Genomic DNA, 137575 nt, shown 5'->3' with positions numbered 1-137575 from the left:
GGGGGAGGTAAAGGAGATTGTGACCGCTCTTAGACTCTGAGATTTAGAGTGTAAGGTGGGATATACATCCAATATCATCATCTTCCTTTGGGGCTCATAGAATTGGACCCCCTGGCCTCCAAACCAGTGGATCTCCTGCCCCCATCTGGGGATTGGCAACCTTAGGCCTGGAGAGCTGCTTTTACAACAGATCTCCAACAGGCAGAGATCAGCTCCCCTGGACAAAATGACTGCTTTGAAGGGTGGGCTCTATGGCATTGGGCCATGCTGAGGCATCTCCCCTCCCCAAACTCCACAGTCTCCTGGATCCACCCCAAAATCTCCACGTATTTTCCAACACAGACCTGGCAATCCTACATATTGAATCAGAACACTGGTCCATTGAAGTCATTATTGTCTCCTCAGATTGGCAGTATCTCTTCAGGGTCTCAGGCTGAGGTCCTTCACATCACCTATTACCTGATCTGCTTTAACTGGAGATGCTGGGGATAGAGCCTGGGGCCTTCTGTATGCCATGCAGATGGTCTACCACTGAGCCACAGCCCCGCCATTGCAATATCTTGCAACCCAGCCAACCGTTCCAACAGTCCACAGATGAAAGCAAGACATTTGCTATGCAATCCTGTGCAGCATTACTCCAGTCTTAAGCCATTGAAATATATTGGCTTAGATTGGAGTAATTCTGCATTGGGTTAAAAAGGTAAAGGTAGTCCCCTATGCAAGCACCAGTTGTTTCCAACTCTGGAGTGACATCGCATCACAATGTTTTCATGGCAGACTTTTTATGGGGTGGTTTGCCATTGCCCTCCCCAGTCATCTACACTCCACCCCCCAACAAGCTGGGTACTCATTTAAAGCCCTATATGGCCTGGGACCTGCCTACCTGAGGGACCGTCTCTCCCCACACGTTCCCCAGAGAGTACTGAGGTCTGGAACTCAAAATCTTCTCAACATCCCCGGGCCCAAGGAAGTGCGTCTCAAGACAACGAGAGACAGGGCCTTCTCTACAACGGCCCCTATGTGGTGGAACCAGCTACCGGAAGAGGTGAGGGCCCTGCGGGATCTTACCCAGTTCCGCAGGGCCTGTAAGACGACCGTCTTCCGGTTAGCCTACCCCTGACTGGATAAATGTAGCTTTCTAGATTTCTGTGATAACTCTATAGTTAATACTAATTTTAAGGTTTTAGGTTTTTAAATGCTTGATTTTAAATGTAACTAATTTATTCCGATTTTATTGTTTTGTTGTCTGTTGTAAGCCGCCCTGAGCCACTCGTGGGAAGGGCGGGATATAAATCCCGGAATAAATAAAAAAATAAATAAAATTACCGACCTCAGAAGGATGGAAGGCTGAGTTAACCTTGAGTCGGCAACCTAAACCCAGCTTCTGCCAGGATCAAACTCAGGTTGTGAGCAGAGGGCTCCGACTGCAGTACTGCAGCTTTACCACTCTGTAGTGTCTTGGGGGGGGGGGGGGTTGGTAAGCACCGTGCGGTCAGGCAATGGCGGCGACCGGGGGGCGTTCCCGGGTCGCCCTGTGCAGCGCGGGAAAGCCTCCGCCAATCAAGATCTGTGGCGGGAAGTTCAACGGGCCAGGATTGGGCTGGCCAGCGGGAGGGTTGTTCCGGGGTGCATGTATATAAAGCGGACCCGGCCGCGTGTTCCCCAGTTCCTGTGATGTACAAGCCAATAAAGTACATTGCCTTCAACACGTCTTGTCTCCGAGTACATTACACACTCTGCATTGGGGCTGCTCTGCATTGGGTTACTGTAGTACTAACTTCTGTCTGTTTACCTTTAGAACTATGTGAGTTATCTCACTTCCACACTGCTTAAATATTTGTCTCTGTGAGAGGCACACTTGCATTCATTTATTTTGAAAATAGCCACTCCTAGATCATTTGTTGAAGCAGAGTATGTTAGGTCTTTCACTTGGAACTCTGACTCTGTCCCCCTCCCCAACAGCTGCAAATTTAAAGGTGGCTTCCTTCAAGCTTCTGGGTTTTCACTGACTACTTTGGGTTTTTCCCTAAACCTCCTTTGCTGTGATCTTTCCATATCAAAATGGGTATGAGAAGGTATGCATCTCCCCACCTCCCTCCTCATCCAGTAACATTTCACCCCATAGTTAAAATGCTATTGTTAAATATCAACCAGTGTTCCCTCTAAACTGAGTTTGCATGAGCTAAGTCACAGTTTTTTAGTGTCTGGCTCACACATTTTTGTCTTAGCTCAGGAAAAATGGCCCCAGAGCAAACTAACGTAGCTCACTATCTTTAATGCCACAGCTAAGTAGCTCACAACTTTAATGCTAGTAGATCATGAAGCAGAATTTTCGCTCACATGACTTCACGTCTTAGAAGGAAGTATTGATATCAACTACCGATAATTTTTTAAAACGAAAGAAAGCAAAAGGTCCACTTGTTGCAAGGACAGGTGGTGGGAGGAAAAAGCAGGGAGATTTAAATCATTTTGTGGAATCTCCATTGCTGTTGTGAATGCTTTTCTATCCACATCAGCAATCAGAGCAGAAAAAAGAATTCCCATGCAAAAGTTCCCTTAATAAACTGACCATAACTTTTAAAAAGAGAATGAATCATCAGCAGAAGATTCTGCAGCCTTTTTGTATTCCTTCAGAATGTCTGCAGACACTTGCAGCCCTTGGCATCATGCGAGATGTTGTCTCATTTCTTATTCAGCCAGGTATAAGTAATCCTTATGCAGTTGTACTTTGGTAGACTTCCTTCGCTTCCTAAAAGCCTATGAAATAGAGACATGCTTTTTTACTAGGTTAGCCTCAGCGTGGTTCCCAGGGAATGGCAGTTAATGCCACTTAGAGTCTGCTGTCAACCCTCCAGGGCCTTTCTGCACTAAAACTTCTGACATTACCTATTTGGTGTCTTAGTAATGCAACTGAAATTACGGGGATGCACTATCTGAATGGTGAAAAGACTGGCTTTCTAATCTTCAGCCCAGCCCACAGTGGGTGGTTTTTTGTTTTGTTTTGCTTTGCTTGACAGACATACAGGTAATATTTTTCTCTCCCCCTCCATTTTAGGTCTTTTCTGTGTATGATGAATTTTATATTTTGTTAATTTTATGGAGTGCTCAGTTTGAATTTTACCATTGAGGAAGGCTTTTAGCTGAAATGTGTTTGGTACTGGGTTTTGTATATGGATATAATCTGCACCTTTTAACCCAGGGGTGTCAAACATGCAGCCCGGGGACTGAATCAGGCCCCCGGAAGGCTCCTATCAGGCCCCCAAGCAATTGGCTGTCACCTGCTTCCTTTTCCCTCTTTCTAGCTTCCTTCTGAATAACAGCTTGCTTTGCAAGGCTTCCTCAATCACACAGGAGCTACAGAGCAAAACCTCTATTTTCTCCATTAGCTGAGGCTCCTCCCTTGGGAAGGAAAGGGATAGCTTGCTTTGCCAGGCTCTCTCAATTGCACAGCACGGCTACTGAGCCAAGCCTCTCTTCCTTCTATTGACTGAGGCTTCTTGCCCTCCTCATCCCCTGGAGAAGGAAGGAAAGAGCCAAAGCTTCCTTTGCCCAGTTTCCTAGATCCCATGGGAGAAATACAAAGAAAGCGCCTTTAAGATCAACGAGTGCAAATGTTTTAAGCATGTTTTTTTGTGTCCTTTATAAAGTTTATATCTCTGCTACCTAATCTTAAATAGGTACACACATGGCCTGGTCTGACATGGCCCAACCCAACATGGCCCGGCCTGACAATGTCTCATTTATGTCAGATTCAGCCCTCATTAAAAAATGAGTTTGACACCCCTGTTTTAACTGATATTTTTATTATTGGGCAGTTGTCTTTATATTAGGATTAGGTACTCATATGCAGAACCATGGAATTGTGGTTTTTAAATATTGTAGCACTTCTGACTTAATAATTAAATGATGTACTGTAATGTTGTTTTGTACATTAGCACTGCATGCGTAGCTATATTTTAGTTTCTTTTTCTTTGCATCAACCTTTTTGGTTACTTTTCTCATATAGGATGTTTCTCCCTTTTTGGTTACACTAATCTCAAGCCCAGCCCATGGTATATTGGTTAGAGGAATGTGTTTTAATTCTTCCTTGTCACTCATCAGTGTCAAGTCTGTAAGAAAGAAAAGCTCACACCTTCAGAACTTAATTGTGGAGGAAGGCCTGGCACCTTTGACTGAAACCTGGCTGGACAATAGCGGTGGATTTATTTCATCTCAGCTTCAGCTGGGTGTCAACCTCTACTAAGAGGATGGGGAGCTGGGGTGTCTATAATCTCTAAGCATTGTTTCTCCTTTCACAGATACTCAATGCAGGTAGTGCTGGCACTTTTCTTTGAGCTGGATCCCAGGGATAGGTTAGGAATCCAACTGGTATACCTAGCTCTACAGGTTGCTCCTTGCTTCCGCTGATAGGAGTGACCCTGAGATGCCTAAGCTTGTAATCCTGGAGGACTTCAGCATTTATGTAGAATCCTCCTTACTGAGTTATGCTCAGGACTTTATGGCTTGCATGGCTAAGGGATAGTCCCAGGTTGTGTTGATTCCAGCAAACACAAAAAGGGGTACAACAGATTTACTTTTCTGCACTGAGCAATTCTCTAGGGACCTGGTGGAGAGGCTAGCAGTAAGGCCTGTGTCATGGTATATCACTATCTGTTTACACCTGAGTTGGTTTTCTATTCCTCAATGGCAGCAGGCCAATTATCAAGGTTTGCCCTAGAGATCTATGAATCCAGTGGGTTTCTTGAATGTCATGGGGGATTTTGTGAATAGTGACTCAGCTGAAGTCCCAATGACATTGTGTGATGCTAAGCTTGAGGTAGTTGCTCCAGGATGCCTTCTCTCCCTCCCTCTTAGAGATATTCAGCTCTGTGATACAACAGGGAGCTGTGGGACATGAAATAGGTAGGGAGACAACTGCAGCACACTGGAAGATTCAAATCAAGTCAGACAAACCGTACTATAGAACTCACTTGCAGGCCTATGAGACAGTAGTGATCACAGTTTTTTAAAAAGCTGGTTAAATCTTGCTGGAAGAATCTGAGTACATCCTTGGCTAAAAAAACCCCTAATGTCCCCCGAATGGAAGATAATTTTCTGAAGGCATTAAAGGAAGCTGATGTGAGACCTTTGTAGAAGAAACATTCCCTAGAAGAGGATGATCTGGCAAATTATAAGCCAGTATTTGATACCACAAGAAGGAAGGTAGTATGGTATGGTTAAGCAGGTTCAGTGCTTGGATGGGAGGCCACCAGGGAACGCACTGCAGAGGATGACAATGGCATCTGCTTCTGATTTGCCTTGAAAGCTGCTTGCTGGGGTTGCCATAAGATGGTTGCCACTTGGACAGCACTTAACATACGTTATCTAATCTCATGTTTTTGGTAAGGTTATTAATGTTTAAGGCTGGCCCAATCATATAGACATATTCTTTTTGAAAACAGTAGGAAGGGCAAGATTCAGTACATTCTCTTGCATATGTTGGAGCAGTCAGGATGACTCAAAGCGCAGTTCACTTATGAGCAGTAATCAGGGCCTTTTTTTGTAGAACAAGCCCAGCGGGAACTCATTTGCATATTAGGCCACATCCCCTGAAGCCAAGGCAGCCGGAACTGCATTCCTGTGCATTCCTGCTTTAAAAAACAAAACAAAACAAAAAACCTCGCACTGATGGCTTAAGCCAAATGCTCACAGCTATACCAATGGACTGGTGGTCAGGGAAGACATGGGTCTCAGCAGCAAAGCAAGGAAAGCACCTTGATTCCTTCTGATGTGGTGCTCCAGTTCTTGCTATAGTTGCCAGGTCCCCCCTGGCCACTGGCTTGCCAGCTCCAGTTTGGGAAACTCCTGGCGATATGAGGATGCAGCCTGGGAAGGACACAGATCTCAGTGGAGTACCATGCCACAGAGTGCAGTGGTGGACTCAATCCACCCTCCAAAGAAGTTTCTTCCAGGGGAACTGATCTCTGTCTTTTGGAGATAGGATGTAAATCTGGTGAATCCCCAGGTCTCACCTGGAGGCTGGCATCCCTAGAATGTAGTTCAAACTGGGTTATAAATAGGGTTGCCAACATCTAAGTGTGTGGGGGGGGGGCAGGGTTTCCCTGGAATTATACCTGATCTCCAAACTAGAAAGGCTAATTCCCCAGGAGAAAAAGATGGCTCTAAAGAGTGAGCTCACAGGCATCACAGTCCTGCTGAGCTCCCTCTCTTCCCAAAACTCCATCCCCAGATTTCCAGGGATTTCCCAGTTTGGAGCTGGCAATTATAGGCCCACAAACAATAAGCCAAGAGGCTGCTCATGCCTCGAGCAAATTCTAAGAACTGTAACTATGTAAAAATGGGAGCAGCTAATCCTTCTTAGAGGATATTTCATGACTGATCCTGGTCTAAATTAATTGGATTGCTATTACATGTTGTAAACTGCTCTGCACCTTGGAGAATGCAATGAGGTGCAAATCAACAAATCAATAAACATAAAATGTGTTAAGAGTAGGAGTTGTTGCAAGCATCTTATTTGAATATACAGAATAATCTCTTTTCCAGCCTTCTGCATATAGTTATGGTGCTTGATTCACAGCTTTTGACAGCTGGGGTCTGCTAGCTGCTGCATGCAACACATCTGTTTAACGATGGGCTGAGGAAAGAGGTTGGCGAAAGAAATGTAGCCTGTGAAGGACAGAGGGGCATTCTTAAAAACCTGTTGAAAAGTTATACTGCTGCTTTTGGTGGTGCTTCTTTAAAGATTAACACTACTTGCCCCCTTCTCCCATTCAATGTGTATCAATCTCATTAAATATAACAAGTTTTTGGTGCTCCCTCTTTATGGGGAAACTGATCCTGTAAAATGTTGTTCTCAGCATTTCTTATGACTTCAGAAAATGAGGCACTGCAAAAAAGCATGATGTGGTATGTGGACGTGCGCCACAATCTCTGCTGCAGGAGGTGCACCATTCATAGACTGCCTGCAGCTTCCCTCGGCTGTTTTGCAGACAAGGTCCATGTGATGGATGTTGTGGATGTGTTGAGCTATGTGGACATTCCTACAGTTTTGCCCATTTTAAAAATACATCTCTTTGGCTAAGTGACTGAGCACTCCCCTCCACTGTCAGCATTCCTCACAGTGGAAATCTTGGCCTGGACACCTGTTTGCTCAGCAGGTATTGGCACACATTCCCCAGGCTCCAAAGAGCACCCAGCTGTCATTGCATCATACACAGAGTAAAGGGCTAAATTGGAGTCCAGTAGCACCTTTATCACCAACAAAGCTAAAGCACTGCTTATGGTGGGGAGTGAGCATAATGAAACTGTCTGCTTTTGGACCGCGGAGAAAGGCAATCGTCTTGAAGCTTTTCTGAGTTGGGATCCACCTGCATATGAAGACCCAGTTTTCTGGTCCTTGCCTGTGTAAATCAGGACAGCTGGAGCACAAGTTGGTCTCACTTGTACACTCTGCCATGCAGGGCTTTTTTTGTAGAAAAAGCCCTGCAGGAACTCATTTGCATATTAGGCCACACCCCCTAATGCCAAACCAGGCAGAACTGCATTCCTGTGTGTTCCTGCTCAAAAAAAGCCCTGCTGCCGTACCCAGGTTGACTTTGAGTGTTGCATTTGAGTTTCCTTAATACTGAGTCTGAAATCATTGATGCCAAGGATGTATTTGTTTTTATTTTATTCATTACATTCCCATTTTGTTTTTACCTCAGGAAACTCAAAAGTGGTGGACAGTTCATTAAAAACCACGCAAAACGCACCAAATCTGGACTCAACAGTTTAGTTTTAGTTTTGAGGAAACACCACAAATAAGAGGCAGGGTAAGCATCTCTTAGCATAGCCCACCATTTTGCTTGGTCACGGGCCTGGTTCTTTGTCGAAGGGACAGAGGAAAGCCCCTGAGGTGTTGACAATGCTGTTGTAGCCCAGTGTACTCCTTGTGTAAGCGGCCAAGTGCACCCTCATCTTCTTGCTCACTTTTGTTTGCCAGCACATCAATATTTCCACAGGTAGACTTTATCAGATATTTTTTTACACTTGGACTGAAAAGGTTGCCTTCCCTGTGACAGTTTTACAAAATGATATGAGGGCTAAGGAAAAGTGGACAGAGACTTTTTTTTCTATTTTACCATTAGAATGTTGGCTCTCAATCAACATGATAGGCAGTACCTCAGAATATCAGATGCAGGAATTTCTGGATCTGGCTTCCAAAAGCCACTTATCTGGCTCATTGCTAGCCCTATTAAATTTTATGTAGGATGCATGCAAAATGTTTGCTGAGGAAAAGCAAAAATGGTATAAGACATTCCATTCCTTCACATTGCCATTTTATCTGGAACTGCCATCATTCACTCACGCAAAAAGAAACATCCCATTGCAATCTGATGTTTTCTCCGTTGTCCTCCCATCTCCTCTCCCCAGCCACTTGTCATGATTTTTAAAGTTTTAAAATGCTATTGCAGCAGTTTAGTTTGGAGAGTCAGTGTGCTGTTGGGGTTTTATGTTGGTGGGGAGCGGATAAATTAAGTCTGGCATGTCACATCATAACCTAAATTATTGCTTATGTTTATTATCTCGAGTTCATAATAATGCAATTACAATTTAAAAAAAAATAATATTAGCACTGGCTTTGACTGCAAAATAAAAAACATAACTTGCCACCAAATTGCAACTGGCTCTTGGTAACCCCATTCATGAGACATTCCAGGCAGCAGGGGAACAGAGGTGGTTGCCATTACTTTGCCTGCATAGCAACCCTAATATTCCTTGGTGGCATCCCAAGTACTGACAATGACTGACCATGCTTAGCCCCACACACAAACACACCTGGAAAAGTTCAAGCTAAGCCAGGCTACCCAGGCTGCTGCAAAATAATAAAAAAACCCCAGGATTTAATCCCCCTCCCCCAGCAAGAACAGATAATTAATGATAGATTCATTGATGCTACAGTTGCAAGAAAACACAGAAAAAGAGACAGGTCTTTTTTTGAGCAGAAACGCACAGGAACGCAGTTCTGGCTGTCTTGGCATGTGGGTGTGTGGCCTAATATGCAAATGAGTCCCCACTGGCCTTTACCTACAAAAATCCTTATGTGAAACAATGGTGAAGTCAGGGGGTATGGCCTAATATGCAAATGAGTTCCTGCTGGGCCTTTTCTACACGAAAAGTCCTGGAGACAATTAATTAGTCTGTAAACCAAGGAACATAAGAACATAAGAGCCCCGTGGCGCAGAGTGGTAAAGCTGTAGTACTGCAGTCGGAGCCCTCTGCTCATGACCTGAGTTCGATCCCAGCGAAAGCTGGTTCAGGTAGCTGGCTCCGGGTTGACTCAGCCTTCTATCCTTCCAAGGTCAGTAAAATGAGTACCCAGCTTGCTGGGGGGGGAAGTGTAGATGACTGGGGAAGGCAATGGCAAGCCACCCTGTAAAAAGTCTGCCATGAAAACGTGAAGCAGCGTCACCCCAGAGTTGAAAATGACTGGTGTTTGCACAGGGGACTACCTTTACCTTTTTTTTTAAAACCAAGGAACAAATGGAAAACCACAGGGAGAAGCAGAACCTTTTCCAGATGGGTTTTAGCTTACAGATAAACTCTCAGTAAGATCTTGCCTTTAGCGCTGCTGGATTTTCATGAAGTGTGTAGCACTGTATTCATTTACTGGATTTTTAAAAAGTCACTGCTCACCCAAAGGGTCTCACAATGACTTACAACATCAACAACATAATAACATAAAAACAAATAACAAATAACAAATATAAAGTATTGACATTAAAATATTAAACTGTTAAAATTAGTAGAGCACCATACCACTAATAATACCAACTCAGACATGTGGATTCCCCTCCAAAGGCCAATCTAAGCAATTTGGCCTTGCATGCCCTGTGGCAGGGTATGGGTGTTGTCCAAGAGTGCATTCCACAGGATGGGGGCCACAACTGAGAAGGTGACAGCTAGGGGTGCAAGAAACCTCTGTTGCAATTCCACTGCAGAAAGGGACTGATTGAGCAGGTTCATTGAGTATCTCGAGCTCGCTGCCCTTTTTCTACTGCCTAACTTTCTTCAGAGGGGTATTATGAAATTAAAGTAGAGGAGGAGATAATCATGCAGCTCACCTTGAGCTTCTTGGTAGAAAGGGGGGCAGGAATGTAATAGACTGGTAGCATCCACACATTATTGGATATTGTGCTATTGTTGCACTAAAGTAGTAATTTTCAACTGTATTTTTCTCTCTGGATGTGACGTAATTGCTATAGTGCCTCACCTGATGTTGTGAGGATAAAATGGAGGAGAGGAGAATGATGTAAGCCAGGGGTGTTAAACATGTGGCCTGAGAGCTGGATCAGACCCTTGGAGGGCTCCTATCAGGCCCAGGAGCAACTCAGTGTAATTTGCTTCCTTCTCTCTCTCTTGCTTCCTTCTGCATTACAGCTTGCTTTGCTGGACTTGCTCAATTAAGCTATAGAGCAAAGCCTCTATTTTCTCCATTGGCTATTTTCTCCATTGGCTGACCAGCTCATGAAGCAATTTATGTGCAAAAGCTCTCAGTGCCCAGTCATGTCATGTTTTCCCCTGGGTCTTAGGCTCAAAGCATTGACCATGAGATTTCTGTAATGAATGTCAATAAATCAAAAGTAGGTTTGCAACTTACAAGCACACACCTGAATAACACCTGGACAGCATATTCAAGATTGCTAGAGCAGACATTGTCTCCAGGTTTTGATGCAATAACTGAGAGCAAGAGTTATGAGAGACTGTTAAATAAACAAAATATTGCTAGACTGCTAGTCTTTTAATGATATTTTAAACTTTTAAAAAAACATTGTGTTTGTCTGTGTCCTTTATAAAGTTTATATCTTTGCTACCTGACATTACATTTTATGACACACATGGTCTGGCCCATCAAGGTCTCATTTATGTCCAATCCAGCCCTCATAACAAATGAATTTGACACCCCACTACTTTGGGTCTTCATTCAGGAGAAAGGCAGGGGATGAATGGATGGAGCCAGTTTGCCTAAGGTAAAGAGCAAGAGAATGAGACAAGAACACATATATTTATTTCCTAACTTAATTTAGTTACTTCCCACCTTTCTCCTTAACAAACTCAAGGTGTATGATAATCATCATTAAAATAATAAAACAACAATCTTTTGTAAAAGTAATTAAAATAGTCTAATAAGGTCAGGCAATTGAAAACTGATCTCAACCAGCATTCTGATTGTTAGATCTTCTGTGGCAGATACTAAGAGCTAAAGCATTTGTTTTTTTCTGGGGGATGGGTGGGAGTTATCACTGTAGTCTAGACATCATTTATAATTCCAGGAGATCTCCAGGCTCTGTCCAGAAGTTGGCAACAGGCTGGGGTCTCTTCTTCCCTCATTATATGGATGGATCTCCTGAGGCTTGATTGAGGCTGTACCACACTGAAGGAGAAGGAGCTGCACAACAGGAGCTTCCATGCTACAGGTCAAGCCAGAACAGGCCCCAAGACCAAGCAGCTCGGGGGCGGGGGGGAGGCTTTAATAAATCTGATTAAATCAAGGTTGCTGTAATTGGTTCAAGTCCTGTTCTTTTTTTCTTTTCTTTTTTAAATACTTCTTGTTGTTGTTGCTGGCATTAAAAATATTGTCTAGTTTGAAAGCATCAATTAACTGAACACTGAGAAGATGTGATATCCTCTCAGCAGCCCAAAAAGGTGATGCCTGAGTGGTTTAGTGGGCAGGTATTGAGAGACGAAGGTGCAAACTGGTCAGGATCCTGTCTTTTCCTTAGGTTTTAAGGTTGCCAAGTCCAATTGCAGAAATAACTTGGGACTTTGAGCGTGGAACCAGGAGACTTTGGGGATGGAACCAGGAGCCAGGGTGTGACAAGCATAATTGAACTCCAAAGGGAGTTCTGGCCATATCATTTAAAGGGACACACACCTTTTAAATGCCTTCCCTCCATTGGAAAAAATGAATGCTAGGGGCACCTTTTTTTGGGCTCATAGAATTGGACCCCCTTGTCCAATCTTTTTGAAACTTGGAGGGTGTTTTGAGGAGAGGCACCAGATGTGATGCTGAAAATGTGGTGCCTCTGTCTCAAAAAACAGGCCTCCCCAGAGCCCAAGATACCCACAGATAAATTATCCATTATATCCTATGGGAATCAGTCTCCATAGGGAATAATGGAGTACCCAGCAGACATCTCCCCCCCCCCCCCGCTTTCTGGTGACCCTGAGGCAGAGGGAGGGCCTCCAAACTGGGGGATCCCCTGCTTCCACTTGGAGATTGGGAACCCTATTTCCATGTGAAACTGCATGTTATATACTAAAAAGTGTGACGTTAATAATGATAAACTCTGATTTTTTTTTAATAGTCTATTGTGCCAAACACTAATTTTGCAGGAACACACTAAGAAGGACCTGGTTATTTAAGTTAAGCTTATAGAGTTGATCTGTGGGTGTGAACAGTGTATAACCCAGAGAGTTTAAATGCAGTTGCTGTCTTAAACCTGGGGCCTTAACTAATCTGGGGGATTAGAAAAGTGGATGCCAAAATTAGAGTTATTAGCCTCCAGGTGGGGCCTGGGGATCTCCTGCTTTTACAACTGATCTCCAGCTGGCAGAGATCAGCTCCCCTGGAAAAAATGTGCTGCTTGAAGGGCACTTGGTGTAATTAGTCAACTGATCAAAGCCACCAAGTATTACACCGTCTTTCAGTTTGCAAAAATATATTATAAGGATTGCGTACAACACATAATAGACAATACAATAATGATAGAGGCCCTGGAGAAAATGGCTGCTTTGAAGGGTGGACTCTATGGCATTGTGCCATGCTGAGGCCCTTCCCCTCCCCAAACCCTATCCTCTCCCAGATCCACAAGTCTCCAGGTATTTTCCAACACAGACCTGACAGCCCTAGCCAAAATGTTTGGCTGGACTGGCACCTGTTTAGCAATACAGATAGCAACTGCATAAAGAGATTCCTTCCTGGAGAGCAGTGAGTGCAAAAATCTTAGCAAAGAACCACGGTTGCATTAAAAGACTTTGTGGAAGAATTGCTTCAAGGCAACCATTGATGAAGGGACCCTACAGAGGAGAGTTGGAGACTGGGAAGTTTCCAGCAGCACATTGATGCTGTCTCCTCTTCCTTCCCACCCCCAGACTGCATTAAGTAACCATGGTCTTGTCAGGGCATGTCTTGTGTGTGCTTTTGTATAGCCAGGGACTGAAGCAAGCACCCTTAATGGCCATGGATCAGGGATGCAAACTTTAATGAGTTTCACTAGTGGACTCAGCAACAAATGCTCACACTGATTATTCAGCAGAGAGAAAATTTTAATCCAAGAAGATTGGTTTTAATTGTTGGGACTGTTGTCGTATGAACTATAGGTCTGCTTTGCAAGGCTGTCTGGGGTCTTATGTTTTCACCACAATGAATGAAAAGGATCAACTGAGGAATGAAAAAGAAAATATGAAAGACAACCTTCCTTTTTACTAGTGAGAGGCAGTATATTGAAAATTATATTTGTGATTTGCATTTCCTGCAAAATTTAAAAAGTGCACTAAGATTTTGGTAGAACAGAGATTTATTTAAATTAATTAGCTGTTGAATCAGTTAAGAAGCAAGCATCTTAACTGGCTGGTCATTTTAGATCCAATGTAATTTTCATGTTCTGATTTCAGAGGGTTTTGCTAGGTTTTCAAAATAATTGTTTACATTTTTTAAAAATATGTGGAACAAATAAACTGATTTGGAGACCAGTATAATAAAGTGTAGATGACTGGGGAAAGCAATGGCAAACCACCCCGTAAAAAGTCTGCCATGAAAATGTTGTGAAAGCAATGTCACCTCAGAGTCGGAAATGACTGGTGCTTGCACAGGTCCTTTACCTTTTTGCCTTATAATAAATGTACGCATTACTGTGTTCTGAATGAATTACCTCATCACACGCAAGAAATCATATTTCCTTATTACTCTTGTTCCTCCTTTTTTCTGGTTCTGCTCGTAAACTGCATGTAATTCACAATAAAATGGGTTATTTGAAAGAGTGTCACAATTAGCTAAATATTCTGTAACAGGGTACGAAAGAGTTTAAAAATTTTCCTGATAAGAGTCAATATTGGGGATAATAGCTTGGCTAGTGCTTTTGCTGAATCCAAAACATTCCCATAATTTGTTATGCCACATGTTTACTATGGAAACAGAGGAATCTCGCCTGGTTTTGCTATTACAATTCTAGCTGCTGTAATTAAATACAATATTAATTGCTTCTTAATTATATCACCTATGGGGACAGCTCTTGTTCCTCCTTCATAGTAGTGTTGGTGCTTGTATTCCAAAGTTGTTTTAACAATCATTGTGTTCAGAGCACATTTAGCTGTCTTTATGCTGAGTCAAGCCATTGGCCTCTCCAGATCAGTACTATCTCCTTTGACTGGCAATGGCTCTCCAGGATATCATCACCTACTTAGCGGATCCTTTTATGTGAAAATACCAGGGGTTGAACTGGGAGCCTTGTGCATGCTAAGCAGCTGCTGTACCATTGCCTTAACCCTTTCTGCTCCCCTCCATCTTTTTGCTCCCCTCCATCCGCAACTGGTTGGTGTCAGATTCTCCTCTCCACTTGCTGTGGCCAAAGAGCTTGCCACATGTGTAATTAAACTTGCCACCTGGAAAATGTCTTTCCACATATATTCTATCTTCCTGTACTCAGTTTTAAAATTAGCCATTTATATGTACTGTTGTTCAGTTGTGTTTTAGACTTCTTGTTTGCATTCTGTGTAGGCAGTATTATTGTGGGATGTCCATTGTTTGCATTCTGTGTAGGTGGTATTATGGTGGGATGCCCACTTAAAACCAACTCAGGAGGGCTCATTTTGTATTGGGAACCTGGGGTGGGGGCGGGGGGAGAGAACTTTCTATTTTGTATAAGTTGCAATGGGTAGGATAGTCCACTCTTCCCAACCTGGGCCATATGTTTAAAAAAGCAGAAGCAGCACCTTGCATTGAAAGCATACTGTGATCTGGAAGCGCTAGCCTCTGAACCCAGATTGTAGGAAGAGTTCTGCTCATGCTTTTAAGTCTGTTTTTGTAAGCACTCTTCATCTTGTCTTGTACCCAGAAGGGGGTTTTAGACATTATTTTCTCAGCCCCAGGTAATGGCCAATGGTTGTAGGGACTTCTGAAATAATAGGCAGGTCCCTATGGAATTGCTATTCAGATCTCAGCATTAGCAATGCTATTTACTTGTGTGTTCCAAGACAAGCCTCTGGCGTTGAAAACACTTTTGGAGAGTTCAGAAAGTCCCCATGGGTGGTATAGTGGTTAGAGTGCTGTACTTGGATCTGGGAGACCCATGTTTGGATTGTTGTAAAGATATTGTTGGAGTCAATAATGATTAATCTGCTTTAGGTTCCCACTGGGGAGAAAGATGGGGTTTACATGAAGTTAAAAATAAACAAAAGATGTAGCTCAGGTGGGATGAGAGGGCCCCCCCCCTTTTGTGTTTCAACCCTCTCAGACCCAAGCATTCTTGCTCTGAAATATGCGGCAGAGGCAGGAGAAGAGGACTTCTAACCGAGAGTACAAAGCCCTGAAAGTCCAAGGTTAGAGCGGGAAAGCTGCCTGGTCCCATGTTATCTGAACAGGTGCGGGGGGGGGGGGAGCGTTGATGCCCCTGCTGGTGTCAGCTCGTGCAAGGGAGAGAGTGGAGCAGCTGGCAGCCATTGGCACTTTTGCAACACCTCTTTAGGGTCACCAACTTTCCAGCCGGTCTTTACTCCTGTACTTTGAGCAACTGCAGCAGCTCCGTGTGCTGGAATTATCAGGTTGCTCCACTAAGCGTCACCGGCTGATTTGTTTGGTGCTGGCGCAGGCCACATAGGTGGTTTGCCACTGCCTGCCTCTGCGTAGCGACTCTGGACTTCCTTGGTGAAGAAGTGTCCCATCCAAGTATTAACCAGGGTTGAATTTGCTTAGATGAGATCGGCCTAGTCTGGGCCATTCAGGTCTAAGCGGATTCCTGCCCATCTTACATACTGTTAAAGGCACCGGAACTGGTAGAAACCCCCCTCCCTGGGCCGGAAGATATAACGGCACCAATCCGTAAACAAACACGAGTGCCCAGTCATAGCCATTACTGCAGCTATTAACATAAGACAGAGCCTTGGGGCACCGTACAAACTAACGAATTGTGTGCGGCAGAAGTGCTGGTGAGCAACCCAAAGCTTTTGCCACATTCTGTAGGCTTAAAGGTGCGACAAGACCCTTCCTTGCTTGGACGGGGGAGGGGGAGATCCTAAACAGAAAATCGCGGAACAGAATTTTTAAAGTCGTTCTTGGAGCAGTTTGCACCCAGCACCATTTGTCTAGTTATATATGCTCAACAGCTACTGAATTCCATTTTTTAGAACTTATTTTTTTATACCGAGTTTCAAATTTGAAGAACTGCGAGTAACTAAAAAAAAAAAAACACCCATTGTTTTGTGACGTTTTAGTGGATCTTTGTTAAACTGCTTGCGCTACTGCTACAGTTGGATATCTTCACAGTAGAGGTCTGTCTGCCACTCATTTTTAGTTAGGTGACCTAACTTGGGTCCCTTTCCTCGGTCGAGTGGCAACGGGATGTACTAAAATGAATGACAAGATTGCCCGTAGGAAACCATGAGAGAGCCTGGATTGCCCATTGGATATCATGGGAGGGAAGATTGTCAATTGACTTACATGGGCTCCGACTCTCCCATTGTTTCCTATGGGCAATCTTGTCATTCATTTAAAAAAAAATCTTGTCATCCCTTGGCAACCCCACGAAGCGGAGCCCCGTCACTGGAATGCTTCTGTTTTGGCTCTAGTGACGGTGAATTTCATGAGGTTTTGGTTAGAGGGGCATGGATGGCAAATTGAAGTAGATGATCAACAGCAGGGACTCTTCCTTCTCACGTTCGGTTAACAACTTTTGAACCCGCTCCTGTAGCAGCAATCTGATCTGCCTTGGAGGTGATGACTTAGCCCTGAAAAGCTTTACCTGCCTGGATTTCTACACCTCAAGACACAAGAAAAAACCCGCCCCCCGGGTCTCTTGACAACCCTAAAGGCTCTTCCAGCCTTCCTTGTTTGCATCAGATTTGCTCTCAGCCTCTGTCAAGTCGCGTTGCCAGAAAGTCCGGCGCTTCCCCTTTAAGAAAGCGGGCGTGCCTTGAGAGGCGGGGTCAGCTGGGCCGGCTTGAAAGTCCTCTGAGCTGGTGGTAGCTGTCTTGCTGGGAGAAGTCAGTCAGAGCGGAGGCGGCTGGGTGTGGAGTGAGGAAGAGATGAGCGGGCACGTCGGAGATCTAAGTCCGAAGCAGGAGGAGGCGCTGGCTAAGGTCGGGGATCGCAATCACATCGCATTTGCAGACCCCCCCGGTCGGGGGTGAGATTCAGAAAAAGTTTGTCACTCTTCTTCTCTGTCTGCCTTAGTGCTGCCCTGCCAAAAAAGCTGCCATGAATGATTGACTTCTCTGAGCAGCAGCTAGACTTCCTTCCCTCCTTCCCTGAGGACCCAAAGTGGCTTACATAGTTCTCCTGTCCTCACTTTTCTCCTCATAACAACTATGTGGTTAGGTTGGGAGTGTGTGAAGGGCCAAGTCCCCCAGAGGCTAGTCTGACACTTTAACTTCTATGCCTTGCTGTCTCTGAGCGGAGGTGATCCACTGCATACTTTCCCATAGGGGTGGCCAAAGTGCAGCTAGGGAGCCACATGTGGCTCTTTCACACACATTGTGTGGCTTTTGAAGCCCCCACTGCTCTGTCAGCTGGCTTGGAGAAGCCATTTGTCTCTTTAAATCACTTCACCAAGCCAGCTGATGGCTTGGAGAATGCTTTTAAAGTTAAAGTTGCTTTCTTTCCACTCCTCCCTCGTTTCACGGCTCTCAAACAGCTGACATTTATTCTATGTGGCTCTTATGTTAAGCAAGTTTGGCTACTCCTGGTCTATACAGTGTTTTGCAGCTTGATCCTCTCTGTGCTGCCTGTTCATTGTATGTAGGGTTGCTGTTGTAGGGTGTTGTGGACATTTGCTGTCATTGTTATTATTTCCTTGGACCTTGTGACAGCCCTGTGAGATGGGTCTGTATTATCTCTTTACTGCAGAATAAGGTGGTTTGCCTGCCTGGAAAGCTCATGATAGAGGTGAAAATGGAATTAGGGTCATTGTCTGTGGTTTTGGTCTCCATACAGCTCTTCTCTAAATGAGAAAATCTTGGAGTTTGCCTTCAAATCATTTACCAATTTTAATAAGGTTTGCCCCACCATATCAAACCAAAGGTCTGCCTAATCCAGTATTGTTTTCTGTATTAGTTAATAGGTCTTGGAAATTGCAGGTAAGGAGCATAAAAGCAGTTGCCCTTCAGCATCTGACTTCAAAAGTACATTGCCTCTGAACATGGAAGATTTACTTGGCTCTTCTGGCTAGTAACTGTCGTTACTCCTCTCCTCTATAAAAACATCCCTTTTTGTTTTTTTAAATAAGCTACCTAACTATATGTTGAGGCAGTAAATTCTGTAGCATATAGGCTGTAACCCTGTTCTTGTGTTACAGGGTGAATGCACATATATCCTGCCTGTATATGTGTACAGCTGTAAGAAAGAGGCAATGTGTGTTCTCTGGGGACTAGAACTTGGATAAAAGTGGGGGTTGTATCACACATTCAGTTGTCTGTGGGCTGAATATGAGAAGAGAATTACTCACCACATATTCAAAGAAAAATCAAGTGGTCATTGTACATGGATAGTACATGCGTTCACTGTAACTTGAAACAGGTTTACTGTTTTATTTACAGTCCTTTTCCTAGTAAATCCTTAGCTTAGCTTAGCTTTGTCATTTCTTTTGCAAATGGAAGTGATGTTTTTATTCATCAAAACTCCAACTTCTTTTATCTGGGTTAACCAAACCCCATCAGAGTTTTATTTATTGCTTTGATGTACATCATTTAAACTTGCTATGATGTGCATGGTATCACTTGGGAGGCTGGTTGATCTGGAACGAAAAATGCATGGCAACTGGAATTCATACCTGTATGAGGAAGAAAGCTGGAAGGCATTATGTGTGTGTCCTTCCAAACCCCTATGTGGCAGATGCCCAGGAGTCTTGGTCATGGAGACAGAAGCAATCCTGTTGTAAGGCAAAGTGGCCATCTTGCACAGAAGATTTGGAGTGGCCTAAGCATTTGCTAGATCAAACCTCATTAGGATGGCTTTGTGTGGAGTGCCATTTCCAGGCGTCCTGAATACCTGTGTTCTTCCTTTTCTACCATTATGTAGACTGTGCCCCATTTCAATGATTGAGGTGTGGTTATTTTTTTTGGGGGGGAGGGTAATTTCTGGCACCCAAATCTCTTGCGCTGCATAGTGAAAGCTGAATTTGGATGGGCACTGTGGAGGAGGTCAGGTATGAGAATGGATCTTGAATCCCAAAGTGCTGGGAATATTCTCCAGCTATTTATAACTCCTGGGTGCTTGTTTTTCTTTTCCTCCAGCCCACAGAACATCGCTGTTTGTGGTTTCCCAGTGCCCTATGATGATTCTGGGATCCTTTTTCTATGTCAGGAGAGGAATTAAAAAGCCATTGAGGTATAGCGGTTAAAAGTTTCAGACTCATATCTGGGAGACCCAGGCTTGAACCCCTACTCCATCATGGAAACTTTCTAGGTGATCTTTGGCTATGCATCTCTTTAGACCTGGCCTACTACAGTGTTGTTATTATGAGAATAAAATGGAAGAGAAGAGGAGAACAACGTGAGCTGCTTTGTGTCCCCAGGATAAAAATGAACAAAATAGAGGGCAGCAGTACTGGGACAGGAATCTTCTTCTTGCCTGTCTCGTAATCCTGCTTTTTGTGGTTATTCAGGATCCCAGGAAATGGCACTCTGCCTATGTTCAAAAGTGCTCTCTTGTTGCCAGTTTCTCCACATCTTGCAAAGTTCCTTTCTTGGCACTGAACAAAGTGAGCTCTGATGCCAGTTAACTTAAGGATGGGATGCCAAGACTTGCTTAGTAGATAGGCTATTAGAACAGTTTTGGGACTGTGATCGGTGGGGGAGGGAGCCCATTCAGCTCTCTGAAGAGAAAGGATTTTTTTTTTCAAGTCTGTGGCTGTGCGGAGCCTCTTTCAAAAAGGGAGTGTGAGAGTCCAAAATGCAAAAATCCTGTCGATTTTACAAGGGGGAGGGGAGCTGGATGTTGGTGCCAATGTTGCATAACCACGCAAGTGATTATATGTTAAAAGTACTCGAGCTGCTTTGCCACTCAGGTGCCGAGAGAATTCCAGTTGCCTGGTTGGCACATAACAACATTAACAAGTGTCGTTCTCCATAAACTCAGAAAGTCTAGTGCAGCAGCAGCACAAAGCAATCTTGAAAACAGCCTTAGCAGTCAGCACCCTCAAGATGTCTTGAAAAATAGAACTGTTGTCTGCTCGCAATAGAAACTGTCAAAAGAAGGAGCCAGTTGGAGGGAGGAGGTGCCATAAAGTGGGTTCTGCAACAAAGAAAATCTTGATCTTGCCACCATTCACCATGCTAAAAGAAATAAGGGATCAGGCCACCCCCGGGATCAGAGGAGGGACTGGTGCAAAGTGGCTAGTATTTTTCAGAACAGTTCTTTCCCTGAAACTTTGACGAAGGGCAGAAATGAACACATATAGCAGGAAAGTGTAGGGCATAGCATGTCCCACTGATGCCTTGGCCCTGTAAAGGTGACACCGGATCCATCTCTTGCAAACTAAATCAATGACTGAGCATTTCCTCTGTAACTTGTAATCTTGCAGTATTCTGCAGGGCATCCCCAGGGGGTGGTAAACAGAGGAGCTGGCACCTCCACTGGGGAATGAGTGTTGCTTGGAAATAACGGCAGGGAAGGCATGTTCTTGGGGCTTGAGTGCTGAGGAGGCCAAGTTGGCTGATTATTGTTTGGAGTGTATTTATGGCTCCCAGAGGACAGAAACTTCCTGCTGTGCTACACCCAGCTCTTGTAAGCCTGATGCCACTGTCATGGCTAAGAGGGTGATCTTATTTCTACAATAATAAAGCATAATACATTGTGATTCTCTACTTCCTTGTCCCCTTCTCCAATACGGTCTACCTTACAAGATTGCTGCAGGGGTTTGTGAGGCGAACTGCTAAGTGTGTGGCTAAAACTGTTCTTGGATTGCACCAATCTTGAAGGAACAGCGTGATCAAATAACTCCCCCGCAACAAAGCCCCTTGCAAAAGAGAAGGCTATGGAGAAGAGTAATTGACTTGCTGTCTCCCTGGTTTTTGCAAGACTGAACCAGGAATGTGTGACATGGTGATGATCTTTTTGATATACCTGCCAAAGTGAGATCCATGGTGGATAACAGTATGTTAGAATGATAATACAGGAAGAAAACACAGTTCTTTCAAAAACGCAATGGAGACCTGCTGAAGAACGAAGAACAAGATAAGAACACTTATCACTCTTCCTCACAGATGTTAGTGCCATCTTCACGGTAGCTCAGAACTCACCCTGCAAATGGTCTTGTGGTCAATTGTCACAACATTCCAGTGAAGAAGAGGCGTGGCCTTCTTACCAGCATGATGCTCTTGTTTCCTGCTTAAACCGAGCTAAGAATCCCTCAGCTGTTGCCAAAGTCTTGTTCCTCTGGTGGGCACTGGACTTTTCAGAGTACCTGAATTAAAGATAACGGGCAAGTGCTTAGCAGGTATGACACTGTGTGGCCCAAGTTCCCAGATTCTTTCATGCCTCTCAAACCCTTTAAATGCTTGGAAATGGTACACACACAAAGATATCACATGCTCATGATTGTTGGAGTTGCTACCCTGTTTCCTTCAGGCTCAGGTAATCAAATGAGGGAAGAAGGTGACTGGGATACCTCTGAGCTGCCAGCTCACTGGGCATGCTCCACCCCTAGAGTATGTGACAGCAGCCATGATAGGAGGCCTTGAGTAAGCCCAACTATTACCCAAAGCATTTCCTGTTGAAACTCCCTCATCCAGGAGTAAAGGAGGCCATTCCTGTTGTTACTAGCAACTGTGGCATGCTCTCCCCACTCTCCTGTAGTACACTTCCAGAGCAAGAGGAGAACTGCATGTGTATGGCTTCCTCCAGAGATAGTTACAACTGCCAGGGCAATTGCGGTTCTGGTGTCAGTGTTGTGTCAGGCATGGCTCTTAGTACAACACCCATGCGACTTCATTTCTGCTTGAAGAGCTATGTTTTGTCTGTAAAAGCTCCTCTGTAGGAGAACTGAAGTGCAGCGAGACCCATTCCTGGGACCAGGCAGCGGTTGTACTGTTTTTCTATGGGTGTTTTCGCACTCACGTTTTACTGGCGCCACGACCCTCCTCACGCCGGCGAATCTGCATGGATTTCGCACCAGAAGCGCCGGCGCACCCAGAAGCGCCGGCTACTTCCGTCGCTAAGCCAGCGCAAACGTTTTCCTGCATCTTTGCGATTTCCGTTTGCGCTGGCTTAGCGACGGAAGTAGCCGGCGCTTCTGGGTGCGCCGGCGCTTCTGGTGCAAAATCCATGCAGATTCGCCGGCGTGAGGAGGGTCGTGGCGCCAGTAAAACGTGAGTGCGAAAACGGCCTATGGAAAACATGATGGATAGAAGAACAGGATCTGCTGCTGCAGCTATCTATTTTTGCATTAAAGGTACCTCCATATGCTCTGTGAAATTATCATGGATGGCTGTGCAAATATATCTGAGCCCTAAGAGGTGAAATCCCATCAGTCTTCAAGGCACAGTTATCCATGCACCACATCAGTTGGTACCTGACCTATCACATTAGAAAACATGTACTGACAAGTGAACGTTCCCTTCGACCTAAATTTCATATTGTTGTAGGCAGCTGATATTAGTGTTTGTCAAACTTTTAATAGTTTGATAGCTTCTTATTATGTCCTATAGGGATAATTAAGAATTTCTCCCCTACCTAATTTCTCTCTCTGTTTTGGGATTGTGAATTACATGAGCTGCTCTTCTGTTTTCATTTCTGGGTTTTGTTCAGTGGGTGGACATGGAAACTTGCGCTGATTTACACTGCAAAACATTAATCTTTGCTTAAGTGCACCAAGAGTGCTTTTTGTGCTGTGATTTTATTAGTACTTGTTGGGGCATATCAGTAGCCTGTGAAAGAACAAGGTATGAACTGAAAACTGTGACAGACTGTGTGCTTCAGTTTCAAAATCAACAGATGAGGATACGGGACAGAGCAAACCTATAGGACTAAATTGCAAGATCAGCTCACGTACTCTTTCAGGCATTCAAAGTGGAAGCACATTCTTCTCAGTCTTAACTATTCAAGAGGCTTGAGTTCAGTAAGAATTGCCCTTTGCTTCTGCTGAAAGTGTGATTCCAAATGTGCCTACTAAATTGAAGAAGGTGAGGGCTAAGGAGTTTTGTAGAGACACAACTTCTTGAGGGCGGATAATTCTCTTGAAGGTGAATACTGTCTGTTCTGTTGCATACCCTGCTTCCATTCAGCCTCCTGGGCAGGACAGGTCTCATGGGTCATCTTGAACCTAATCTGGGAAGTCCATTCATGACTAAATTCAAAGTGATCAGGGAGGTGGAACTTCATCCCTATACATGTAGGAGAATACAACTGTGCTCCAGTGGGTGATTTAAACAGTGAGGGGGCTTCTTCATTTGTCACCTAACAATCTGAATCTGGAGAGTTCAGTGACTTTTGCAGGGTATTCTGTGGATATGCTTGTTTGCATCCAGTGGTTTAGAGTCCTAGACTCTAATCTGGCAAACCAGATTTAATTCCCCAATCCCTTCCTACATGAAGCCACTGGGCGACCTTGGGCCAGTCCCAGTTCTCTCAGAACTCTCTCAGCCCCACCTGTCTCACAAGATGCCTGTTGTGGGAAGAGGAAGGGAAGGCGATTGTAAGCCACTTTGAGACTCTTTAAGGTAAAGAAAAGCAGTGTATAAAAACAGCTCCTCTTGCATGAAGACAGAGACTCTCTATTAAAAACAGCAGTTCAATCTCTGGATGATAACTTGAAATATTTTTAATTATTGCATTTCCTTGGATGACTCACAGTTGCTGCGTCTTAAGGAGATGGACAAACGGCTGGCAAAGACGCAGCCTACCAGCACTATGCTTGGCCCCAGTTCAGCCTGGCTTCTGACAACATGCCAGGGAATTGATTGGTTGGATCCAGGGAACAGCAAAAGGTTCTGATTGTCTTGAAGGAAAGAGTTGTGTCACCACTCTCATACAAGATTCCTTTGGATCCAGGAGATTTAAAAATCTGCACACTAGTCACAACTCTCCTTTTCTGGGGCAAGTTGTCCATGGGTCAATTCCTGACTCTTGGATGAGAGTAGTTATCTAGTTCCATTTCAATCTGGTTTGAAGCCTGGAGCTGGGACAGAGATTTTCATTGATGATGATGATATTGGATTTATATCCCACCCTCCACTCCAGATTTCAGAGTCTCAAAGTGGCTCACAATCTCCTTTATCTTCCTCCCCCACAACAGACACCCTGTGAGGTGGGTGGGGCTGAGAGGGCTCTCACAGTAGCTGCCCTTTCAAGGACAATCTCTGCCAGAGCTATGGCTGACCCAAGGCCATTCTAGCAGCTGTAAGTGGAGGAGTGGGGAATCAAACCTGGTTCTCCCAGATAAGAGTCTGCACACTTATCCACTACACCAAACTGGCTGGACAGACAGGCAAAAGTGCAGCTCTTTGATTCTCCTGGACCTCACAGGAGTGTTGGGCAGTGTACCCTTTGGCTGGCAGGAATTGACATCAGGAACAGTGTGCTCTGGTGGCTTCATGTTTATCTGACCCACCAATTTCAGAAGGTATTGGGAATTGCTGATCAATGCCAGGGCACTTGTGCCATGAGTTTCCATGGGGTTCTATTCTCCCCCCCCTCCCCGGCATGATTTTCTATTTACATGGAGCTGCTGGGAGAGGTCTTCTTCATCTGGAAACCATGGCAACCTCTGGTGACTGACACCTACTGGAGGCCTGGAGGATATTCAGGGAGGCGGCTGAATAAAGCCTGCCCCTGTCCTCCTGACTGCTGGAATTCCTTGGAGGTCGCCCATCCAAGTACTTGCCAGAGTTGGCTCTGCTTCGCTTCCAAGATCAGGCTTGCCTGGGCTAGCCAGGTCAGGGCTGGTGATATCATATTTTTGATGGGGGATGTCTCTCCTCCCTCTTGTTTTAGTGATGGGCTGTTGCTGAATCTGATCATACAATGCTATTTTAACCACAGTTGTACAAGATAGTTGCTGCAATTAAGATGGTGTCCTAAAGTATTCTTGTCAGCTCGCAAGTCTTGTTATAGCTTAAAAGGTAGGATTTTACTTTAATTAGCCTCATTATGTAATGGAAGCAGAATAAGGAATATAATTTCTTCAGGTAACTTTCTATTTTGCAGAGTTGTGTAGGAGGAAAAACCCAGTTCTTGTTTTAGGGGTACAAGGTGCCTAGTTGGTGCCTTGAGATTTGCCCCCCCCACAGCCACCATAAACTGCTCCAAATTTCCATCTTATATGAACATATATATGAAGCTGCCTTATACTGAATCAGACCCTGGGTCCATCAAAGTCAGTATTGTCTTCTCAGACTGGCATCTTATTGTCTGCTGAAGTGTGCTTCTAGCACACGAAAGCTTACATTCTGAATAAAAACTTTGTTGGTCTTAAAGGTGCCACTTGACTCCTACTTTGTTCTTTTGCTCCAAATTTTGGCACTCTAACTTATGCCTGTGGGGCTGGGGAGGCCAGTTCTAGTGTTCAGAGCTTCCAAAACAATAGCTCGACCTTCTGGAAGGAATTTCCCCTCTTGTATCTTGTGAATTAGTTGAATACCCTGAAACACACTAGCAAAGCCTTGTGGCCACAGATTGCAAGGGAAGATTCCTGAGACTGCTGGGGAAACCTGCTCTCCAGGGACGCTTCTCTGCCACACCTAGTTGTCTAGTTGAGGAAGCCCAAAACAAAACCCCACATTCACTGAGAGCAACCTGACAACCACCAGTGTCTTCCTTGCTTTTGTATTTTGCTTTTTATTCCCAGTTTCTAATTCTTAACTCGCAATGGTTTAAGAAAGGACTTTGAATTTTGCAGCTAGATGGAAAACATTTTGACAGCAAGAAATCTCTTTACTTTCCACACTGATTGATGAATTAGAGAGGAAGGGGATGTTAAGTGTCCAGACTTAACAGCCTTCTCAGCTCTGCTGCCTCATGTTGCCTAAGATCAGCACACTGTTTTAGAACAACGTCTCAATGGGGGGGGGGGGGGGCGGGATACTGGCATCTATCAAAATCTGTGCCAAGCTACCCATGCTCCCAACTAGAGGCCCGCTTCACTCCTGACTTTGCCCTGTGTGTAATTCTAGGGTTGTTATTCTCTGGGGTGGCCAATCCTTGGCTTAATTACACCTAATTCCAGATTTGAATCTAATCAATTACTAAACAGGGAAGGACACTGAGCAGTTTCTTCAGGAGGTGGGGGTGGAAGTGAGTCGGCAGGTTTCCAAACTCTTCATTTGCTTCCCTGCTGGCCGCGTGTATTCTGTCAGATGAGCAGGATTGCCAAACGAAAAGTTATTATTCCTTCAGCAGCTACATAGAAGGGAGACTGTGGGGTGCTTTCGTCTTGATGGGTGAAGCTGCATCTGATATATAGGATGATGTACTGAGTTTAGAGTATCACACTAGGATCTGGAAGATCCAGGTGTGAAACCCCATTCTGCCATAGAAGCTTGCCATATGATCTTGGGCTGGTCACACATTCAACCTAACCTACCTCACAGGATTGTTGTGTGCAGGGCTTTAATAGCAGGAAAACATAGTTCTGGCTGGCTTAGCATTAGGGGTGTGGCCTAATATGCAAATGAGTTTCTACTGGGTTTTTTTTTACAAAAGTTCTGGTTGTGAGGATAGAGGAGTGAAGAACTACAAAAGCTGCTTTGGGCCCAATTGGGAAAAAGGGTGAGGGTACAGAAGAAGGAAATAAACATCCTTGCCCACCTTTCATAGAGGAAAATGGGCACCCTGTACACTCGTGGCTCTATAAGCATGGCAAGGATCACTGCCCATGTCTCATACCTCCCCCTTCTTGCAAAGCTAAAGGGTCCCATTCCCACCCACCCCGCCTGGACAAATTAAATTCCAGAACCATTATAAAAGAAAAGAGAATGTCTGGTTAAAGTCATACTAAAAAAAACAATTTTCTGATTTTTTTTCAACAATTCAAAATAAGCTGCAGCTTGTGAAATGTTGAGCTAGGTATTACAAGGTACTTTGGGCTGTGCTTAGATATTCTGAACAAATCAGAGTTTGTTCATGACAAATGAAAACTTGGTTTACTTCTAAGCTCACCTGCTCCCTTCCTCCTCCTCTTGCATATTCCACCAAGGTAGAAGACTTCTTTCTCTATGACAGCCAAATAAAGGTGCTTCAAGAAACTAGGATTCTAATACTCACTATTTAGAATTGTTTAGAATTTCAGTTACTGAACATGACTCCCACTCCTGTTTGTTACCTATACTTGGGTATTTCAACACACTGCAGTTAAAGACATAGTTAATCAGGAAGTCTTCCACCTTGGCACATAATTGAAGAGAAGGAGAAACGCGCACAATAAACCAAGCTTGTATGTGTCATGAACAAACTCCCGTTTGTTTTTGATGTCCAAAAAGACCGTTAGCATTCATGCCTGGGCATTTAAATGCATTTCTATATTAGAGACAAAGTACATGTTGACTTGTACGTGTAAGCTGAGTCATTCCAGACAGAACTTTCCTATAGCTTCAGATCAGCTCTGATGAAAGACTTCACCATCGGTAGGATTCACACATTCAGCTGTACAATAATCAAGTTTACTGAAACCAAGTGATGTACATTTAATATAGCCACCTCTAGATGATATGTGTAATTGGAGGGGGGCAGGCATGAGCATACTGGCCCCACCCTCTGCCTATGCATGATTGCTGGCTCATGAACATGAAATCTATGCTCATATGAAGTCCATTCTCTGTCCCCATATTCAGGAAGGCTGTTTTTTAAACATTCCCAATTATGGAGATGCCTCTGCGTGTAGATTCCATGCTTACAAGCCAGTGGAGGTGGGATTAGTGTGCTCATACTCCCCCCCCATGCATGTTGATTTAAATAATTAATTATGTTAATCAGGAAGTCTTCCACCTTGGCACATGATTGAAGAGGAGGAGAAAGCGTGCACACAATAAACCAAGTTTGTATGTGTCACAAACAAATTCCCATTTGTTTGTGATGTCCAAAAAGACTGTTAGCAAGACCGTAATCTGTGCCTGCCATTTTAATCTATTTTTATTTTTATTTATATAATTTTTTAGCCTGCCATTCCCTGCACCCAGGCTCAGGGCAGGTTACAACATGATGAAAACATATAACATAATTAAACTCTAATGCAACATTTTAAAAAACTATAAAATTATCAATGACAATGTATTACTGACACATTTGATGGCATCTGCTGTGCAATTAAAGTCCCGAGGGATTTTGATTGTGGGTAACTATGGAACTATGCAGAGCAAATGGGTGGGCAAGAGAGTCAGCCATGATGGAGTAAAGCAAGGCAGAGCGTAAGTGTTTTATAAGTGTTTGGGGAGCGGCTCTTGCACAGTGGTAGAGCACCTGCCTGCCTTGAGTACACATAGCCTTCTGAGATTCAATTCCAAGCATCTCTTGCTAGACTGGTTGCCTGATGTGGTGCAAGACAGCATTGTGTGTTCAGAAGTGTAGAAGAGCAAAACCCAGCATGTGGATTGCACTCACTGACATATTTCTTTTTCTCTTAGTTCCGTGCAAATGTCCAAGATATCCTCCCAGGACTGCCTGGCCAAGATGACTACTACCTCTTGAAATGGCTCCGAGGTAAGTGGCAGGTCTGGGGATTGCTGCTGTGCAAAGATGGGTCTCCTAATAACCAACCCAGTGCAGCACAGTATGGGGTACATCTAAGATTTTGCTGCAACTCATAAATGGGTCTTTCATCACCACAGTACTGCCCTTATAATATGACCCAGATCAACAAAATGTGCTCAGCTGAGAAAGGAATGTAATCAGAAAATAAAGATGCTGTCATTAGTCTCCATTAACCATCTAGTTTCCTTCAGTTAGGTGGCTGTTTGTTCCTGTCTTAGTCCAAAAGGCAAAGAAGCCTTGTATGAACATAACCAGGAGATGGATCACTTGCTACCAATCCAAACAGACGATGTAGATGCAAACTGCCTTAGCTAACAACAGCCGCTTCTTAAGCACATTGACTTGGAAGTTAGGATCACTGGTATTAGTGGGGCTTTCTTCCAAGGGAGTGTGCTTGAGATCAAGAGTTCCCTACCTACCAGGTAAACCTTTTGAGGGCTGCAGCTCCTTAGACTGGGTTTCCAGTGATTGGAGAAAGGGCAGGCATTGCATTTTGACTCTTTTCCCATTGTGAAATTGGTAGAAGCATCAGATATGCTTGCCAAGCTACGCAGCCTGCAACAGAGGATCCGTGTCCTCCTGACCAAACATGTTGCCTTCCAGCAGAGTATGTCTCCTCCTACCCTTTTAACAGTGCCACACTGTAGGCAAGAATTCACTTAAAGGCTGCATAGTAGATCAGGACATGCAAGTGAGCAACACATGTGGCCTCTCTCTCTTTTGAGAGGATGAATGGTGGTGTTTAACCCTTTCTCATACAAGCCAGTCTTTTCCTGAAACTCCCCTTTCTCTACCCTTGTGTTTGCAAGGCAAGGAGAAAACACTGTCATGGGAAAAAGCAAGGAGAATGTGGTGTTAGAAGTGAAAAGCAGCTAGCAGGGGAAGGGTTAAGAGTCTTCTGTTCTGCTGCAAAATAGGGCACTAAAGTGTACTGATCCTGGAAAATGCCTCTGGCTTGTAAGATCTCAGTATGCTGTGCTTGTGCTTGGCTTTCAAGTATATTTTTCCCACAGAAAGGGCTGTGTGCTTCCTTTTAAAAGACAAGAAGAGAGAGAGCTGAAATTGATGGGAATTTTGCAGCTTTTCTGCTGGTCCTTAGAAAGCATAGAATCCTTTGTAGAGCTCTGGAAAGACTGCTCAAGGTATTGGCTGGTTCAGAGCAATTCTGTGTTTTGAGACTGATATATGATCATGTAGGGTTGTTGCAGAAATTATGCAAGGGGCTTTATCTTCCCTGAGATGTCTGAGTTGTTATTATTATTTTTATCAACCAGGACTTTCCACTTGTACTTTCAGCTTGTATTGTTTGGTAAAGTCCAAAAGAACAGAGTGTGGTTTGTCCAGGACTCTCATGCCTCTACCCTTCCTATACAAGAGAAGGAAAGATTTGTGCTAGAAGCCAGCAGAATGGAGATCAGATCCAAAGTTGCTGGATCCTCTTAGTTCGACAGCCGCTGGACCCTCTTAGTTCAGAGAGATCTTGCTAATGCTTGAAGCGTGTGAGTAGGCAGGCACTTAAATTAGGGTTGCCAACAGTGTGTTAGAAAATTCCTGGGGATTTGGGACCTGGTGAAGGTGCAGTTTGGGGAAAGGAGGGAGCTCAGCAGGGATGTGATGCCATAGATAAGAGTCCACCCTCTGAAGCTGCCATTTTCTCCAGGGGAAACTGACATCTGTAATCTAGAGATCAGTTGTGAATTTTTGTGAAATTCTGGACCCTACCTGGAGTTTAGCTACCCTTCCTGTGTACATAGTTTATGTGTATATTTTGAGAGATCAGCATACGCAAATAGGATTTTTTTTTGGTGAAACAATGAACTAATGCCAGCATGACACAAAGTATATCCTGCTTCAAGAGACTGCAGGGCTTATACAGCATTATGGTTAAAAGTCGAAGCTGAAGAGTTCCCTGGTTCAAATCTCATTTCAGTTATTGACTCAGGAGATGGCCTAAGAGAAGCCACTATTGCTGTCTCTGCCTCTCTCTCATACACATGCACACCTTCCAAACCTGGCATTGGGATATGGTATTTATTTTCTTTATTTATATTCCACTTTTCTCCTCAAGGGAACCCAATGCTTTACATTATCTCTTCAATTTTATCCCTACAGCAACCCTGTGAAGTAGGTTAAGCTGAGAGGGGGGTGACTGGCCCAAACTTCCATGGAAGAAGGGAATTCGAACCTGGGTTTCCTGGATCCTGGTCCAGCACAGCCACTACACCATGCTGGGTCTCTGAGATACTCCATTGCTGGAACGGATTACAGAGATAGTGAACACAGAGCACTTCCAGTGTTCAAAATAGCGTTTAAACGCTAAATGTGAATCAAACAAATGAGCATATATTTAGTTTGTGCAAATTAAACGCCCCCACCCATGCCCATCTCATTGCAGACCCCTTCTGTTTCTCTGTACCATCTGCTACTCTGCCAGTTTGCTTATGAAGAAAGCTGAAAGTCATGAACACCCAGGAGTGAGCACACTTGGTCTCCCTCCTCCCAACTCAGGTGTCACTTGCTTAGGCAGGTTGCAAAACACAGCCTTCTTTGAACTTTCATTGAGCACAGGTTCTACTGCTTGGAACTGTGCTTTGGAGTCCTGCCTCTTGGGAAGATCAGGGCCAAGTGAAAGGCTTTTTTATGATTAAGATGATCACAGGTCACACTTAATCTGCTGTGGAGATAAGGCCCTGATAGCATCCAGATAGTTTTGAGTCCTGTCAGCCTTTTCCCCCTGTAGCCTCGAGGATCAAAGTTGTTTGCATGTTGAACAGGGGTCCCTGTCTAGAAGTTTGTGAACTATGGATAGCTTGCTGGCCAGCTGCAGAGTAGCTTGTGCACCTAATGACTGCTAAACTGCTCTAGGCTGGGTGTTTTGTTTTGTTTGAAGCTTTTATTTCATAGGATTTTTCCGTGAGCCTCTTAACCAATAGTGTCCTTCTGGTGCTCTTCATTTTTTGTTTCTAGGAAATCACAAAACGGGCACATTCCGGGGTAGATGGAAGGAGCTTGGGATATTTTTTCCCTATTACTCAGAAGTAGCTCTCATTATAGAAAAGGTTGATGACCCTGATGTTGGAACTATATAGGAGTGAGGAAGATGAGGCTCAATTGGATCGCTGTGCCTCTGTGATAACAAGAGGTTTGCACAGCCTTCATCAAAGTGGGCTCATCAGAAGCCTCAATTATAATGCTTCCACTGTGGTTAAGTGAAAATAACATATTAAGTGAAAATAATAACCTGATATTCTCTATACCAGGCATGACCAAACTGTGGCTCAGGAGCCACATGTGGCTCTTTCACACATATTGTGTGGCTCTTGAAGCCCCCATTAGCTGGTTTGGAGAAGGAATTTGTCTCTTTAAATCACTTCTCCAAGCCAAGGAAGCCAGTGGCTTGGAGAATGCATTTAAAGTTGCTTTCTTTCCATATACCCCTCTCTCCCCCATCTATTCCCCTCCCTTCCAGCTCTCAAACATCTGACATTCATGTCTTGTGGCTCTCAAACATCTGACATTTATTTTATGTAACTCTTGCGAAAACTAAGTTTGGCCACCCCTGCTCTATACCATAGCTAACTGTTGGAGATCTGAGTTTCCCTCTGAAGTGCTAAATAACATCACAGTAGAGAAGAATTCAGACAACCTTCACTGGCAATAGTGATTACAGGCTTTATGTATTGAAGCAGAGTGACACTTCCAGAGATCTGGATAACAGCTGATTCACCAATCTGGTGCCGGTGGGACTGTTGCAGGTTCTCTGGATTGTGGGGCCTTTGCATATTTGAGTTACTGTGACTATACACAGGAAGGACAGCATTTTGTCAAGGTGGTTTTCAGGGTTGCTCTAAAACATTTTGGAAACTCAAACAGAAAGTCTGACTGTTCATTATTCTGTATGACATTCAATAAGGGAAGTTAGTTTCCTATATGAGCCCTATTGAACTGAATGGGAGTTTCTTTATTTTGCACAGCTTCTGTTTGCATCAATGAGGGGCTTGAGGAGGAGAAATTCCCAGTGGATGATGCAATAAAGGCATTATCTTGGAATCATGCTAGATAACTCACTGAAAATGTCAACTCAGTGTGTGATGGCAGTAAAAAAGGCAAATACCATTGTCACCACAGCAGGGGACCTTCTGCTGGGTGTCACTACCCTGGTAAAGGTCTGTATGGGAGAGCCGAGCACACCAACACTACCCCTGTATCTTCCCTATTAGTAAGTAGCTTTTAACTATGACCAAAGAGATGTGAGGACCCAGGTAATAACAATAACACAGGTTTATTTAAGCGCTCAAAAACAATATGTGGGTTGTAAAACTTTTTACTGCAACAGTGAATAAAGAAATAGTAAAGGCTGGTACAAACAGGGATTTTTTTTTAGCAGGAACACACAGGAACACAGTTCAAGCTGGCTTGGCATCAGGGGGTGTGGCCTAATGTACAAATGAGTTCCTGCTGGGCTTTTTCTACAAAAAATGCAAAGAAATAAAAACCCTGATGCGACTACCTAAACATTCCATTTTTCTAATGCTAAAGACTCACCACCCCCTTTGGGTGAGGAATCTCTCCTCAGCTGCAACCTGCCTACAGCTCAGCCTTTTCCAGAGAGAACCGCCTCTCTTTGTCTGCAGCCAGCAACATGGCCTATCGATGCTTTCCTCTCAGGTCCCACCCCTCTGGGCCAGTTTTCCCTCCAAAATTGCTTTCACCCAATCAGAGGGACAGGGAGATATAGGCCCTGTAGGTTCAGGTAGCTGGCTCAAGGTTGACTCAGCCTTCCATCCTTCTGAGGTCGGTAAAATGAATACCCAGCTTGCTGGGGGGAAATCGTAGATGACTGGGGAAGGCATTGGCAAACCACCCGTAAAAAAGTCTGCTGTGAAAACGTTGTGAAACGACTGGTGCTTGCACAGGGGAATACCTTTACTTTTTTAGCTACTCTAACACAGGCTTCTCCAGAGCCTGTAGGCCTCAGTAGGCCTAGGATCATGACAGCTATGCTGGAGATTATTAGGAAGGGGGCTGAAAACAAATCAACCGGTATCATAATGCCTCTGTATAAACTGAAATACTGTGTACAGATCTGGTCACCACGCCTCAAAAAAGACTGGAAAAAGTGCATAAAAAAGCAATTACAATGATTAAGGGGATGGAATATCTTCCCTATGAAGAATAGTTAAAGAGGTTAAGGCTCTTTACAGGCCTGTAACTATGGTGGGGCCCCCAGGGTCCCAACCCCACCACTTTAACATTAATGCAAGGGTCCCAACCCCACCACTTAGCACCCATAACTTCCAAGTTCCAATTTTATTTCTCGCATCTGTCAAAAAACTAGCAGCTGGGCTGGCACGGAGAATGCTCCTGCTGAACCAATCAGACTCAGTGGTTTCTGCTGAAGCCATGGCAGCCCTCACTGTGGGAGCTGCTGCCTGCTGTCCAGGGAGGTGGGAAAGGAGTGAGCGGCAGCATCAGCATTCTCTTCTGAAACTCCCAGCCCCCCTGCCCTCCAGTCCAATCCCAGCTATGGGCCGTCCTCTGGTCTGCTGTGCTCTCTCACCTGTCTTGCTGGCTGGCAAGAGTTAAGCCATATTTATTTATTATTTTAAAGTAAGTATAACCATAATTGGTGCCCCACAAAAAATATGCCCCACAAAATGAAAAATCCTGGCTACAGCTATGGCTTTTTAGCTTGGAGAAACAATGACTGAGGGGTGATATGATAGAGGTTTACAAAATTAGGCACAGGATAGAGAAGGTAGAGCAAAAAATTCTTTTCTCCTTTATCGCAATTCAAGAACTCGTAGGCACTCAATGAAATTAATGAGCAGTAAGCTTAGAACAGATAGAAGGAAGTACTTCTTCACTCAAAGAGTAATTAACACATGGAATTCACCACCGCAGGAAGTGATGGTAGCTACATACATAGACAGCTTCAATAGGGGATTAGATAAACATATAGAACAGAGAGGGCCATCAGTAACTATTAGCTGCAAGGGATGGATAGAACACTGAGACAGTGATGCTCTGTATACTTGGTGCTTGTGGGAGTCAACAGTGGGAGGAGGGCTTCTGGAGTTCTGGCCTCATTGGTGGACCACCTGATGGCACCTAGTTTTTGCCACTTGAAAAGGTGTATAGGGAGGTGAAGACAAGAGTACTTCACCCCACTGCATTGTGCATTTGCTCAAGATCAAGCCTTCACATCGTTTTGAAATTACCTCTTTGAAAATGGTGGTAGCACTGTCCCTGAGTTGGAATCTGTTGCATCTGGCTTGGCCCATGGCCTTGTAAGTATGCTGCCTCTGACTTGTTGTTGTTCAGTTGTGCAGTCAAGTCAAGTCCAACTCTTTGTGACCCCATGGAATAAGTAATATCATGCCATCCTGTCTTCCACCATCCTCCAAAGTCCACTCATGTTAGTTACATCAGTAATGCTGTCCAGCCATCTCATCTTTTGCTGTCCCCTTCTTCTTTTGCCTTCTGTCTTTCCCAGCATCAGGGTCTTCTCCAGTGTGTGCTCCCTTCTCATTTGCTGGCCAACGTTTTTGAGCTTCAGCTTCAGCATCTGACCTTCCAGGGAACAGTCAGGTTTGATTTCCCTTAGAACTGACTGATTTGATCTTCTTGCAGTTCAAGGGACTTTCAAGAGTCTTCTCCAGCACCACATCTCAAAAGCATCTGTTCTTCCATGCTCGGCCTTCCTTATGGTCCAACTCTCACATTACTACTAGGAATACCATCGCTTTGACTATACAGACTTTTATTTGCAGGGTGATGTTCCTACTTTTTATTATACTGCCTAGGTTTGCCATGGCTGTCCTCCCAAGGAGCAAATGTCTTTTAATTTCATGACTTTTACAGATATCCAGAACCTTGGAACAGAATGGAGCTTTCAATAAATCTAGTTCTGTTTTATGACCTGCTAATCAGAGAGTCTGAGAAAGCGTCACTGGGAAAGACAATAATTGCTAGGGAAAGTTGAAGGCAGCAGAAAAAAATAATGAATTTATTCTGTAATGAGATGGACTGATTCCATAAAGAACACCATGGCCCTCAGTTTGCAAGGCCTGAGCAAGGCTGTTAACAATAGGATGTTTCAGAGGACATTAATTCATAGGGTCACTGTAAGTCAGAAGTGACTTGAGGGCACTTAACATGCACACCCAACCAGAGAACCAGAACCTAATTTCCCCATTCCAGGATACACTCTATAGGAATCTGTTTCCCCAGAGGAATAATGACCACTCTGAGGGAAGGAAGGGTGTTGTAAGATTCATTGTTACGTTGGAATGTGCAAGCTGTTTGTTCTAGCACAAAAACACTTTGGTCATGTTGCAAGCAGCAAAATCTAAACCTACCATCCACCCACTGACTCTGATCACGTTTCATTTGATAATGAGAAACGAGAACAGGCCCCACCAGTGGACACCTGTAACCTAAGGGCAAAACAAGTTATCCCAGCTACTTGACAGTGCCTGCTAACAATGCATTTTTCATAAGATAAACAATAGCTATTCTGAGACTAATGAAATCATGGATGAAAGCGTAGATCAAATAGATTTTTTTGTAAGCAACCTTGGAAAGGGAGAGGGGGGAGTGTTTAAAAAGCTGAAATCTTAGTCTAAAACTATAGCCTTTAAGAAGGTTTTTTCTTCCTTTCTCCAATTATTTGTTGAAACAATAGCCAACTTTAAGTTTTCTTCTTCCACTAGTGATTTTGATTTCTCAAAGCCTTTCCTGTTGCATTCTTTCCCGCTCTTGATCTAATGATGGCCATGATTACTGGAGATGATCCGGGATTTAGGAGGGTGAGTTTTAGCATTATGTGAAACAGGCCCTCCCACTTGTCATCCAGTGTACCTCCCCAACTCAAGGAATACAGGATGTGACCTCATCTGCTGGGCAGAGATAACCCCTTAAGCAGAGTTCATTAAGCCGGTCTGGCAAGTCCAGAGGAGAGGAGGTGCATGGCATGCTTTTTAACCTTTTAAAGATTCCATATCAGCTGAAAAAAATGGAGTGTCTCTATTGGCTCAAAACACTGTCAATCTGTATCTGGGCAGTTTGCACGCATCAGCTACTATCCACATAGCTATCACTGCAACATAAAATGCCTTTTATGTCCACAGTGGCACTGGCATCAGAGCATCTGCATGGTTATTTTCTCTGTCCTTTCATTGCCTAAGCCCCTGTGGCTGACATCTCCCTCCTCCCATGTCACTGGATTGCCTTTTCACGTTTTTTAAAAAATTGAGAATGAATGTATCGCTACAGACAATTAATGTATTGCTGTACATCTACTAGCTTCTGTGAATTCGCAGCTTTAAGTTCTTTTTAAAAAGTACATTCGTAGCCCATTTCATTGCCAAGACACAAGAGAAAAGGGATATCTTCAAGACAAAAAGGGATAGAGATTTTTAAAAAATGTTATAATTTTAAACATTTTATATCACCTTTCCACCCAATCACAGTCCACAAGGCAATGGATATAAAAGTTAAAACATCTGAGCAACCAGATACCAAATTATAAAATAATTTAATTAAAACATATAAACAAACAACATTAGAAGCCAGGGCTAGGAAGATTTTTGGGAGATATGCCAGATAGGGGGGGAAAAAAGTATTCACCTGCTAGCGAAGGACACCAATAGAGAGAATCAGACTAATCTCTCTAGGGAGGAGATTCCAAAGTTTTGGTGCCAAAGCTGAGAAGGCCCCTTCTCAGGCTGCCACCTATCGATATTCAGATGGCAGGTGCAAATGAAGTAGGGCCTCCAAAGAGGACCTGAGTGTACTGGTAGGCTCATAAGGAAGGAGGTGCTCCTTAAGGTATATTGGTCTCAGGATGTACAGGGTTTTAAAAGTACCAGCTCCTTGAACTGAATCTGAAAGCAAACCAGAAGCCAGTGTAGATGGGACAAGGTGGGAGTGATATGGTCCCTATGACCCACTGCAGTCAACATGAGAGCTGGGAATTCAGAGGACCTAGTAGATAGTAGATAGCAGAGTACATCATGCGGAATGCTGGCCTGGATGAAGCAGAAGCCGGAATTAAGATTGCCAGGAAAAACATCAACAACCTCAGATATACAGATGACACTACTCTAATGGCAGAAAGTGAGGAGGACCTAAAGAACCTCTTGTTGAGGGTGAAAAAGGAGAGCACCAAAGTAGGCTTGAAACGCAACATCAAAAAAACTAAGATCATGGCATCTGGCCCTATCACACCTTGGCAAATAGAAGGGGAAGCCATGGAAGTAGTAACAGACTTCACATTTCTGGGATCCAAGATCACTGCAGATGGTGACTGTAACCATGAAATTAAAAGACATTTGTTTCTTGGGAGGACAGCTATTGTGAACCTGGATAAAAATAAATAAAAACACTGTCAATCTGTGTGAATAAAAAGTAGAGACATCACCCTGCCAACAAAAGTCCGTATAGTCAAAGCGATGGTATTCCTAGTAGTAATGTATGGCTGTGAGAGCTGGACCATAAGGAAGGCTGAGCGCAGAAGAATAGATGCTTTTGAGATGTGGTGCTGGAGAAGACTCTTGAGAGTCCCTTGGACTGCAAGAAGATCAAATCAGTCAGTCCTAAGGGAAACCAACCCAGACTGCTCCCTGGAATGTCAGATGCTGAAGCTGAAGCTCAAATACTTTGGCCACCAAATGAGAAGGGAGCACTCCCTGATGCTAGGAAAGACAGAAGGCAAAAGAGGAAGGGCATGGCAAAAGATGAGATGGCTGGACAGCATTACTGATGTAACAAACACAAATTTGAGCAGAGTTCGGAGGGTGGTGGAAGACAGGAGGACCTGGCATGACTTTGTCCATGGGGTCGCAAAGAGTCGGACTTGACCGTGCGACTGAACAACAGCAATAGTATAACTCTTTAGCAGGGGGGATCTGGGGTTTTATTCTAATGGTTTTAAACAGCTATATTTTAAGCCATCTTGCATTGCAAGGAAAGGCAGGATATTCATATTTTAATAATGAATAATGTGCCAGTTGCAGAGCTCAAAAAAGCACTTTGCTGATGGAGGTAAATTACAACTTGGGGGGGGGCAGAGGTGAGGCAAATAAAACAGTCCTGATGTGACAGCAACCTACAGAAAGATGCACTTTCCTGACCATGTGGCATACAAGTACAGTGATTGTGAACGTTCCAAAATGTTCATATCAAATCAGATTTGGAAATATTGTAGCAAAGAGGGGAAAATGCAGAAAGTGAGTGATTATGGAATGCTGCTGTGTGGATGTTTTAACAAAACAAAACAAAAGCAAAACCCACCATTCTGGTTTGGGTGCAAAACTTCCATGTCGTAGCAGCCCAGGAATATTTAATATAAGATTTATTACTTTTTGTCCTTTTTCTTTCTTCCCTTGAATTATTTTGAAATTTGTTTGCCGTTTAGAATTTTCGTGTTGCTATTCAATTTCTTAATCTTTATTGTGTGGGGGTGGGGAGTAGAATTCTAAAGTAGCTTTCTAACCCTTGATGATCTTGTTGCAGCCCGATGTTTTGATCTCCAAAAATCTGAAGCCATGCTGCGGAAGGTAAGAGTTTTTAAAGCTTTCTCCCTGGTGGTCCTCCTGCCTCTCAACAAGATGCCCACTTCAGGGTACGGCCCTCCCCCAGTCATAATCCCAGTACTTCTCAAATATATGGCTACCAGCAATTTCTGCAGTTTTAGAAACATCTGAACATATGGGGCATTTTGATCTCTGAACTTAATGACAGCTTTGCAAATGTTGCTTTTGTTATGCAGACAATCAGAAAACAGAATGCAGAGTCTCTTTCTCATTCTCTCTCTGTGCAAGCCGCAGACAGGGGAGATGTTTTCTGCGAACCTTAAAGATTTTTTTTTTAAAGGAAGCAGGAGGTAAAAAAGAATGCCTGTGCTGCAGTTTCACTTTGAAACTGGAAGTGAGTTGGGGAGAAAGAAATGGGCAGGCAGGAAAGACAAAGATAGGAAAGGAGGAAATCAAAATGAGCCAATGGGAAATAAAGGCTGAAGATACAGAAGGAAGCAGGAAAGGGAGAGAAGCTACAATGGGGAACAGGAAGGTAGGAGCTACAAGGAAGGACAGGAGGTAGAACTGCAGATGAGCAAGAAGCAGGTATGGGGGAGAAGCTGCAGGTGCTGTGAGCAGCGGAGGGAAAGGACCAGTGCTTTGAGATGCCATTCATCACGAATTCTTATGGGTCCCCTTCTCTGATGCAAGAACTGATTCATTTCCCCCTCTGACATCCTATCCTCTTTGTCTTTAAACAGCATGCTGCATATCGAAAACACATGGAAAGTGATCGTATCTATGAATGGTCAGCTCCAGAGGTAAGTTTCTAATGACTTGGCATTTTGTGTTCATGAGTTCCAATCAGCACTGGATTCCTCCACAGTTCTGGAACACTCAGCGTGAGATCTTAATCCTTTTATCTGAATGTGTATGTTTTCTCCACCACTCCCAGGTTATTGAGAGATACATGACTGGGGGGCCTTGTGGTTTTGATCGGGCTGGTTGCCCTGTCTGGTACGAGATCATTGGACCTCTCGATGCTAAAGGGCTCCTCTTATCAGCTTCCAAGCAAGATTTGCTCAAGAAAAAGTTCAAGGACTGTGAGATGCTACGGGAAGTGTGTAATCATCAGACACAGCAAGTAAGGCAATGCTGATATACCAACAGTGAAGGTTGTGGTGCTGCCATTTACTCTTTTTGTTAAGGAATAAATCAAGAGCTTTCAGCCTTTGATTAATTCCGTAACAAAAAGAGCAAATGGCAGAACCACAACCTTCACTGGTGACATGAGACCCTTGTTTAATGGCTTACAGTAGCTTGTTCCCCCAATGTTTTTTTTTAAATAGGGGAACTCTTGTTCCCCCAGTGTTTTTTTAAAATAGGGGGACTCACTGCCACAGGATATAGGGATCCTCCTCTTTCACAGGATATCAGAGAAATTCATGGAGGAGAGGTCCATTAATTGTACTAACATAGCTTATATGGAACCTCCATATTTGGAGGTAGTATATTAGTTGGCAATAGCCAGGGAATGTTTTTACCTTGGTGCTCCAGGTTGTTGGACTTCTGGTTGCCTATTGAGATGTTGAGCAGCCTGATCCAGCAAGATGGTTCTTTCTTCTTCTTCTTCCCCTTTATCTTCCTCTTCCTCTCTCTCTCTTTCACTTAAAAAACAAAACAGCAAACAGAGAAAAAATTAGATTTATATCCTGCCCTCCGAATCTCAGAGTCTCAGTGGCTCACAATCTCCTTTATCTTCCTCCCCCACAACAGACACCCTGTGAGGTGGGTGGGGCTGAGAGGGCTCTCACAGTAGCTGCCCTTTCAAGGACAACCTCTGTCAGAGCTATGGCTGACCCAAGGCCATTCCAGCAGCTGTAAGTGGAGGAGTGGGGAATCAAACCCGGGACTCCCAGATAAGAGTCCGGACACTTATCCACTACACCAAACTGGCTCTGTGCAATACCTCAATGACCAGCTGAAGGCCAGTAGGAATAGGTAAGGTGATGAGGACTCATGATCACAGACCATTCTATTTCATCATGCAGTTCAGTGATAAAACTGAACAGCAAAAGCGCTGCTCCGTAAAATAAATGGAATTCTCCTAACAACATATAAACATCAGCACACTTGCAATATTTTGTTTAACAGTCTCTGATAACTGACATTTCTTGCTCTGAATTATTGCATCAAAAACTGGAGACAATGTCTGTGCTTTAGCAGTCTTGAGTATGCTGTTTAGATATGCATCTGTAAGTTGCAAGCCTACTTTTGATTTATTGACATTAATTACAGAAATCTCGTGGTCAATGGTTTGAGCCTAAGACCCAGAGGAAAATATCAAATGGCTGGGCATTGCGAGTTTTTGTACATAAGTTCTTTCATGTGTTGGTCAAGAACATGTGAAGGCACCATGACACAGACTGAGGGCTATGTGTTTGTCCACAGTCTTCCCCAGAGAAATCACTACAACTACTATGAGACAGTGCAAGAATAGAGAGATAGCCATGTATAGTGGTCAGTATCAGCCTACTATCTGGGAAGTCTAAATTCAAAATCCCCAATCAAAGGAAAATGTGAAAGAAAAATCAAAGGAACTGTGCTGGGTAAACTTGGTCTGAACACACACTCTCAGCCTAATACTGGCTTGTTATTTCTCTTCTAAATAGTTCACATGCTTTCCTACTGAGAAAGACTGGATCATGAAGGCATTAATACAGTGATTAAGGGAAAGGCAAACCCAGTTGCACCCTGGAGACTTCTGGTATAATCAATCAAGGAAACTCTCCCTGGCACCCCAAGTTCTCTCAATCACACAGCAGAGCTATAGAGCCAAGTTCCTCCATTGGCTGAGACCCCTCCTCCCTCTTCCTCCTCCCTTTGGGAAGAGAGAGAAGAGGGAAAGAGTGAGAGGCTGCTTGGCTTGGTTGCCTCATCACGGGGGAGAAATTAAAAAATGGTGACCAAAGAAAGCAGGCAAGGGAGAAGAAAGCAGATGATACCAATTACTCATGGGCCTGATAGGAGCCCTGTGGACATTTGACACCCCTGGTTTAGATTTTTCTCACCTCGTGAATTTACCCATCAGCTGATGTTAGCCAGAGTTGTTCAATGTAACCTCCATGCACAGGGGTTGTATACAGTGTGGGGAAGACCAGAGAAAAGTTATTCAAGCCCTGCTTTCAGGCTTTCCAGGGGCATCTAGATGGCCACTGTTCAGGCTTTCCAGGGGCATCTAGATGGCAGACTGGATGCTGGGCAGGATCAACCTTTGGTCTAATGCCCCTTGCTGCTTAAAAGTCTTTGCTGTATTCTTTAGCACACAGCCCCTTGTAGATTATATGTGGTTGTCACTTTAAATAACTTCAAGGATGGCTACTAATTAATTAGCAAAAAAGAGTGTTGTGGCTTTTATTCTGCATTTACTCTAAACTTCTGTGTTCTTGTGTCATGATTTTGGGGATTTGTGTTGGCTTAGCGATAAGGGAGATACGGCAGGGAACGATTGTTTAAAGTTCTTAATTTTGCATTAGATTTCTTCTTTCGATCTTTTAGATATTAGTGAAGGTTTGAAGTTAATGTGCACTTTGGAAGTTGTGGCCTTATTTTAAGAGCTTAATCACAAACAACAGAGCCCCATGCATCCATCCTGGTCCTGTTGAACAGATCAGGCAATCCCATGCTAAGAGCTTCATTCTGAGGTGTGCAAGGACCCAATTTGAATTTGGACCATGAGCCTGCCCCCTCCCATGCTGTTTTTCCAGTCTGCACCAGCCCCAAGAAACTGCTGTTTGCTGTCTTGGGAAAGCCTGGGTGAACAGATGGGGTAAACAGCACATTCCAACCTGTAGAAGAGTGAATAAAGCCTGTTTGGTGGTGTTTTTGGTCCTCCTTTGCTCCTAACACTGTTCTTTATTATTTATATAATTTATGTAACTCCTAACTCTGTTTCTTCCTTTTTAGCTGGGGAAGAAGATTGAAACCATCACGATGATCTACGACTTTGAAGGCCTAGGCCTGAAGCACCTCTGGAAGCCAGCTGTAGAAGCCTATGGAGATGTGAGTTTGGTGTGGGACCCTGCATTATTTGGTGCGCCAGCTCAACAGGCTCCTGTTCATCCGTTTTAAATATGGGATGATTGCGTGACCGAGACCTGGGTACGAGATGGGGAGACAGTGGCTCTCACCCAGATGACCCCCCCAGGGTACTCGGTCTTTCACCAATAGTGAAATAGCGGGCGGGGGAGAGGGGTGGCATTGTTCATGCGGGAGGGTTACTCCTTCCGGGCTCTCCCGGATCCAAAGATCGATGGTATTGAATGTGTCGGTCTAGCGTGGGATGTCGGAGAGGGGTTGGCGATCTGGCTGGTGTACCGTCCGCCTAACGCACCGGCCAGTGCCTTACCATCCCTGATGGAGGCGGTGGCAGGCTGGGCGTTGGAGTACCCAGGGCTTATGGTCCTGGGTGATTTCAACGTCCATGCCGATGACATGGCCTCCACTCAGACGATGGATCTAGTGTCTTCCATGGTGACACTGGGACTCTCTCAATTTGTTACGACCCCCACGCACCAGGCCGGACACATGTTAGACCTGATTTTTGCGTCCGGGATTTTGGTGAACGATATCGCGGTTGAAGCGGTACCATGGTCGGATCACCTAGCCCTCAAGGCCCGTATGGAGATACCACCCCAACCCTGTATGGGCGGAGAGCCTATTTTGGCTTGCCCCCGGAGCCTGATGGACCCAGAACAGTTCCAAATGGCACTGGGGGATCCCTGGCCCCCTGGCGATTCCCTCGATGACCTGGTAGAGGCCTGGCAAGGCCGACTATCCAGGGCTATCGACGAGATCGCACCCCGACATCCTCTGCGCCCTCGCAGGAGGCTGGCTCCATGGTATACCTTGGAGCTACGTCAACTGAAACAAGGGCTCAGACGACTAGAGAGGCAGTGGTGGCATACTTGGGACGAAGCGACGAGAACATCCTATAGAACGTTTATGAAGTCTTATGAGATGGCAGTCAAGGCTGCAAAGAAAGACTACTTTGCAGCCAAGATTGCATCTGCAAATTCGTGCCCAGCACAATTGTTTAATTAGAGATCTTACCCCATTGCCTCAAGGCAAACCAAATGTTAGAGAATTACAGATAGGCTGTGAGGCTTTTGTGAAACATTTTGCAGATAAAATCACGTTGCTTTGCCAAGACCTGCCTACCACATTGGAAACAGTACAGGAACTTGAGGCTCCGTGCCTGTCTTCAGGTTTAGTGTTGGATCGGTTTGACCCACTCAGCCCGGAGGAAGTCGTCGGAATTCTCTCTGTTGCACGACCAACAACTTGTGATTTGGACCCTTGCCCCTCTTGGCTGATTAAATCTTGCCAGAGGGAGCTTAGATGTCCTTTACGGGACATAATAAATAGATCCCTCTTAGAGGGGCGTTTTCCATCACCTCTGAAAGAGGCTTTGGTCCGTCCCCTCCTGAAAAAATGTACAGCAGATCCAGCCGAATTGGCAAACTACCGACCGGTCTCTAATTTACCGTTTTTAGGTAAAATTATTGAGAGGGCAGTGGCATTGCAACTGCAGAGGTTTCTGGATGACGCTTCCATCCTAGAACCTTGCCAGTCTGGCTTTCGCCCGGGCCATGGGACGGAGACAGTGCTGGTCGCCTTGGGGGATGACCTCCAACGGCAACTGGATCGAGGCGGCATGGCGGTGCTGATGCTGTTAGATCTGTCGGCTGCGTTTGACACGGTCGACCATCAGCTACTGACCCGCTGCCTCGCTGACATAGGGGTTAAGGGGCTGGCCTTACAATGGCTTTCCTCCTTCCTCAAAGGACAGGGACAAAGGGTGGCAATCGGGGGTGAGCTCTCCCGGAGGCGCACACTAGATTGCGGGGTGCCTCAGGGAGCGGTTCTCTCTCCGATGTTATTTAACATCTACATGCGCCCCCTTGCCCAGATTGCCCGGAGGTTTGGGCTGGGTTGTCATCAATACGCAGATGACACCCAGCTCTATCTGCTAATGGATGGCCGGCCTGACTGTGTCCCAGGGAATTTGGACCGGGCATTGCAGGCCATGGCAACCTGGCTTAGGCTGAGTGGGCTGAAACTGAACCCGACGAAGACAGAGGTCCTTTGCGTGGGCTGCGGTGCTCTGGGAAGGGAAATACCTCTCCCGGTTTTTGATGGTGCGCTGCTGGAAGCGGCGCGCCAGGTCAGGAGCCTGGGAGTTCTACTGGAGCCTTCACTATCGATGGAGGCCCAGGTAGCTGCCACTGCCAAGTCGGCGTTTTTTCATCTGAAGCGGGCAAGGCAGCTGGCCCCTTTCCTGGAGCACCAGGACCTGGCAACAGTGATCCATGCGACGGTCACCTCAAGATTGGACTACTGTAATGCCCTCTACATGGGGCTGCCTTTGTGTCGAACCCGGAAGCTGCAGCTAGTGCAGAACGCAGCGGCCAGGCTGTTATTAAAACTCCCGAAATGGGAGCATATACAGCCAAGGCTGCGCGAACTGCACTGGCTGCCAGTTACATACCGGGTTCGCTACAAAGTGCTGGCCATTACCTTTAAAGCCCTATATGGTTGAGGACCTGCCAACCTGAAGGACCGTCTCTCCCCATATGAGCCTCAAAGAGCACTGAGGTCAGCAGGGAAGAACAAGCTGACTGTCCCTGGGCCAAGGGAGGCGAAATTACAGAACACTCGTGTACGGGTCTTCTCCGTGGCAGCTCCGTGCCTGTGGAATCAGCTCCCGGAAGAGGTGCGGGCCCTGCGGAGCCTAGACCAATTCCGCAGGGCCTGTAAGACCATCCTCTTTAGGCAGGCTTTCCCAGACTGCTGACAAAGGATAGCCGAACTGATGATCCAACAAAGTAACTCTATAGCGATTCTTGCCATTATGTAAATATGTAAACGGATAGAATAGCGCCCAGAACATCTCTGCTGCTGTTAAATTATTAAATTATAAATTATATAAACTGGAATGGTTTTAAGATATGTATTTAACTATTGTATAATTTTAATGTCGTTCTTAATTATTGTATACTGTATGATGTTTTATTTGAATGTTGTTAGCCGCCCTGAGCCTGCCTAGGTGGGGATGGCGGGATACAAATAAAATTTAATAATAATAATATGGGTGCAATGTGCTGGAGGAGCACAGGAGGAAACACTAGGCTTGCCAATCTCCACTCTCCCACTTTCCCAGGCTCCTTCCCGCTCTCAGTCAGCTGGCCAGCGGGGGGAAGCCCTGCCCCCCAGCCACCATGTGACATTCCACCTCCAGAGGCTTCAGACTCCACTTGGAAAGGCTTACTCTTGGGGTGCTGTGTCTTTAAGGCTGAATGGGGGTGGGGGGGGAGCAGGAAAACAACACAGCTGCTCTCAGTGGCTGTGAAAGCAGCCCAGACCCTCTGTTGGTTGCATAATGTTTTCAGAGGCCATTTGCATAAGAAAGGTAAACTTGAACCTTTGGTTGCAATGTGTTACTTTGAAGAAATTAGAAGTTCAGCGGCTCGTGAGGAGAGATGCCAATCCTCCGGTTCAGAGTCGTCAGAAATGGGGGCGGGGAGGGAAATGTCTGATGGGCACTTCATTATTTCCTATGGAGATCAATTGCCATGGGGTATAATGGAGAATTGATCTGGGGGTATCTGGGGCTCTGGGGGACCTGTTGTTTGAGGTAGAGGCACCAAATTTTCAGCATCGCATCTGATGACTCTCCTCAAAATGCTCTTCAGGTTTCAAAAAGATTGGACCAGGGGGTCCAATTCTATGAGCCCCAAAAGAAGGTGCCCCTATCCTTCATTATTTCTAATGTTGAGAAGGCATCTAAAAGGTGTGCGGTTCCTTTAAATGCGATGGCCAGAACTCCGTTTGGAGTTCAGTTGTGTTTGTCACAACTTTCCTTATGGCTCCACCCACAAAGTCTCTTGGCTCCACCCCCAAAGTCCCCAGATATTTCTTGTATTGGACTTGGCAACCCCTAGGAGACACAGTTGTCTTGGGACTTCAGTGCAGGTGGAGAATCACATGATTGCACCCCCCATATAGAAACCTAGAAACCTTGCTTAAAGAGGGGGGGTGGAACGGAGGAGAGAGATTATCTGACAGTTTATAGAGAACAAGAGAAGACTAATTGGAGGAGTGCAGAGGAAATTTCCCTCCCTCTCAGTTCTTCATGCCCCCCTCCCCCCGCCTTGTGTATTCATGTATCTCTTTTATAAACCATTTTGGATGTACTTAGAAGAAAAACAGCAGAGAAATATTTCAAATAAATAATTTTCCCCGCCTAATTTTGTTTCCTTGCACTTAACAGCTTCTTGCCATGTTTGAAGAGAATTATCCCGAGTCTCTGAGGCGTATTTTTGTCATCAAAGGTGAGCACTGCTTTTCCAGGCACTCTCTGCATCAACTTTGAAAAACGTTTATGGTGGCTATTGCAACACTACGTGTTGGTACTGCTTTTTGCCTTGTTGCAGCTCCCAGGCTCTTCCCTGTAGCTTACAATCTGGTGAAACACTTACTCAGCGAAGATACCCGCAAGAAGATCATGGTCCTGGGATGTGAGTAATTCAACTTTGCTGGTTATTTTTTGCACTGTTCTCTATTATTTATATAATTTATGTAACTCCTGCCTTGAAATGAATGATTTGGTACAAACAACAGGGAGAGAAATCCCTGCCCTGAGAAGTGTTCAGTCTGAATTTGGAGGCAACAAAGAGAGGAGAAAGAAGTGGAGGCAGGGATAAAAAGAGAAAGCATATGGGTTTATCCAAGCTACAAGGTTTTGCTCCAGTATGGGAAGAGAGAGAAGAGTTGCACCAAAGGGCTTTGCAGGAAAGATGTGTTCTGAGCAGAGAAGTGAGGGGAATAAGAGAGGAGATATCATACTGGTATCCTGGGAGGGAGCTCCAGGCACAAAAGGAAGCAAGGGAGAAGGGGCAGAGAGGTTAAAGGGAGCAGGAGACATTTGGCTGGTGGTAGATAGTGAAGGAATGAATTTCACAGAGAACACTGGGTCAGGACAGGGTGGGCAAGGCCACAGAGGGCTTTGAAGGGGAGGGTGAGAACACTGAGCTGGGTGCTGAAGTGAAGAGGAGGAGGCCAATGCAGGGTTTGAGGATCATGAATGGCCAGGAGGCCAACAAAGGGGTCTGCACTAGAAGGCCACAGAGCAGACAGTTGCAAAAATCGGATTCCCACTGTATAAGTCAGAGAGGGACTGGAGGGAGAAGGTCGTATTTTTGCAGAAGGGGAAGAAACATGACTAACTCTTCATTCCAAAGCAGGCCTTCTCACAATCCTACTTGGGTCTAGTCAGTGGGGATTACTCCCAGGAGAAATTTCTTAGCATTGCACTAAGAATGGCCAATTGAATATTGGGTGGGTGGTGAGGGCAAAGGAGGAGGAGGAGTGTAAGCTTGCGCTCATTCTACAGGATCAATGATAGCAGACCCAATAAAATGTTGCTTCCTGAGTCATACCGTTGGTGCATCTGGCTCAGCTACTGCTCTCCAGGATGTCTGGCAGAAAATAGGCTACCCAAGATTGTATAACTGGCAATGCCAAGGATTGAATTTGGAACCCTGCACATTGAGTCATAACTCCCTCCTTTCTGTTCCCTTATGGGAAGATAAACTTCTGATTCTTGCATCCAGCCTGGAACTGCAAAACTCAGGCATCTGGGTTGTGAGTGCTGAGCACCAGGCAATTAACATGCATTCATCTTGCTGGCTTTTGAACTGGGTCCACATAGGCTGGATCTGCACAAGCAATTTCACACACCCCTGGCAGTCTACAGTGTGTAGAATCAGAGAATGACAAAGCATATCCTAAAGGGTTCAAGCCAGATAATTCTGCATGTGCCAGATTTCAGTCCTGACCTTCGGATTCTGTTCCACTGGGTTTCATCTACAACTTTCTGCTTTCCTGGGAAATGCCTTTTTAAAAATGTAGAAACAGCTGATTGATCTATAAATCCCCCCCACGGGACTGGCTACAGGAAATTCCTCTTTATAAAGGGGGCGGGGGGGAAGCAGCTTGTCTTCTAGCCAAATTTGTCTCTTGCTTTGGAGGGCAAATTAAGCACTCCCCAACTGTTTCCTGGTTGATGTTCTCTTTCCAGGCTTTTGTCTGGGCTTCTAATTGCCACCACAAGGACTCTCTCTGTATTCTGGATGCATGAATGAACCCATTCAAGAAACTTGCACTCAGGGGCTTATACTCAGATTCCTCTAGTGGAAGGGAGCAGGACAGCAGTCCCAGGAAGAAGTGGTATTCCATTCCCCCCTGCAAAAAAATATTTCATCCTCCCTTTGTGAATTCTCTCTCCTTCTCTCTCTCTCTTTCTCTCTTTTTTTTAAAAAGGCAAACACTTATTTATGAGGACATTGAGTAAAACACAGTCCAACTCAAGTTTAGTCAACAGAGCTTACATCCAGGAAAGGATTTTTAGGATTGCACCATTAATGACCAACTGAGGATCGGGTGGCAGTACTTCTTTAAAATTATTTGTTACAGTTCTTTTATTTTGGTCAAGTGCAGTATAAATAATTGGACTGGCTGACAAGTGCTCTCGTTGAATGCTACTGACATTTTTAAAAGTTAGTTTGCCTTCAAAGCAGGGGCAGCCTAGGAAGCAAAACTGGAAAGGACCCTGCCTTCCACTGAGGAGAGAAAAGAGCAAAAGCTGGCTCTCTGATCTTGCTGTCTGCTTACCCATTCCACACAGGCCTGTGCAGCCAGCTTGCTTTTTGCAGTAGCTATCTCCCTGCTCTCCACAAGGCGAGGGCTGCTGGCTTGCCACAGTGGCAGCTACAAGGACCATCCCAGCTCATCAGCCCATCAGGACATTTCCAGATGACCTTACTGGCCAATCCACCAAAAGATCCCCAGCCTTTTGGAGCCCTGTGGGCACCTTTGGAATTCTGAAACTGGGTGGTACGCACAGTCACAATATGAAGAAGATATTGTATTTATATCCCGCCCTCCACTCCGAAGAGTCTCAGAGCGGCTCACAATCTCCTTTACCTTCCTCCCCCACAACAGACACCCTGTGAGGTGGGTGGGGCTGGAGAGGGCTCTCACAGCAGCTGCCCTTTCAAGGACAACCTCTGCCAGAGCTATGGCTGACCCAAGGCCATGCTAGCAGGTGCAAGTGGAGGAGTGGGGAATCAAACCCGGTTCTCCCAGATAAGAGTCCGCACACTTAACCACTACACCAAACTGGCAACTGTAGGAGGCAAAGCCAACCACAAAACATCAGAGAGATAGTTATCTATAATTCTAATAGTAACTTTTCAGCATTTCAGGCAGAAACTATGTTATGTCTTTTAATCGGTGCACTGGGCAAAAACCCCAATCTAGCCCCACCCACTTTCTAAAAGCACTTGGCAGGTACCATGGCAGCCATGGACACCAAGTCGGAGACCGCTGCATTGACTTTCTGTCTTCATATATTTAGATTTTCAATTCTTTTAAACTGACTTTTTAATGATGGAGTACCCAGTTTCCCCTACTCATGCACCTCTATGAGGAGTCCAGCTGTATGCCCAGATGGGAGGCCCATGAAGGATCATCTGTGCCTTTTATTATGGATCAGTTGGATAAGTGTCTTAGTTACTTATGAAGGTAGTAAGTAACCTGCCGCATTTAACTGAAAGGAAATCAGAAGTGTGGAAAACCTGCAGTATCAGCAGCAAAGGCCCAGGAAGGGGGCAAGTCACCTTCCCTGCCAGTAATAGTTGAGACTGAGGTGTGCTTCTGTGAGGCATCAGCACCCTTTTCATTGTGCTCCCCCTGTAGCTACTCAGGTGGCTTAGCCCGAATGCCAGCCTTGGACCTGAGGTATCTGAAGTGAGGATTGCACTGGCCCCTTCATCCATGTTGCTTCTAGTCTTCCACTGGCACCTCTCCAGTTATATATCTGACTGAAAAGGCCCGAAGGTATTTGGGTACTTGAAACAGAAAACTGGAATATCATTCCTCCTGCATGTTCATGGTGGCAAAAAAACATGGAAAAGTAACTAGATGACAACTTGTGTCTCTGTCGTCTCTGCTTTTCTTAGTGCCACAATAGGACAGAGAGCCTCTGCTCCTTCCTTTCTTTCCTAATTGGAATCAGATGGCTCAGAACAAATTTTAGGCAGGCAGTGCTGTGTATGCACTGCTTTTATCTCTTTAAACACCTGCATCTTGCTTAAATTATGGCACTGAAAGAGATACGTATCTTTCTGTCTAATTTTACTAATTTATTTTCTTCTGTTCACTGTCATGAGAGCCAGTGTGGTATAATGGTTAGGGTGTTGCACCAGTATCCTGGAGAGCCATTTTCGAATCCCACTCTACCACAGAAGCTTGCTGGGTGACCTTGGCCCTCTCACAGACGACTCTCAGCCTAACCTGCTTCATAAAGTTGTTGTGAAGATAAAACGGAGTCGAGGAGAATGATACAAGCTGCTTGGGTCCCCACTAGGGAGAAAGGCGGGATACAAAGGAAGTAGCTGAATAACTGGGAATGGTAAAGTGTTAGAGAGGATGTAGAGTCACTACAAATCCTGCTCCACCCTTTATGTTGACCCAATGTTGGTGATTACAGAGTAGCAGAAAGTCAGCTCTAGTTGTTAACAGTTATTTGTGTATGGTTTTTATCTTTTAAGTGCTAGAACTTTTTAAGATTTTTCAGAAGAAAACCTGTGATGAGCGGAAACAGTTTTGCTTTTAGAAACGAGTAACCCTCTTACTTTCCCCGGTAGCTAACTGGAAGGAGGTTCTGCACAAACACATTGACCCTGACCAGATTCCTGTTGAATACGGGGGAACTCTCACGGACCCAGACGGTGACCCAAAATGTAGGAGCAAGGTATGGACACTCCAGATCAGGTGTTGTGCCCTTGTGAGGTTAAGCCCTACAGTTAGAAATGCTGAAGGTCTACATTTTTAGTCTAGAGGAAGAGCCAAAGCCAGTTCATACACTAGAGAACAAGGGATGATACTGTTGGGCTGGGCTGGGCTGGGCAGAAAATAGAGCAGGAAGTGGATGTGTGCCACAAGGGGGGAAACAAGAAGTCAGGTAAACTGACGGAATGGAATAAGTCTTGGAGCTATACACCCTAATCACTTGGCTCCATAACTAGGGACAAATTTACAAGAAGAAAAAAAGAGCTGCACCAATTGGAGCAAAGGGTGCCTTCATGTGGCAACTGTTTGCAAGTGGATTTTGCTATTCTTACACAGTAAAAATCCAGTTGCAAAGCACGTTAGTCTGTGTGAACACACCCAAAGAAAAACAATGGTGTGCTGGGAAGATGATTTTATTCTGGTATAATCAGAACCCCTACATGTTTTGCATTGAGCTTCCTCAGGGCGATCTATACATATGTCAAAAGTAAAAGAGAGAAAAATCAACAGTTATCTTTCAGCTATATCTCTAAACTATTTATTAAAAATATCAAAATATATGGTAAAAGATAGAACTTCTGAGCATGTACAAAAATGTGTGTGGGGGGGGTTGTACATGCTCATTAATTCTTTTTCTCTTTTATTTTTTGACAAATGTCTGTTCATTTCTTTGGGGAAGATTCTAGCCAGCTATATATCTGTGACCTGACTGGGAAGGCCCACAATCTGCCTGTCTCAGTTTGGCAAGCAGAACTGGCGAGCAGAGAAATGGCATCTGGCTAAGGGATCCCAGAAGTTCCCAGCTTGTAGCTCATTCTCTTTGCCACAACACCTGCTTGTAAACAAGTAAGGCTTGATTTCAAAACACAATTTTGCATTCGCATATTGTCTCAGTTAATCTACCTGTGCAGAGGCGGCAGCTGAGTTTAAACAAGATACTATGCAAGAGCAAAATTCCACGGGAAAGGGTTTCTGTGCAAATACTGTCCTACTGAAATCAAGCCTAAGAGGGGTGCCTATGGAAGATTATGCCATGTCAAGATGTGTGTTTTATATGTGTTTTGGATCCATCAGGATAAATGAATATGAATCTTTGCTGTTGAATTAGGCTGAGTCCATTTTTTTTTATTTTTTAGTCCATTCAGAGGTCAGGTAGATTCTGCAATCCAGCAAGTGGAAGCAGAGGTCCAGCTCTAAGAAGACAGTTTGTAGCCAGGCAAGAGAACTGGAAAAAATAAGGAAATGCAGGTCAAGCGGGTTGAGGCAAAAGAACACCTGGCTGGCTTGCCACAGATTGTGGAAGCAGTGACCAGACCCAGAAGTGGCTACCACTGGCCTGACCCAGAAGTGGTTGGAGACAGTCCTCAGCTCCTTCACACCATACTGGAAGCCAATAAAAGTTTGGGAGATTTTTTGCAAAGAGAAGCAGAGACAGTTCTATCTAGCTTATTGACTGAGGCCTGTCATTCTAGAACCAAGGCCAGCACCTTTGCTGATTGAGATTCACATGGGATGCTTCTTCAGAAAGGCTTTTGAGTAAGGCCTGCAACCCTCCAGTGCAAGCCGTTTAGGATATGAGAGATCTCAACATCCACAGAACAATGCGATTGGGGGAAAGAGCAATGGAGGAAACCTTCAGGTGGATTTTTGTTCCAGTGTGTTTTTCTGGTGTTTCACCTTGAATCACCACTAACCTGATCTCTTGTTTAGCTAAACTATGGTGGAGATGTCCCCAAGAAATACTATGTACGAGACCAGCTGAAACAGCAGTACGATCACTCGGTGATGGTGAACAGAGGATCCTCCCATCAGGTGGAATATGAGATCCTCTTTCCGGGCTGCGTCCTTAGGTAAGGTGGGGTGAGTGGGGGGGAGGGGAATGTACCCCCCCCCCCAGTACAGCTACCCTCCAGTCTTCACTCACTCATCCATCCCCCTTTCACACCTTAGAGGCCTGGAATTTAAACCATAGCAAACATACTCCAAACCCCCTCATTAATTCACAAAAGAGCACACAGAATACTTACATAGCAAAACATTACAAGGAGATTGAAGCCTAAGTATGCATACATTGGGAGCTAATTAATTCCTTTTTTTAAAACCCTGCCTCTCCTATGCAGATCTCAGTGCAACATATGGGACTCTCTCACACTCATTTTAGCCTTATAGCCTTGGGAGGTAGGATAAGCTGAGCAATAGTGAATGACTCAAGAACATCCAGTAACTATCATGGCTGAGTGGGCATTTATCTAAGATCAGGCCTATAACAACACTGCTACACAGGCTGTTGCATACACCACATCAACAGATGAAGACTTAGATTGTTGAGCATAACATACCCACCCTCACTGCTTCCTCCTCAGTCCCCAAATGGTGGTGTGTTATCCCTTCATCCTGCCAGGTCTATCCTGAGGACTTTTGATTAGATTGCAAGTGCTGTGCTAGGAACTCAGTTCCCAAGCACATGTGTGTGTGTGGGGGGGGGGCTCATTCAGATTGGGACTGTGGTGTGCAGGAAGAGGGGGGATGAAGCCTTCCCCCCCATGCCATTTTCTTAACCTGCAACTGCAATGGGAAGCACTATTAACTCTATTAGGGAAACCTGGATGCACTCATGTAAGTTTCCCAGTGGGACAAACAGCAGCTCCCTGGCATCGTTCCAGGTTGGGAAGATGTCAACATAAGAACATATTTATTCATTTTATTTATTAAATTAGATTTTTAGGCTGCCTTTCCCTGCAGGGCTCAGAGAAGCCATCCCCATCCAATCCAACACTGTCTCACACAGGTGTCCTCAGGAGGTCCACCAGTGGGGCCAGAACTCCAGAAGCTGTCCCACTGTTGCCCCCCAGGCACCAACAATACAGAGCATCACTGCCCCAGACATGGTGTTCCATCCATACCTTGTGGCTAATAGCCATTCATGAATCTCTGCTCAATGTTTATCCCTCTTGAAGCTGTCTATGCCTGCAGCTGTCACCACTTCCTGCAGCAGTGAATTCTACGTGTTAATTACTCTTTGGGTGAAGAAATACTTCCTTCTATGTGTTCTAAGCTTACTGCTCATTAATTTCATGAGCGCCCATGAGTTCTTGTATTCCGATAAAGGAGAAAAGAACTTCTTTTTCTACCTTCTTTATCCCATACATAACTTTGTAAACCCCTATCTGTCACCCCTCATCCCTTCTGAAAGCTGAAGAGCCCTAACCTCTTTAACCACCCAGTCTCCTTGAATGCCGCAATTGTGATCCAAATTGTACCCCCATGCCTCTAGGTAATCATGTTCCTAAGACTGAATTCACAAACCATATCCGACCAAAAGTTCTTGTGGTGGGCCTGGGGAGAACACAAGGGTAACGTAACTTACAGGTGAGCCATTGGGGTCTTCCCCCAGTGGATCTGCAGTCCCTTTGAGAGCTGTACTGAGGCCCCACATAAGCTGTGGCAGCTAAAGCTGTTCCACTTCAGACTGGGTTGGGGGGATTGCATGAATGAGTGGCCACACCTCCATATCAGAACTTCCCTTTGTTTTTCTTTCTTGCAGGTGGCAATTCATGTCAGAAGGGGCTGACATAGGCTTTGGAGTCTACTTGAAAACTAAAGCTGGAGCCCGTCAGCATGCTGGTGAAATGACAGAAGTGTATCCCAACCAGCGCTACAATGCCCACTTGGTGCCAGAAGATGGTTCTCTCACCTGCGCAGATCCTGGTGTTTGTAAGTATGCCTAGTTTCCACTTGTGGATTCCCCTTGTCCACAAGTGTGCACATACCCAGATATTACATAAAGCAACCTACTAGAATTCAGGAAGGTTTTTTAGGTTGCCACAGAAACCCAAAATGGTGCACAAACGCTATGGTGGGAAGCAGGAGTAGGCAACGTCTAGATGGAGAAAGGGGTGGGGTGGAGAAAGGGGTGTGAAGGAGGTAGGGAAGAGCATGCCAGAGGCACAATACAAAGGAGTCCTTCTGGTCCTGTTCTTGCAGTAACCTGCTCTCCACTGCCATTTCATGGGAAATGTTTTAAGTATATCATGCAATTTCATTTTAGCATTGCATAACACTATGCTTCAACATGTAACTTCTGTATCACATATTCTTGTAACTGCTGTACAACATGCAACTTCTGTGCAACATATTCAGGCATGATTTGCACATGTTGGCATTCAGTTCTGCACATTGGCTGGAGCTCTGGGTAATTTTCTGACCCAGGAAGGCTCCCTTCTCCCAGGGAGGACTAACTAGCTCAGAACCCTTGAGTCAAATGGATGCCTGTCATTTTACCCCCGACTGGTGCATGAACAGCACAGTGTTTGTGTAACTGTTGCCATCCTCAGGTAGACAGACTGAGAGTGGGTCTTAGGATACTGAATTTCAAAGTCTGTCTGGATAGGCAAGGGACTTACTCCTTTCACACACACACACCCAAAAAACTACACATGTTGAGAGGATATTTGTGCCTAGGCTCCTTCCTGCTTATATTAACTTATCCTCATGACTTCCCTGGACCTACCACAAAGATTTTCATCTACACCCTGCAAACTCTGTGTTAGGAGGAATTCTGTACATGCTCAGTGGCATTCAGTCCTGGATATCAGAATGTTTATAAAGAGAAAGACAGCCTAGTTCTGTTTTCATAATGCAATATATAGTCTCTCTCCCTACTTCTACTCTCCCCCCATCCCCACAGATGTCCTGCGATTTGACAACACATACAGCTACATCCATGCCAAGAAAATCAGCTATACAGTGGAGGTGTTACTACCAGACAAAAAATCGGAAGAGCAGATCCAGGAGCTGGAAGATCAAACAAAGGAGCTCGAAATTAACCATGCCTGATTGACCTGGTTCCATCCCTATGCAATAATATCCAATTGCCTCTCTCCAACCTATTTGAAATGGTGATGGTGATAGGGTGGTTGTAGGGCAAGAAAGCAGAATGAGCTCTTCAGAGGTAGAATACAGGTGATTTGGGGAGGTAATTTGGGGTAGGGGGGGCTAACAGGGATGATCTTGCCTTGAAGCAGTGGGACATGACAAAATTATGTTCCCTTCCAGTCCCACATGCTGCGTGAAATGACAAATTCCCCCCACCTCTGTGATTGCAGGGGGACAAACAAGGCACAGCTTATGCCGTGGCATTATAGAGCCAATATTTGGATGAGCTGCCCCCTCTGCCAGTCTAAACTGGAAGAAACCTGGTGAGAAACAGTTGGGACTGCTTGCCTCTGCATTCACATGTTGCTTTAGATCTTTAGACCCAAATATAAAGAAGGGGAGGGGGGAAGAGCAGCAACCAGATGCCTCTTGGAAGCCCATATGCAAGGCATAAGAACACCAATCCTACTCACTATTTTACTGCCTCTGAAACTAGAGGTTCCTTTTTGTTAGCCATTAATGGGCCTCTTAGCGATCCTACAGTGGCTCTTTAAAAGGATCACACATCTAAGCTAGAGACGATTGCTGCCTCCTGTTGCAGTGAGTTCCACCAGTTAATTACACGTTGTGCACAGAAACTCTTTTTCCTTAGAGCCTTAATTTTAAAAACAAGTCTGCTGAATTTGTGCCATTCGCCAGCCACGTACATTGGCCTACCAAGTGCCTGACAATCCTACTGGTTTTGCAGTTGATGCAGAATGAAGTTGAGTGTCTGAAAAGGCCTCCCACCAACTTCTCCCTGTGGTTTTGTTGCTAATCAATTGCCCTCCACAGCTAAGATCTGTCTTGCTGACCTAGACTTGGAACAGCAGTATATTTCTGAAGTTCAATCCAAGGCGCTGCTGACTGCCATCCTGCCCAGTGCTGTCACTGAATGTACAAAAACCCTGCCCGAGACTAGCAAGCGGTTTGCACAATGGTCATTGGCTGCTCCTTTTTTGTAAGTGGCAAAGCTAGGATGAGTTTTATTGCACCTGCCCACAAGCACTAGAGATGGAGAGGAGGAGGAAAGGGAGTCTGTCCACCTGCCCAGCTCTTTCTTTAGAACATCTTTGTGGAAGCTTGGAATTCCTGAACAAGATGGGAAGCTTCTGGATTGCAACATGTTTAAAGTACAGCTCTTCCACTGGCCCTTAACGTTGCAAAACCGGAGGATTCCCTGCCCTTGCTGGACTTTCCAGGACCAACGTAGCACTTTGTACTTCTTTGTCTTTATTGTGGATGTTTCTTTTAATCTCAAACACTAGGAATATTAATAAATTTATGTTTGTCAAGTTGTGTTGTCTATTGGTGTGGCAGTCCAGGGTTGGGTGGGTTTCTTTTAGTACTTTATGAGCTAGAGGCCCGCAAAGGATTGCAGGGAAGGGGATGCATGGTTGGAAGATCTCCCTAAAACTCCATCACCATTCCAGCTTTCTCTACATTTTTAGGCACTTCAGCAGACTAATTCTTCTCCTCACACCCTTTTCCCCATGAAGACTTACTCCGCTTCTAATGCTATTGCATATTTTCTAGAGCCCATCCTCAGGCCAAGTCTGGGGTTTATCCCTCCTCTTTTTCCTTCAGCAAATTCACAAAATCATATTTTTCTGCCTGCCTGGGGAGGCTCCTAAACAGATAGACAACCTTGCCTTGTCTGGGAGGTGGCCTCATTGTGCAACTTTTATCATCTACACAAGGCCATACAGTTTATTATTGCTGTAGTGGTAGAAAAGCAGACACATGAGAAATCACGGGTGAGGGGAAGTTTCATTTCCCCCCCACCTCTTCTGTATCTCCCAGATGTCATTGTTTTTTCACACACACCCCCAAAACCAGAATTCCCTCTGCCGTGGAGTCTTGTGAGCAAAAATTATACTTCATGAGCTACAGTCCATTAAAGTTGTGAGCTACTGCATACATTGGTTTGCTCTGGGCCCATTCTTCCTGAACTAAGACAAAAATGCATGAGTTGGAGGCTAAAAACCTGTGAGCTAGCTCACACTAACTCAGCTTAGAGGGAACATTGCCCCCAGTCACTGCTGCCTCTACCCATCCTGGCCACTACTTCAGCCCCAGCCAAACCCTGAGGAGCGACCCCTCCTTGTGTATGGCACTTCTTACAATAATCAGAATAAACTTGTTGACTTGGATTTTTTTTTCGTTGTATAAAGCTGGATTCTCCCCCTTCCCCCCACCCAAGACTGGAATCCTGGGATCCTCCCTAGAAAGGTTTGCAGAATCTTCAAATGGGGCTGGTCCCATTGTACAGATTTTACTATCCAAATGGGGTCAGATCACCCGAATGAAGCATAGTGATGGTGATCAGATGTGGTCATGCTATGTGGTAAATTGGGGCAGTCACCTCAGACGGTCGTTTGAAGGTGCTATGAAAGGTGGAAAGGGGTAATAGGAATCAATGGCCCTTCTCTTACAATGAAGGCCCAAGTAGCAATCACTACTAGATCTGCCTTTTTTCATCCTTAGTGGATGCGGCACTTGGCCCCTTTCCTAGAGCATGACGACTTAGCAATGGTGATCCATGCTATGGTCACCTCAAGAATAGATCACTGTAATGCTCTCTACATGGGGCTACCCTTGACGCTGACTCAGAAACTACAGCTAGTGCAGAATGCTGCAGCTTCCTCGGTGGGAGCACATTCAGCCAGTGTTGAAAGAGCTGCACTGGCTACCTATTGTGTTCTAAGTCCGTTTCATGGTGTTGGTATTGACCTTTAAAGCCCTCTATGGTCAGGGGCCTGTCTATCTGCGGAACCACCTTTCTCCACATGTTCCCCAGAGAGCACTGCGTTCAGGGACATAAAATCTACTGTGCATCCTTGGACCAAAGGAGGCTAGGTTGTGTTTGACACGAGCTAGGGCTTTCTCGGTGGCAGCACCAGAACTGTGGAATGCTCTCCCAGAGGCCATAAGGGCCCTGCAGGATCTTTCTACTTTCCGCAGGGTCTGTAAGACTGAATTGTTCCAACAGGCCTTTGATATCTAGCTGGGAGAGAACTGCCACCCCACTGCCACATCATTATAGAGTTACTGCCACATCACTATAGAGTTACTATGTGATCACCATCAGAAAAGAAGAACTCGCTTATATTGCAGTAGTACAGCACCATGAAATGGTTTTAAATTGTAACTATGTTTTATTGGTTTTAACTTGTAAATATGAATGTTGTTAGTTGCCCTGAGTCCGCTTTCGGAGAGGGCTGGATAGAAATGTAAAGTAAATAAAATAAATAAAAAGTCTGACCCAGAAGGAACACTCGGGAAGTTCTCCTGTGTAAGCATGGCTGGAATGAATAGGGAGCCCTCTCTCAGCAGCACACTATTTCCAACTGCAATTTCCATTTGCTTTGGAAGCACAGTAGGGTTTTTTGGGATGTCTGAATTAGGCATACGCTGGGTGCACACAAGGGGAGGAGAGACAGAGTAAACCCCTGTGCCTGGATGATGTATGAATGAGAACAACAGCTGAACAGTTTAAGATTGCCTCCTGTTCCACAAGTAAAACTGATCTTAAATCTATTGTTTGATTGCTAGATTAAGAAAGTTTGCACATCTCTAGGAAAACCAGTAAGGCAGGTTGAGTGTTAGAGAAGAGCCAACTCCCTCTTCAGCTCAGTACTCTCCCATCTAGAAAATAAGAGGGAATGATTTAATTACTATGCGGGGCCCTCAAATATAGCACAGTGGCATGATGAAATGATTTTACTGAACTTGTTCTTTTTGTACTCGCATCAGATGCATTGAGATACACCAGTTTGGTGTATTGGTTATGTGAGTGGGCTCTTATCTGGGAGAACACTCCTCCACACTCCTCCACTGCTGGAGTGACCTTGGGTCAGTCATAACTCTGCCAGAGGCTGTTCTGGAAAGAGCAGTTTCTGTCAGAGGTTTCAGCCCCACCTACCTCACAGGGTGCCTGTTGTGAGCAAAACATAATCTTAAAGCCCTCCTCCTACACTGAAATGTTGCTAACAGATTTCACAGCATAAAAATACATAAAAATACTGCATAGTTTAGTGTGTACTAGTATTTGTCAATAAATACATTAACAACTGAATTTTCTAGCCAGGTAAACATGTAAGCCGCTGCTCTTAAGGCCAAATGAGAAAGAGCAGGTGGGCAGTGTGCCACCTTGAACCCCTTCTTTACATCCCTGAGTCTACAAGGCCTGGCTCTTGTTTCTAGAGGCCCATGCGTTTGATGTAAGAATAACAGAAATGCATCCATTTGTGGAGGTGTGATTTATGATTAATTTACATATATGGCAAGTTTCATGGCTCAGATTTGATAAACCCTGTTGCAAAATTTCCATGGCAGGCATGCTTGAGGTCTCATTTCAGAATTTAAGCAAAGAACTGAAATAAGCATGGGAAAAAAACACCAAGGATCCAATCCAGCCAAAATTAGATACCTTCAAGTGAAGTGATGGACTCACATTCTAGCTGCATCTGAAGGATTGCATTTATACCCCACCCTTCACTCTGAGTGGTTTACAATCTACTTCCCTTCCTCTCCCCCTTCAGAAACTGCTCGAGAGAACCGCTCTGAGATAACTGTGACTGACCCAAGGTCACCCAGCAGCTGCATGTGAAGAAGACTGCCGCTCTTTAACACTACACCAAATTGAAGTGAGCAGTGACTCACAAAAGCTCATACCCGTCCCTACCACAAATTTTGTTAAGACTTTTAGGGGAGCTGTTGGACTCTTGCTCTTTCCAACTGCTACAGACAGGCTAACACGGATCTTCAAGTGAAATTGATGTAAAAAAGAAAATATTTAACAACATGCTGTACCACTGCAATGTAAAAGTGCTTCTCTTTGGCTGAATCTTGCCCACAGCACCGAATGAATAAAACCACACCACCAGCTCTATATAAAAATTTCTAGAGTCTAAATTTACCTTTGCCGGAATACGCATGCTCAGAGACCAGCAGTTTCCCCGCTACCGTTTTACTGTCTGTCACTCAAAACCACATGCTCATTATCCAGAACTGCTATAGGAGGATTTCGGGGTGGGGGATTGTAGCCATCTTTGTTAAGGGTAGAAGTTATCTGGTCGCAGAAAAGAGGAGAGGTTACCTTAGGGATCATTTGCCAATTCTCATTTCCTCTCACGAGTGTTCAATGTGGTAAAAAGATTTTTTCCCGCGTAGTGAATCAAGAAGTCTAGTGATTCAAGAAGAAAGAGCCTTCCAGCGCATTGCATCAGACGAGTTTCTGGAGCCCGTCATCAGATGCATCTGCGTGGGACTGTGATCCACGGGAACTCACACAATAGATTTATTCCTCTTTCTTTCGCGTATCAAAAGTCAGCCCTAAGAACAATTTCCTGGGAGTAAAGGTCCGATAGAATAAAAGTGGACTTAGTTCCGAGTAGACCTGGTTAGGATTGCTCCCAGATACTACTACTTTGTTAGAGGGTACAGTTGGGGCTCCTTGCGTAGAACTCAATGTTTCCATATGTCAGACAAACACGTGTTTGAAGACCCGTCGTACAACAAGAACAAGGAAGGGAACACTCATTAGAGACCCGCGACTGAGAGCTGCTTCCCTGTACAGTTTAGCCTGCGTCGAGGCTTTAATCACCAACTTCGCACTAGACCTTTAATCCTGGTTTAACTCTGTTCCCAAACTGACATTCTACATTAGAATCAGATAATCAAATAAACCAACTCTATGATTCTCTGGTTTTAGTGTAGAATGTCATCTTGGGGACAGGGTTAAACGAGGATTAAAAGTCTAGTGCGAAATTCATTTAATTAATGTGTGTGGTGGCATTACAGAGTGGCATTACATAAAGTTAACTTTCCCACAATTAGAAAAGATTTTCTTACACATTTATCTCCTATTTTGACATATTTATTGCTTTAGATGTTTGTCTCCCCACAGTTGTTGACCCTGTGCACTTGACTTTTGTCCCTGCTTTGTTGTCTCAATATGTCTACATGTTATATGCTAATTTGTTCTTTTTCCTCATGTGCATAAGCTTGAATGCTTTTCTCCCATTTCATTGTATCTGAAGAAGTGCGTGTGTACACATGAAAGCTTATACCTTGAATAAAACTTTGTTGGTCTTAAAGGTGCCAGAACTTTATTCTGTTACATAAAATGGATTAGCGAAGAAAGAAACAGCAAACCCCAAACCCAAAAATGATAAAACCAGGAAATAAGAATCCTGGAGCATCTTAGAGACCAACAAGAATTTCAGGGGATAAGTATTTTTCTTTCTTTTTTTAAAAAAAATCAGAGTTTCCCTTCATAAAGTCATAAGGTTCGAAGGGACCTACAGGGTCATCTAGTCCAACCCCCTGCACAATGCAGGAACTTCACAAATACCTCCCCCCTCCCCCCACACACTCACATGTCAGACACAAAGAGGAATGGAGTCTTTTTATCCCAGTCAGAAGGTGGGAGGAGTGCTGGAAAGAATGCTTAGAACAAAGCTTGAGTCCTTTAAGACCATCAAAGTTTAATTCTGATATAAGCTTTCATGTGCATGCCCACTTCTTCAGAGAATGCATGTAAAGGATGCACAGCAACAATGAATATTGTAATCAGCTTGACTAGTACCCAGGGGAAATGCCTGAAGGGCAGAAAATTAGCACCTGTGGCCAGATAAGAATCCTAGGTGTTTGCACTGTATCTCTGCATACTTCACAAGCTTTCTTTACAACACCCCTCCAACCTGAGAAAAAGTCTCCAGTCCTATTGGTGTCTGACAGAGGGAGCTTTGACTCTGGAAAGCTTACACCTTGAAACTCAAAGCTGGTTTCTAAGGTGCTCCTCGACTTACTGTTCCACGACAGACCAACATGACTAACCCTTTAATGGTGGACTCATTTGATGTAAGGTTTCAAGTCAGACCACACTATTTTTTTTCTGTTTCTGTGTAAGGATGCAACTTGACTCAAGGAAAAAGAGTTCCTTATTAAAAGTTATCAGCTCTGTAGCTATTTTGGAATTTCTGCTTCATTCTATATTCCAAGTGAAGTCTGTGCAACCAGATCAGATAGATCACGTGCGTGCTTGCTCAGTTTGTTGTGACAGCCAAAAGGTTACCTTTAAAATGGCATTCATTATTGAAGGTAGATGGTGTTACAAGATCGCCATCCAGTGGTGATAGGTGTCTCTTTGTCCATCAAAGCAAAGCAGATTAACGCTTTCCTACCTGTGGTCAGCCTAATTTCTGTTGTGCTTTTCAGTCTAATGCTGATCTGAATTTTAATTCCACACACTCACTTTCATCATTTGAAGGCTCATCTTTTAAAGCTGCAACTCTAGCAAATTGAGTTGAGTGTGCTAGAGAGAAGGAAGGGATCTTTCATTTCAGAACTATAAAGTAGCTAGCAGTCTTTTGTGATCTGGGACTAGGAATTGACCAGTCTTTGGCTTCCAGGTGGATTCAGTTCTCACATTTATCAGCTGACAATGACAGCATTCGGTTACTGCTTGTGTGTGTGAGTGGGCTATTGCAGCTATAATGCTGCAGACAGATCACTTTCATATACCCCTACCTGCAGTGTGTTTCAGTAGAGGCCTTTCATAAATTTAGCAGACCAACATGAGGCGTGCTTTGCACATATACCATGTAGGTTGCTTGATTAAGCTGAGCATGATTGTACTTGATTGCTGGTGGCTAAATTTGCAAATTAAGATGAAAGCAAGGATTATTTGGGATGGCTTTATTCACACATTCAAACCATCATTGAGTCTCCCTTCTGTGCTAGTTACCTACTTGCATTGCATTTTTAACAGGTTTATTTTTTTTACCATAGATAAGTATGCCAAAAAGTGTGATCCTCCTGCATGCAATCCAAAGTGGTTCTATCCACTCTACCACCTTGGCATTCTACCTTCTTGATCTCCTGCAGTTGTGAACCGAGTTTAAGAGTTAAAACGTTGGGCATTAAGTGTGTGCCTCTTAAGGGAGTGTAACATTTGCCTTGTCATAATCCAAGTTGTGCCTTAGGTAGAATGTTGTCTCTTCAAGCTTGGATCTGGGGAAGGAGGCAATTCCAGGAAAAGGAAGGTGCATACATCAAAGGCTGTAGAATGAAAGCTTCACTTACCAGCATGCAGGAAGTTCCTGTGTGGTTTCCAACTAGGCTTACATAGCCTGCATAGCAACAAACACAACTTGTCCATAACCTTGCCGAGTTTGGGCAGTTCTGGAATTTGGCGAATGGGGTGTGGGTGTCACCACAACTTGCTGTGAGGGCTATGGCCAATCACAGGAGGGAAGGTTCCAAGTCAAGCATCCTCCTATCATGGAGACAGTTGTTTCTGGATGGGTGCTCCCTAGGGTTGCCAGATGGCAACTGGAGGTCACCTGCTATTACAGTTTATTTCCAGGCATGCAAGGTCAATTCCCCTGGAGAAAATGGCTGCTTTGGAGGCTGAACTCTATGGGATTATACCCTGATAAAGTCCCTCCCCTCCCCAGGCACCATTCCCCAAAACTCCAGGTACTTCCGAACCCAGAGCTGGCAGCTGGAGTCTCCCTGCAGATACAACAAAAATGATGTCTCCTGGGCTTTTTGGAAGCATTTCCTGCTGCAGTGAGATGGAGGAAAATCAGGATTAAGTCTTTGCTTTGGTAAAAGTTCAGGAAATCCATTTACGGACACCACATTGGAAACCACTGATGTACAGGGTACCAAATCCAGACTGTTACACAGCTTGCTGTTCATTATGCCTTTTACAGAGCCAGAATTGAGCACTTACTATTAGAAGGGAAAGAACAAAGCCTTTATTTATCATCACAATAGTGTACTCAGCATAGTACATCATGGTACTCAACCTCCTGCTATTTTGTACAGAAGAGCAAATTGATGAATTAGGTAAACAAACAGCAGCAGAGTCATGCAAAGCTGAAAGTGTTCTCCACCCTTTCTTTGTCACTCTAAAGCTTACTTTCAGAATTCCACAGTGTAGTTTATCCAGTGAAGTGAAGGTTAATTCCTTGGACGCAGAGCTATGAAATTCAACCCATCTTAAGGTCCTGGGTTATTTGGCTGTGCTAATGGGAGGGAAGGTGGTATAGTGTACCCCTGTCTCATCAGGTCTTGGGAGCTAAGCAGTCCCTGCTTGGATGGGAGACCACCAAGAAAGTCTCTATAGAGGAAGGCAATGGCCACCCACCTCTGCATCTAGCCAGTTGCTGGGGCCTATGTCGGTTGTTGTGACTTCAGGGCACATACGTGCATAACTGTGCTAATGACACTGAGGCTATCCCAAACTGGGAATGTATTCCAGATGATACTCTCCATCAAGGAGAGACTTATCGAATATCCCGCCCTGTAAAGCTGTCATTTTTGTAAGTGACAGGCTCCATTCATTGGACGCCTGGAGTTAAACTGATTTACGCACATGGGAAAAGGGGTGGAAAGGTTCAACAGGTACAGCTGTTTGTTCCCGTTGCTGCCTGCGAGTGCGAGCATCAGGAACAACGGCACCTCCTGAACGGCTGTCTGATTAGCGTCTCTTACAGGCATGCAGCACAGGTCTGGCAACTTTCTATATTTACGACTTTTAACAACCGCTGCCAGGAAAACTCTTCCGCAGGCGATGCATTTCACCGTAGGGCTTAGCGCAGCCCCAAGCTAGCAGCCTCTAGAAATCCTCGCAACATTGAGTTTCTGCTGCTGCAGGACTCGGAGAGGAAGTTTCGGCGCTGGGCCTCCCGCGGGCTCTCCCCGCCCTTCTATTAAGGAGGCGGCCAGTGGGAAGGCGGCTCGGACGGCCCGGCTCGGTCTCAGCCTGTTCCATTGGCTGCCCGCTTCCCAGAGCGGCGCGCCATGCGGCGCGGGTTGGGGGAGACCCGGGCTGCCGGGCCTGCTTTAGCTTCGCGGGCGCCGCTTCTGGCCCAGTGGCGGCAGCTGCGATCGGCTCAATCGAGGCTGGCCAGCGATGGGGTCTCCCGTTGGGGAGCCTCCTCCTGCTGATCTGTACAGGGACACGTGGGTGCGCTACCTGGGTGAGTCGGTGCCCCCTGGGTGCAGGGCGGCGGCGGCGGGGGGGGGGGGGCGGCATCCATCCGTGCCACGAACTCATCTGATGAGGACTAAATCGTAGGGTTTACCTCGGCGTAAACCTGAATGACTGCGGAGGGCGGGAACAACTTTTTAATACCAAGACTCCTGTGCTTTTAACTACGGTGTGGCAGGGTATAAATTCCGCAGGGGTGGCGGTTGTGCCGCCGGTGCTCGTGTAGCCTGCCCTTAAATGCACAGGAGCCCTGCCAGGGAAGGGAGGTGACATCTCCTTCTTCCTGGGCATTATGAAGTTGGGAGTAGTCGAGCTGGAAGTGGCGTGACCCGGGAGGTCCGTGTCGAGATTTTAACAACTTCTGAATAACCACGTGAAGGGGGGAAGTCACCATTTTGATCCGAGCAAGGCACGTGTGTGTGTGTGTAACACCTCCCGCCCTCCATGCCTTTTTCTTAAATACACCCCCCCACAGCAGCTGTTAGCCTCGCAGTGCGGAAAAAGAAATGCAGGTGGCCTTCCGGTACTGTGACCTTGGGTGAAGGCTGTTTTTGGGACTGGCGGTGGACAGGCACACAAGCAAAAACTAGTGAAGATAAGGAATTGCCTGTAACCTCACTTGACTTTTTCCTTTCGCATGGAAGTGCTGAGTGGGAATTCGGGAAGCTGATATTCATGAGGCACTTGGTGACTTTGCCTGGCAGGGATGTCCCGTTTTTTAAGGAGAGTGAACTAAGATTTTATGGAGAGGTGAAGTGGTTAGTGAGCTAAGCATTCTCTTTGGAAGGCCTGAGCATTCATAGAGAGTACTATAGGATGCTGTAGATGGAGAATATAAGACTGAATATTCCAAAATAAAGGATAGATCTAGATAGTCCAGGGTTGCTACACATTACAAGCGTTGGAAGGAACTTCAGACAAACAAAAATCTTTGTGGAAGACTGCATTCTTGAGCAGGAAGTAATTTTTTCTCCCCTGACTGCTTCACTTTTGGCTTCTGGCATAGCTGCCTTTGAGCCCTGCTCTGGCAATAGAATTCCTTGAATGTGGAAGTGAGGCAGACCATTGGTCTGTCAAGGTCAGTATTGTCTGCTCTGACTGGCAGCAGCTGTCTAGTGTCTCAAGCAGAGGCCTTTCACATCACCTGCTACTTGACTGTTTTAGGTAGAGATGCTGGGGATTGAGCCTGTGTGCCAAGCAGATGCACTACCACTGAGCTACAGCCCCTCCCTAAGGGTTTCACTCAACCTCTTCACATTGCAGTTGGAAGGAAGCCTCAGCCCTTGCAAACCTCCAGCTGCCCCAGATTGTGGCAGTTCAGTAAGTGCAGTCTTGCATGCTCACTGCTGCCACAAGGAGGTCTGAGCTTGGATTGATTTATTGATTGCATTCCCACCTTTCTGCCCTCCTTTGGGCCACCAAGGCAGCAAACAGATTAAAAACAGGCATGATAAAAAAGCATCTTTAAGAGTCATTAAAGCCAAACAAACAAAAACTAAAATAAAGTTAAAATACACATATATAAACATGTCAATTAAAACTTAGGCAGGAAAGATGAGTAACTGAAACAAAACAAAAACTTCACCTGCCGTCTCCTCAGTCAGACATTCACTACATCACACTGTCAAGATTTTAGTTACTCTTGCAAGGAAGTCTGGTATAGTGGTTAAGAACAGTGGGTTCTAATCTGGAGAACCAGGTTTGATTTCCAACTCCTCCGCATGTAGCCAGCTGGGTGACCTTGGGACAGTTACAGTTCTTTCAGCTGTTCTCACAAGAGCAGCTCTTTCAACCCCACCTACTTCACAGGGTGTCTGTTATGGGGAGAGGAAGGGAAGGAGATTGTAAGCAGGGTATTCTGAGACCCTGAGTGAACAGTGGGTATAAATCCAATCTCTTCTTCATGTGAAAGTAAAATAAAAAGAAATTGTCAGCTGAATCCTGTGAAGGCCAGCAAATGCATACAGCAACTTTGGCACAGACTGAGAGCTGAACATTAGAATGGCCAAAGTGCTTCTAGAAGCTGGTTGTGGGACAGAACCTTGATGCACACTGAAATGGTCTCAGGCAATTAGAAGAGATGGCTGCAGAACACTCCACCAGGCCAGGAGCACATGATGGAAAAATAGAGCAATTTCTGAGCATAAAATGGAACTACTTACAAATACACTTTGTATCAGGGGAATTTGAGAAGCAGACATTCTTGTGCAAAACTGCATTCATTGGACAATTTCTGCTGAGTTGGGCTGAATGGCTTTTTGCAAGGTGACCTTCCCCCATCCCGTCTCCAGTCTTGAGAAGGGCTCATGTAGGACACCAGGAGGAGACGGAGGCAGCAGCTGCACTCTGCAGGGTATTGAGCACTTCCCCCCAAAACTACTAAATATAATCCATCAACAACAGCTGCTGTGGCAAGTCCCAGGGGACTGACATGGACAGTACTAAGAATGTATAGACAGCAAAGGCACCTCTACTATGATCCAAGGAGAGCAGGAAAACTTTCTTATCCTTGAAGTCAGCAGAGTGGGAGATGGAAAGATGTCATCTATCAGAAAAGGCACCAATCCAGTGGGCTGTGCTCATTTGCAAGTACTCAGTGATATAAATATATTGAAATCTCTTGCACAGCTGCTTTCAATGAATCTTGCATATGAGATCTTCCTGGTAGAACTATGCCTCATGTTAATCAGTGGGAAGGAGGTGCAATTTGTTCTGCATTTGATCCCAAAAATTAGAGATAGGGTGGGTGATGCAAAAATTGAGTTTGTTCAGCACATGTGTCACTTTACTATATCTGAATGAATCCAGCTGTCCCTTGTTGATTTTGAGCTTCGCAAAGGAGAGCACCATGTATGTAGCCGGATCCATTCGACATTGAAACACAGTGGTAACAACAGCCTGGGGAAAAAATTGAACTGGTGGCAGCAATTATAAACTGCTGAATCACTGTCCATATTCAGGTACATCTGAGTACCTGCTGTTGGGGACTAAGAGCTGATTCACAAATTGGTTGATAAATTGCATGTGTGAATTAGGCCTCACAGATAAAAAAAATTCTGTTGCCTTGATTCAACTCAAACACAATGTATTGCAGTGGAGATCACCCAGGAGCAGTGTGTAATATCCCATTGTTGGATGTGCTGCTTATGGACTTCTGTGTATAAACTGTTGTCAGGGATGCTCTAGGGCCTAGAGTAAGCCTAGAGTCTGGCTGATCCAGCATTGAGGAGGGGGTTGGATTAGATGGCCTGCATGGCCCCCTCCAACTGTGTGATTTTATGATTCTATAACTTCTCAGACGAGAATCTTCACAGAAGGATCATTGGCCCAAGCTAGCCTGCCATTTTAAAAATGTTTTCTCAATAAGTCTGGGTGTAATTCAGAGGTGGCACCAAGGCATGTGCGTGGTATGAATCCATGACCCAGCTCACCATGATCCAATTAAGCAAAAAACTGAAGTCTTGAGGCAATAGGTAATTTTCAATCGTTTGCAATAGTCTTTCCATCAGTAGTACACAGTTCTTTCTGCCCTAGACTCTGTGAGGAACCCTGCCAGCCAAACATGCCACATTCTTTACAGTAGACTTCCACATTCTGAGGTATTACCTCTGTGCAACTAGAGTGTTCACAGTAATTCTGTGAACTGTAATTCTGTGAACACTGAAGGTCAGCCTGTGGAGGGGGTACTTATCACAGAAAGGCAAAAGCCAGGATTGTAGCCTGTATTTTTATGTACAGGACAAAGTTGTTTAGACTCAGTAGGGATAGATAGGCCTTAATTGTATTTATAGAATGGATGACAGATTGTGATGCTGTGAGAAGCAAACAAGTTTTTTTAAAATGTATAGATTCTGAATATACTGACTTCTGAAAATCAGTTATATAGTTGTTTATGTGTCGCTAGGGGTAATTTTTACAGAAAAGATTCTTTATGTAAAAAGGTAAAGGTAGTCCCCTGTGCAAGCACAGAGTCATTAGTGACCCATGGGGTGACATCACATCACAATGTTTTCTTGGCAGACTTTTCCCAGGGTTTCTGTAGCAGTTGGTAAAGTCTGGGAGGGGCATTTGTGGCTTTGAAGAAGAAGATGATGATATTGGATTTATATCCAGTCCTATACTCTGAATCTGAGAGTCTCAGAGCGGTCACAATTTCCTTTACCTCCCCCCCACCCGCCCACAACAGACACCCTGTGAGGTAGGTGGGGCTGAGAAAGCTCTTACAGCAGCTGCCCTTTCAAGGACAACTCCTGCGAGAGCTATGGCTGACCCAAGGTCATTCCAGCAGCTACAAGTGGAGGAGTGGGGAATCAAACCTGGTTGTCCCAGATAAGAGTCCGCATACTTAACCACTACACCAAACTGACTCTCACACAGTAACCTTTGCCCTTTGTTGCAGGCTATGCCAACGAGGTTGGGGAGTCCTTCAGGGCCATTGTGCCTGTCTCATTGGTCTGGACAAGCTATGGAGTGGCGACAGCCTATGTGACAGCGGATGCCATTGATAAGGGCAAGAAAGCACTGGCTGTGAGTGTATGAATTGTTAATCATGCCCTAGTTTTCATTTTATAGTCCTTTATAGGTAAGGGAAGCAGGCAAGAGGTATAACAGGAAGTGTATATGGCCACATCATTAGTTTCCCAGATTACCTTTCTTTGGGCACAATTTTAATGAGTGTCATAAATGTAATAATTATAATTCCCCATTTCTGTAAAGCGACCAGGATCAACTATGGGAGGGCTAAGTGGCAAGACAAAAGAATAGGGGGGGCAAGTAAGCCAAGACTGATATAGAAGTTCTTCTCTGTTTACTGCAGTAAAATATGCACTAAACCCTTTTATCATGTTAATATTTACACAAGCCTAAACTTATGTCACTCAGGCAATGTATGGGAAGGATTCGGTCCTTGCCCCAGAGGGCTTACATTGTCATCATTTTAAGAAGAGAGAAGAACAAAGCCAAATGCACAAGCTGGGAGAATTATCAGAGGTGGCCAGTGCTAAGAAGAATGAATTAGATAGGGATATTTAAAACATGTATTATGTTAGAAGATAATATATATAAACTAGTGATTTTCAGACTGAGGCTGGGACCCAAAAGTGAATTGTAACTCAGGCTGATTATGAGTCTAGGAAAAGAAACTTGGAGGAGCAGGTTGAATTGGGAATTGTTGAATGGATGGCGGCTCAGTGGTAGAGCACTGCTTGGTAAGCAGAAGGTCCCAGGTTCAATCCCTGGCATCTCCAACTAAAAAAGGGTCCAGGAAAATAGGCATGAAAACCTCAGCTTGAGACCCTGGAGTGTCACTGCTAGTCTGAGTAGACAATACTGACTTTGATGGACCCAGGGTCTGATTCAGTATAAGGCAGCTTCATATGTTCATGGGAGAGGAAATTCTGGCAAATTTGAGTTTGCTTCTGCATGGTATATGAAATGGTGTGAAATACAGCCTGCTGCTCAGAAATGCTATGCATTTAGAAATAATAACAATGAAAAATGAAAATACGAATGTGTTCAGTGTAACCAGTATAAGATTTTGTCAGTTTATACTGGGGATGAAAAAAGTAGCAGGCAGTTACTTTGTAAGTAGAGTTCTGAATGATAAAGCAAGTTCAGTGAGTCCTAAATAATATAGCAAGTACAGAAGTGTGTCCCGCTTGAAAAGTTTGAGAACCACGAGTACAACTATAAGTTCAAATGACCACTAGTAAGTATAGCAGATAAACAATGTTCTCTCTAATTGTCCCCCCTATTGAGCAGAGCAGTTCACATCTTGAGCAAAATATAACTGCTGTAATCTTAAAATTAGCAACGGGCAGTGCAAGACACCCTGCATGACTGCTGCAGAGCAGGTCTTCCCATGTTAATGAGTGGCTGCTCAAATGCACAACTTAGAGGGAACACCGCAGATAAATCATATTAATAAAAAGCAAAATGTGTTGCATGTTTGTGAACATTCAGCAGTTGTGTTAATTCAACATTTAGCAATGGGTTGTGTTAATTCAAGTTTTTAAAAGCCTAAGTTCATCCTTCTTTGAGTTCATTTTTAATGCTTTCTCTGATGGTGGTTCACAGGCCGAGTCCTGCGAGGAAGGTCGGACCACACGAGCAGCAGTGGCAGTAGTGGACACATTCATTTGGCAGGCTCTGGCTTCCGTGGTCATTCCTGGATTCACCATTAACCGCATCTGCGCAGCCTCCCTCTACCTCATGGGCAGCAAGACCCGCTGGCCCCTTTCTGTCAGGAAATGGGCGACTACGGCTGTAGGCCTCTCAGCAATTCCCTTCATCATTAAACCCATTGACAGGTAAGGGCTCTTTTCATCTCTGAGGCATATCTTGGGGTTGAGCCAGATCTGCCAAAAATCCATTACACACGGCTTCCTCTGTTACCTGTTTGTGCAGAATGACCAGAAGAAAGGGTATAACCTGCCATGACCAAAGATCCTCAGGGAGCCAAAAGACTGAGTACATGACCTGTAAGACCAAACTATTTAAGCTTGTTTTCAATAGTTAAGGGAAGGTAACAAATGTCCCTCAGCACTGACAGTCCCACTGGATAAATATATTGAGAAACACCGACATGCATCTTGGATTTTATGGTTAAAATGTGTAGAACTGATTTTATTGTATATTGTTTTTTAGTATTCTATGTAGGTTTTTTTTTTGTGAACAAAAATTTTATTTTGCAATATATTGAAAAGTATTCTACTATCAAAATCTAAATATAGTTCATCAATACATTACACAATTTCTTACCCCTCCCACCCTCCAAATTGTGACCTGCGCCGGTATACAAAACAAATTAAAAACTTTTTTAAAGTTAAAATTCACATATATAGAATCTTAACTAAAAGTTATTATTCGCTTAACCTTATCTTAACTCCAATATAACTACTATTCTTATTCTTTTACTCATTACTTACTTCTTAATCCTCAGTATTACAGATTTAATCAGATAACCATAATCCATTCTTCTTTGCACTTTTAAAAATTCAATTATTACTTGTTAAACATTAAACATATATTTCATAGTCCTTAAATCATTACTAAAAATTATTCAAATCTTAATCTTATCTTAACTCACATAAACTTACTATATAAACTCAGCTCCTTATATTTCTCTACTAAAACAGTGCTCAGTAATCACAGTCCTTTTTCTCTTTTAGAGTTCAGTTAATATTATCAAAAACCACTAAATGTCTCTTCACCTTCCATTGCATCTCCACATAGTTTTGAAATTTATTCCAATCTTCTTTAAAGTTCTCCGAATTATATTCTTTTAAGATTCTAGTAAGTTTGTCCATTTCACTCCAGTTAAGAACCTTTAAGACCCAGTCCCGCTTATCAGGTATTTTGTCTTGCTTCCACATTTGCGTATACAATGTTCTTGCAGCTGAAAGCAAATACCACAAAAATGTCCTATCTTGCTTCGGGAAGCTGTCTATTTGTAATCCCACCAGAAAAACATCTGGTGCTCTCTTGACATTATAACCCAAGATTTTCGATATCTCTTGTTGAATCATAGATCAAAATTGTTTTGCCTTCTCACAAGTCCACCACATGTGGTAAAAAGAACCTTGCTGTTTTTTACACTTCCAACACCTATCCGAAACGTTATTGTTCATTTTTGCTAGTTTTTAGGTGTCATGTACCATCTATACAGCATTTTAAAACAGTTCTCTTTTACGTTGATATTTTCATAGAGTTCTTCCATAGGTGTTCCCACGTCTCCATTTGTATTTCTTTGTTAAAATTTATTGCCCTCTTAATCATTTGAAGTTTTACCACCTCCTCTTCTGTAGACCATTTCAGTAATAGCTTATAGATCCTTGAAATCAATTTTTCATTTTCACCCAACAGCACTTTCTCAATTTCTGTTTTTTCACATCTTATACCTGTACTCCTGATATCTTTCTCTACCAAGCTTTTAATTTCTAAAAATTGAAACCAATCAAATTTATTTTTTAGCTCTTCCACCGACTTCATTTTTATTTTCTATGTGGTTTTTAACTGTTGTTAGCCGTCCTGAGCCCATTAGGGGAGGGCGGGATATAAATCTGATAAAATAAATAAAATAAAATAATCTTATAATAATAGCACATCTTACCTGCATTACAAAGCATAAGTCCTTAACATTTCTGAAGTGCTTTAGAGGGAATGTTTGACGTTCTTCTCAAACATCCTGGAAATCCTTCCAACAGTCCCAGAGCTTGAGTTGGAACAGGGGTCCCTAATATGGTGCCCATTGGCCTCTTTCCTGGTACCTGCCAAGTGGGTGGAGCAAGGCCTCTGATTGGCCATCGGAGATTTGATTGGCTGTGCAGATTTCTAAAAAGCTTGTTTTGGCAGCAGTTGCTGCCACAGCACAAGGATCTTCCCCATGTGACTGAAGGTAAGCTGTGGCAGCCATTTTGTGACTGGCTCTGCCTCCTGTAGCAGCCGTTCTGTGGCTGCACTTACTCTGTAGTGTCAGAATTCCAGTGGTGACCACAGGCTCAGAAAGCTTGGGGGCTTCTGGGCTAGGAAGCAGCCTATGCATTCCACAAATTTAAAAAAGTAATAAAGTAAATATATCCTGTAAGACAGACCAATGTCAGTTTCCCCATATTGCAGATAGGAAAGTAGGCTAAGGGAGGGAAGTTTACCTGAATCAACTTGCTGCCAAATCAAGGGAGACACTGCAAGTTCATTCACTGGATCTCTGGTTGATTTTTTTTTGTATGGTTGTAGTAGCTATAGTAACCATGGAACGTTTAACTCTACCCCACTTCAGAAGCTGTTATTTGCCTGGATGAATGGAAACATAGGCAGTGTTCATGCAGCTTACTGGGTAACTCCAGGAAGGCATTTGAGGTCAAGAATACAGTTCGGCGGAAGGGTGAACAGCCATTTCCCTGTGCCCCTGTCTGAATCAGAGAACCCCCACAACTGCTATTTAACTATTTTTTTAAAAAAAAAATCAGAGAATTTTCTGTAAATTGCTGGAAGTCTACTCATGGATCTTCCAGTGGTTTGACTTAGAATCATAGAATCATAGAGTTGGAAGGGACCTCCAGGGTCATCTAGTCCAACCCCCTGCACAATTCAGGCAACTCACAAATACCTCCCCCTAAATTCACAGGATCTTCATTGCTGTCAGATAGTCATCTAGACTCTGTTTAAAAACCTCCAAGGAAGGAGAGCCCACCACCTCCTAAGGAAGCCTGTTCCACTGAGGAACCGCTCTAACGGTCAGAAAGTTCTTCCTAATGCTGAGCTGGAAGCTCTTTTGATTTCATTTCAACCCATTGGTTCTGGTCCTTAGTTTATGTCAGAGGTGAGACTGTGTGCTTCATGCTATATGCAATGCTAGATCAAATATTCAGACTTCTGCTGAGTTTCTACAGGGCTTCATTTGTGAGTCTCCTAGTCCAGAGGCTTTAAAATCCTTGTCCTCAAATCCAATCCTGCTCTAAATCAAAAATAAACTCAGACATTTGTGTCTCGCACAACCAGAATGTTCTGGTTCATTGATTTGCAGCGTCCTTTCTCAATTGATCGCTGTTGGCCTTGTGCCTCGTTCAAAGTCACTGATATTCCCTGCTGCTGCCAGTCCAGGTTTGTTTGGATTCTTCTGCTACTGGCTGCCCTCTGAATCCAGACAAGTTTTCTATCCTATGCATTTGCATTCAGTTCTCTCTTTTTTTGATAGTCTCTGTTGTGCCGTCTCAATATTGTTTCCCTCTTCCCACCCCCCCTGCAGGTCAGTGGATTTTTTGATGGACTCCAGCCTTCGCAAACTCTACAGCAGTGAAAAGAAACCCTCCTCTTCTTTCTGATGTAGCCACCACAGCCTCAGGTGGTGAAACAGCCATTGGATCACCTACATTCAGTGGCTGCTACTGTGCTGCCTAGCGTGTTTGTGGTCCCCACTTCACACAGTTGAACTTTAACTTAGTGGGAACTGGCAAAGAGTCCTACAGCACTACGCCAGCCTGGTGCTGGGAAGAGATGGACCTCAGGCACAGATCATTCTTCCTGTTCTTCATGGACCTGTGATAAGATGGGGATGTGAGGAGGGGGCAGCTCCACGAGTCTGCATGGAGTTTCAAGACAAATGTTTTGTCTTCTTTAGGCACAATAACCAGACAGTGGGCTGGGCTTGGTGGCAGCTCTTCCCAGCTGCAACACGCATTAGTTCAGTGAAAGATCTGCTACATATTCTGTACTGTGAAACCCTGAAATGTGGGTGGCGAATTGCACTAATTGTTGAAAACTTTAGCAGAGTCAGTTTCTATCACACTCTGCGTATTGTTGATTAAGGGGCAGACCACCACCACCCAGCAGCCCTTCCCAGGTGGAAGCTTCTTGTCGTTTCTTCTCTTTGACCCACCTGAATAATAAAATCTTTACTTTCAATCTGAATTTGTGTCCGAGTGGCTTACAGCTACAGTCTGCCGGGATGATTACTGCTTTTACAGTTGGTAGTGCTGCCTGTAGCTCCCATAGCATTTTCAACGTGTAGACCACTTCAGTGTCATTACAAAAGTCCTGGTTCACATATACAGGAGAAAGGGCTTGCAGACTTTCAGGTTGCAAGTGGTAGATCTGAATTCTGAGGGTTCCTGCCTTTGTGTAAAAAGCCCTCCTTGCAATTAGAAAACTAGCGCAGCAGTGAGGAGGATTCTGTCCCTCTCTTTGCTGTTCTAGTTTTGTCAAACCTGCAGTCTGCAGTAAGTGAAGTTCACCTCAGTCTCCTGCAGCATGTTGTAGGGGTGAGCATGGCAGACTCGGATTCAGGAGACCCAGATTTGAACCTGCACTGTTCCTTGGAAGCTTGCTGGGTGATGTTGGACTGGTTGCACATCAACCTAACCTACCTCACAGGGTTGTTACAAGGGTGAAGAGAACAATGTAAGCTACTTTGGGTCCCTAAATCAAGTAAGTACAAATGAAATAAATAAATGTGTGACTGAGGTCTGAATATTCCTTACAAGGATGCTTTCTGTTTGGCTCAGTCTGCATTATGCATCCCCCAAGATCAGTTGAATGGTGTTGGGGTCTTCTAGAGAGCATGCCGTGACAGCTTGGTTCATTGCACAACAGTCAGTAATGGGAGGATGGGAGTTGAATGTCTCAGATTGTCTGGCAGCTGGAATCATAAGAGTTCATGGAAGGGATATTCAGGGTCATCTAGTCCAACGCACTGCACAATGCAGGAAATTCACAAATACCTCCCCCAACACATCCCCAGTGAAACTTCTCCATGCCCAGAAGATAGCAAAAAGCAACAACGCAGGATACCTGGCCAAACTGGCCTAGAGAAAAATTGCTGTCTGACTTCAAACTGGCAATCCACATTTCCATGGACATGTAAGAAACGGCCAAGAGAACTAAGCACTAATGCAGCCCTTCCTGCCCTCCTGCACATGATCTGCTCAAGTTCACAGAATCAGCATTGCTGTCATATGGCCATGTAGCCTTTGTTTAAAAACCACCAAAGAGGGAGAGCCCACCACCTCCCATGGAAGCCTGTTCCACTGAGGAACCATGCTAACTATCTGGAAGTTTTTCCTAATATTTAGTTGAAAACTCTTAGTTTAATTTCAGCCTATTGGTTCTAGTCCTACCGTCTGGGTCAATAGAAAACAACTCCACACCATCCTCTATATGACAGCCCTTCAAGTACATGAAGATGGTGATCTTTCAGTTGTGTCCTCTCCAGGCTAAACATACCCAGCTCCTTCAGCCTTTCCTCATAGGACTAGGTCTCCAGACCCCTCACCATCTTTGTTGACCACCTCTGGACAATTTCCAGCTTGTCTATATGCTTCTTAAATTGTGGTGCCCAAAACTGAACACAATACTCTAGGTGAGGTCTAACCAGAGCAAAGTGATACCATCACTTCACATGATCTGGACAATACACTTATGTTGATAAAGGCCACAATTGCATTTGCCCTTTTAGCTACTGCATCACACTGCTGACTCATGTTCAGTATATGGTCCACTAAGTCCTGTAGATGAGATCCTTTTCGCACATACTACTGCCAAAACAAGTGTCCCCCATCCTATAATGGTGCATTGAACTTTTCCTACCTACAAGCAGAACTTTACATGTATCCGTTAAAATTCATTTTATTTGTTTTAGCTGTTTTCTAGCCTGCCAAGATCACCTTGTATCATGTCTCTGTATGTTGTATCTGCAACTCCTCCCAATTTTGTATCGTCTGCAAATTTAATAAGTATTCCCTTTATTCCTTCATCCAAATAATTTATAAAGATGTTGAACAAAACAGGTCCCAGGACAAATCTTTGAGGCACTCCTCTCGTCACTCGTCTCCAAGAGGATGAGGAACCATTCACAAGCACTCTTTATTGCTGGGGTTCATTTCTGGCTCTACCTGTCATAGGGAGTAACAGCCAAGAATGAGGTGCTTTTGCATGCCTCACCTCCATTCCCTACTCTTCAGGCAGGGTCCCCTGAGAGTCACACTTGGGACACGTTCTGTGCAGAAAGGTAATATAGCCTTTTGCCGAAATACTCTTCCTGCAGAGGAGGCTGTATTGCTAGCTGCACTTACCATTTTTCTGGTGCTGCAGGTAAGAATTTAGTCAGGAGTATTTGGTTGGTTTTTGGGGAGGAACAGAGCACTGGCTTTTCCACAGCAAAGGCAACAATTGGAGGCTTGGGGTGAACAGAGGCTCCCTGTGCATAACACTCTTCTCTGAGTGTTAATAGAAGACCCAAGAGAAGCATTCCTGTTTTTGCATCTCCAATGGAAAAAGAATAAAAGCCATGAGGGGTATTCATATTGAGGCCTAAATACTGTTAAGACAGACTAAGACAGAGGTTATGTAGCTGCACATCTCTACTGACTGGTGACAAAGTGCTCTACCAGCATTAGCTGGATCAAGGTGCTCTACCTTTGGACAAACCATGGTGGTTTTAGCTTGGGAATTGCATCTGTACAACCAGTTTTAGAACAGGACCAGGAAAGGGCGGCGGGGGGGGGGGGGGAATAGAATGAGCTTTCCCCCACACCCTCCCCTGTGCAGTTATGTCAGTCAAAACCTGCATACTAGCATTAGCTTTAGAAAGAAAAAAGACTATCTTATCAACTTTGGCCATTTAACAAACATTAAGCCAGTTTTCAGAGATTTGGGGTTGGCTTGTCACCATGCTGGGAATAGTACAATTGTCTTCTTGTTCTAGTTTAAGCTTTTCTATACATTTTATTAATTTAACATCCTTTTAAAAGCAGCTAAGTTTTTTAAGCAGCTCCTGCAGGCCTTTCTATTTTGCCCAGATGAACTTTGGGTTACAAGTTACCAGACCTCAGTAAGGATAGTGAATGGTCAGAGTATAAGCATGGAGTCCTGTGTTCAAATCTGTAGACAAAGGTCACTGTGTGTCTTTGGATGAGGCACTGTCTAGTCCATCAACCCTACACCATAGTGTTTATTCTGTGAATAAAATGGCAGAGGGATGGGCATGTGTGACTGTCAAACTGCTTAGAAGAAGGATAGATAAGTTCCCTATTTCAGCCTATTTCCACCCAATTGCTTTCCCCACTGCTACCATTTGAGGGCAGAAGAGAGTTGACCTAGGATTTCTCCCTTTTTAAAGTAACAAATATAGTTTTAATTTTGGACAGCTTATACCCTGAATCTTGGTTTCCAGGGTACTCCTGAGCTCAAATCTAGCCTTTTAAAAAGGGAACAGTAACTTCCTCTGTGCAAGAGGCAGACGCCTGACAGGCAAGGCTGTCTCCGCAATTTTATATCCTGAAAAGGGGCTGTTTCCCCCTTTAGTTTGCTTGCTTGGCTGGACTAGATGAGGTTTTCATGGAGTAGGTTAGAAGACTACTGCCTAAAAAATATATTTTTTCTTAGGACATAATAGACTAAAGGAAATACTGAGTAAGCGTGGCTGCAGCCTTAAGAATACTTTCATGGGAGCATGCACCATTGAACACAACTTACTTTTGAGTGGACATGCTTAAGAATGCTGCTCATGTGTCCAGGTACAATAACAAAATAGTGCCTGTTCTTTACTTCTGTTTCTTTTTAGTATAAATCAGTGACAACACTAGTTCTAAACCTGAAATCAGAATTCAGTTGCATCTTCTTTGTAGCTAAGAGCTTGCCTAATTGCTTTTATCTTCTGGCACTGCATGGTGACTTCCAGGGCTTTTTTTCCCTGGAAAAAGAAGTGTTGGAATTCTCAAGAGGGAAATGGAGAAACACATGGGTACCTCCATGAACTTTTAAACTTTTTTAGAATTGTGTTTTCACAAAGAGGTTCCAGAACTCCCTTCCACTGTGTTCCCCATGGGAAAATACCCTGGTGTCTCCCCTTTTCAAAGCATCTCTGCTTTAGACTTCAAACTCTCTTGCCTTCCTTCTGGGGGAATTTCAGGGTCATAGTGGCAATACTTTGACTGCTTTTACTACAAAACCCCACAAAACAGTGTAGAATGGAATCAAGATTAAAACAAGAACTGCAAACACTAAAGAAACAGGTAGATTCCACAGGAGTCTAGCAGCATCTTGAAAAACCTAACAAAATCCACACTGATAAAAGCATTTCTGAAATGACACAAAAGCTGATATAATTTAACAGTGCCACTTGCACTCATGTTCAATTTTGCTGCTGCTGACTACTTATCAGTAGATATAGACCATTTTCGCACACAGCTAACCTCGCAGTCACAATCCTGTTCCCTCCACAGCGTCCGGTCGGATTTCGCAGCATCTGCGCCGGAGTTACAGGAAGTGCCGTGGCTTTTGCATAGCAAATGTAAACTGCTAAAACCCATTTTACGTTTGCTATGCAGAAGCTGCGGCACTTCCTGTAACTCCGGCGCAGATGGCGGGAAATCTGACCAGACGCTGCGGAGGGAACAGGATTGTGACTGTGAGGTAAACTGTGTGCAAAAATGGTAATAGTCTTAAACCCAATAGGCAATAAAGCAACAGAAGTCATTTCATAACAATCTCAGAATTTTTAATAAGCTAACACCCACATGAAATATAAGCAACTTCGTTTCGTCAAGCATTTTCCCTCACTGGGGAAGTGACAGGAAGGTTTTAAGAACAGTTTGAGTCCAATGGCACCTTTAAGACTAACAAATTTTATTCACAGTATGAGCTTTTGTGTGCATGCACACTTCATGAGATACAGTGAAACAAGACTTCAACTGTTGAATGTAGGTAGAGAGAGGGTGGTAAGTGGATTTAGTTGCCAGGAAGGAATAGTTAGAGTCAAGATGCATAAGTAACTGGAAAATTATAGCTGAGATTGGATTAAAGTGGTTGGTAAGATCTGTGAATAGCAGTAAATTAGCATAATAAGATTGCTTTTACAAACTCTTCTCATCTTTGCATCAATTATTTGATTGTACATCAATCAATTTGAGTGTGCCAGCAAAGTATACACATTTAGCTACAAGTCTTGTACAAAATACTAAACTAATGAGAAGCAGATGTGCAGGTATGTATAAATCAGTTACATAATGGAAATTCAATTAGTGGTGTTGAATCTGTCATGAGTGATTTACAATCACCATCCACCTCCCTTTGTTATCAGGAAAAGGAAAGGTCCCCTGTGCACGCACCAGTAGTTTCCGATTCTGGAGTGACGTTGCTTTCACGGCAGACTTTTTACGGGGTGGTTTGCCATTGCCTTCCCCAGTAATCTATGCTTTCCCCCCAGCAAGCTGGGTACTAATTTTACCGACCTCTGAAGGACAGACGGCTGAGTCAACCTCAAGCCGGCTACCTGAAAACCCAGCTTCCACCGGGGATCGAACTCAGGTCATGAGCAGAGTTTAGGACTGCAGTACTGCAGCTTTAACACTCTACGCCATAGGGTTATCAACACATGTGCTAGTGATAATTTGTTCACCCGTTGCCATCTTTTAGATGCTTTTCACACAGGTTAAAGTGCTCTCAGATTATTTCAATTGGCCACATGGAAAAGGGCTACTACCATTTTGATTTTAATGACATTGGCTCACAGATACCACATGTGTTCTGCTTTGGGATTTCAGGTCTCACAGCCATTCGTGTCAAGAAGCAAGATAAGTTTTAGAGATTTTAAAGGAAGATTTGTATAGCCATGTCAAACAAAGCAGCTGGAACCAGTTTAGGAAATCTATTATTTATTTTCACTCAACAATTCGGTTAAGCCTTTTCTGGGGTATCTCCCTTGAGCTTGCAATAGTCCAAGTTTGACTCTTCTGTCTGATCGGCGACTTCAAGAGCTCCAGCAGCTAGAGCTCCAGCCACTGTCTTCAGCTCTGTATCACTGTCCTGCTCCATCTTGTTCACCAGAAGCTGGTGCTTCTTGCGGAGACCGGAGATGCGGGTAAAGGCCATGATTAGAGCCAGGATAGCCCCAATGAAGAAAACCATCAACACAAAGCTGCCCAGAAAGGCAAAAGTCGCCAGCAGCAGGCCCTTAATGGTGTGGCATCGTTCTGCAAAGGGGACAAGAGACTGTAGGTGAAAAGGCTTCCAAGGGAAGGCAGCCTCTTATATTAGGAGAGAGACATTTCAGCTTTAAGGCAGCACTGCTAAATTATCCTTTTATCTTCTCCATACCAAGTGCATGTTATTTTGCAACTCAAGGGTAAAGGAGGGTTTGATAACTGGGCAAAGGAACTGGTACAAAAAGTGTCCCAGGCCAGAACCTTTTCCTAGCCACATTTTCATCCTGCCCCTCCTCTAAGTAGGAACACAGGAAGTTGTCCATTGCCTGCCACTTGACAATTTTAGCTTAATAACCATAGGCAGGTTTTAGACAAGCCCAAGGTCATCTTAGCAAGCTTTCGGGCTGAGCGAAGATTTTAACCTTTCTAGTCCTGTCTGAGGTAGTGATGCTCTGTATTCTTGGTGCTTGTGGAGGAGGGGGTGGCAAAGTGGAAGGGCTTCTAGACCCACTTGTGAACCTCCTGATGGCACTTGGTTTGTTTGGGGTTTTTTGGCCACTGTGTGACACATTGCCATTGGCCTAATCCAACATGGCTTCTCTTACGTAGTCCAGCTGCTCCATCATTCAAAATTTTAAAGTGTATGACAATTGTTGACTCCTGGATGTAGTGTTCATAAGCCTTTAAAGGCACAGCAGCAAAAATGCCATGTTCAACTACAGGGCTGGAAGTAGACTGGCCCCCTAGGCAAGGCTAACTTCTGGTGCCCCCCTGCAATGTCACCAAGTCACATGGCAGATGCCCAATTCGACACCCCCAGAAGGCCAGCACCCTAAGCAATTGCCTAGTGGCAGGCCCAGCCCTGTTCAACTATGAGCTAGCTGAAGTCTGATCAGTAGCAGCCATCCAGAGTCACATTGTCTCCAGCTTTCCTTCCTCCTAATAACTGAAGCTACAGTGCCACCAAGAAGCTTCAGTGGTGTCATTTAACCTATGAATCAGCCAGCAGCTACAGTCTTGACGACTTAAGTACTGTAGACTAAGCATTCATGTTCTAGGCCTGCTACAAGACTCCTAATGTTCCTTTTTGTCTTCACAGTATGTGCCCTACCACCTTGTTCTAGCTACACTAGCAAAGGATCTGTGGAAGCACAGAATGGAATACAGCAGAATTCATGCTTAGAGATACTAAGGCTGGCTCCCCATATGCTCCCCATTTGGATATGGGGATACTTCACTTCTGCAGGATAGTTAATAGGATGCCAAAAGTTAAGATGAAAGCTGTGCAGTCGAGCATGAGGAGTTCTTAATATGCAAGGGCACCAGTTCACCTTAGAAATCCACTTGGATCACCTAATTTCTTACCAGATTTAAACAGGAAGTCAGCCTGAAAGGTGTCTGGGAACAGGGCAACAATGCTGAACATAAAGTAGCTAAATTATGCCAGAAGCATAGTTAAAGGCTCAGGAGGCCCCTTTACTGTAGAAGTTTATCAAACTGCAATGGCATTTTCATGCTTTGCACAAAAGCACTGTTGACACATTAAATATGCTAAGTTAAGCCTGTTGTACTTTATGGCTTTTGAATAGGCCAAGAGTGACACCCCCACCCCCACCAAATGAGCCAGTTAAAACCTAGCAGGATTCCTCATTCTTTGCAAAACCATGTCCAGTTGACAAGGAAGGTCAGATACTTGAGGACTGAACCCCAGGAGCAGCTAACAATTTGTTCAGAGCAGCAACTGGGGTGGGGGTGGTGTTCAAGCCCTTCCCTTTGCAAGTTCTTCCTTGTTGCCATTTGCTGTGTTAAAATGGGACGGGGAACCTACACCATTGGGCTTCTTTTCTAGGGTCCCCTCTTGCAGAGGGCTGTTCTAGACTTTTTGGTACTCTTCCCATTCCACCCATGCAGAGTATGCTAAGGAGATGCAAAACTCACCTTCAAACCATGGGACACGTCCCTTCAGCACTGTCAAAGGGCCAGCTACTTCTCTGTGCAGTCTTCCTTCGCCTACAAATGATGCTTGAAAGAGAAGAAATGTTTCTGTGGTGGTGCGGAAGCTTCTAAGAACAGAGCATCAAGGAAAGTCTTCTAGAAAGAGGCTCATGTCTTCTCCTTATCCTCCACCCATTCTACACTTACATCAAAAATAGGAATCTATTTAGGTTTAGGTTTTATTAAATTTATACCCCGCCCTCCCCGAGGCAGGCTCAGGAATCTTTACACATGTTCTGCCATGTTCCACATTGATCCTACCAATCAGAATTCACTTGAACACTATGCCATTCCAAGATGAAAGGGTCATCAATGATCCTTGTTTCCCTCCCCCGCCCTTCCATCCCCAAATTTAATAATGGAAGAGGCTGCCACATGTTCGCAACTATACTATGGCCATGGTAAACCCCTTGGTCCACTGGTCCGCACACTCACTGATTCAAGGGGTGGTTGAGGATTCATAATTTCTGAAATTAGGTGGTGTCATTTATTTCACTCTTTAGGCATGGACAGCCTTTGCCACAGTGCTGTGGGGCTGTGAAGAAAGCAGTCTAGTACCAGGAAGTCTGTAAGTAGCAGAGCTTAGCCTAAAAACTAGATCCAGATTCTGGTACCTTTGAAGTTTTCATGATAAGGGGACTCCATGGGGCAAAAGCTGTCACAACAGTTGCATACAGAAGTCTTGGATGGTTCATCTATATTCTTCCAGCTAAGAAAGAAGCCATTTCATTACACTGTTAATACAATCACCATAGTGTGGGCTAACATGTAAGAAAAAAAAAAAAGGCTTAATAGCTGGATTTTGCAGCCAAACACAGCTTTAGGAGAAGACTGATATGTGCATTTTTTCCTCTTCAGAGAGGGAAAAAGCAACTTTGGAGTAGCAGGAAAATAGTATATGAAATCAAGCAGTGCTTCCATCATACCCATCAGAACCCCTACTCTGGAGAAAATTAGACAAGTGAGGGAGAAAAGAGTAGGAACCCCCATACAGGTTCTGATTGCAGAACCACAACTCTTTGGCTTCAATGAGGATTCTCAAGAGAAGTTCTTGTTCCTACTATTAAGAGTCCTGCTGGAAGACCAACAATCCATCTAGTCCAGCATCCTGTTACATTCAGTGGCCAACCAGTTCCTCTGGATGGCCAACAATAGGGCACAGAGGCCAATGCCTACTCCAGTGTTGCCTCCTGGCTCTGAGGTTCAAAAGCTTAGTGCTTCTAAATGTGGAGGTTCCGCTCGGTCACCATGGCTACGTAACCATTGATAGACTTATCCTCTTCCCTGGAGTCACAAAGGCACCATCAGTAGCATCTGGGCAGGGGAAATCTAGAACAAAGTTCACCTTCAAGAAGAGCTCAGAACTTACCTGGAGGAGGCCCTATTGAAGTAACAGGTTTTCTTGCCAGAGCTGGTAGGTGTTTTTTGGCTCCAGGCTGTCAGCAGGCAGTGGATATAGATCTGGAGACCAAAAAACCCCAGTCGGTAGCAAAACTAGTAGCAGTTCAGAACTAAAGCAAGGTTACCGTCAGAGCTGGATCCAGGTTTCATTTAGAGCTCAAAGCATTTACATCAATGGACAATTTACATTAAGGAGGAGGATTGGTTTTTATACCCCACTTTTTTCTACCCAAAGGAGTCTCAAAGTGGCTTACAATTGCCTTCCCTTCCTCTCCCCACAATGGGCACCTTGTGAGGTAGGCGGGGCTGAGAGCTCTGAGAGAACTTTGACTGACCCAAGGCCACCCAGCTGGCTGCATGCAGAGGGGAGGGGAATCAAACCCAGTTCTCCAGGTTAGAGTCCACCACTCTTAACCACTACACCAAACTGGCTATCTAAATTAATTAAAACAGGTTCATCAATTAAAATGGTACAAAATAATAAGTATCCAATAAAGTCCTGTATAATATAAAAATACAAATCTATAAAAACAACCTAAACTCACCCCTAAAACCATAGGAACCCCTTCAAGTAACCCTCAACATCAAATTTCTCAGCTGCATGCAGCATAGGGATGCCATTCTCCTAATGGTGTTAGATGGCAGGAGGACATTGGGGTGGGTGGCAGGCGAGGGATGGATGTTCAGGATTTAACCCTGTCTTCCTTTCAGCACCTCTTCACTGGATCAACAAAGAAATCTGTGTTAACTATCTACTCTCTGAAAAGAGTCTTACCTCCTCTGCTGGTATCCCAGTCACTGAGAAGGCAGGCACTGTAAATACAATTGCAGAGTCCGCTTTCCGGAACCAAGAAGAGACCGTCTCTAATTCCTCAGAATACAGGCACCTGCCAAGTTAACCAGTTAGCTAATGATGGACATGTTAAAGTTCTTCATAGCTTGCTGTTGCTGCTGCAAGTCAAGTTATTTCAGAAGAAAGAGACCTTATCTGCCAAATTCACATTTCATAATATTGACTCAATGTAGAATGGACATGTGTAGTATTGCATAATTTACAATATGTGCATTGAGCATGTGCCATGGTTTCTTATTTAGATTTATAGCCCATCTTCCTTATTGATACCCACAATGGATTACAGAGTGTAGAAATTAAAAAATGTACTCATACAGTGTAGGTCAAACTGAAAAATGCAATAGGACCAAGAGTACAACATTGAATGACAATGTGAGCACCCATGTACAGTGTAAGATAAACAAGGAGCAATGCAGCAGAACTAGGAGAAAATTACATGACAACAATGTGAACAGTGAACTGCCCATTTCATGAACAATGCAGAATGTAGAATTGAAAAGGTACAAGGAAATAAACTATCCACTTCCAACTCCATATGTAGGCAGTGCCCTTCTGGACCATTCTGTTCTGTCCCCACAATAGTTCTGATTCCACTAGAAGAATGTCCTCCTGAATCTTTGTAGTACACATTTTGAGAATGATAGAACTGTGGTACCTTCCTGACCTCATCAGCAGACCATTCCACAAGGTGAGTGTCACTACAGAGAGGGTACATGAGTGGGCAGTTCCTGATTTTACCAATGAAAATTTCCTCTAAAGTTTCCATTTGAAAGATTAAATCTAAGGTATGTGTGGGGTCCTTCACCACTTGCAAGAGACCTGCTGGAAACCAGTGGCCATTTCCAGTGGCTGGTTCAGACATGCCTATACATCAGTAGCAGACTCCAGAAATCCAGTATCCAGCTTAATTGTGCTATCACAGCAGAACACCTTGTACATAATGCTTTAGTCTTGTTCACACAGTCAAGTGTAATTCAAGTGCAGAGATACGGAATGATTTACCTGGATGTGTGAACTAGACCTCTCTACCACTTCAAGTATAGAGATGTGATCTTTTGTTTCTGTGCTGGCCATCCAGGTAGTTTTGACTTTTACTAGATCTGTATAAACCAGATTGATGATAAAGTATAAATGAACTATGTGGCTACAAAAGCAAAGTGTTTGCGGTGGGATGGAGAGAGATAGCCAACCCCTGTAGATGCTCGAGTATATTCTGAAGTATATCCTGGTTTTCCCATCATCCATTGAGCAAGTTAACTAAACAGCTCATTAGGATCATCACTGTGCATGACAAAAGCTACTTTGGTAGAAAAAGCCCAGCAGGAACTCATTTGCATATTAGGTCATACCCCCTGGCACCAAGCCAGCCTGAACTGCGTTCCCATGCATTCTTGCTCCAAAAAAAGCCCTGCTTCTAGTCTAAGATCTGCCAGCTTTGCTCTACAGGTTTATGGAGAGAAGAAGCATGTTGCTTGCAAAAATGAGGGTCTAGCACAACAAAAGTGGACAAAGTGGAAAAAAAAATAGAAAATGAAAAAATGGCACCATGCCATCTCACTCCCTTCACACAACAAAATACCACTAACCCATGGTTGTAGGCTATCACATAAAGCCTCCTAGGATGGATCTGTTCCTTTGTTTCTGTCCCATAGCACTCATCAATGAAGATCTTGGGGAACAGCGTGCCTGGAGTGGTTTGGACCCTTGCCTCAAGGTAGATAGGGGAGCCTTTATCATAGATAGCAGGTTCTTCAGCAACACTGAGGTCCTCTGGAAGAAAAGAGAAGCAAAGTTTCATATATAAGCTCAGATTTTGCATCTTACCAAACTCACCTTATATGAAATATAATAGCACTTCCATCTGATGCATACATGGAGGCTTATAACATCTATTCTACTCCCTGGGAGCAGGAATAGTCGTCTTGCACTGATCTCCACATCTTTGCCACTTGCAATGCTCTGTTACAGCTGCTGCAACTCAGGTCTCCCTCCTTCAGCTGGTGGATAGATTGGTTATGGGAGCTCAAATGCTGCTGCAATTTAACACATTGGTTACAGCATTGAAGCCATGCATGGAGGAAGAGCCAGATGAAAATGGAAAGACCTTGCTGTGAAAACTTGTTGCCCAGCAAAATCTTCTGGGTAGGCACTGCTGACAGAACTCATCTTTCCTAAGTAGGAACACAAATGGGGAGAAGCTGAGGCTTCGTGGCAGATTAGAGATAGCCCATTTATGCCTATCACTGTTAGACAGAATTTTGTCTTTTGGTATGTCAGCCTCCCTGGTGAAAATTGCTTTGTAGATGTTGTGTGTCCTGTGCTAACTACATAATTAACAGACACAACAGCAGAGGAGTTCTGAAGTGCCACTGCAGCAAGGTTAAGGTGTCTTGTGGATTTAATGTTAGCCACCAGGACGTTATAGAAAAGTGGGAGGAGGAAGTTTTATTGAAAATCGCATTAGTTCTGGAGGGAGAAAGCAGCTGGAGGATAGAGAGCAAGGCTCCACCCTCATGGACTTCACAATTTAAATTTACTTGTTAAAAACTAGTTACATCATAGCCTCATCATCTGGTTCTTGATTACAACCCAGTAGTTCAACTGTCCCAGCCACAGTTCACCCTGAGTACCACCAACTCCCCCATCACAACTCAAAGAACTGAGACACCTATCCGGACATTTTCCCTTTTAAGCAACCAGGTGAAGAACCTTTACTACAGCACAGTCCTGTTTCAAGCAGGGCGATAGGAAGAATAAATCAATCTTACCATTTAAAACCCTCAGAGAGAAGTTCATCTGGGCAACTCCTTCAAGCTCTTGCATGACCAGGAGATGAGCACTGGGGCTGGCTATTGCAGAACCAGGTTTTGTGGTACTCATGGTGGTTGGAGCATCATGCCATACCATACTCTTAGCTGCTGAGGAAGGAGAGAAGAATCTTTTACATGGTTTTCATGCACTCTTCCAGAACTAGTTTGAACTGAGCAAAACAAAATCAAGTCCCTTTGCTTGCAACCATTTCTGCTTGATGCTGGTAAATTGATGCTCTGTTGTCAATATTCCAGATTCTGTAGTTAGCAGGTGTACCAATCCCGCCCCCTGAATAGTATTAGATCCAATCTGCAAGCGAGTCACCAGTTTCCATTTGCAGAAAGGTGACTCTGAACAGGAGCCCCATCTTGTACTAAAGAGTGGTGGCAGTCTCCAATTAGTAGGTCTCTAAACTACGCCCAAGAGTTCTTCTGGATAGAGCCCTTGAACCATCCTCCTTATGTGATCCCAAAATAAACCCCATGGCAGGCTGAAGAGTGTAAGAGGATGTAGTTATTGATTTAAGCAAGAGTGAATTATAATCAGATAAAAGGTTTATGGCAGGGGTGGCCAAACTTGCTTAACGTAAGAGCCACAAAATAAACATCAGATGTTTGGGCAGCCACAAGGGAGGAGGGAAGCAGTCAGGCAAATAGATGAGGGAGGTGGAGGTGGAAAGAAAGCAACTTTAAATGCATTCTCCAAGCTGCTGACTGACTAGTCTTGGATAAGTGATTTAAAGAGAGAAATGCCTTCTCCAAGTTGGCTGATGGGGTGTTAGGGGCTTCCAGAGCCACACAATATGTGTGAAAGAGCCACATGTGGCTCCTGAGTCAGTTTGGGCACCCCTGGTTTATAGTTATCAATTCTCAGGTGTCAAACAGCAACAACATTTGTCTTAGCAAGGGATCCCAGTAATTTTTAAAAGCCCTGCTAAAAATGTGGCAACACACTTAAGGAAGGATGGCCAGCCATCGCCTTTGTATCCCACTGTTCCTCTAAGGAGCTCACAGCAGTGGATATGGTTCTCTCCTCCTACATTTTACCTTCAGAACAATCTTGTAAGGTAGGCAAGGCGAGAAAGAACTGCTGTGAGCATCATGCCATACGGGTGATACTCAGCAGCAGGGCTTTTTTTCCAGGGGGAATGCAGCGGAACAGAATTCTGGAACCTCCACTGATTAAGCAATTCACCTTACCATTATATACTCTCCTGAGGAAGCCAGCCTCTGCGGTAGTGCCAGGATGAGAAATGGAATCAGCAGATGGGTTGGGCAAGCCATTTCCTTGTGCCAGAACCTGAGCAGCTGAAGGAAAGAGGGATGGAGCGGGTGATCAGGGCTTTGAGGCTTAAGTACACCTCAGCCCCAAACTTAAGTTCCTATTTATGTTCTACGGTTGGAGCAATCCAGGATTGCATATGCAAGAATAATACTGCTTTATTTTCTAAAGAACTCTCAGGATTACAAATATATAGCAAGATCCACAGCCACAGAGTAATTTAACTCAAGCCTAGTTCTAACCACTGTGCCACATTACTTCCAGATCAAGCAAGCCAAAGACTGGTGGTACAGTCAACAACTCCCTTCTCAACGTGTATAATAAGTGGTTTTATACCTCATCTTTCACTAACCAAAGAAGTCTCACGGCAGCTTACAATCATCTTTCTATCCTCGCCCTACAACAGACAGCCTGTGAAGTAGGTGGGGCTAAGAGAGCTCTGAGAGAACTGTGACTGGCCTAAGGTCACCCAGCGGACTGTATGTGGAGGAGCAGGGAATCAAACCTGGTTCTTCAGATTAGAGACTGCCACACTTTAACCACTACACCACAGCTGGCTCTCCTCCTATAGAGGAAGAGTAGTAATTCCCTCTAATAGCTAAATTCAACTAGTAAAAAGGTAAAGGTAGTCCCCTGTGCAAGCCTGGACAATGTCATAATTAGAACAGTGGGGAAAAGGCAACTCCCAGATCAAGTAGAATACCCCTGGAGAAAATTGTTGATGCAGGTAAATCAGGACCATGACCACACCCAACATTATTCAGTAGAGAAAATAAGCAAAGACACAACCCAGAAAAATAATACTGTCCTTGAGGAGTTTCAGGGATCTCTAAGGACACAAACTAGAAAACTACTGGTTTTTAGTTTTATTATATCGTGTTTAGTTTTAACTGTAGATTTTTGTTATTATCTAATTCATGCAGTAATCCACCCTGAGCCCATTTACAGGAAAGGGCAGAATATGTCCACAAAATATATAAATAAAATAAATATAGTATAATTCCCATAAACAGAAGCCCACTCGTGCCTTCTAGGATCCATTTACCTAACAAGTATTTTCAGATACTTCAGCCTGACTAATTTTTTAGCTGACTAGAAGAAAACTGTGGAGCAATTTTCAACTTGAGGGCTCAGGACTACAAATTATTCTTCTGTAGAAACACTTGGCATCACTGTAGGAGTTATGGTGCCAGAGAACACCATATAACAAATACACACCCTCCCCCTTCCTATTAGCCTCATCACGCTTAAAATATGCAAGATAACTTTCACCATTTTCAACACCAACTTATACCTTAAGAGGGTACACTCAACAACAAGCTAGCTGCCCAAAAACCCTGCTTAGACTTACCCAATAACCCAAGAAACACAACACAGAAAAAGCAACCCATCATGCAACAGAAACCAAAAGAAAGGTCACCGAGACTCCTAAAATAGGCCTCTTGAGAGAGAACAAGATACACCTGAAGTTAACCCTCTCCAAATTCCTATTGGTCAGATTGTCTGCAATGACATGTAGGACTGAGTTTACAACAGATTCAAGAGCCTTTAGGGCTGTAATCCTAAACCATACCTACTAGGAATTAAGGGCTGTTGTACTTTGTGGTATTGACTTTTAGCACAGAATAAATAAGTTGAGACTTACGCAGCATATGTGACTTCTGTGTCTTAGGGGACCATCCTGTGCTGGTATACTCAGACATAAATGCCATTTTATTCAATTGGGCTCACTCACAGGAATGTGTTCCTAGAGTTGTAGCCTAAAGCTGTTATTTAGAGAGGAATTCAAGGCTGTAATTGGGACCATCATCCAGGGACGTCTGCTGGAACTTAGCAGAGAGTCCCTGCTGCTTACTGATGCATGGCCCACCTGCTCCCACCTGGAATGGGAGGCTGCTCCAGAGATCCCATTGGAAGAATTTCTCATTTCCCTCTGGGACAAGTGCTGGGCCACCAGGCAACTCTGCTATCCTCCTTTTATCTTTGCTGTCAGAGACAGGGTTTACAGGAAGCATACCCCATTCTCTCTTCCAGAAGTGTATTTGTGTTCATATGCACATTGCGCGGCAGTGTGGAATCTCTGAAAGGCATCTTGCCCAGGAATCTCAGCCCCCTCTTCTGGAGTGGTCCTGGCAGTGATCCTGCACACACTTACTTGTTAAACCTAGTGGAATCTAGTGGATTACTGATCAGTAGGCAGCCGGACCTGACATAGCCCTACCTCCAATACAGCTTGCATACTTTAAGTGACCTTATGACACATGGCCTGCTATATGAGGAATACTTTTATACAGGGCTTTTTTTTGTAGAAAAAGCCCAGCAGGAACGTATTTGCATATTAAGAACATAAGAACTTAAGAGAAGCCATGTTGGATCAGGCCAAAGGCCCATCTAGTCCAACACTGTGTCATACAGTGGCAAAAAATCCAAAAACCACCAGGTGCCATCAGGAGGTCTATCAGTGGGGTCAGGACACTAGAAGCCCTCTTACTGTGCCTCCCAAGCACCAAGAATACAGAGCATCACTGCCCTAGACAGAGAGTTCCAACAATACACTGTGGCTAATAGCCACTGATGGATCTCTGCTCCATGTTTATCCAATCCACCTCCTGTGGCAGTGAATTCCATGTGTTAATCACCCTTCAGGTGAAGAAGTACTCCCTTTTATCAGTTCTAACCCGACTGCTCAGCAATTTAATTGAGTGCCCACAAGTTCTCATATTGTAAGAAAGGGAGAAAAGTACTTCTTTTTCTGCCTTCTGTATCCCATGCATAATCTTATAAACTTCTATCATGCAACTCCTCAGTCGACGTTTCTCCAAGCTAAATAGCCCCAAGTATTTAACCATTCTTCATAAGGAAAGTATTCTAACCCTTTAACCATTCTAGTTGCCCTTTTCTGGACTTTTCCCAGTGTTATATCTTTTTTGAGGTGTGGTGACCAGAATTGTACACAGTACTCCAAATGAGGCTGCACCATCGATTTATACAGGGGCATTATGATACTGGCTGATCTGTTTTCAATTCCCTTCCTGATAATTCCCAGCATGGCATTGACCTTTTTTTATTGCAGTCACACACTGCCTCAACATTTTCAGGGAGTTACCTACCATGACTCCAAGATCTCTCTCTTGATCAGTCTCCACCAGTTCACACCCCATCAACTTGTATTTATAGTTAGGATTTTTGGCCCCAATGTGCATTACTTTGCACTTGGTTATGGTGAACCTCATTTGCCATGTTGCCGCCCACTAGCCCAGCCTCGACAGATCCCTTTGGAGTGCCTCACAATCCTCTCTGGTTCTCACCACCCTGAACATTATTAGGTCACGCCCCCTGACACCAAGCCAACTGGACCTGCATTCCTGGGCACTCCTGCTCAAAAAAAGGCCTGCTTCTGCATAACAACAATTCTCCGTGCAGCTTTCATTGTCAGTTGGAATGTGGAGACATTTGCAGTGACAAGAGAGCATCCACATAACAATTTCACCTGTACTTTACCCCAACCCTACCCTTGTGAGGTAGGTGCAGCTGAGAGACTTCTGATGGGCTAAAGGTCACACAACAGGCTTCATGTTCAGAGGGTGTTGGGAATCAATCCCTGTTTTCCAGATTAGAATCCCCTGCTCTTAACTACTACCCTACACTGGCTCTCAAGAAGAAACTCAAGCCCCTCCTCTTTTTACTCCTTGACCTTGTGTTCTTGCAAATATGCTTCAAATGTCTGAGTGTTGATCTATTGAGTATTGCATCTTATCTTACTCGTTCTTGACGTGTTGTCAGCTGTGAAGTTGCTGAGGCCAAGAGAGTGTTCACACCCGGGTCTAGGGTTGCCAGGTCTGTGTTGGAAAATACCTGGAGACTTTTGGGGTGGATCTGGGAGAAGACAGACTTTGGGGAGGAGCCTCAGCAATGTCATAGAATTTACTCTTCAAAGCAGCCATTTTTACTAGGGGAGGTGATCTCTGCCAACTGGAAATTAGTTGTAAAAGCGGAAGATCTCCAGGCCCCAACTGGAGGCTGGCAACCCTACCCCAGGTCACTCACTGAGCTTCCATGGCTGAGCAGGGATTTGTTTCCCCTGTTGGACTTAGGTGTACTGATAGCTACTTGTAAATTTCTCAGTGGATCAAATAGAAACTCGGGCAATCCAGGCGTGTGTGGAGGTGGCTGAAGCCCTTTGTCGATTCTGTATTATACTGTTCTTACTTCATTCTACCTTGTCCAGACACATACAAATCTGACTCAGGCTGACATCACAATGTACATGAAGAGGTTTCAGCCAGGATGTGTTTGCTCCCTCTCTATGATCAAGAACACTTAGAAAGTAGCATCCCCAATCACAAGGATGGATCCTATATGCACAGACTTCATCCCTACAGAGACACTGGACTCTCAAGCAGGCAGCGTTGGTCCTTTCCATTAGGCACACCAATTTCCCTGTCACTATCCTCCTTGCCATGTGCCTTTAGTTCCAATGAGCAGTCCTCCAGAAGCCTGCACCTTTTTTGCCCATAGTGGGGGGTAGGAGTGGGCCCTCTTCCTCTTTCCCTCCCCCATGGTGGGGAGGAGCAGGAGGCAGGTTTGAATCTCCTTCCCAAGTCACAGGGAGGACAACAAAGGTAGGGGCAGCTTTCACACCTAGAGTACCAAAAATCCTTTCAGTGCCCTCACCATTTAGTTAAAATTCCCAAGGTGCGAACAGACTCAGAAGGTTTGGGGACCCATGAACTACCCACAATGAACTTTGAAGCTAGGATTTGAAGTTAGTTTATTACCCAAAGTTAGTTCAATTTTTTATTTTATTTATTTAAGATTTATATCCCGCCCTTCCCACGAGTGGGAAGTTAGTCACTTCAAGAGGCTAGGAAAGTAGGAGGAATAGATTTACAGGGATTGTTACAGAGGTTGATATTACCTATCCAGATTTGCAGAAGTCCATGTAGATATTGAAGACGGGGACATGCACGGCCAGTGTGACACATCAAAGAGGCCCATTACTTAGAGTAACAGGGGTACAACCTATCCTGGCACACACAGCTTGCATGCAGAGCCAAGTTTGCTCTCACGTTTTGTATAGTATTGGTGTGATGGAGACTCCCTCTTGGGCTATGGTTGAGTTAATGACTCTTGATGGGCTGTCCTGGGTATACTGAATAGATTCCCAGTTAAAACAAAGTGCGAATGTGTTCTGATGGCTGTGAGGAAGGGCCATAATGGTTTAATGACTGAGATTAAGCCAAGACTCTGGAATTACACCTGTGTCATATCTACCTGATGTCATGATCCAAGTGTCTTCCTTCCAGATTCTTCCTGTCAATACAATCATTCCCAAACCTGCTTTATTCTGATCTTTTAGGAAAGATGGTAATCCAAGCACATTAAGTGAAAGGAATGGTTTGCATTTCCTGCCCTGAAAAGGTCCACTCACAATAGGGCTGCCAGTTTCCAGGTCGCTGGAGATTTCCTGGAATTACAACTGTTCACCAGAAAACGGAGTTTACTCCACTGATGTCCCACCCCAAACCCTACCCTCTTCAAGATCCACTCGCTAAATTGCCAGGAATTTCCAACCTTGAGGTGGCAAATGTAACTCATGGGTGCCATTTTCCTGCTGTTAGTGCCTCACAGCTGTTGTCCTTGCTGTACCAGAGGTCTTAAAAACACTCTTGTAATCAACTACAGTAATTACTGGTCTCTAAAAGAAAATTTAAAAGCTCCCTGGGCATGCAACAGGAAAAGAAATGCAGGGGAAATGTCAGTCATGAAGAGGGCTGAGTGCGGAAAACATTCATAAGACATCTATGTGGAATTTCCATTGCCGGCCTGTGAATTCTGGGGTTCGGCTAGAAGTAGTTGGAAGTCTCAGCAGCCCCAGGAGAGGTCCTCCTTTTCCCAGCATCCCCTGTCCCACCTCCAATAAGCAGGCACACAACACATACTGTTTACTCTCTTTTTTAATCATTAGAGTTACTCCAAATCAGGATTGATACTTCCACAGTCCTGCTCAGCTTCCACCAGCCGCCGAGTGTCCAGGTTCCCACAGGCTTCCCTCTTGTGGAGGCAAAGTCTTTTCTGATAGCCATTGTAGAAGCAGAAGCCCAAGGAGAGCACCGCAACCACAGCCACTTCCAGGAGCAGGGCACCAACAGCTGGAGGCATCACATTGTGTTTCCCACCTGCCAGGAAAAGAGCCACAGACACCATTTATCTAAATGTGGCAGGGACCGGGCAGTAGACAAGATTCTCTACTAGGAATGCAGTTTATGGGAGCTATGGAAGTAATTGGTTGAGGATCAGTGGAAGCAGCAAGCAGCACTAGAGCTCCTAGACACTATCATGTTAATCTTAGGACAGGAACAGCAAAAACAGCTAGCTGTTTTCTACATGGGGAGAGGTTTGTATGGTTTCCTTACTGCTACTGAGACTGCTGATACAGTGCAGTAGCAACAGGGCTTCCACACAGCTGGTGTCCCCAGAATTTTTCAATTGAGACTAAATAGCTTTATATTGATAAATCTATCCGTTTCTCTGAATTATCAGCTTTCATTTAAAAGCCTCTAGAGACGTAAGGGGAAAGACAAAGAAGGGGACTAGAGACATTTTTAAAAAACGTTATCTGAAAAATCAGGAATGTAGCATATTGGTAAAAGAGGCTGGTTTTCCTGTCCTGCTTTTCTCAACCCCAAGGAGTCTCAAAGCAGCTTAAAATTCCTCTCCCCACAACAGGCACCTTGTGAGACAGGTGGGGCTGAGAGAGTTCTGAGAGAACTGTGACTGACCCAAGGTCACCCATGTGAAAGGAGTAGAGAAGCAACCCTGGTTCTCCAGTTCAGAGTCTGCTGCTCTTAACCATGCTGACCCTCAGTAGTATATTAATATAATACTAGACAATCATGAGAGAAAATAACCCTGACAAGGAAAAGAAAATGGCTGTTGCAGAGGAAACATCTGCTCTGCGGGCAGGGGCTTCCCAAACCTACATGGTACCCACACAGGCTTTGCTGGGATCTTTCTTAAAACTTCAGAGCAAAGCAGATTCAGGAGAAAACCTATGAAAACTTGGGGTGCAAATGAATGCACTCTGATGCTATGGAGAAACAGGAAGGAACATTTCCAAAGGGCACTGAACTCAGGGCAAATAATCCATGTGAGCCCTTAGAAAGGGAGAGGCTTCCAAGAACCTCAAATTGGAAATTAGCCTGGAACAGGGGCAGTGCACAGCTTGCTCTTTGGAGACAATACACCAAAAAGCATCAAGTTTGCCTTAAATACATTGTGCTTGTGAGCATAAAAATGCATAAAAACTCCTGTGTTTGTCTTGATGCTTCCTGTAACTACCGGCAGCTCTCCAAGGTCCTGGGCAGGACGCTCTCAACACTCGCTACTTGGATCCTTAACTAGAAATGTTTCTTTTATGTGCAGACCCCTGTAGAACTGTTCTGGGAACCTTCCACAGCCTAAAGCTGGGAACTTGTCAACAGTCAGCAGCCCTCGTTTTTAAAACCTGCAATGGCAAGCACAGGAATGCTACATTATGATGTTGGGCAGTAAGAAATATGTATGCTCAGAGCAAGGCTGACTGGACTGCTTTCCTGCTTACCCTATTCTTCCCTCCCTTCTGCTACAGAGCTTCTTATCAACTCTTTCCTCAGAGCTTTCTGACATGGCCTGTCACTTCCAACCAAGTGATCAGTTCCCACACCTGCATATTGCAGATTCTGCAATGCAAGGTGTTAATTGGCCTTACTGCCTTCACTCTAGATGCTTTGGCTGCCCACACTTGAGGCACCACCACAGCCAGGAAGCTAGCTATACCCCATTAACAGTTCCCTGTGCTCAGCTACAGCGCTCCGATGACCATGCAAAGAAATTTGAGCTATGCTAAAGCCAAGGGCCAAGAAGTGACTGTCAGAATGGGATATGGAACAACTGATTAGTTTAGAATAGGAAAAGGAGTTCGACAAGGATGTAGAGTACATCATGCGGAATGCCGACCTGGATGAAGCACAAGCCAGAATTAAGATTGCTGGGAAAAATATCAATAACCTCAGATATGCAGATGACATTGCTCTAATGGCAGAAAGTGAAGAGGACCGAAAGAGGAGAGCGCAAAAGTAGACTTGAAACTCAACATCAAAAAAACTAAAATCATGGCATTCGGCCCCATCACTCCTTGGCAAATAGAAGGGGAAGACATGAAAGTAGTGACAAACTTCACATTCCTGGGATCCAAGATCACTGCAGATGGTGACAGTAGCCATGAAATTAAAATACACTTGCTCCTTGGGAAAATCAGTCAGTCCCAAGGGAAATCAACCCTGACTGTTCCCTGGAAGGTCAGATGCTGAAGCTCAAATACTATGGCCACCAAATGAGAAGGGAGCACTCACTGGAGAAGATCCTGATGCTGGGAAAGACAGAAGGCAAAAGAAGAAGGGGATAGCAAAAGATGAGATGGCTGGACATCATTACTTATGTTAACATGAATTTGAACGGACTTCAGAGGATGGTGGAAGACAGGAGGGCCTGGCATGACTTGGTCCATGGGGTTGCAAAGAGTAGGACTCAACTGTGCAACTAACAACAACAAAAAGCCAAGGGAGCTACCGCTCCACTTGTGTGAAGCTTACTCGTACATTGTTTGTAATCCAAGGTTCTTGAAGACATTACTACCATTTCCACCTTTATTAAAAGCTACCTATGGTGACACTCAAACCAGATAAAACTGCTGTCCAACACACAATAATCTGAGCCAATAGCCTTTCTAATGCAAGCTAGCTCTGATCTAAAGATAGCCATAACAGAACACAGCAAAAAAAAAAAAAAGCTTAAAGCAGAAATTAATGGCTGATTTAGAGACATTATAAGGGACACGAAGGATTGCTGCTGGCAAAGGGAAGAAGTTGCAGGCAGTTAGAAGCATTGCATTAAAGAACCAAGAAAACTGTGTTTGCTTTTCCTTTGGTGTGTTCATCATATGAACGAGCCCTTCACTTGTGACGTAGAGTCTGAAGCCTACACCTACTGGAGCCTTCCCTGACAATGGAGGCCCAGATAGCTGCCACTGCTAAATCCGCCTTCTTCCATCTTAGGAGGGCGAGGCAGTTGGCCCCCTTCCTGGAACATAGAGACCTGGCAACTGTGATCCATGCAACGGTCACCTCGAGGCTAGACTACTGTAATGCCCTCTACATGGGGCTGCCCTTATACCGAACACGGAAACAGCAGCTAGTGCAGAATGCAGCGGCCAGGCTGTTAGTGGGACTGCCTCAGTGGGAACATGTGCAGCCTAGGCTGCGGGACCTGCACTGGCTGCCGATTGTGTACCGAGTTCGCTATAAGGTGCTGGTTATTACCTTTAAAGCCCTATATGGTCGAGGACCTGCCTACCTTAGGGACCGCCTCTCCCCATATGTCCCTCAGAGAGCACTGAGATCTAGTTCTCAAAACCTTTTAAAAGTCCCTGGACCAAGAGAGGTTAGATTGAAATCAACAAGGGAGCAAGCCTTCTCAACAATGGCTCCCCAATGGTGGAATCAACTACCAGAAGAGGTGAGAGCCCTGCGAGACCTAAATCAGTTTCGCAGGGCCTGTAAAACTGCCCTCTTTCAGCTTGCATTAAGATGAAACCCGGGAAATGACATCTAGCCTTCCTAGATATAGTTGAACTGTAGCACTGAAATGTATAATTCACAATGGTTTAACTGTCTATTTAATTTTAACTTAATTTATGAATGTAATTTTATTTGTTTTAATTGCTTAATTGTTGTTGTAATATTGTATTTTACTATCATGGTATATACCGTGTTGTGTTAGCTGCCCTGAGCCTGCCTTCGGCGGGGGAGGGCGGGATACAAAAATTTATTATTATTATTATTATTACACCTGAAGCAGAGTTAAGGGCAGATGAAGACTGGGGATTACTTTATAATGTCTAAGATTTCTGTTCAATCACAAACCGCTTTAACAGAAAATTACAAAAATGTTTTCATTGCTGTTTGGTACCCTTTAATAAGTTCTTACTGAACAAGATATTCTTCCAAGTAGAATGACATATAGAAAGATGTTTTTTTTAACTCTGAGTATTGAAGATAGTAATTTTTGAGAACTGTAACTCTGAAATACTCATAGTAACTGTACTGATGGTTTTTCTTTTCCTTTTATATACTTGTTTTCCCAAGTGGATATTTTATTTGAAATTGTACTCAAAAATTTAAAAACAAAATAAAGAGAATTGTTTGAAAAAAAAAAGACTGGGGATAAGGGCAGCCCCACTCAGGCTGCACACAACCAGCGGAATCTCTCGCAGCCTCCATCTCGTCTGCAGAGGTCTGACAATATTACAAAAAAGAGGAAGTCTTAGGCACATAACTGAAGGTTGTCTAGGAGTGGACGAAACACCTGATGGAGTAAACAAAAACTATCAACTCTTATCACAGGCAGTTAAGATGGAGACTTGCAGTAATTCCCAGTTTGCAAAAGGCAAAAGACGAAGTTCAGTGTAATAAAAATGAAAGAGTATTAGACATCCCCAGCATCTGGGAGTCAGATCATTTTTCCATGATTCAAAAAGCTTAAAAACCAGGCGTGTGTTTTTGGAATCTTCACAGAAGGCTCTTCTGCATTCTCATTTTCCTCACTTGTGTGCCCATATAGGTCCCCCCTCCCTATTCTGTACATGTGTCTCCCTAAAGGTTTGCGGTTTTCCTTCCTATTCCATACATGTTTTGCTCCTCCTCATGTTTGATCCAATATTACATTGCTTTATGCCTGGCATGAAAACCCACAAATGTCAGACAAAGTGATGTAATATCAAATCAACGTTTAGAGGGAGCAAAACACATGTGGAAAAAAACTGAAGATATTGGATTTATATCCCATCTTTCACTCAGAGTGACTCACAATCTCCTTTACCTTTCTCTCCCACAACAAACATCCTATGAGGTAGGAGGGGCTGAGAGGGTTCTCACAGCAGCTGCCCTTTCAAGGACAACTCCTGTGAGAGCTATGTCTGACCCAAGGCCATTCCAGCAGCTACAAATGGAGGAGTGGGGAATCAAACCCGGTTCTCCCAGGTAAGAGTCCATGCACTTAATCACTAAACCAAACTGACTTTCACTACACCTGAAGCAACAGACAACATAAGTGAGAAAATGCAAATGTGGAAAGGCCCAGTGTCCCTGATCAGAGATGGGATTATATGTCACATTAGCAGAAATGCAGTACAGGAAGAGGATTTCATTCCAGAAACTCTTTAGACTTGCAGACAAGAACAAGATAGAGAACTGAGACCATTTGAAGAGACTGTCTGTGCGGGATGCAAACAAATATAGATAAGCTAACCCAGAAAGTGCAGCAGTCATTTAGAGACCAAATTTGGACCACACTATACCCAACAAACATAGAAGTGACAGAATATTCAGAGGTCAATATACTTGGTGAAGGGAGTACATATTATTACTGTCACAATGATATCAAGTACTAATTAGAGTACCCAAATGAGTGATTTTAACCTCAGGACTGGCCAGAATATCAGATCATCAGAAGGGTTCTGACCTTGCAAGATCTAAGGGATCAGGAATATGCTGTCATCAGTGTTTCATATAATTTACGGTATTTGAATTTCTTGGCTGCTTTGCACACAAACATACATTCTAAATTAAAGTCTGGCAACTGTCCCAGTGTAGAAAGGTATCATTTGCACTTTCTGATAAACTCACTGGGGTGGGGTGGGCTAGAAAGAATGGAAGCATTGCAGGCAATACAGAAAGTTCAAAAACTCAGGCTGGGTGAAAACAATGATCACTATAAAGAAATCCAATGGTAAATTACAAGTATGTCTGAATTCCAGAAGCTTAAAACAAGTCTATCAGGCAGAAGTACTTTAGCTTCTCATGAGCAAGGAAATTATGGCACAACTCTTTTCCCAGCAAATTCAATACCTCTTCAGGTTTTTGCATTTCCAGTTTACAAAGGATAGCTCACAAATCTGAACATTTAATATTCCCTTTGGAATATTATGTCTCTACAGCTTTCATTCAGTATAGCCTCAGCTCCTGAAGTATCACAGAATGAATTAGATGATATGCAAGCACATTGATTAACAATATTGGCTGGGCTCTACCAGTGGGAACTTGATCTAAAAATTTTTTTAGGGGGGAGGGGAGAAACAATCAGACTTGCAAATTAAGACTTGAACAAAATATGAGTTTGGGTAAATTAACCCACATTGCTGGGAAATGTTCCATCTACACAGGAGGAGTGAACTTGGACCAGAGAAAACTTTGACCAGAGAAAAGTTGAGGTTGTCAGACTCAAGAGCATGCCATGGCTCTAGTCCCCAAGAGATGAGCAGCAGTTCCAAGGAATGGGGAATTATCTAGGGAAAATTATGCTAAATTTGCCATTCAAAACAGCTCCCTTTGGGAGACTCTAAAAAGCCACGAATTGCTGTGTCCACCCCCAGCTGAAACATACACTTGTCCTGAAACAGGAACTGATGATAGCCTCTATGTTAAAAGTTCTGAGACCCAAGCAGGCCAATCAAGGTCTTATCAGATGCCCTGCAATTTAGTTCTGCAAACTCACAGCACCAAGCCATGCCAACTAGTGCGCTTCTTGTTTGCCTTTGAGATTCCATGTTTATAGAGGAAATTGACCATAAACCTTCAACAGCCTTATCGGAGAAGCTATAAGCTTTGTCTCACCAATATACCCCCAGTAACAGCAGAACACCTCCCTTGTTGCATTGGCAAGGACTACTTCTCTGAAATCCAAGAAGTTTCCTAATCTTACCTTTGTGACTTTTGACAGCAAGAGAACTATTCGAATCCCATTCATAGCTGCCTGTGTTCTGAGCTGGTTTTTGAACCCTCAAGTGGCCAACTACCGCATGATAACGTGGACCATGTGCTGAAATGAAATGAGATCCCTTCTTTAAGACTGTTGATCCCAAATCCCTCCACCCTCACGCTACATCCCAACTCTCAACAGAATTTCTTGACAATCACAAATCCCATTTCTGTATATTTGCATATGTTCTGCAACATCATCACTTGCAGGACCTGAAACCTCATAGTCAAGATTTTCAAATTCAATTGAAAAAGTTTCTAGACCATATTGTGGAGAAAATCAGAGGTCCTCATGCTCTTTTCTAAAACATCCTCTAGTTTCAAATCAAAGCAATACAGGTTTGGGGAGTGATTCAGGGCAATTATTCAGGACAATGATTTTGATTTCCTCCTGACAGGAACTAGAATTCTGGCAGAGAACTGACAGTCTTGCTATGACTAGTTCAATCGGCACCCCGTTCATTTTCTCCAAAGGAAGGAAGACTTCGACATTATCAAGAGTGATAAGTACCTTCCAGATCTCTCTTGAAGCGAGACTGAGAGGTCTGGCATACTGATTCACAACAGCTGCACACAGAACTGGAGGGATCATCTAAAAGTTCCCACCTGTTAAGAGAAAAGATAAATCTAGGAATTTCTTATGGCATGGCATGAAAGTTGGAATAGTGTTTCAGGTTCTATATACCACAATAGATGTGACCCTGTAGCAAAATTATGAAGAGTCTCAGCCTTGTAATATAGCAAAACAGCTTTTGCAAGGAGTCTCATCCTGACAAGCACCCTGATATTACCCTGTTTATGGTAAATCTTCCTCAATTGTTCTTAGTTGGTCCTCCTCTGGAGTAATATTCTAAAATTAACTATGACTATAGCAAGAACTATAGCATGGTTGAATGGAATTAGAATATACAAGAGTATCAAGAACTACATTATCAAACTTACCTCTTGTTTTTAATTTTATGTTTGTAAAAAAAGCAAGCCAGTCATAAAATTGCTGACATGCTGCAAAGCCTACTGATTCTAATAATGCTGACAAATTCTCTCTAAACAAATTGAGATGTTAACTTAAAAACAAACTCACCCCAGTAATTCCATGCAGCTGCATGTGAACCTGACAAATACTGAAAGCTCATGATCATAGTGAAAATGTTCTAGTATTAACATCGATTATAAAGTATCCAAATAATGAAAAATATACATACATACATACAACTTCACTAGCCGTGCTACACAGAGACCCCTGTAAAGTTGGCAGAGCTCCCATGGCACAGTTTGACTTGAGAGGGAAGCTGCTGCCTCCACTTTAACTTGCTTAATACATAGAAGGATTTGTTTGAGGAGGATTCCACACAGGGTTCCTGTGGCATTAACGCACCATTATTTCTTCTTTGCATGTGAAGAGACTTTACCAGCTGAATTTCTACCTACTATATAATTAAGTGTCCCCTCCCATTCTTGGCATGGTTCTTCCCCTTATGGCTACCATACTGGCCACCGCTGCCACCATGTAAAGAAGGCTGCTACTCCAGAAACCCCTCAGATAGGGCTCTTCACCAGCTGTGGGCTATTTACTGAACAAAGGAGGAGACTCCTTATTCAAGTAACAAGCAGTCCTTTATTTAGTATTTCCAAGAACCAAATTGGGAGGAGGGGGGGGGGGGAGAAGTCAAAATAATAATCCATCCAAGTAGATAAAGCCCAACACATCACAGCAGTTAACACAGTAACAGTTTCAAGCCTTCAGGCAAATTCCTCACTCAGGTTTCTGGGGAGAGCATTTTCCAATGGTCAAGACAAGATGAATTCCAGATATCTCACAGCTGCCAACTGCTGCTACAAGCATTACCTCCTCTCCTCCTAATTCTGCTCTGAGTGCCTGATTCTCTAGCTCAAAACCTGCCTATTAAGCTATTGACTCACTACAGCTGCCAGCTCTATCCTGCAAGGGTAAAGAGATTCAAACTAACTCAACCCACTACAAGTCCAAAGAGGAGGAATCATAGAAGGCTTGCATCTGCTGTCACAACCAAAAATTCATACACATAACATTCTTTATCCTTGACATAGCCCCCCTCAGGCAAAAACCGTACCAATGTTACCTCTTGGTGTCTTTATGAAATGAACAGGCTTTCTTCAGGGGATCAGTGAGGACTTCTGGGTCCCAAACTAGAACCTGGCAATGTATGTAAATCTGGAAGAAGAACATAGTGTGAACATTGGATCAGTTAAGTCAAGCTGTATTAGTAAACTAGCAAGTCACTATCACAAACAGCTTTAACAAGCCTGGAGCTTTTGAATGGTTCCTATTAGTATGCTTGGCCTGTCATCAGTGTAATTGGCACAGGGACTGTATATGGCCTCAAGTATCAGGGAATGGATTTGTTCCAAGTGCCCACAAGGGATGGGGGGGGGGGGAAGCCCTGCTAGGTAATATCACTGGTCCATCCAGTCCAGCATCCTGTTTCACACACAGCTGACTGGTTACTGTAGCGCAGGGGTGGCCAAACTTACTTAACTTAAGAGACACATAGAATAAACATCAGATGTTTGATAGCCACAAGACATGAATGTCAGATCTTTGAGGGAAGGCAAATAGATGGGGGAGGGAGGACAAAAGGAGAGGTGGAAAGAAAGCACCTGTAACTATAAATGCATTCTTCAAGCTGCTGGCTGGCTTGAAAAAGTGACTTAAAGAGAAATGCCTTCTCCAAGCCAGACAATGGGGCAGTGGGGCTTCAAGAGCCACACAATATGTGTGAAAGAGCCACATGTGGCTCCCAAGCCACAGTTTGACCACCCCTGCTACTACAGGTCAACAACAGGGCCTAGAGACTATTGGCTCACAGCACTGGTATTCAGAGCTCTGCTGCCTCTGAAAGTTACTCCCTTTAGTAATCATGGGGAGTGTGCTCGCTTCGGCAGTACATACACTAATCATGGGGAGTAACCACTGCTGGACCTATCCTCCACTGAATCTGTCCAGTCCTCTTTTAAAGGCATTAATGTTTGTGGCCAAGCCCATCATTATATCCCCTAGCAGCAAATCCCACATTCTAATCACTGAGTATTTTTTGTCCATCCTGAACCTATTGCCTGTCAATTAAATTGGATACCCCTGAAGGCTAGTAGGGGGGGAGATGTTTCATGTACTCTCTTCCCTATGCATGATTTCTTAAAACCTCTATTATGCCCCCTTCATTTATATTTTTTCCAGATTGAGAAGTTCCAACCTCTTTACCCTTTCCTTGTAGGAAGAGTGCTCCAGTCTCTTTAATTACCTTGGTTGCTGCCTTCTGTATTTTTTCCAGCCCTGCAATGTCCTTTTTGAGATACGGTGACCAGGACTGCACACAGCGTTCCCAATGAGACTGCAGCCTAGATCTATACAGGGTATTGTAATACTGGCATTTTTATTGTCAGCTCCTTTCTTAATCCCCAGCATGAGCTAGCCTTTTTGACTGCTCACACACTGGGTTGACTTTTTAATTGCGCTATCCACCATGGCCAGGCTTCCTTTCCATCTTATTTTTAATAATTTCAGATTCCATTAGTTTAAAAGCTGGGATTTTTCATTCCATTGCCTACCACTTACACTTAGTTACAAGAGGTAAGCTTCTTACCTAGTCAGAGAAACAAATGGATTTATATGAAAAAGGAACCACAGCCTTAGACTGCTCTGTTAACTGAAGCAGCTTTAGGGTGTAGAGTCCTTCTCCCTAGGATATGATGGGGGGGGGGGGGGGGGAAGCAGAACCACAGCCCTGCAGGAGGACCCACCTGTGCTCTGCTTGTATATTTGCAACTACGACAAGACTTCTGTTGTGTTTAACCAAATTTATACCAATTTATACCAGCTGCGGACTCAGCATTTCTTAGCGCCAAAAGCTCTTTATGCATTGTAGATGACTGGATCAGCAAACCTAGGTTTCTTTTGAGCCTGATATGCAAGGTCACTATGCCAAGGATACTCTGCTTACAAGACTTTGCAGGAAATAGTACATGTCCAGTTACTTACATCAGTGTTTATGCCAATAAATGCAAAGGCCTGCAGAGAGAGACGGATCACTTCAGGAGCTGGCCTTGGAAGGAACAAGGAATTGGCTACCATGCCATCTGTGAGACACCTGCCAAAACCCAGCAGAAAGATAAAGGCAGATTAGATGCACAAAACAAGAAAATACTCTAGAAGATGACACAAGCTTGTATACCTTTACACAAACCACGTTGATCCAGGTGCCACTGGCCTCAAGAATTGACCCTTGCACTCAAGTTGCTGAAGAGGGCCAGAAGCAGGTTACATTTCTTCCCATCCATGCTTCTGTATGTGCAGGAGATACAATTACACCTCTTCCATTCTTAACATCCTTCAGAGATTTCCCTTTTCTAGCTACCTATCCTTAACCATAGTTGAACACTTGAAGAAGAAAATGCAGGGTGCAAACAAGAAGTTTGGAAATTCAGATTCCAGCCAGAAATATTATTCCGGTTCTAGCTACTCTGAGAGCAGTGGATGCTGCTGAATCAGAATGCTGAATGCTTGGTAGCCTCACAGCACTATCCTAAGCAGAACTGTACCCTTCTGTTTAAGTCAGTGGGCCTAGAAGAGTGTTAACTCTGCTATGGAAGGCACTCCTACACTTACACAGTGCCTTCATGTCATTCCTAGTAACAAATATTCATCTTGCATTGCAGTGTTCTTTCTAGGGTCTGTAATGTAGGACCTTGACAATCAAAATATGTTGAACAGAACCAGGCGCACTTTGCCATTCAAACAATTAAGCCATTTTCCTAACCCCATACTCTAAGCAGGTACAACTCACACTGCTCTGAAATCTCTGGAACACATTTACCCATAGTTAGCAATAATGCTGTAATTCCTAGGAGATCTGTAAAGTTCTGGTGTGGCAGCAGCTGTGCACTCATCCACAAATACTCGCAGGGGCTGGTGGAAGGATCTCTGTACTGCAAATTCCATATTGATTTGTGAGCCCAGGACAAAGACCTTCACATCTGATGGCGCACTGAAGTCCTCTGCAAAGGAGACCAGAGCCAGCACGTTAGAAAGCACGTTTATTTGGGTACATAGCATACAAATGGAGGAGCATTAAAGACAGGCCAATTGTACTTCCATACCCCTGCCTTTCCAGGGCAGTTGTAAGCCCACAAATGATTACTACCAGCAAATGTAAAAAGTGGCACAAAGTCATAAGCTAGAAATGTGGGTTCCCCTCAGCCTTGCATGGCTCACCATAACGTTTTATCAAATATAGCGAGACATCCTGAGTATGCACATTAGCTGTGTTTCCAAGTGACTGAACATGAAATCTAGTAAGAGCATCACAGCCTTGACGGACCCTAGTACGATCTAGGTAGTTAGTATTCTTTGTCATGAATGATACTAATGGTCAGCAACTAGATCATAAGAACTTGAACAGAAGTCTACAATAGATAAGATAAGATAAATTTATTCTTATATCCCGCCCTCCCCCGCCAAAGGCGGGCTCAGGGCGGCTCACAGACATGGAAGACCATGATATAAATAAAATACAATATAAAACAAACAATTTTAAAATACTATTCAGTTGCGATGCAATTACATAGTTAATCAAATAGATAAAACAGGTGCTATAAAGTGCTATTGATCACAATCATGCACAAGATGGCTGGATGGCTACAGATCCATTTAGCCAGGTTCTGTCCCAAAAGCAAGCTGAAACAGAGAGGTACACTGTGACCTACTTTTTGCCCACCCAATCTCCCCCCATCCCCTCCCGGGGCAGCAGTCTCATTGCTCCTTTGGAGAAGCTATTGAAAATAGTCATAGCATAATTAAAAAGAGAAGCATAAGCTATGGGCCGTGTAGGTGAAGGAATACAATTTGTACTTCACATGCAGAAGGCCTCTTTAAAGATGATGTCTGGTACCAGTACTAGAAGGGACATGGCTCAGTGGTGGAGCACCTCATTTGCAATACGGAAGATTCTAGATTCAATCCCTAGCATCTTGAGTTAAAAGGATCAGGCAGTGGACATAAGACCTTTGCCTAAGACCATGGAGAGCTGCTGCCAGTCTGAGTAGACGATACTGACTTTAATAAACCAAGGGTCCGACTCAGTATAAGGCAGCTTCATGTGAACAACCATTCCCAGCTGAAGCAGACAGAAGAGACTAGGTGGACCAATGGCCCAAGCATATGACAGCTTCATATGCCACACAAGTGGCAAGACTGCTGGGTCCCAGTGCAGTCAGTTTTTTTAGGCTGGTGTGTTGGAGAGGTTAACACCTGCCCAGGAGTCACATCAAAGCACCACTGAGCCAAGGAAGAGTTGCACATATTATACACGCTAATTCGTGCAAGGATCATTTCCATCATGGAACCATATCTACCAAGATGGAAGGACAGTACATGCCCATTTCACTGCCTATAGCAGCAATCTACTGTCTACAAGAGGCAGCCATCCATCCTAAGTTGAACAACCTTTATTTCGATTTGGCTTTTGGTTTTTGTTCAGAACAGAAAGACTGCTGGGTCCCAGCACAACCAGTGTTTAAAACTGGTGTGTTTGAAAATACCTGCCCAAAAGTCATAACAAACTGAATAATTCCTGTTTAGGGTACTTTGTGGCTTTTGATGAGTAGGAAACAGGAGTCCTTTGGCAGTAACCTCACAATTTAGCTTCTCTCAGATTTTTTGCAAGGGTAAATGCAGAGGGAAACCCCCACCCCAAAACTTCATGGCAGAGTCAAGACACTTACCATTCATCAGCTTCACGGTAAACATTGGCATACTTGAAGCAGAAAGCTGGCCAGTCACCAAAGCCATTTGTGGAGGAATCACACTGGCCCTACATGGCAAAGGAGAAAACTTATCACTGAAGATCCCCCACAAGGCAGATTAACACCAGATCATTCCTCATACAGACAAAATAACTAAATAACCGAGAACCTGGCACATTTGAACAATAATGCTATCTCCCTTCCACTGACCCTTGCAGTTTTGCTACCAGATGTATATGCCAATAAATTGAAGAGTTTGGTCATCTTGCCCCCCACATTTTAAAAAAGTTAGCATTGCTTGAACAGTCACACATTTGTAAATGTATCAGGAAAAGATGGCTTCTAGGCGATGGTACAGGCACCAGCCAATCAGTTCTATGCATAACTAATTTTTGCTGCATGTTTTCAGAGCTGTTTATCCCCCAGAGTTCAAGGGTGCTTGACAACTATTTCCAGCTTCCAGGTCAAATTCACTGCTTCACTAGCACTAGATCCATTTGCACCCAAGGAGTCCAATACCCACACAAGAGGCTTACTCATAGTCAGTGCAGTTTATCCTCTCAGCAAAAGGATTGTTGTAGAACTGGCCACGGAGGGATGGAGGACTGTAGACCAGATTGATGAGATGATCAACCGTTTTGCCAGATTTCTGCAGAAAATCACACTAATGAGAAAATTAGCTAAAGCTCCAAGATAAAAGCTTTTCAGATAGGTTCTATTCAGGACCGGTCATTTGCTGTCACCAGCTGCAAAGGGCTCTATTCCCTCTTTCTCCACTGTGGCTCCACATATACCTTAACTCCTAGATCAAACCCCTAATGACCCACACTTTGGACAGGATGCCCACCGTCAGATTTTAGGTGCTTTAGAGAATTATTATTAAAGATTACTAACGTCTGTTTAGGGACAGAAACTTTGCAATAGCTAAAAGGGACAGTAGGCCAGCAAGGTATCTGGGTATCAACAAAAACAGACCAGCTCAGGACTTATCAGAAGTCGTTGTGGTGACCACAGGGACTTTATAGCATGTGGACCAATCTGATATAAGTCCCACACATGCTACACCATTCTGCCAGGACTGCCAAGTCGGTCCACACCTAGCAATATCTGGGTACTAGTATACCAGTCTATATACTGCAGCTCACCCTATTTCATTCAGTGCTACACCCTACCTTGAAAGCGCCACATGGCAAAAATTAGGAGCCTGTAGCCGTGGATCAAGGCCTGTTAATAATTCAAAATGGTGCATATGATTTGGGTTCTGTTTTAATAGCCTGGCATGTGAGGGGAATACAGAGCTCTGAGAAGCAGTAAATTCTTATGGCCAGGCTGCTGTCTGCTCCTAGAAAGGTTCGCACTGCACTTTTCTGATTAGGTGAAGGGTTGAAACCTATGCCTCATTATGTCTGCCTTTTATTGTCAACTCTTCTGGACAGGGATCTTTCCTTCAACCACCATCTACCTTGAGCCATAATCAGTGCTTGCAGGCAATGGATGTAGGGAATGCAAAGCAGCTGGAAAATTTGCAGTCAGCATTTATACATAGAAAACCTACCCAGGCTCTTTCTTATATTCTGCTGGCCGGTCACAGGGGACCCCATCAAAAGCAGCTTGTAAAACCAGAACAATTTAAACAAATTGCACCAAATAAAACCATCACACATTTGAGGCCCAAGCCTTTTATTTCTAGCAATCCGCTGCAATTCTCCAACATCCAGTCAGAAAGCAGCAGAAAGGAGAAAATGGCTGTTTTGGAAGTTGGACTCTATGGTATTATACCTCACTGGAATCACTCCCCTCCCCAAACCCTGCCTTCCTCAGACTCCACCCCCAAAATCTCCAAGTATTTCATAATCCAAAGGCGGCAACCCTGGCGGTTGGTCCCAGAACACTCACCAGCCGTGCAAAGCCACACTCCTTGAAGTTGTACTGGAAATGGAAGAAGGCTTGGGGGCTATTCTCAAAGGAGAAGGGGCAGTTGCCCAGGCTCAGGAACTGTGGATTGAGCTTGAGACCAGTGTTCCAAGGGTCTGTCTTGACAACCAAATGGATGCCAGTTCTGTTGCATTCATAGAACACAGAGTTTGCAGGGGCTGAAAGGGAGACGAGTCAACTCAAGAGCAGAGATGTACACAAAGATCAGCATATGAGCAGCTAGGTGAAGGTAGTCATGTTATCCGAAGCCAACAGAATAGGAGAAGATACTCCAAGAATCTCCAGCAGTTTTTAATCAGAGAAACAGGATATTTCCTAAATTAATGTGAGCCAGCTTAGGTAGCACATGCATGACATGGTGGACAGTGTTAGAGGAGGGGAGGACAGGGAAAAAAGGAGGAGCGGATTCAGATTTTGTGACCCTAGGTCACTCATCCTTGCTCTAGGATTGTTGTGGAGGGTGTCAAAACTACTTACCTCCCCACCATTACTAAAGGAAAGGCAAGACAAAGCCAAGAAGTGACCTCAGCCAATTAGTCTTAGTTCAGCTGGTTTCTGGCACAGCAGGTCTTCCAAAAGTAATACCTTCCTATCTGCATAAGTGGTTTACTCCCCTTTTCTTGCCTGGTTGCTAGAGAAGGGTTTTCCCAGTAAAACAGATATAACAGGTGATTTTTTTTAACCACAGCATCTTTTGTAGCAAAGGAATTTGCTGTACTCTGGAAACCTTTCAGCACTTGGTTTGGGTACCACGCTAACATTGCCAGCCTCCAGATCTCTCACTTTTATCACTGAGCTCCGGACTACAGAGATCTGTTTCCCTGCAGAGTGTACCATGCTGAGGTCCTTCCTCTCTTCAAACCCTGCCCTCTCCAAACTTCAACCTCAAAATCTCAAGTTATTTCCCAATCCAGGGCTGGTAACCTTACACTACACTGAGGGGCAAACAGGGCCTCCCCCCCCCCCCGCCAGTCATTTCAACTCAGAAAGACAGTGCAGCAGGGGAGACCGTATCCAGCCCAACCACAGCATTTTGGACATGATTTCCCTGGGGCTGTATGTGGTGCAAGTCAGCTCAAGTCCCCCAGCTCATCCCATCTAGCTGACGCCTTGCAGCACAAGCCTTTCCCCTAACACCACAGCAGACTTTCCTGCTTCCCTTTTCCTTCAGATATTTCTACAATTCAATTCAAAAGAGAGGTGGCACTAGCCCTTTTAACCCCTCAACTCTTCCCCTGAGCACACAGATCTCACACCTTAACCACATTGGTCCTGCCCCAGGGCAGGCCCATAGCTAACCAGGGACCCACAGGCCCTGTCCCCTTGACAGGGTTTTTTTAGGGGAGGCCTTCACCCTCCATCCCAGGGCTCCCTAATCCTCCCCCCCCCATGTGATTTCAATTGTGCAGGAGGGGCACCATTTAAGGGGCATCAGAAGCAATCACCAGCCTCCTACACAATTTAAAGGGGCCCTCCCCCCCACAGCCTCCTCCCACTGCAGCCTCTAGTAATGGGGCTACTCTGGGCAGACCCACATCTTGCCAGATGTATACCTTTTAAAAGCTGGCAAGGCACCCCCAACGCCACCCCACTAAACACATCAGGGCCATTGGCCTGATCCAACATGTCTTCTTTTATGTTCTTATCTAGATAGGACTATTCCCTTCCACACTTTAAGGGGCTTGGATCATAAATCTCCAGGAAAAGCAGGACTTCAGGAAGTTCAGCCACTTCCACCACTACATTTCCCATCCCCTCTAGAAAAAAAACACAAAGGAGAGAAGTAAATTTAACTCCAGTTTGGAAAAGCTTTACTTCAAACAGGAATAACCAGAGCCAAACAAAGCCAAGACTTACCTCTTTGAGCACTGGCAGGCACTATACTCCAGGCAAGGATAACAACAAACAACCCCTCCCACAGCCCCATGGTGACACTCCTGCCTTGCAAGACTGCTGGAAGGACTCACCCCCTGATGGGCACCTAGTTATAGCTTCCTTCCCAGAGCTGCCCAAGGCCTTTCCCCAGACCACAGGTGCTTGGGATTCCTGCTGATCAGCCTTCCTCATCAGCAAGTGGCTGAAGCCAGCCTTGCACAGGCAATTCCTCCAAAGTCTTCAGCAAGCAAGCTTATGAGCAAAGGGCACTAACTAGAGGGTGCAGTCAGGCAGTATAGACCAGTGGCTACAGCACTGATGTTAGAGCTGCGTAGAGCTGCCAGCTTTACAACTTGGCTTGATGTACAAATATTAGCAGGTGATAATCTCTTGTGAAATGCATCAGCTGCCTTGTCTGCATCTCCAAGGGGCTGTTAAAGGTACAGGAGCATCCTTAATGGTTTCTTTTTCTGATCAGTTGGCAAATCTACCAGTGGCTACCTTCCAGTACAGGAATACTACACAGCCTTATTCGTTTTTAGCATTAATTGCATTCTCAGAATGCGCTTGTGAGAACTAGAGGTATGGTTTAGTTTCTGCAAAGAGAGTTCAGACTTTTGTGAAAGGCACTACTCTGTGTAATGGTAGTGCCTGGGCTCAGTACCAGTCAGAGCAGATGATCAAGGGATTCCAGAAATGCAGAAAGTATGACTTTGTAAATTTAGCTCCACACAGCAACAGTCTGATGAGGACCAAATACTCCAGGAGGTACCAGACCCTGAGGGTGTTTTTACATTCAGTTTCATCCAGAGTTTTAGAATCTTCAAATCGCCTACCACTGTTCTGCTTTAATTATTTTCCTTTTACATTTAAGCGGTTCAATTGGGGGGGGAGGGGCGTGTCTCTGATCAGAGGGCAGCCAGAATACCAGTGTTTAGTTAAATGTATACGATTGTTTGGAAATCATGTCAACACTGCAAAAGCAATATAAATTTAAATTACTAGATGAGGCAAGCAATGATACGTAAAAATTTCAAGTGCTGTCAGTTCTCATGCAAATTACTGCAACTTGTGGTGGCTTTTGGAGGAGTCTTTTAAAACGCATGAAAACTTCTACAAGTTTGAAATGCTTGTAGAGAAAAGACCAGATCAAAACTAGTGTGGAGAAAAACGTTGCAGCAGCAGCTCTGAAACTCATCTCAGAGAAACGAATGTAGATGCTTTGGGCAGTAAAGATGCAAAGCAGTTGTGAGAGCGTTAGGTAATGTAAAAGGTGAGTTTCCAATGTGGTGATAGTCACAAACTGTCAGTTTAAAAACACCCTGAGAGTAGGTGAGAGTCAGTTAAGGGGGGAGGTGAGCAGAAAGAGTAAGATGGATTGGCTTGCTCAAACTCTTGATTGCTTAGAGAATCCTGCTGGAGGAAATTTCCAAATGTTTATCCCCCTCCCCAACCCTGTAACTTCTTCTGAGCACCTAGAATCCTACTTTTTAATTCCAAATTGGTAGAGACGGGCAGCAGTTGCTCATTACTGAAAGGTAATCACTTTGCACATGCTCAGAGATATTTCTTTACAACAATATTTAATCTTTGCTTACTTCAGTGGCCCCAAAAGTTCTGTGGCATTTTGTGGAACTCTTTCTTCTAACAACCATTGGTGGAAGATGGAATATTTGTATTCTGCACGCTTTCTACCCTCTACTGCTTTCTGGAATAACAGCCTTGTTGGTGAACTTGTCTATTTATTGGATTATTGGGAGAGCTTCACTAATCACATACAATATGGTTGGACACATTTCAATTTTAATAAATTGGTTCAGTGTTCATTAATCAAGGATAGATCTGGAATGACTTGCATTTTAAAACCAGGAACAACAGCTGGCATTGACAACAATATATGCACAAAACCAGTATGGTTTACCATGGAGTTTGGGGTAAATCCTAGAATGGCCTATGACAGTGACATCACTTCCAGATAACTGGAAATGACATTGTAGAGTTGCATGGTGGCATGCAAGCAGGCCTCTCATCCTGCTCATCTCAGGGATTCCTGGCCCTTGGCTTGCAACCCCAAGCCTGACAGATTATCATGTTCTAGTGGCAGGGGGAGGAACAGGTGCCCTGGGAGGAGACTGGAACAGGGAAAATGCTTCCGATGTGGGCAGGACAAGGAAAATTCAGACTTTCTGTACCATGGGTACCACCTAGGCAGCCTCGTTGCCTGCTGTCACTCCAAGCAGCCGTGGGGGGGGGATTTACAACCCCCCTAACAGTGACATCAGCTACATTATGGTGTCACTTCTGGGGAAAACCTGAAAGTGACATAGGATAGCTGTTAGGGTTACCAGTCTCCGGGTGCTGCCTGGAGATCTCCTGGTATTACAACTGATTCCTGCATGACAGAACTCAGTTCTCCTGGAGAAAATGGCTGCTTTGCAGAGTGTACTCTATGGCAATATACAGGGGTGGCCAAACTGTGGTTTGGGAGTCATGTGTGGCTCTTTCACACATATTTGGTGGCTCTTGAAGCACCCATTGTCCTGTCAACTGACTTGGAGAAGGCATTTAAAATTAAAGTAGCTTTCTTTCCACCTCACTCTCCCTCCTCTTCCTTCTCTCAAACATCTGGCATTCACATCTTAAGGCTCTCAAAAATCTGATGTTTATTCTATGCGGCTCTTGGAGTAAGTTAGTTTGGCCATCCCTGGAATTATATATCAATAAGGTCCTTCCCCTCCCCAGGCTCCACCCCCAAAATCTCCAGGTATTTCACAACTCACAGTTGGCAACTCTAGGAGCTCTAGAAATTTCTGGAAATTCTATGGTTTTTTTTAAAAAACATGGCGTTTCTGGCAATTCCCAGAGCTACTTTACTTCCATTTTTTCTGCAGAAATAATATTGTCACATTGCTGTTATCACTCATTCCTGTTTCCCACCCCCCCAGCCTTCCTGCCAGTTGACAGGCTTGGTATGGCATCCATTGCCACCACAGCTTTGCTATGATTTTCCCTAAAACATCAGAGCAAAGGTGGTTTGGGAAAGATTTCAGGAAAGATGGGGAAACCCTGGGATGTGCACAGAAGCAGCAAGATGCTGTCAGAGAGTGGGTGCAAGGGTACTACCATGTAGCATCCAAGCTGGGATAACCAAGCCACATGTAAGTGATCCAGGGCCCTCATTAGATACTGACTGATTAGAGTCAGTCAGTGTTTTTACATTCAGTTTGATCCAGAGTTTTAGAGTCTTTAAATCGCCTGCCACTGTTCCGCTTTAATTATTTTCCTTTTACATTTAAGCGGTTCAAACTGGGAGGGGGGGGTCTCTGATCAGAGGGCAGCCGGAATACCAGTGCTTAGTTAAATGTATACGATTGCTTGGAAATCATGTCAACACTGCAAAAACAATACAAATTTAAATTACTAGATGAGGCAAGCAATGATATGTAAAAATTTCAAGTGCTGTCAGTTCTCATACAAATACTGCACCTTGTGGTGGCTTTTGAAAGAGTCTTTTAAAACACATGAAAACTTCTACAATACAAGTTTGAAATGCTTGTAGAGAAAAGACCAGATCAAAACTAGTGTGGAGAAAAACGTTGCAGCAGCAGCTCTGAAACTCATCTCAGGGAAACAAATGTAGATGCTTCGGGCAGCAACGATGCAAAACAGTTGTGAGAACATTAGGTAATGTAAAAGGTGAGTTTCCAATGTGGTGATAGAGAGTCACAAACTGTCAGTGTAAAAACACCCATACATCTCAGCCCCTTCCTGATATCAATTTTCTTCAAGTGGTAAAGATGAAGCAAGATGTAAGAGCTGTTAAGGCCTCTGTACTGAAAACAGTCAAATATACATTATACTTATTTTACAAAATTATAGTGATTTTATTTATCTTTACAAACTGAGAACATTACATACACATTTCAAGTTAATAAGAATATTATGGGCGGGTGTGTATAAATATATCTTCACCCACACATCCAACCATGACACAGAAGAGAGAAAGTCCATTGAAACAATTGCATCCAACCACAGCGTGCATAGAGAAGGAACTGGAGGGGCACAAATCCCACTATATATTTCTTAGGTATATCAGGATGAGAGCTGAGGAGTATTTCACCAACATACTTCACATCCTTCACCAACATACTTCACCTTGTTTCTTTGTTGACAGCATCATCTTAAGTGAAAGCCTCCAATAAATACACTATCTTTAGTGAAATGAGAAAATCTAAGCTCATAGAGTTTGTCTCTTGGGTTGTTTTGGGTTTTTTTTGGCTCCTACTTGGTTGCAAAACCTGCCCACTGACCTTCAGACTGAACAATCTGGAAGCCTGACTGGAAGCTTCACAGTTGTGAATGTGGGATTCCCTGAAATACAACCTGCTAGCCCTGTTCTTTTCTACCCCACCTGTGAAGGATCTACAAATGGCCACCACCACCAGCGAAAATGGTGTGACCTTTGTAAGGAAAGTGCCAACTCATCCTAGTGAAGGTTTTTTTTCTGATCTGAGTGCTCAAGGGAGAAAAAAGCATCCCCTATGCTGGAAATGATTCAATGTTAGATTACCTAAGGATTCAGGTGGGGAGATGACTCTTTCCTAGGGAAACTGGCTTTGCCCCAAGGACTACCGACTCCTTGTATCGGTTGGCAGCTAAAGCTTTGACTAAGGTGAGAGCCAATTAGAGGCTGACTGAAGTCCACGCTTCTCTTTTCTCAGATGCCTCCCTGCAGGTTCACTGCATTCCAGTGGATGCAATTTCAACCTCTGATATAATTCCAGAGATGGAATCTGCTGATTTCCTTTGCTCCATCTAACCCAGGAGCAGCCCCTATAATGAATCAAAATGACAGTGTCTAGGAGAATGTGCTCCCCTGATGTCCTTTCTGGACATGATGAAGCACACAACTTTCCCTCCTCTTTCCTTGCTCATTTTGTGCCCTGAGCCCTCCCTCTATGAATACTAGTTTTCATCAGATCCCACCACTTGTGGATGATATGTCTTCTCTGGGGAGAGAAAATTTTGGATCCTCAAACCAGTGAAGCCATTAGCTCTGTTAGGAGATGGACACAGATTATATTCTACTGCACATGGACTAACTCACAGAGATCTAAAGCAGATGGTTCACTTGGGTAATGATACACACACACATCTGCATACACACATCCTAGACACAGAATGCTAACCTGAGGTCTTGCATCTAAATATTAAAAGGTACCTATAAATGCATGTTTATCAACATGCCCCATTCATTAAAAAGCTACGTTGAAGGCACCCAAACAAGAATTTTTGTTCTGCCTTTAAGTAGTTTGAATGTACTAAGTTGAGGAGATGTGCCTCCATCCTAGGATCATTCACTGGGCATTCACATATTTAGTTTTCTGGACAACTGCAAGGAACACAAGTACAAAAGCAGCTTAAAAATAAATACAACAAAATATTTACTACTAAGTACTAAGCAAAAAAAAAATGAGAAAGTTGCACTCTTATGAATAAAGGAAAGGCAGCATAAGCAGATGAAACCACACAAACATACAAATACCGAGTTGCTCGGAGCAGCTGATGCTGATAACTCAGCCTGCAATTCAGTCGTATCTATCAAACATAGGACTGCTCCAAATTAGTTATCTACAAGCACCATAGATTGATTAAAATATAAGTCTGCTAATGGATGACCATGATGGCTGTTTTTCACCCCATATATAAGGGGGAGCTCTGACAGTTCAGATGGCAGACCTTGCCCATCATGGGCAGTTTTAATGGAAATAAAGAAAAATTATTTATGTTGCACTTGCATGCATTTAGCCTCCAGACAGCCTAAACGGACTGTCCACAGGGTCACATGAGAGTCAGTACAAATTCTGGTTTACAGAGCAGGCTGAGGGTTGCCTCTTGGATGCATCTTACACAGTGTGATGTGTGCAATTCTAAATAGATACATAGGCGGATTTGAGCACACTGGTGTGAAATGCACAGAGATGCCAGGAATCATGCTCACACTTGCCCCTTTAGCAAAACACTGCATTGATTCAGTCTTAGGAATGAGTTTCACAAATACAGCAAACAAAATGCCACTCTTAAATATTTGTGTAGGAGCTTTAACTTATGAGTGCAGACACACACAGAGCTTATATACTCATGACAACATGTCATTCTCATATCTACACTACAAAGTTTTAACAATTTTATGCTGGTTCAACACAGCCTCCCCCACAGAATTCTGAGAACTGTGATCTGTGAGAGTAGAGAGAAATCTCTGCTAGAGGTTTCTAGCTCCTGTCAAAGAACTACAGTTCCCAGGATTCCCTGGGCAGAGGGAGAGTGTTACCCCATTTCAAGTTTCTATTGTAGCTATGTCCATAGAACATAAGCAAAAACTGGGCCGCAGATTTTGCTGTCCTGCTTGCATCTGCTGCTCGGTCAATATCTCTCGCCATCTGTCATTATGGGCAAATTATGCAAGTGCTCACATGCCTCTTTAGAAAGAAATATCCACTGACAAACATTTGAGAATCTTCACATTCCTTCACACCATCATTTCCTTCCCACCCATTCCCACCCCCTTCCCCAACTGTTAAAAAACAGGGTGGCAACTCAGCCGTCACTTTTGCTGTCCCCAAGAGTTTGAAACAGAAGTACTAAAGGGGGAAAAGGAAAGTTCTGAAAAGTTAGCAAATACTGTAGTTGGCAAAGGTGTCTTTGTGTTGTTGCCTTTTGTGTTCCCTCTGCTCTTAGTGAAAAGCAGTGAAGCTGGCTCAGCAATTTCAACTCCACACTGCAGCGCTGGGGTGCTCTCTCCTTCAGTCTTGCCTATACCCCAGTTTCCTTCCTGTCGGAGTCTAGGTCAAAGGAGGTGACAAATGGATCTACCCTTTATAACTACCCTAGCTACTGGCCCTGGTCATTCCTTCCCTCCTTTCTTGCCTATCCAGGTCCCCAGGTGAATGGGTTGGCTCCCTCAAAATCACTGTTCCTTTTTAGAGTCTCAAGCCAGTCCCTCATTTGTTGGAGCCCTGTGAGCCATTTTCAACCAACTGATGCAAGGAAGAAGAACAACCATCTGGTTGTTTTTCCTGGATGGAGAAGAAGGTGGGAAGTGGAAACACAGATTGTGCACCCGCTACCACTTGAGGAACTCCCGCACTCGGCTCCATAGCTTAGTGATCCAGAGGTTGGCTCCCAAGTCTGACAGGTACTGGATCTCAGGGGTCAGCATCTTGCGACAAAGGTTGCGATGCTTCTTGTTGATCCTCTTTTTCAGGTTGTAGCCCAGGATAGACTTTTCACCCAGCGGCTGCCATGGCTGCATGGAGGATTCCTGGATGGCATTGGCATCCACAGGGTGTCCCCCATCAATGCAGATGCTCTTCATTTTCTCATTCTCTTCCTGAAGTTTGGCCACATCCCTGGCCATCCGTTCTCGGCCATATACTTCCACCTTGTGCCAAAAGGTAGCGTTGAAGTACTGGTAGAGCTTGGCATCTATGAAGTTCCATGCTGTGGCCTTCTGGTAGAGCTCGTCAGTCAGTTTGGAGACTGTAGAGTCTTTCCGAGCATTCAGCTTGAAGTAGAGCATGTCCTCCAGCTCCCAGCACAACAAGTCCTTCAGGAGCACTAAAGATTCATCAAAGTACTCCAACAGCATGACTAGATGGAAACGTTGGTCAGTCTCATGGATGTACTGGTCAACCAGGGGGTTGTCGGCCTGCATGTTGTTGTCATAGCCCAAGTCAAAGAAAAGAAGATTCTGGAGGTAGTGAGCATTGAACCCATTGGGATCATAATAATGCTTGGGGTCACGCAAGAATTCAGCCAGTTTATCCTCGCCTGACAACTTCCAGGTCAAAGGGATAATGCGTCCAAAATAGTGGAAGGAAGATTCAAAAAGGTAGGCAGGGTCCCGCAGCACTGTCACAAAAATGGTGTCAGCTGGCAACAGTTTACGCACCTCCTCGTACTGAAAGCGCATGTGATTAGAGATGATATTGAAGCACATGCCAGGCTGGTAGTCCTGCACCTGGCTGCGTTCGAAGTAGGATGGATAGTAGAAGTCATTGCGGCCATTAGGAAAGGCAAACTTGAGGCGGTGCTTCTCTCCAAAGCGGAAGAGGATGTTGAGGATGGTGCTGCTGGCTGTCTTGTGGGTTTTCATGAACATGATGTCCATCTTAGGAAGACACTTCTGTCCTGGTGGATTGTGAGTGCTGTTTGCTGAAACAGGAAGTCGGGTTTGGGCACGGTATGAAGAGCATGAGTAAGGGATAGGGATTCTGAGGGGAAAAAAAACATTTGTGAGTAAACAGGATCCTTCCCAGAGATCAGGAGCCATCCTACCATCTTTATCCTACAACATTAGTTGACCAGCAACAATAGTGGGATGGATACATCATAAGCAACAATGCCTTTTTCATAGTACCCAGGGCCAGCGCATAGGAGTAGGCAGGGTAGGTGGCTGCCTAGGGTGCCACCCCACCTGGGTGCACCACGAGGCACCCCTTACTCCCCTTGCCCCTTCCCCGGTGCCACTCGGCCACTGCGCTCTTTGGAGGCTTCCTTAGAAGCACTAAAGATTCATCAAGGTACTCCAACAGCATGACTAGATGGAAACGTTGGTCAGTCTCATGGATGTACTGGTAGTTTTAGCGCCACCCAGCCACTTTCAAGCACAGCGGCTGCTTTCGCCTTGAAAGCGTCCAGGCGCAGCAGGGGGAAAGCGGCGGCGCAGCAGCGCTCTTGTGTGCCACTCGTTGCCCTGCATGATGACATCACTGGTGATGTAATTGTGCCATATGCACATAGCGCCCGCAAAAAAAAGGAGAGGGGTTTGGGGAGGGCGCAACGCGGGGGTCTGCTGGTAGTGGCAGAACCCCTAGCACCGGGTCTGATAGTACCTTCAGCACCTCATGGAAACTATTGTTTGTCTTCAGTCAGAAGAGAAATTCCTAGCACTGCTTAAAGACAGGGCAGGCTTCAGAGAGTGCCAACTCCAATTCAAGAAATATCTGTGGACTTTGGGGGTGGAGCCAGGAGCAAGGTTGTGATAAGCATAATTGAATTCCAAAGGGAGTTCTAGCCATCACAAGGGACCACACACCTTTTAAATGCCTTCCCTTCGTTGGAAATGATGAAGGATAGGGGCACCTTCTTTGGGGGCTCATGGAGTTGGACCCCTTGATCCAATCTTTTTGAAACTTGGAAGGTATTTTGAGGAGAGGCATTGGATTCTATGCTGCAAATTTGGTGCCTCTATCTCAAAAAACAGCCCCCCCCCCCCGGAGCCCCAGATACCAGCAGATCAATTCTCCATTATTCCCTATGGGAATTGGTCTCCATAGGGAATAATGGAGTGTCGAGCAGACATTTCCCTCACCCCCCCCCTCTTTCTGACGACCCTGAAGCAGGGGGAGGGCCTCCAAACTGGGGGATCCCCTGCCCCCACCTGGGGATTGGCAACCCTAAGTGCTGCAGTCAAGCATTCTCCAGGATGTCACAGCCATCCAGGGCCTAACTGGCCCAACAGCAGCATCTTTAAAAAATTTTTTATTTACTTGAGTAATTTTTAATTTGTCTTTCTCCTGCTAAAGACTAAATGTGGTATGGAGTACCTGAGAAGCTCAGAATCAGAACTACAGATTCCACTAGCATGCCCCGCCTCTTCCATTGCGGGGTGCCCTACAGAGAAGCTCTCACTCAAAATGGCATACTCATGCAAATATACAGGCCAGAATGGGCAGAGGTATTACCTCCAGTGCATTACCTCTGCCACTTACCAGACATTATCAAGTCCAGACAGAAAACAATTCCAGTGGTCCTACTCTAATTTCATCAAGGTTTCTCCTTCCATTGTTTTATGAAGAGGAATTTCCTATTTTGCAATAGGATGAGGTGGAAATGAGATGTGGGGTAGAATGGATGTCATCAATTTGGGTGGGGAGTATTGTATCCTCCCTATACCAAAATCCTACTCCCTGCATGTCAAAAGGTATCAGAAATGGAAAGGAGAGCAGGACCTTTTCAGTAGCAGTGAAATTCCCCACATTGACATTTTAAAACTGAAGCCATTTTCCCACTTACCTTACCTCGGAGCGACGTCCCTCTTCACCGCGCTGCGTCTGCGCGGATTTCACATAAACTGCTGCGCAGCACCAGGAAGAGCCGCGTAGTCCCGGGGCTTTCGCGTCACAAATGTAAACTGCTTTTTGGCGGTTTACATTTGCAACGCAAAAGCCCCGGGACTACGCGGCTCTTCCTGGTGCTGCGCAGCAGTTTGTGCGAAATCCGCGCAGACGCAGCGCGGTGAAGAGGGACGTCGCTCCGGGGTAAGGTAAGTGGGAAAACGGCCTGAGTGTTATGTAAAATTTTCCACAGTAAATTTTTCCTCTCCAGGCGCAAACCTGAAGTTTTCTCCTTCTCACTCTGCATTTTTGGAACTCGCTAAAACTGGGAATTCTGGAAAAGTGGGGTAAGATGGAGAAAACCTTGAGCTTGTGATTGGTGAAGAAAAATCTACTGCGGAAAATTTCACATAAAGTGCAGTTTTAAAAATGTCAATGCAGGGAATTTCTCCACTGCAAAAACAGTTTTAACCTTAGCCCTCTCTCTGTTGTGTCAGTTTCTGTTTGCAGACAGAATTTTTTTTACAGCAGGAATCATTCAAATATGCCTTCCTCCCCAACCTGGGGTCATATATGTGATACGGTGCATTCTACCACTTCAGGACACTGTTTTTAATCCCTTCTGCAGAGGACTCATCTGCATGGTGCTCATTTCAAGATGAACAGTCAGTAGTTCAACCCATGACCTTCCATGCATGTATTGTGGCTCCAGCGCCAAGGGGAGGGACTGAGGCAGGCACCCCAGGCAAAATTTCTCCCTACCAACACATTCTAGTTTAATTTACAGTTTCAATTAAAGTAACACACAAGCACACCATTTTCAGAAAAAGTGGAATAAAATGGGCCACAACTTTATTCGTTACAGCTGCAGTAAGCCTTGGCACAGCATGGGGTAAGGATCCCACTCATTGACTGACCCACCTGCCAGTCGATGCTCCGCCGGTCACCTTGGGATGGCAGTTTGGGATTCCACTAGGGTGGAGGCCCAGAGGTGGTCTCCCCTGACACCTGAGTGTGAGGGTAATCCCTCGAACATGCCCCCGGGCTGGGCACATCAGTTGCCCCTCACGCCAAGATCCCATAAGGGGATCCCCATACTCTGGAAGGGGGCACTCAGGCCAATTTTCCAAGAATGGATCCAGCCCCATGCTGATACCGCCAAGTTGTGACAAGAAAATCAAGAAGACAATCCATATGCAACCCCTGAAAAAACACCTAAATAAAGGGCTGGGAAGGTGGGCCAAGCAATGCGATGGCCAAAGAGGGCAGGCGGCGGCAGCACTAGGTCCTAAGTAGCTGTTGGCCATCCCTGCCCTCCGACCAACCCCAGAGACAGCTCACAGGGCCAGCGTCAGGTTGGGGGGGGGGCCTGCTTCTCACACTTGGCCTGCCCCGCCCCCTCCACCTGGCAAAAGGCTGCCTCTCTCTTACCCCTCCCTGCGGTGCCACAAATGGGACCAGGGTGAATCCAAGCCCCTGCTCCTCATAAACACCAGGCTTACTCACTCTGTCATGCTGACTTGCAAGGGTGGGATGGCATAGGAGTACAGCAGCAACATGAAGCTGGTTAAGAGAGTTCCCAAGATGAGTCCCTTACACATGGACTTCCAGTTCTTCCCGTGGTGCAGCATTGCAGTCATCTGCAAATCCCAGAAAAAAGGGTCAATAATTAAATATGGCAGATTGCTAGAGATGGATATCCTGACAGGTGGGGAGAGACAGGGAAGATTCCCCCCTTCATCTGAAACAAAATTATAAAGTCCTTCGACGCTTACCCCTAGCAGAGTCCCCTTATGGAGAATCCAAGCTTCATTCTCAGCTCTTTCCTTTGGCTCATGGGATGTATGCTCTGCTCTTCCAACCCACACACAGACACACACCGTCTTTCTCCTTTTCCTCCCACACTCTGGCTAGCAATATATGAGCAAGAAAGGGCTGATAAAGGCTATAGCACCTGGCTACTGTCAGCAGGTATCCCCAAGAGTCTCCAAGTGGCTGGATGGAAATGATAGCAGCTACTTCCTGAAGCTGCAAGTTTCTGAACAGACACAAGCCACTGCAGTGCAGCACAGTTGTCCTCTGTGTCAGGCCAAGGAGACATGCTACCTGGGGCCTTGCAGTAGCAGAACAGCAGCTCTGAGGAGGCGCACAGAGGGCAGACAGAGCCCCTGGGAGAATCCAGATCAATTCCCAAAGCTTTCTGTTCTGAGAAGAATGTGGACACAGCCCAGAATTCTAAAGTTGTTCTGACCTTCTCTCAGAAGAACACTCTCTCCTCTGTTTAGCCATGCACGCTATCGCTATCCAGTATATTAGTTCCTAAATAAACAGCTCTGTTTCTGTGTACCCTCTCCGCCAATAGCAGCTGTTCTCCATCAGAAATCTTTTTTCCATCTTGGGTATCAAGAATTTGGGAACTAATGCGGGGTCAAGACATGCTGTGCTCAGTTCTGAAAGCCCTGCATTCAAATTCCTCCACAATTAAGCTCTCTGACTGCGCCTATTCTTGCTGCTCTCCTTGTAGGAGATGCACCACTCTTTCTTATCTCTGCTATGTTATCACTTTGAAATACCAGTAAGAATGAGGGAGAAAAGACCTCTCTGTTATTTATTTCACCTTATCCAGAGTAGGAGCTCACAAGAAATGCAGGCAGAAATGGACCCACTGGAAAGGTTTAGACCAAAAAGGTCAGATTTGATTTTTTAATGAAATTTCTGCAGGAAAAAAAGGAGACCCACAAAGACACAGATGCAGACAGGCACATCACTTTTATTGGCCTGCATCATAAAGAAGCAGAGCACCTCATGCATTCTATGGTGGGCCCTGGCTCACAAAAGCTTATGTCACAATAAATCTTGTCATTAACAATAATGTTGGGTGCTTGTAGAGGTCTTTCAAGCATTTCAAGATATGCCATTGTATCTGGAGTTGAACCAGCAGGTGGTGGCTGGAGATCTCCAGGCCACAGTGGAGAAAATGGCCACTTTGGAAGTTGGACTCTATATCATTATGCCCCAAAGCCCACCCTCCTCACGCTCCACTGCCAAAATCTTCAGGTATTTCACAGCCTAGAGCTGGCAACCCTATTCCTAATATTGTAAGCAATGTCATGTTCTTTGTGTGCTTGGTTGGTGTGTTGTTGGAATACTGGTCCTGAATGTGTGGGTTGCGTTGCCAGCCTCCAGGTGGGACTTGGAGATCTCCCATTTTTACAACTGATCTCCAGCTGGCAAAGATCAGCTCCCCTGGAGAAAATGGCTGCTTTGAAGGGTGGTCTCTATGGCATTGTACCATGCTGAGGTCCCTCCCCTCCCCTCCCCTCCCCAAACCCCACCCTCTCCCGGCTCCACCCTGGCAACTGTAGGTGTGGGTTCTAGCCCACCCTCTTCCTTCTGATTTGCTGCTGTTCAGCCTGTTGCTGGCCAAAAGGTGAACTGCACTTTCTTGTCAGCATCCTTCTTAGGATTCAGAGCCACAGCCTCAGTTTGAGCCGGCAGCAACGGATGACAGCATGCGTAGACCCATGTTGAAAAACTGAGTTGGGGCTCTATGTAACGTCGGGAGAAGGAGGCTGATGAAGTGATCAAAACCTTGAGGAGTCCTTTCATAAGTGGTTCCTTCCTTACTTTCTCCACATCATTAGAAGTCGGGCACTGAGGAAAAAAGCGTTCAGCCACAACTGAGTCTACTCAAAGGAAGCCGATTTACAGGGCTACTGAAAGACTGTGTGGGAAAATTCATATGTTGAAAGCTCAGTGTTCCTTAGTTTTGTTTTGTTTAAGTTTCATTTAAGCTTGCATTAAAACGTATTTATACACATTTCTGTGTAAATTTCATTGCATCTGGTGGTTTTTCTGTAATTTCTATTCAGTTTGAACATGGCTGCCTTTATGAGCTGAGTACTGGGAAACTGAAAGGAACGGTTTTTGTAAATATATCATTGTGTGTTCCCTTGTTCCTGCCTGACTTTCACCAATATTTTTCTTTTTTGAAAGAGTTAAAACATTAATTTTCACTACAGCAGTGATGGCAATAATACCTTGTAAAATGCCCCCTTGTAGTTACCTCTATTCCCTTTTAACAGTAGCAGCAACTGCAGAAACCAGTAGATTGGCAAAATTTTCTTAGCCATCATTGAACCTTGTAGAAAGGAACAAGGAAAAGTTGGGTCTTTTCTAAAGGGCATGGCCAGCTGCCTTTCAGTTGCAAATAGCTTCTTGACTAGCAGTTAATTCAATAGGTTTGCCATTTTGCCAATGCTGCCCTGCTGTCCTTGGATTCCTCCCTGCTGTCCCCACACTCTAATCCACTCCTTTCTACTCTCTTAAAATTAATGCCTTTTTGCTATATTAAACACACAGCCACAGGGCTCCTATTAACATTTAAGAAAGACATTTTGTTGCCTAGATTGCCTCCACTTGCAGTCTCCTGCTCCTCTGTTCTCTGGCAGTGATTTGTTCCTGGGTTCTCAACAATGAGAGCAAAATTGCAGGGATGGCTGAAAAGCATGTTGTGATGAAAAGCCTTTTTGCAGGGGAGATTGGAGAGGAGCAACCCCCCGCACCCCCCCCCCCGGCAAATAACAGGCAGGGGAAGGAGAAGTCCATCAATGGCTGTCCAGGCTCACCTCAGCTATCTTCATACAGATACTAATAGATCTAGCTAGAGACAATGAGATGGCCAACCTATTCCTCACTTCTTCCCCCTTCACGCAGGGAACAGAGAGTTTTGGAGGAATGGAATGCTTAGAAAGTCTCCAGGAAGGAGATTCCTGGAGATCTCCAGGAAATGCCTCTTTGACCTGGTGTGACCTGGTCAGTGGGTAGAGTAACAGTAACAGAGATAAAACCTCCTTGCAACAACAAAGCGGTCTTTTTTCCTTGGGTGCTGCATCCAGGAGTGTATACAGACATCTCCACAGACAAGGCAGCCACTGGCCATGGGCTTCTCTCAAGAGCTGGAGTGAGCATTGAGGTAATTGCAACTCAGTAAAGATGTGCAACTTCTGGACGCATCAAACACACACACTTTATCTTAAAGAATTTCAAATAGTACGAATCACTGCTAGTTCCCCAAACAATTGGAACAGATTTTCTTGGCTGTAAATAGTGTAACTGGGTGGGAATTACATTCACCTGAAATTAAACAATCATATTGTAAGGTGACCATCCAATACAATGAAACACATAGCATGCATGACAGGAATTCACTCTAGGGAATATAGATGCGGGGCGGAGGGGGGAACAGATAATGAACTAAGAGTACAGCATAGCCACTTTGACAGATACAGCAATGGGTGCTTCCAAAGTGAGGCAATTTTTTGTTTTCCCCTCATTGCCACAGTAAATACAAGGGCATTCACAGCAGCAATAGCTTTCCATGAAAGTTTTCTCATTCTTTCTCCTTCCAGTTTGCCACTCCCCCTCAGAAGGCTTTTTGCCAGTTTTTTTTCATTAAATTTGTAGACAGGTGTAATTTAGTAAAATGCTATTTTAATAGCTTGTAATTGTTATCTCTCTGGGTTCCTACTCACCGCCCAGCTTCCCCAACGGTTTGGTTTGCAGACTTATGCCCTGCAAACGAACTTATTAAACTAATAAAGTAAATATCTTTGCCCTGGATGGCTGATACTGTGTCATACTGCAGTTATATAGTTTCTTTTTAAGATTCCTGTGCATGCCTTCTTATGATAACTACTGAACATATACACTAGATATGAGAGGCAATAATTCATACTAAAAGCTTGAGTTCATTTAGCCCACTGTTAATTTCTGTGGTTTTTTAAAAAATCTGGTAAATAGCCCACCTCTTCATGTTCACAACTGTGACTACACACAGACGACACACACTTAGGATTTGGTACATCCTAAGTAGTATGTGTAAATACTATAATAAATACTATTCAGTGTGACATCACCAGGCCCCCAACCTTATAACCCGGAAAAGCTGCCTGATACTGAATCAAAGTGAAAGTCCATCAGTCAGTACTGTTCACTAGGACTGGCAGTGGCCCTCTGGACTCTCAGGCAGATGCCTTAACCACCACTTACTACCTAGCTTTTTCAGCTGGAAAAGTTAAGGATTGAATTTGGGACCTTCTGCACACAAATGCTCTGTCGTCGTGCCCATCAATGTGTCAAACAAGTCTCAGCATTAAGCATGATGGGGAGGTGGCCACCAACCTATGCACACAACAATGCACACACCCACACCCCAGTGCACTCATGCCCCCCACCCAAGTATTCTGGCTATGAGCCTGGTTAAATACCTTTCTTGCTCTATGTCACCCTCTGTACAATCACATTCCTTTGCAGTTAAAAATCACATTGCAGTTGAGTCTATCTAAGCAGGGGGTTTGCAGCAGTTTTTAGCCTCTGGACAAGCTGTCAGCAAAGGGTTCATTGAAGTCTCAAAATAAACAGGCTTGTCTTTGTTAAAAACTAAGTTTGTCTTTATTGATAACTACAATGTTGCGCTCTGCATGGATTCATTGGAACTGATAACAAATGGCTCGAACCATTGGCATTTATGAATATACTTCAAAGGATTTAGGCTTTAAACTATTTCCCATAACAAACGACAGTCTGTCCCCGCAAGTAACACTTTCACATGCCCGCTTATCTTTTACAGTTGATGGTAACATCCCCCCGCCTTGTGATGTCCTTGCTTGGCTCTGGAGGCGCCAGGGAGGCTAGCTGAGCATTTTGCACTTCAAAGGCCTTGCTGGCTGTTGGAACCTTGGTAACATCCATTCTCACACCCCTCTCTTTACTATGCAGGGCACCTGGATTAGTAGCTCAGGAATTGAGTAAGCATTCATGTTAGTACGCAGTAAATAATAAATTCAGAAAGCATAAGTAACTTCAATGAAACATAGCCTGACACAAGCAGGGTTTTAAAAGAAGTAAGTTTCAAGGAGTGGGTGTGGCAGCCCTTATGATCAGCAGCAGCTTTGGCTTCTCAGGTAGGCCCAAGTTTGCATTTATAAGAGTTGCCAGGGTACCCAGACCTAACTCAAATTCCCAACAGCCACATAGCAGCCTATGGGGAATGGCTTTCAGAAATAAAGGAGAGTCTAAATGGGCTTGGAATTCTGATCCACATAGGATTGCCAACCACCAGGTGTTGGCTGGAGCTCCCGCTATTACAGCTAATCTCCAGGTGACAGAGATTAGTTCACTTGGAGAAAATGACCTCTTTGGAAGGGAGACTCTATGGTATTATACTTTGTTGGTGTTAAAGGTGCCAGTGGACTCAAACTCAGTTCTCACATCTGTTAACTGTTTTATTATCTGTAAAAAAAAAAAAAACCATTGCCACTACTCTGAACTTTGTACATTGCTCAGAAACTGTTTTGTATTTTGCCCTGGGTCAGAGACCCATGAATTTATCAAACAAAGTTATCTGTAATGCCATAGTTTTGTAAATTTCAGTACAATGTTACTCATTAATGAGGCAGAAACAAGAGACCTGTAAGTGGACATCCAGGGAAACTTATACAATGTCCCCCTAAAGCTTTTCTGTATTGCCTTTTAAAGTGGCCAAATTTGTGACCATTGGTTTGTCCTTTGCACATGATATGTATATTTGCAGATCTTAAAGTGACTATTCTAAAAGCGAATTTCAAAAACAAGACACAGCAGGATACCTCTGAGATACCACTATAACCACTGGCCAACTCCCACCTTTTCCTGGGCATTGTTTGGGGGGGGGGGGTGCTCCTTAAATTTATGGGGAGGGAGCTTATCCATAAATCCATAGGAAGTGATACTAGAGGCCCCTCCCTGTGATGTCACTGGCTCCTCCCTATGATGTAACTGGATCCCAATGCCTCTGGCCAAGCCCTAACCCCCCCCCCCCCAAAAAAAATTGAAAAGTCTATGCCCCTGGTAATCAGCATTTCTCTGGGCATGTAAGAAAGGGCCACAGAACTAAGCACCGATGCAACCCTTCCTGTCCTCCTCCTCATGACCTGTGTAAGTTCACAGAATCAGCATTGCCTTGTAGCCTCTGTTTAAAAACCTCCAAAGGAGGAGAGCCCATCACCTCCTGAGGAAGCTTGTAACTTGCCAGTAACATCAACCTTCTTAACAAAGGATCAGAACACACCTAACATAGCATCATTTTTTAAAAAGCAAAAACTGAATCCACATGGATTTCAGGAAATTTGAGAAGTTAGCCTAAAATCTATCCTAGATAAATTGGTGGAAAGAAATATTAAATTGAATTGTTGAAAGTAAGCCTGACTGAGAAATAATCAAAATAATTCTGAAAAAGGAAGTGCTATCTCACTAGACTTTTGGGATTTTTAAAGTTGTCAACAAACATGTAGACAGAGCTGGTCTGATATTCTGGACTTCTGTAGAGCTTTTGAAAAAGTCTCTTATCAAAATAAAGTACAGCAGGGGAAAGAAGGGCTTCTCCCCCCTGAACCATTTTCTGGTGCCAGGCAGCACTGGTGTGAAAATGGCTTGGGGGGGGGGGGATACCTGGGTAGGGTTGCTAGTTCCAGGCTGAGAAATACCTGGAGATTTGGGGGGTGGAGCCTTAGAAGGGGAGAAACTTTAGTGAGGTATACGGTATATCCTGCCCTACCACAAAATTGGCTCCAGCTTACATCATAAAACCAACAACAGCAAAACAATAAATAGGATCAATGATTAAGAGCAAAAAAAAAAAGCTCATGTTTTTTCAAAGTTATAATTCTGGTAGTGAGCAGAGACTCTTTAACTTTTATTTGTTTTATTTCGGATTGCATAGCCAGCGAGGCTTCTGCAGTTTGCTCTGCTATTTTGGCAGTTACTTCCAGCTCGCTTGCTATTTCCTCTACTTTTTTGTTAACTGGGGCCAGAAGACTCTCCACAGTCTCTTTAAAATAGACATGAATATCTTCTTTTAGTTGTAAAAGGTCTTTTCTGCATAGAGGGGCTTCTTCATTATTTAGCTGGGCATTAACGGGTGAGTTTTGCCCTGGTGCCATATTAAGCTCTGTCAGCACAGACTGATCTTCTAGGCCCGGAGAGAGATTTGGGGAAAAGAAATTTCTTACCGACGGCGATGTCTCTGAAGCTGCCTTCGCTTTTGTTTTTGGAGTTTCTTTAGCCTTCACTTTTGTTTTTAAGGATTTTCCCATCTGGGAGCGAATTCAGAGCCTGCGACTTGGCTATAGGGCCCAGATTTTGTTGGGAAGGTGGAGGAGCTGTTCTAAAACACGTCCACCATTGCTCAGCGACGCTCCGCCCCCCTCAAAAAAGCTCATGTCAGATAACATAAGTGTGTTTGTGTACACATAGTCTGAACTGTAGCACCGAAATTCATAATTTATAATGGTTTAACTGTCTATTTAATTTTAACTTAATTTATGAATGTAATTTAACTATTTTAATGCAACTATTCTAATTGTTTTATAGTATTGATTGTATTTTATCGTAATCTTGGTGCATACCATGTCCTGTTAGCCGCCCTGAGCCTGCCTTTGGCGGGGGAGGGCGGGATATAAAAATAAATTTATTATTATTATTATTATTAATCTAAATGAAACCATGCACATGCACACAAAAGCTAATGCCCAGAATAAAACTTGGTTGGTTCTTAAAGGTGCCACTGTCCTCAAACTTTGTTCTGCTGTTTCAAACCAACACGAGCCCTGAGCCCCCAAATCCTGTGTTGGTTGCCCGGGGAGGGGGGGGGGCTCGAGCCCCCGAGCCCCTCCCTCATAGTTTACACCTATGTTGATTGTTACTTTGGTGTCAGGAAGCAATTTTTCTCCAGGCCACTTTGACCATGAATCCTGGAGGGGGGTTTTCCCCTCCATGTTCTGGATATGAACAGGAATCACTGTGTGGGAGGTATTTGTGATTTTTTCCCCCTGCATTGTGCAGGGGTTTGGACTGGATAACCCAGGAGGTCTCTTCTAACTCTATGATTCTAAGTTGCATATTTTTATTAAATATCAACAATTCACCTTTGGGCATATGCCACTCAGACCTAGTGACTTGTTTTTTTGTTTAGCCTTAATGTCTCTCCCACAGAAGTTAGGATTTGGGTGTATAAACACAGCTGATCAACATTCCAGCAAATTTCTAGTTCTCTTGATTATAAAGGTTTCCTCCCATAAAAAGCACTGAGCATCAAAAGCTCCAGTGCATATGTCCCCCCCCCCCTCAGAGCCTCTAGCTGCAGTTCTCTTCATATATCCTACTGCAACTCATACCTCCCACACCACTCTGCTAAAGTAATTACAAATTCTGCAAACCCTCAGAAATATAAACTGCACAACATCATTGAACAGGATACAGCATTTGACTTAACTGGGCAGATATTTTTTCTACTGTGATTCAGAGCATGAAGCAGCTCTAAGAACTAACGTCCAACAGTGCCTTCTCCCTTGCAGTCGAAGGGCAGGGGGTAGGGAACAAATCGTGCTGACAGGCTGTATTATGCAGCTGAAATTCTCATCTCAATGAATAATGAATGGAGGTTGTAAATAGATTCTGAACTGGGTAACAAGACTCCCTTATTCCGTTTCCACACACAACACTACAGCCTAGTGTGTTACACTGACCTTTCCCTATAGAAAGGCTTGGGAATGGAATACAAATGGAAGAGAAAGGGGGAGGGGTTTGGAACCAGAGAAGTGTCCAGTGTCTTCTAGAAGGAGTGAGAACACCTGGAGTTTTGTGGCATCTCCCATTCTACTGCCTTTCCTTACTCTAACCTTGGCAGCAATCTCTGCAAACCACACAGACACAGAGAATGGAAATATCTCTCTAGTTGCAGCCTGCCTGACAGCAACTGCTTGAGCCTTATCACTGCCCACTCCTGCCCCCAAGCCTCTCTTTATGCCACTCTTTCCTCATCAGGCCTCCTCTTTATCCAACATAATGGTCCTGAAAGTGTGATGGAAAGATTTCTGCACCCAAAGTCAAATGAACGAAAGATCTCCTGCCAGTTCAGAAGGTGCACCAAGGCTGTGCAATCTGTGATTTAATTTTTTAAAATGTAATTTAATTTGCAATTTATACCCCACCCTAACCCGCAAGGCAGTCTCAGGGTGGCTTACAACATTAAAACATTGCAATTGGGATGGTGGCTCAGTTGTAGAGCATCTGCTTGGGAAGCAGAAGGTCCCAGTTTCAATCCCTGGCATCTCCCAAAAAGGGTCCAGGCAAATAGGTGTAAAAAACCTCAGCTTGAGACCCTGGAGAGCTGCTGCCAGTTTGAGAAGACAATACTGACTTTGATGGACCAAGGTTCTGATTCAGTATAAGGCAGCTTCATATGTTCATATGTTTAATCACAATAAATAAAACATCCAATTAAACACAACGAATTTAAAATGTCTTATACACATAATACATAAATAGAGGGCCGTAACTCCAACAATAATACAGTCAAGAGGCCACAGTTCAGCAGTTGGTATGACTTCAGCTAGTTAACACCACATAGCACAGCTTCAAGTTATTGACAACACTTAAGGTTGTAACTTGGACCCTTGACCCCAACTCAAGCACATGGATAGTGAAGTGCTGGGGGAAGGTTTCAGAGGACGCCCGGTAGATTAAAAAAAAAAAGTCAAGGAAACTACTTGGGATTGTCTCTGTTAGGGCTTGGACTCTCTTCAAGCACAAAAAGGAACAAAGGTCTGCCCCACTGATAGAACAATTTGCAACTGGTGGTGATAGAAAGCCTCTGGCCCAGCAGGAGCCTGGACCTTCTGTCCTTGCTTGGTCAGGATCTAGAGACTGCCATGAGTATGACATGCTTCTTGCTGAACTTCAGGACTGAGATCCCTCTGTCTAACTATGTACCTGGCCAACCACAATTTTGGTCAGACCCTGTCAGACACATTCCATATGTTATTTATGAGTTGTTTATTAATTTTTTTTGTATTCATGCCCACCAAATGGCCTCAAAATGGGCCTTTACAACTTACACTATATCCATCATTAAGAACAGACAGAAA

The 137575-nt window shown here is 44.3% G+C and overlaps 5 protein-coding genes across 6 annotated transcripts; 2 read left to right on the top strand and 3 right to left on the bottom strand.

Moving 5' to 3' along the window:
- Positions 1-17229: 17229 nt before the first annotated feature.
- SEC14L2 (SEC14 like lipid binding 2) lies at positions 17230-58577 on the top strand. The gene is made up of 12 exons (XM_060249602.1): positions 17230-17334; positions 28807-28882; positions 39452-39495; positions 40215-40274; positions 40409-40597; positions 43420-43515; positions 47786-47846; positions 47949-48032; positions 52224-52330; positions 54079-54218; positions 55913-56082; positions 57056-58577. Exons 1-12 carry the CDS (start codon positions 17281-17283, stop codon positions 57202-57204), a joined length of 1230 nt encoding a protein of 409 aa, XP_060105585.1. The 5' UTR covers positions 17230-17280; the 3' UTR covers positions 57205-58577.
- An 8455-nt stretch (positions 58578-67032) lies between these two features.
- On the top strand, positions 67033-77698 carry MTFP1 (mitochondrial fission process 1). Its single transcript, XM_060249566.1, has 4 exons — positions 67033-67280; positions 71691-71818; positions 73367-73599; positions 77037-77698. Exons 1-4 carry the CDS (start codon positions 67214-67216, stop codon positions 77110-77112), a joined length of 504 nt encoding a protein of 167 aa, XP_060105549.1. The 5' UTR covers positions 67033-67213; the 3' UTR covers positions 77113-77698.
- A 5724-nt stretch (positions 77699-83422) lies between these two features.
- On the bottom strand, positions 83423-93555 carry LOC132578918 (zona pellucida sperm-binding protein 3-like). 2 transcript variants are annotated; one of them, XM_060249076.1, is made up of 9 exons: positions 93402-93555; positions 91969-92076; positions 90727-90876; positions 89545-89728; positions 87881-87992; positions 87074-87165; positions 86319-86413; positions 85648-85731; positions 83423-83757 (listed from the first exon to the last, which is right to left on the bottom strand). In XM_060249076.1, the coding sequence occupies exons 1-9, from the start codon at positions 93442-93444 to the stop codon at positions 83462-83464; spliced, it is 1164 nt and encodes a 387-aa protein (XP_060105059.1). In that variant the 5' UTR covers positions 93445-93555; the 3' UTR covers positions 83423-83461. The 2 variants fall into 2 exon arrangements, with proteins under 2 accessions (XP_060105059.1, XP_060105060.1); XM_060249077.1 differs by having other exon boundaries at positions 90727-90873; positions 93402-93486.
- Positions 93556-97989: 4434 nt separating this feature from the next.
- Positions 97990-115899, bottom strand: LOC132579429 (zona pellucida sperm-binding protein 3-like). Its single transcript, XM_060249771.1, has 10 exons — positions 115474-115899; positions 113578-113774; positions 112218-112330; positions 111661-111749; positions 109755-109935; positions 108920-109028; positions 107004-107095; positions 105416-105510; positions 104849-104965; positions 97990-98229 (listed from the first exon to the last, which is right to left on the bottom strand). The coding sequence occupies exons 1-10, from the start codon at positions 115541-115543 to the stop codon at positions 98021-98023; spliced, it is 1272 nt and encodes a 423-aa protein (XP_060105754.1). The 5' UTR covers positions 115544-115899; the 3' UTR covers positions 97990-98020.
- Positions 115900-122074: 6175 nt separating this feature from the next.
- Positions 122075-127309, bottom strand: GAL3ST1 (galactose-3-O-sulfotransferase 1). The gene is made up of 2 exons (XM_060250075.1): positions 127116-127309; positions 122075-123764 (listed from the first exon to the last, which is right to left on the bottom strand). The coding sequence occupies exons 1-2, from the start codon at positions 127247-127249 to the stop codon at positions 122615-122617; spliced, it is 1284 nt and encodes a 427-aa protein (XP_060106058.1). The 5' UTR covers positions 127250-127309; the 3' UTR covers positions 122075-122614.
- Positions 127310-137575: the final 10266 nt, after the last annotated feature.

This window comes from Heteronotia binoei, chromosome 11 (assembly GCF_032191835.1).
Source record: "Heteronotia binoei isolate CCM8104 ecotype False Entrance Well chromosome 11, APGP_CSIRO_Hbin_v1, whole genome shotgun sequence".
Taxonomy (NCBI): Eukaryota; Metazoa; Chordata; class Lepidosauria; order Squamata; family Gekkonidae; genus Heteronotia; species Heteronotia binoei.
This window is presented reverse-complemented; position numbering and strand designations above follow the sequence as displayed.

Bases quoted from the DNA above. Each gene is read 5' to 3' on its own strand.
- SEC14L2 (XM_060249602.1), top strand. From the start codon at position 17,281: ATGAGCGGGCACGTCGGAGATCTAAGTCCGAAGCAGGAGGAGGCGCTG. The intron at 17,335-28,806 runs GTCGGGGATCGC...TTTTTCTCTTAG, and splicing joins AGGAGGAGGCGCTGGCTAAG to TTCCGTGCAAATGTCCAAGA. The intron at 52,331-54,078 runs GTATGGACACTC...TCTCTTGTTTAG, and splicing joins ACCCAAAATGTAGGAGCAAG to CTAAACTATGGTGGAGATGT.
- MTFP1 (XM_060249566.1), top strand. From the start codon at position 67,214: ATGGGGTCTCCCGTTGGGGAGCCTCCTCCTGCTGATCTGTACAGGGAC. The intron at 67,281-71,690 runs GTGAGTCGGTGC...CCTTTGTTGCAG, and splicing joins CACGTGGGTGCGCTACCTGG to GCTATGCCAACGAGGTTGGG. The intron at 71,819-73,366 runs GTGAGTGTATGA...GGTGGTTCACAG, and splicing joins AGGGCAAGAAAGCACTGGCT to GCCGAGTCCTGCGAGGAAGG.
- LOC132578918 (XM_060249076.1), bottom strand. From the start codon at position 93,444: ATGATGGGTTGCTTTTTCTGTGTTGTGTTTCTTGGGTTATTGG. The intron at 89,729-90,726 runs GTAAGATTGATT...CTTTTCTTCCAG, and splicing joins CTCTCTGAGGGTTTTAAATG to AGGACCTCAGTGTTGCTGAA. The intron at 83,758-85,647 runs GTGAGTTTTGCA...TCCCCTTTGCAG, and splicing joins ACGTGTCCCATGGTTTGAAG to AACGATGCCACACCATTAAG.
- LOC132579429 (XM_060249771.1), bottom strand. From the start codon at position 115,543: ATGGGGCTGTGGGAGGGGTTGTTTGTTGTTATCCTTGCCTGGAGTATA. The intron at 111,750-112,217 runs GTAAGCCTCTTG...TTTGCCATGTAG, and splicing joins ATAAACTGCACTGACTATGA to GGCCAGTGTGATTCCTCCAC. The intron at 98,230-104,848 runs GTAAGATTAGGA...TTTTCCTGGCAG, and splicing joins TGCTGTCAAAAGTCACAAAG to GTGGGAAACACAATGTGATG.
- GAL3ST1 (XM_060250075.1), bottom strand. From the start codon at position 127,249: ATGACTGCAATGCTGCACCACGGGAAGAACTGGAAGTCCATGTGTAAG. The intron at 123,765-127,115 runs GTGAGTAAGCCT...TTTTCCCCTCAG, and splicing joins TTGCAAGTCAGCATGACAGA to AATCCCTATCCCTTACTCAT.